This window comes from Homarus americanus, unplaced genomic scaffold (genome assembly GCF_018991925.1).
Source record: "Homarus americanus isolate GMGI-L3 unplaced genomic scaffold, GMGI_Hamer_2.0 scaffold24260, whole genome shotgun sequence".
Classification (NCBI taxonomy): Eukaryota; Metazoa; Arthropoda; class Malacostraca; order Decapoda; family Nephropidae; genus Homarus; species Homarus americanus.
In genome coordinates, this window is record NW_024721079.1 from 1,008,073 (window position 1) to 1,152,251 (window position 144,179).

General features: G+C 39.7%; 6 protein-coding genes across 15 annotated transcripts in view; 1 reads left to right on the forward strand and 5 right to left on the reverse strand.

Moving 5' to 3' along the window:
* LOC121861403 (integrin alpha-PS3-like) overlaps window positions 1-1,684 on the reverse strand; it is a 12,106-nt gene extending 10,422 nt beyond the window's left edge. For both annotated transcript variants that reach the window (XM_042359084.1, XM_042359085.1), the window contains exons 1-2: window positions 232-1,684; window positions 1-54 (exon numbers count right to left, since the gene is read on the reverse strand). The exon at window positions 1-54 is cut by the window's left edge and continues 89 nt beyond it. In XM_042359084.1, coding sequence (XP_042215018.1) covers window positions 1-54; window positions 232-425 — 248 coding nt within the window. In that variant the 5' untranslated portion in view covers window positions 426-1,684. The remainder of the gene's footprint in view (window positions 55-231) is intronic.
* A 110-nt stretch (window positions 1,685-1,794) lies between these two features.
* LOC121861330 lies at window positions 1,795-39,435 on the reverse strand. Its single transcript, XM_042358977.1, has 23 exons — window positions 39,260-39,435; window positions 32,054-32,235; window positions 29,166-29,461; window positions 28,582-28,662; window positions 28,144-28,200; window positions 27,762-27,867; window positions 27,506-27,678; window positions 27,142-27,267; window positions 26,200-26,432; window positions 19,429-19,523; window positions 18,168-18,463; window positions 17,646-17,726; window positions 16,901-16,957; window positions 16,651-16,756; window positions 16,319-16,491; window positions 6,140-6,239; window positions 5,526-5,821; window positions 5,190-5,270; window positions 4,786-4,842; window positions 4,273-4,378; window positions 3,641-3,813; window positions 3,223-3,348; window positions 1,795-2,886 (listed from the first exon to the last, which is right to left on the reverse strand). Exons 2-23 carry the CDS (start codon window positions 32,175-32,177, stop codon window positions 2,536-2,538), a joined length of 3,294 nt encoding a protein of 1,097 aa, XP_042214911.1. The 5' UTR covers window positions 32,178-32,235; window positions 39,260-39,435; the 3' UTR covers window positions 1,795-2,535.
* LOC121861405 (elongation of very long chain fatty acids protein AAEL008004-like) lies at window positions 14,478-23,681 on the reverse strand. Of its 2 annotated transcripts, none has more exons than XM_042359087.1 (11): window positions 23,516-23,681; window positions 23,234-23,370; window positions 20,229-20,404; window positions 19,429-19,523; window positions 18,168-18,463; window positions 17,646-17,726; window positions 16,901-16,957; window positions 16,651-16,756; window positions 16,319-16,491; window positions 15,712-15,837; window positions 14,478-15,510 (listed from the first exon to the last, which is right to left on the reverse strand). In XM_042359087.1, exons 4-10 carry the CDS (start codon window positions 19,490-19,492, stop codon window positions 15,712-15,714), a joined length of 903 nt encoding a protein of 300 aa, XP_042215021.1. In that variant the 5' UTR covers window positions 19,493-19,523; window positions 20,229-20,404; window positions 23,234-23,370; window positions 23,516-23,681; the 3' UTR covers window positions 14,478-15,510. The 2 variants fall into 2 exon arrangements, with proteins under 2 accessions (XP_042215021.1, XP_042215020.1); XM_042359086.1 differs by having other exon boundaries at window positions 19,429-19,518; window positions 23,516-23,680.
* Window positions 39,436-49,794: 10,359 nt separating the features above from the next.
* Window positions 49,795-56,034, forward strand: LOC121861407 (elongation of very long chain fatty acids protein AAEL008004-like). The gene is made up of 9 exons (XM_042359089.1): window positions 49,795-49,879; window positions 51,661-51,756; window positions 52,081-52,373; window positions 52,789-52,869; window positions 53,097-53,153; window positions 54,033-54,138; window positions 54,598-54,770; window positions 55,063-55,188; window positions 55,525-56,034. The coding sequence occupies exons 2-9, from the start codon at window positions 51,705-51,707 to the stop codon at window positions 55,789-55,791; spliced, it is 1,155 nt and encodes a 384-aa protein (XP_042215023.1). The 5' UTR covers window positions 49,795-49,879; window positions 51,661-51,704; the 3' UTR covers window positions 55,792-56,034.
* A 270-nt stretch (window positions 56,035-56,304) lies between these two features.
* On the reverse strand, window positions 56,305-72,087 carry LOC121861406. Its single transcript, XM_042359088.1, has 13 exons — window positions 71,793-72,087; window positions 66,135-66,336; window positions 64,382-64,598; window positions 64,147-64,250; window positions 63,533-63,701; window positions 62,053-62,169; window positions 61,503-61,636; window positions 60,757-60,962; window positions 59,476-59,661; window positions 59,148-59,265; window positions 58,639-58,737; window positions 57,535-57,713; window positions 56,305-57,058 (listed from the first exon to the last, which is right to left on the reverse strand). The coding sequence occupies exons 1-12, from the start codon at window positions 71,854-71,856 to the stop codon at window positions 57,551-57,553; spliced, it is 1,779 nt and encodes a 592-aa protein (XP_042215022.1). The 5' UTR covers window positions 71,857-72,087; the 3' UTR covers window positions 56,305-57,058; window positions 57,535-57,550.
* Window positions 72,088-75,344: 3,257 nt separating this feature from the next.
* On the reverse strand, window positions 75,345-111,674 carry LOC121861408 (phosphatidate phosphatase LPIN3-like). 8 transcript variants are annotated; one of them, XM_042359092.1, is made up of 19 exons: window positions 111,573-111,674; window positions 108,196-108,328; window positions 106,768-106,874; window positions 97,313-97,919; window positions 96,960-97,162; window positions 96,397-96,527; window positions 95,869-96,107; window positions 94,592-94,786; window positions 93,498-93,642; window positions 93,042-93,273; window positions 92,621-92,803; window positions 91,262-91,315; window positions 90,799-91,041; window positions 90,087-90,363; window positions 89,041-89,267; window positions 88,754-88,857; window positions 85,761-85,808; window positions 79,295-79,492; window positions 75,345-79,037 (listed from the first exon to the last, which is right to left on the reverse strand). In XM_042359092.1, the coding sequence occupies exons 2-18, from the start codon at window positions 108,266-108,268 to the stop codon at window positions 79,336-79,338; spliced, it is 3,225 nt and encodes a 1,074-aa protein (XP_042215026.1). In that variant the 5' UTR covers window positions 108,269-108,328; window positions 111,573-111,674; the 3' UTR covers window positions 75,345-79,037; window positions 79,295-79,335. The 8 variants fall into 8 exon arrangements, 6 of the variants coding, with proteins under 6 accessions (XP_042215026.1, XP_042215024.1, XP_042215025.1 ...); XM_042359090.1 differs by having other exon boundaries at window positions 96,397-96,569; XM_042359091.1 differs by having other exon boundaries at window positions 96,397-96,569; window positions 111,590-111,639.
* Window positions 111,675-144,179: the final 32,505 nt, after the last annotated feature.

Below are 144,179 nucleotides of genomic sequence, written 5' to 3' on the forward strand. Positions count from 1 at the left end.
TCAGGGCTCCACGACCATATTGTGTTGTTGGCCCTTGGCGCCCCCACTATGGCCCTATCAACACCAACATAACAATTATGGTAGTAGGGAGTCAAATTTCACGCCATAGTGGTATTATGACTGTACTGACACACATACACACACTCATATTATAGTAATGATTAAAAAATGTCGACTTAATAACACTAGAATATATCGGAGATTAAACACGAGAGAGAGAGAGAGACTCACCAAGCTTGTATACCATCACAGTAAAGGGCAACAGTGTAGCCGAAGTAGGATTCTCGTCCTTGGTAACTTGACTGAGGTTCCTGTAGGAGGTAGCTGGCCCTCGGGTCAAGGTTGAAGGCAAAAGAGGGCATGGACTGACAACTTAAAAAACCCACCACCACGCCCAGCATAACCAAAGATTTCACCACACCCATAATTTGAAACAACTTAAATTTCGTATATTCTATCGGTTTGTTTCAGTACTTATGAAACATGTAAGTCTTGGTTAGATCTATTGCCAGCTTGTTTACACACTTTATACCATTTAAGTGTTGGTATTTTCTACTACCAACTTGTTTGAACACTTATATACCAAGTAAGTGTTGGTGGACGAGGCACACAGAGGAGAGGCAGCAATATAGAACAGCACTGAGTCCGGGAAGCTGATAATATGACCACGAATCAGTTAACACACATGTGGGTAGGTGACCGAGTTGCCACAGTAAATGACATATCTGTCTCTTATCTCAAGTTATACTCCTAAGGTTATCTTTGATGGACACTCACACCCGCACTTCATACTCAACAAATACAGTACCATAGTTTTTATCTCAAGTGAAGTGATATATTTATTGTCTTTCATTCTTTTCCTCACTCCGTTTATCTATCTACCGCTGAGTAAAATGAACCGACTTAAGCTGAGAAGTGATTTTGTTCTCAAGAGGTTAAAGAAGTCACTAAGGTTTGGGGTCGAAAAGTTACGCTAGTTTTATCATTTTCTTTACTGTAAATACTGTACAATAATACGGTATATGTCTTGAAGCTTTAAGTCATCATAATCTGTGGGTTAAGTCTTCGTACTCAAAGGATAAGTCATCATACTCAAGGGTTCACATTCTATAGATAACCGGAAGTGTCACAATACTGAAGCTCACAGGAAACAATATAATATATGAGCTTGGTGATATCATTTCCTCTTTTGAGTCATAGTGGCTATCTACCTCCCACCATGATAGCCTTTGTTATCTTCTACCTCATAGGAAATGATAACTCAGACTATCTATCACTGCTTTTCTTTATTAATTTGTATCTCTCTCTCTACATCCTCCCTACCATCTCCCTCTCACTCTTCCACCCACTCTACCTTTTCCTTCTAACTCCTCCACTCATCCTACCCTCTCCCAGGTGTAGACGAAATGATTACATAGGTTTTAAGAAAGGAATGTGAAAGACTAATTAGATGTCTGACAGATTACTAGAATGAATACAAATTTTATGTTAAATTTCACGTAGGACACTAATTCCTTGTCTCTCTCGTGTCACTACATAGTTTCGTGTTACATAATACATTAATAAATATCTAAAACAATAAAAAAAGTTAACATATTTTACAATTTGTTTTAATTATATACGTAACATCACATAAAACAACATTGTTCAGTAATAACTGAATAGAATACAGTACTAGTACATTCCTGATATAAAGTATAGGCTTACAGTACTTAAAATAGCAACAGGCTATAAGCATATACAGTATATATATTCTGCTTTTCTGGGCAAAAATATTAAAAAAAATGAGAAGGCGAGAGTCTATGTATTTATTGCTTTAACTGAGAGGCAAAATACCAATAGTTTTGTTGTTGATTTGACACATTCATATATCAAGTTATTTACACATTAGTTAACAAAGCAATTCAATCATTACTACTTACCCTATATATCGAGGTTCTTATAACATAACATAACATTTGCTAAAGGTTCATAATGACCTGTACAAACTTAAATGCTTTTAAAACTAGCTGTCATTGGCATAATCTTCATACATAAGAATAAAATATAAGAACTAGTTTGTTGTCAGTACGTTTCAAATTGAAGATTCTATTACAATTCTATATATGCAAATAAATGACACACTTCATAAACATTACGAAATTATGACATTTGTCCGACAGTGGTGAGAACTGGGTTATACTGGAGCTCTAAAGGAACAAATGATTTACCAAGGAAAGAAAACTCATTTGTAAACAGGACAGTAGAGAACAGCACCAGAACCTTTAATATTATGTGTGATTACGTGTACCTGAGGTTGGGTGAGATCACTAATAATGTCTTAATATTATCAGTGTCATCGTCTTGGTTCGTCACTGTGATCATTTTGACACACACACACATTGAGGAAACTACTGCCTGGAATGAGTGGTGAAATTATTCCAATACTTTATAAACCCAAAGTGAATCTCGTATAAGCTACCGTCTGTGTGAAGGCGGCCTCAGCAGGTGTGTAGGTCTCGTAGTAGTTAAGGGTTCAGTGTGAGGTTCGGAACCTTACCTGAGGAATCGACCACTTCTTAATCTCACATACTCCTGTACGTTGGGTAATCCGTTGACAATAACGTTAAGCTTGCCGTTGGGGATACTGTTGAGATTCCCGTTGGGGATACCGTTGGATTTGCCGTTGGAGACATTGTTGAGCTTGCCGTTGGGGATACTGTTGAGATTCCCGTTGGGGATACCGTTGGATTTGCCGTTGGAGACATTGTTGGGTTTGTCGTTGGGGAAACCGTTGGTCATTACTCTTGATGAATCATAGGCCATTTTGTAAGAATGTTTGCTTGATGGGTGAATGTAACACATGTTTGAGAGGCCTGGCATCGTTACCTTGGTGCCAGCATTACCCTGAAGGAACCAAACTTATACCAGAAGTTGTTTTTTTAAAGTCAAGAGAGATCAACATACAACTAGACTAACAAAATACAAAGGAACGAAATATAGGATCCCAGCTCCTAATAAAAAATAAAAATAAAACTTTTCTGAGGCATTACGGGAATACAGTATAATGAAAACATCTTGGTTACTGTGCGGACGTCCTATAAAATTTTACATATCTATTATAGTAAGGTACTAAAATATTGAATATATAGGTGAAATAATGGTTATCAAGTAAGGGTCTTAGGATTCGTTATCACAGGAGAGAGAAAAACAAAATTGGAAGCGTTTCACTGAGACACTGACCTCGATTTTTACGCTTTTCCGGTACGACTTGATGTAGAAGTTTGCGAAGAGGACAAAGAACATGACCGCAATACCGCACTCCCATCGTAGACACACTGACGGCACCTCACACTCCACGAATGCCACCTGTGAAGTAAGAGTTATTATAACATTACCCTGTCAGCGTGGGAGGTAGCCTGGAATACAAAGATGTTCTTGGAATGCCAAAAAGCCCCTGCAAACTTGAGATGCCCCGTGGAACCCTTAGATGTTTTTAGAATCCTGATGTAATAAAATCCCCTAAAACTTTAGAACCCATAAACATGCTCTGTCCTGATATGCCTCGGTGAATGGCACAAGTTGATCGATGGTGCCGTATGGGGCGCCCGGCTTCCTCTAACAAACATCACTTTCACTAAACAACAAAAAATAGTGTTACCGAGACAGCATGGAAGAAGACGATGGTGAACTGCACCATCTGTAGCATAGTGAGGTACTTCTTCCACCAGAGATAGGGACGGAGGCGGGGACCCATGGCCGCCAGCAGGTAGTACGAGTACATGACAACGTGTACGAAGGAGTTAATGAAACCCATGAAGGTAGCGTGACCACCTGAGGAGAACATGGTATCTTAATATGGCAGTCAGAGGAACTTGCATTAATATTTGTTTACATGAGCTGTGGATTAAAGGAGCACAGTATTTCTATTTGATTACTGTCATTGATCACTAGTAAACTACACACTCGGAAACAGTGGATATGTTTCATCTGACTTTACAGCGGATAAGTCTTATAACCGAACTGTCGGACACCTGCCTGACTGTGTATGACATCTGATGGCTATAAACTGTCCCTACTAGCTATACGTGACACCCATCTATACTGCACGCCTATGTAACTACCTATCTACATTCCCAGTTTGCAATACAAGCACCTAGCCATATAACGCGATGGCTATAAAAGAACTTGGCTACACAAGCACCTCACTAGACACACGGTTAGTTATAAAAGCACCACAGTATGTAACCAACTGGCTATGTACAGTCACCTAGATATAAAGGGTTTACTCACCTGCCTGATGACGGACGCCGTACCAGAGGCTGATGGGCATGAGGGCGTGGTGACTGACGTGGAGGACGGAGATGTGCTCGTACTTCTTGTTCAACACGAAGAAGATCTGCAGCAAAAATTCTCACACACTCAAGACATCTACAGTTAGTATATGATAATTGTTACGATTTCTCGACATGTAACGGACTCTTGTTTCAAACTAGGTGTATCATATATTGATTCAGACGCTCAGTATAAGTCACCTAATAATTTCTACAGTTTAACACGATATACAGTATGCACCAAACTATCTAAAGTCCAAATAGCCCCAGGGTCGCGAGGATGCTCAGCCTACCTTCAACAAACAAAAATAAGTGAAAGAGTCAGTGTGAATTATGCAATGAAGTGAAAAAAGACATATTATAGAGAAATCACTTAAAGCACCTCAGTGGAGCAGTCATGAGCCATATAATGAATGGTAAGTCTCCGCGGAATACTTAGGAAAAGACAGAAAACATTTATAGGTTAACTCACCGTATCGATGAAGTCGATAAACTTGGAGAAGTAGTACCAGAAGGCGCCGTGCATCATCTGCAGTGAGGTTGCCGTGAGTGATATATAATATATGCTAATACAAAAGCTATTCTTTACATTTCATAAGTTATAGAACATATAAGAAAGGTTTAGTCAAGGAGATGATCTTTTGTTTTGGTTTAAAGAAGGGTTTATGTTAACGATAGGAAGATGGATGGCGGCAAACTCTTCCGTCTATCAGTTTATTAAAGTTTACTGTCCACTGAAGTTAGATTTATTATGTCGGAGAAATCGAAGTAATATCTAGCGATACACATGTGATTTAGAACCATAATTTCAAGTACTGAATACTGATAGTCCCTGTGAGTCACTTACAAGACTTAGGAAGTTGTGTCGGGACTTACCAAGACCGCCTTTGGGTCATCAGAGAAGTCACACGTTTGACACACTAACTTGTAGCCGCCGAACCATCCGCCTAGTCCTCCCTGTGAAAGCAAGACATAATAGAAGATCAGTAAAGAATACAAGAATAAATATTTTAATAAGTACAAATATGTTTGATGATAATTGTGTTGAAGTAGTTAATAAGTGGCCAAAAATATCTTATAAAATATAGTAAAACATATGAACAGTTGTTTGATTCACTTCATGATTAACATTTCCGGATCAAGGTGTACAGTATGTATGTTAGTCGTGGTAACGAGTGAAGATGCTTAACAAACAGTGACATAAAGAACTACCTGAGTGAATAGCCAGGCAGAAAAGACGACCTGGAAGGCGTTGTAGGCAATCATGAAGGGTCTGAGTCCTGAGAAAGGTTTCCTTGAGGACATATAGAGAGGTCCCCACCAGGTGACGATGCCAACATAGAGGAGACACAAGAGGAGGGAGGGGAGGGGCGACTGCAGGAGGAGCCACGATCCCTGGCGGGGGTCTACAGGCAGCTGGCTGGCCACCGTGATCTCCCCATACAAGAAACACAGAATGGTGATGCCTGCCGCCCATCTTCCATTAATCTTCAACTCGTTCACAACTCCTGCATGAAAATTTAGATTTCTTAAGAATGTTTTCTGTCTCTCTCTATATATACAGTATAGACTTCAAGTGAAACAACGATAAGCGGATAAATTATTCCCATTACGGTTAATAAATACACTGTAAGTGGAGTTACGTTCAGTGAATTTTTTCCCAGACAAAATCATTCTATATATATGTAAAAGTTTTAACTAAAGGCATCATTTTATATCTCTTAAAGTTGTGAGTAAATCTAAACAAAAAATTATGGATATGATAAATCAACCAGCAACTGAGAGATTACGTCATGTTGTGGCTCTGGCCAGACTGCCACCTGTACCTGTTTCGTCTTGCTGGGCGGAGGAGGGGTGGTCGTGATAGCTCTCTGACGGCGCCATGTTCAAAACTTTCTCTTCTGGGTCCACTATCTTATGTTTCAGCTGCAAGTAAAAGAACATAATTAAAACGTAAGAATGGAAGAAACTGCTGCGGGCCTAGTGGCTCATACTGGACAGTCCTGTTTACACCCAACCCCTTTCGCTCATATATCCGCCCAACCGATATTTAAAGCTACCCAGCGTGTTCGAGTTAATGATGTTTGGTAAATTGCTCCATCCATCAACTACTCTATTTCCAAACTAATCCACGACTGATGAAACTTTACATTGAAGCCTTATAATTTATCGTTGAAACTGACAACTTACACTTTATTTTCTCAAGATCGAAAGAATCAGCTTTTGTATATAGCTGGGGTTAGGTGAAGCCTTATATGCACTCGTGAGTTTAGGAGAGTTTTCCTTTCTCTTGGACGGTGTGTGTGTGTGTGTGTGTGTGTGTGTGTGTCAGTATTTCTTCCAACAGTATTTACATAAAACATTAATTAAAAGAGAGATCAAGATGGTCAGGGGCAACACAAACTTGCAACACAATAATCACACCTCTAGGCTACACCAAAACTGCGTCTAGTTTCTCGTATTCACTCCGCGTCCCACTTTCCTCCCCACGCTAAGATCAGTGTGTGACCTTTACCTGCCTACGTACTTCCTAACCTGCCTGACGCTGCGAAGATAATATGCACTCCTCAGCTCCTCTCCTCGGTTCCATGAGTATTTTGGACCATTTTACATAGATCAAAAGACATCATTAATATATACACTTTGGGGATTATTCTCTATATTTCCCCTCCTATCTACTTTACTTGGCGCTCGAGTGAAAGACGCCTTGGGCAACTCATCGAATAATGTGGATGTTCTGCCCCTTTTTGCTCATATACTGGGGTTGAAGGTCACCTGTGAGTTGTGTCAGACTGAGTAAAGGAGAAGAGTTGCTCTCCCTGGCGGCTGTTGACCCCATTGCATAAATTTATATTGCTACATTCTACCATGGTGAGACCCATGGGGTGGTGTCTGACCCATGACTTAGTGTGTGATCCATGGACTGGTGTGTGACCCATGATTTAGTGTATGACCCATGGCTTAGGTGTGTGACCCATGGTTTAGTGTGTGACCTATGGCTTAGTGTGTGACCCATGGGCTGGTGTGTGATCCATGGGCTGGTGTGTGTGACCCATGGAGTGGGGTGTGTGACCCATGGCTTAGTGTGTGATCCATGGCTTAGTGTATGACCCATGGCTTAGTGATTGATCTATGACTTAGTGTGTGACCCATGGCCTAGTGTGTGATCCATGGGTTGGTATGTGACCCATGGCCTAGCGTGTGATCCATAGGTTGGTGTGTAACTTGTGTAACACTAAGGGATGTGTGGCCCATGGGTGGGATGTGTGGCCCATGGGGTGGTGTGTGGGTATGGGGTTATGGGTGGCTTAGGGGTGGCGTAGGTAAACGACACAAAGGAACATAAATCACGTAGGTTAACTAACTGTTGTCATCACTGCCGCGAGATTTATAAATTGCACTAAACATGTTAATAGTCTAAATAAAAACGTTCAACACTGAATCCTGTAGCAACTGTGACTGCTTCTTGTTATTGCTGCTGGTGGAGGTGACGGTGGTGGTGGTGACGGTGGTAGTGATGGTGGTGGTAGTGACGGTGGTGGTGGTGACGATGGTGGTAGTGACGGTGGTGGTGGTGACGATGGTGGTGGTGACGGTGGTGGTGGTGGTGACGGTGGTGTTGGTGACGATGGTGGTGGTGACGGTGGTACTGTAATGGTGGTGGTACCGACACTAAAAATCTTTTTCACGTTAACGATTGTTTTTTTACGTCACCTCAATAGGTCAGGTCCAGAGAAGGTGGATTTGAAGCTGCAGCACTGACGGCTAGTCGCTGACTGTCGAGGAAGAGAAAAATGTTGCCTCCTATTCTTGCTGGGGCTGTGCCTTTCTACTTCACCCCGAGCTGCCGTCCAATTCGGCAAGTTTCAAGACACGCACAGCAAAGAGTTCAGAGGTAAAACAAAAAAGGTTGAAAGTGAATATTGTTGAGCTGTGAAAACAACAAAAGGATGTTAATGACGCTCGTTTAGCTTCATAAACAACAGAATTTTCTTGGTAATGTATCATATAAACTACAACAACTTGTGTTATCACGTTGACTCGAGGGTCTGTGTATTAGTTAAAGAAGCAGTCACCTTTGTGTAAGGTTAATCAAGTTTTACTCTTTTTATCTAAGGACCGGAGTAGTCACCCCACTGGGCGCCCCGGTAAACTTGTTGACCACTCCAGTAACTTACTTCAGTCACCCACTCAGCATCCTCTCCACTTAAGACACACACAAGCTACTCTAGTCAACATTTCACTGGACTTCCTCTAACAATCCCTGACCAGAGTGAGGAGGCCATCCTAGTGATTCATTTTGGGGGGCACAAAAACAGGCAGACAGACATAACCGAATACAACACCCCACCCTACAGTTGTGGGTGTCATGTGAGGGGAGGACCAGAGGGGTGTCATGTGAGGGGAGAACCAGAGGGGTGTCATGTGAGGGGAGGACCAGAGGGGTGTCATGTGAGGGGAGGACCAGAGGGGTGTCATGTGAGGGGAGGACCAGAGGGGTGTCATGTGAGGGGAGGACCAGAGGGGTGTCATTTGAGGGGAGACCCGAGGATGTCATGTGAGGGAGGACCAGATGAGTGGAGGACCAGAGGGGTGTCATGTGAGGGGGAGGACCAGAGAGGGTGTCAGATGTGTGCCATGTGACCTGAGGGAGAGGGACCAGAGGGGTGTCATGTGAGGGGAGGACCAGGGGGGGGGTCATGTGTGCAGGGGGGAGGACCCATGTGAGGGAGAGGGGTGTCATGTGTGGGAACCTGAGGGATGTGAGGGGAGGACCAGAGGGGTGTCATGTGAGGGAGGACCAGAGGGATGTTGTGGGGGTCGAGGGTGTCATGGTGAGGGGAGGACCAGAGGGGGTGTCATGTGGAGGACCAGAGGGGTGTGTGAGGGGAGGACCAGAGGGGTGTCATGTGGAGGACCAGATGGGGAGGACCAGAGGGTGTCATGTGAGGGAGGACCAGAGGGTGTCAGTGAGGGGAGGACCAGAGGGGTGTCATGAGGGTAGAACCCGAGGGATGTCATGTGGAGGACCAGAGGTGTCATGTGGGAGGACCAGAGGGGTAAGCCCTGAGGATGTGAGGGGAGGACCAGAGGGTGTCATGTGAGGGGGAGGACCAGAGGGGTGTCATGAGGGGTAGGACCAGAGGGGTGTCATGTGAGACCAGAGGTGTCATGGAGGGGTCATGTGAGGGGAGGACCAGAGGGTGTGTGAGGGGAGGACCATGTGAGGGGAGGACCAGAGGGGTGTCATGTGGGGAGGACCAGAGGGGTGTCATGTGAGAGGGAGGACCAGAGGGGTGTCATGTGAGGGTAGGACCCGAGGGATGTCATGTGAGTGGAGGACCAGAGGGTGTCATGTGAGGGGAGGACCAGGGGTGTCATTTGAGGGTAGAATGAGGGATGTCATGTGAGGGGAGGAGGGGTGTCATGTGAGGGAGGACCAGAGGGTGTCGAGGACCATGTGAGGGAGGACCAGAGAGGTCCTGTGAGGGAGACCGAGGGGATGTCATGTGAGGGGGAGGGACCAGAGGGGTGTCATGTGAGGGGTGAGGGGAGGACCAGAGGGTGTCATGTGAGTGTGAGGGGAGGACCAGAGGGGGTGTCATAGGGGTGTCATGTGAGGGGGACCAGAGGGTGTCATGTGGGAGGACCAGAGGGGGGTGTGAGGGGAGACCAGAGGGGTGTGAGGGAGAACCTGAGGGTGTCATGAGGGAGGACCAGAGGGTGTCATGTGAGGGGAGGACCAGAGGGTGTCATGAGGTAGAACCGAGGATGTCATGTGAGGGGAGGACCAGAGGGTGTGTCATTGAGTGACCAGAGGGTGTCATGTGAGGGGAGGACCAGAGGGGGTGTGAGGGGAGGACCAGAGGGGAGGCAGGGGTGTCTGTGGGAGGGGAGGACCAGAGGGATGTCATGTGAGGGGAGGACCAGAGGGTGTGTGAGGTGATGTCGTGGAGGGGAGGACCAGAGGGGGTCCGAGTGAGAAACCGATGTGAGGGGAGGTTGAGGGGTGTCATGTGAGGGAGGACCAGAGGGTGCCATGTGAGTGGAGGAACCATGTCATGAGGGGAGGACCAGAGGGAATGTGAGGGAAGACCAGAGGTGTCATGTGGTGGAGGACCAGAGGGTGTCATGGAGGTCAGTGTGGGGTGTGAGTGGGGGAGGACCAGAGGGGGTGTCATGTGAGGACCAGAGGGTGTCATGTGAGGGGAGGACCAGAGGGGTGTCAACTATGATAAATAAACATAACTCATAAACCTTAACTCAATCAACCTTTCATTTGTGGTTTATAATTTGCCTAATAAACTGAATATAAACTTTTAAATCTTTTCCAATACTTTCAAACAAAGAAAGTTTTACAGTCAGGGATGTGAAATGCCAACCAACCACACTACCTCCTTGTGTACCGAGAAAAGACTTATTCTACGACACACACACACACACACACACACACACACAGATGAGAAAGAAAAACTGAGGGAAAACTTTCTCTTTTCAGCGGTCAAAAGAACAAAGAACAGATTCTCTCAGGGGAGGAGGAAGGAAGACAGGCAGGGAGGCAGGATGGAAAAGAGGCAGGTAGGATAGGATGGAGGAAGGCAGGATGGGATGGAGGAAGGCAGGATGGAAGGCAGGAAGACAAGCGGACAGAAAGATAGATAATGAAGCAAGTATTTAGAAAGGGTGGAGGGTGACAAGCAAGATAGAGCAGAGGTAGGGAGGGGGGCAGTGTGGCAAAGGGGAGTAGGTAGGCAGGTAGGCTTGGAGGAGGGAAAAGCTAGTTAATGTTGTACCATCTAATAATACAAAGCTCGCCCTTCTCTTACACCATCTAAAAAACACTATTTTCCTACAATGTAACGAGAGTGGTTTTTAACGAGTTTTAAGTGCACACACACACACACACACACACAGTGGCGGAAAACGGCCGAAACTGTTGAGTGGCGATTATAAGAGGTTAGGTTAGGTTAATCCATTGTAATATGGTAGGTGAATAGTTGTACTCCATTATTGGTCACCCTTGTTATATGATAATATATTAACATCATAGAAATACAAAAGCTTACTCACTTAATCCCTTAGTTTGTTAATCTTGTGTAAAGTAACCTCGTAAGACCTAATCTAATCTGGTCACTGATACTGGTTGATGTAGTGTGTGTGTGTGTGTGTGTGTGTGTGTGTGTGTGTGTGTGACCATAAAAACACAATGGGGTAATTTCGTAAAAAAAATAAAATAAAACTAATCAATTATGCTTTCAAAACCATAAATGACTGAAAAATATACATACGCCTAGTTAAAAATACTCATATAAATATTCTACTTGTGTTTAAGAATACAATAATAATAATATTCACCTTTTAAGCTACATATCAATAATAATTTTTTTTTATATCTCTAAAACATTGATTATATATTGCTTTCATTCGGTGATAATTCAAAATAATCTCACTGGTTGATATTGAAGACAGGTTTGATGATGACAGGATGGAAAAAGCGGACGAAGGCAGGTTGAGGTGTAAGATTGACCTTCATTTAGTTCAGGAGTCAGAGAAACACAAACACACACACACACACACACACACACACACCTACGAACCCATTAAAAGTTATACTGAAAGGCGACGATGGACTACCAAGTAAATGCAATATTATAACTGGCAACAATGGCATATTTTATAATAGATCAGAATATTGTTTGATGTACAAGTCAAGAGGCAAACCAACCAAAAAGAAGATTAATACTGTATAAGTTTACCACTAAAGGGAGACAGAGAGTGTAGTGTGCTCTCTTCCTCAGCTGACACGTAACTGACTGTGTGCTCACGTTCACCTGAAACTACTGTATCCCGACAGCAATAATCACAGGATGAGGAATCTTCTTTTAATAGTAAGAATAAGTTTAGTTTTTTGTAAGATGTTAAAAGCGAGAAAAAAAATGCTTTATTAGTCTGGTATTAACGGATGCAAGTCACTGTTAATAAAAAAAATAGTCGACTTGTTTTCAAAAGATTATTAAAAAAAAAATTAAGTCGTATTAGTGTCCGAATCATTTTTGTTTTTCTCATTTAGCTCTTACTTGGACAGCGAAATGCTAATACTTTCTCCATCCATCATGAATCTGAACACTTGTTGTCAGGTCCCAAAACATCTTTACCTTCAGGAACACATCACATTTAATCGATAATTATCCTCTTATTAGTTTCTCCGCTATAAAACTTGTCATTGTGATCTGTTATGTGTCTTTCCTCAGAGTTATTTAAAGCGTCTAGATGATGTATAAGTTAAAACAGGAAATAATTAAACTATGATAACTGCAGTAACGCGACCAACACGACAATGTCTTTCCGTCACCAGAGATTCTTCACCAGGCACCAACAACAACTGGCAATAAGTCCTTTAACGTGTCTCTTTCCTCATGTTACTCTTTTGTTATGTTACCCTTTACCTCCTTTCTGTCTGAGGTCACGAATTTGGTTTATTCCGTTAAGATGTTTGAATATTCAGGCTTACAAAGTTTTAGGTACTTAAATATCCGGAGTTGAACACATTACTTCCGTGTCACTTTCACCGAATGCATGTTACAGTACTTATCATTCACACGCACATATAAATCGAGTAAATTTCCTGAAAGTGAATTTGTATCAAGTAGGAACATCATTATCGTGTTCTTTCCATGCTCTACCATTATCTGGAGCTGAACCAGTGTAAGAATATCATTAAAAAAGCTCTGAGCAAAAACTGATCACTCCATCACCAGCTTGTTAAAGCTAAACATATATATCTCTCTCTCTTTCTCTTGAGTGACTTAATATTTACTGAAGCTGAAAGAGTGGATTTAATGCAGTTTGGGTTGTTAGTATATGTTCTTGTGTCATATTGTGGGAATTTCATATAGATTTTTGTCAATGCCCTTTTTTCAATTGTATTTTACCTGAAATTTACAAAAATCTTGTTTGGTATTTTTTAGAAGCCATCTTGGATTAATGGCTGCCATCTTGGATTTTAGTAATTGGAAAATTAGAAATTTTGTCCATTTATGTGTTTGTTTTTCTCAATGTCATTTCGGATGCTTAATCACCTAAATGGAAATTTGTATTCACTCCAGGGTTCGTTATTTCTAATCATATATGTATTCTCTATGAAACAAATAACTGCACGGACTTGCTAATTGCCTCATCACTTCTATTGACAAGAAAAGTCAAGATTATGCCATTGCATTTATAGTATTTGACAAGTATAATGTTAAGTCTTTGAAGGAGAGCACAAGGGAGCGCCAATCAAAAGGGGCATCAACCTCCATGCCTTAATATATAATGGACGGCAACACACATCAAGCATTTCAACATATTTCTTAGCAGCACCAAAACAAAACATCTCCTGGCATGAAAAGTTGTGGCGAGTTTCAAGACAGTCGTCACTAGTCACATGAATGGGGTTGTCAAATCGCACTGAATCATAAATGTAGCGGATTTTGGAAAGTTCCCAAGTAGTCAGATACACTAATCATATTGTACAGTATGCTGCTGAAGTGCAAAAAGTTGGAAAAATAGTTTACATCTATGCATGCGATACAGATGTGTTAGTTCTTCCCCTGTTAGTGATGCCAGTACTGGGTGATCAAACAAGTATCATTATGGGGGCGGGCGCTAATCGTCAGCAAGTGCATCTGCAACCACTGTTTCATGCCCTGAATGAAAGTCGTGTTCAGGCCTAAAGAGGTTTTCAATCAATCAGTAGCTGTGACGCAAATGGTCTATTTCTGAAAAGAGTAAGAATGCCTGGTGGAATACATTTGTCCCCGGCAAGTGACACAGCATATACCATGTGTTGTGTTAGTGACTCAACATCTACTGTAAATAGTTATCACCACACCAACACCCGGCTCTGGTGGTCGTCCCAGTCACCGTGTCCGGGAGGACATCAACTTTTTTTTTTAATCTATATTTTCTTTCATTGTTTTTTCTTTCTTTTACGACCGATAAAATCGACCTGTTGAAAATCCTCTTTGACCTTTGTACCCGGACGCTGATAACAACACAGTGATGTGTGTGTGTGTGTGTGTGTGTGTGTGTGTGTGTGTGTGTGTGTTTTCCTTTATAGTATCTAAATTTCCTTTTACACAGTTTCTTACGTCCCCCAACGGTAGAATAAGAAGAAACAAGTAATGGTGCGGCGTTTAATATATACAAACCCGCACCTAAAATTTACAACTGGTCTATAATGACTGATGACAGTTAAAAGTAGATTCGGAGACAAGAATAATCACCATTGACAAACTATACTACAACTGTCTCCTACAACAATAATTCTACATCTGTCTGGAACTATAAAAAAGTATCCGCATATAGAATGATATTTGACCAAAAAATTATAGGAAAATATCATCTTATCTGAAAATTGTCAACCCCCGACTCTTATCATATCAGAAACATCATTACAAAAAGGTTGGGATAATTTAATACCCATTTTAAACATCCATAACAACCGGACCTTAAAGGGTAGCTAAAGGTCATTCATATTCTAACTCATCTAGAAGGATAATTAGAAGAAAATCATAATATGAGCTTAAGAATGTCATCAGCCGTTCACATACACACACACACAACCGATTCATTGTTGTTGGTGGTTGGATGAATCGTATCAGTATAACATGGCTAAAGTATTACCTATATTTGACTCTATGTTCTTCTAAATATGATCATAATATACAAAATAGACTAAATAATCATATATCTCTTTCAGAATTAATAGTGTAACTGAATCACGTCTATTATAATTATCATATTCTTATGACTTAAGTAGGTATGTATAAATAGAGTATTCTAATTTGTATCTCGAGTGATTTTACTGTTGACTAGATACACATGGAGGCTGTACCTTCATTCAACACATATACTCTGGTATTTTCACGACACACCGCAAGATAGGATATACTACTGTACTTCCTTTCCTAACCTGATCATAAGCAATAGCCATTAGGCAGCACATGATAGCCGGGAGATATGTTTACATCAGTCGATAAAACAGAGGTAAGTGCTAAGGGACTTCCTCATCTGGAGAGTCGATCACCTCACGGACCTGCTCGGCTTCTGCCTGCTGCACCCTCCAGTGGACGTGTTATTGTATAGTTGGACACATTGATGCCATCAGACCCTCAATGGGGGGTCTTTACTTCCCCTTAGCTTCAGTGGTTATCTGAAGAGGAAAACAATAATATAGTAACGTTATATTTGGCAGTCAAAATCTATGGGAACCTTGGCATTGTTATGACTATTTGTGGATATAATCAAAATAGATATATACAGTGTATATATTTTTTAATAATTATCTATTACTGGTTTATCTGTTTTAATGATAAGAAATGAAAACTCACTAAAGACTAATCAGTTATCTCACCTAGTGTTTGCCACGCTTCCGGTACGTCTTGATGTAGAAGTCAGCGAAAAGGACGAAGAAGAGGAGTGACACGCCACTCACCCAGGCTATCAGCGACGACGGCACAGGACACTCCACAAACAGCGCCTGTGATATAGTTATATGGTGATGCTGTCTTTATTAGTCTCTTCACGATATAACTGTTGATATAAAAAACTGTTGATTCTCAAGTGATTCCTGCGGCTCCTGGAGTGATACATGCGACCACTCAAGACCCAAAGATAAGTTTTAGTGCGTGTCATTTAACTATAAGGAACTCTAGAGTAAAGAGTCCGAAGTATAGGAGCTCCTGGGCCTTGACTAACATACTCCTGAATACCGTCTCTGGGGTGCCCAGTTGACTCAGGCCTCAGGAGTACATCAAAGGTTTATAGCATTAAAGTATCCCAAGATGACTAAGGGCCTCCAGGGTGCCTCAAACAAATGATCACCAAAGGGGTCTCAGATAATCGTAATACAGCTTTGGAATTCATCAACTGAAGCCATGTGATCCGTTTAATGTCGTGAGAGGTCTGAATAATCCCAAGACTAAACTCTATACCAACAAACTATAATTAAGATAACTTACCAAAAAGTTGTGGATGAGGATGGCTGTAAACTGCACCATCTGGAGTGTGGTGAGGTACTTCTTCCACCAGAGGAACGGACGAACGCGGGGACCCATGGCCGCCAGCAGGTAGTACAGGTACATCACAGTGTGTACGAAAGAGTTGAGAAGGAATGCGAGTGTCGTGTGGCCACCTGGAAGATTAATAACATTATCACATACAAATATCTCGTTGTAAGAGAAAAAAGAAACTATCATGTCCTAAAATCATTCTTTGCCACATATGAAGAACGAGCTGAGATACCCACAAAGTTACAGATTCACCACAGTACTGTACCCACAACTGTACTGACCAGAATAGTAGCGGATGCCGTACCACATACAGACGGGCATGATGGCATGGTGACACACATGTAGCAAAGAGATGTGTTCATTCTTCTTGTGTAGAGCAAAGAATACCTGCAGAGTGAGAGCCCACAATGAATGACCAGCAATACAATTGATTATTGGTATTTCAAGTCTGATATTAATGCTATAACTTCACCCAAAGAATTATGAAGAATTGAACCAAGTGAGGAGCACAGTAAAAAAAAAATAACTTACAGTGTCTATGAAATCCACAAACTTAGAGAAGAGATACCAGTAGCCAGCATGTACCATCTGTGGAAGGGCATACTGACGTTAATACAAGCAATAGTTAACATGTACACTCTCAACAAAAACTACTCCAACACCTGGGCATGACGATGGGTGTGAGAATGAGCAGAATGGGGCTTGTCACCTGGGAATGGTTTCAGATTCGTTGTTTATTTTTTTAGATTGCAGAGTGCTTATATCGCTCAAGAAGTTTTTGGTGAGAGTGTACATACTATTACTAAACTATATTCAGGAACATTCAGAGAACTAAGCATATGTACAGTTTTGTTTATACATAACCTTAGAGCGAACCAAACCAACACCTTATTAACGTAAACTAAGCCAACTAAGTCAACCATAACAATACAACTGTGAACTATGACAAGATGTTTCCTCTATATTCAAGTTTAGTCTGCAGGCAACACTATGATCTTTCAGTACTATACGTTTAAACAATACTTCAAAGATTACTTGTTATCAGGGCGAGTAGGGCGTTTGTCATCCTCCACTTTTTCATCTTTACATAAAGATCTTCAGACTACTGGTTACCATATAATTATAAAAACAATAGGGATTGGCCAATGGAAAGCATCATCTTGTTGAGACCAAATTACCATTAAACGACTCTCGTTTGGCTAATTATATATACATTATATTATTCCCCAAGATTCCTTAAAAAGGTTGTGTTTGACGTGTAGCAGTACTGACTTACCCTGACTGCTTCAGTGTTATCAGAGAAGTCGCACCTCTGACACACGAGGGAGTAATCACCAAACCATCCGGCCACACCTGACTGTCAACACCATAAACAGTATATTACACTTTAGTTTATTACATTTAAGTACGGCAAAAGGTCTGTGAACACACACACACCTGATGTTTCTCTTCATCTTGTGAATTTTGTATTTCCACCTTAATTTTCTTAAGTGAATAAATATAATAACAAACTAATTGAAAGGAGCACGAAAGTATTTTAGTAAACCAATAAATTATATAAATATATCTACTTTGTTTTCTCTGTGTATTCTGATAAGAGAGCTGGAATAGATCAACAAAATACTTCACAAGTTTCTCCATACAAGACCAAAATACAGTACTGTACTACGATTCAGTGGTAATTATTTATGTATGTAATGATAACTATTACCATCATTAGAACACAACACTGGGTACAATAATGTTAGATTTTATAAAATTAACATACAGTACCTGAGGAAGCTTAAAACAATTTTACCTCCCAGAAAATCCAGGCGGAGAAGACGACTTGGAAGGCGTTGTAGGCCATCATACTGGTCCTAAGTCCTGACACGGGTTTCCTGGTGCTCATGTAGTGCGGTATACACCAGGTGACGGCGGCCACATACAGGAAGCAGGTGATGATGGTGGGTAGGGGAGAACGCATGAGGTACCAAGTGTCCTGACGGGGGTCCGGAGTCAGCTTGCGGTACACCATCACGTCACCATACGTATAGCTAAGGACGATGAGTACCGCTACTTGCTTCCCTATAGTCCTCAGCTCCTGTAAACTATCTGTCAGGAACAAAGGTTTTCATCATTAGATTTATATTTTCTTGTTTAGGCAATGGTTAGAATGTATTCTTGAGGAGTGATTGATTGATTACACTCCCGGTGACGCAACAGCTTAGGTCATGTCGCCGAATTAAAATTAAGATTTAAAAGACCAAAATCAAATAATGCAAGGTAAAAAACCATAAGTAATAAATAACACGAACTTTCATAAAAAAAAACATTTAAAAGTTAATTGATAAAACTCCACATTGTATAGAAGGCCGGCCTCCTCAACAAAGAAGAGGACCCCCCCCCCCCCACGTTACCTATTCCTTCCCAAGCACCGACAGACAATAACTAACCCATGACACAACCCTAACACACTATTAGCTTAGCTAGGCGGTCAGCCAGCCCTCTCTTACCTCCTCCTAAATTTCTTCACTTTCCGAACTATAACTTACCTCCCCCACCTCTAATCTTCTTTCACCCCTCCTTTCTCTACACACACACAAAAAAGCACCAAAGTGAACCTAAGACCCGTTTCCCATCCGGCACTGGGAGAGGTACGTGCTCTAAAATTATAAACCGTCTCTGTCTGCCTGAGCTGGGCTGGACTTAATCACTAGCTCTGATGAGGTGAAAGTTAAGAATACTTTTTTCTAAGTGTCTGAGCAAGTTTAGCAATTAGTCTAGGAAAATATTTTTAACCATCGAGTTATAAACCTATAGAGTAATATTGGGTAGTAATTAATTCCTTATTAGATAAAACTTGTTTTTTTTTATCTTTAAACAACCAGCATTAAAATACAAGCACAGAATATTCTTTATTCAAGTTTTCGGGCAAGAAAATGTAGTCATTTTCTAGTTTCTAATACAGTTGCGGTAGAACAGTGTGGAAGATACTTAAGACTGATAATGAGAACACACACACACACACTAACTTATATCTTCGAACAGGAATTACACAAAAAATAAATAATGTTTACCTTTTTCATATTGTTGAGGACAAGAGCGTGGTGTTGGCAGAGCTGCTTCTTGTGAGGTAGTCATCCTAGGGTGGCAGCTCACTGGGACTCCTGAACTGCCAACCAAGAGAAAGTTATTATTGTTACAAAGTGCACACAGTACTTGTATAAATAACGCTTATCAAAAATATAAATAAAAAGTGTATGTAAGTGAAGATAGTAAACTTACATGACAATGTTATTTATACAATGTACTGTACAAAATCCAGTCATGTTTGTTACAAAAAATAGATTTTGTCTCGAAATAATTGCATTGTATTTTTTCTCAGGTGTCCCTCAGTGTCTACAGTCAGCTCGATGAGGAAGCGTCCTAGACCATGACCACAAAACCTTGTACTTTCAGCTTGGCTAAAAATAAGTAAATGGAGTGAATTTAACTGACAACAGCAGAGCTCCAGAGACATTGTCTTTGTAAAACAAAAACAAGACTACAATTAAACAGAAAAGATCAGGAAAATATGAGGCAGATGAAATGGCGAAATAAGAGAAAAGAAATGGTGGTGGTGACGGTGGTACTGTAATGGTGGTGGTGGGGGTGGTACTGTAATGGTGGTGGTGACGGTGGTACTGTAATGGTGGTGGTGACGGTGGTACTGTAATGGTGGTGGTGACGGTGGTACTGTAATGGTGGTGGTGACGGTGGTACTGTAATGGTGGTGGTGACGGTGGTACTGTAATGGTGGTGGTGACGGTGGTACTGTAATGGTGGTGGTACCGACACTAAAAATCTTTTTCACGTGAACGATTGCTTTTTACGTCACCTCACTAGGTCAGGTCCAGAGAAGATGGGTTTGAAGCTGCAGCACTGACGGCTAGTCGCTGACTGTCCAGAAAGAGAAAAATGTTGCCTCCTATGCTTGCTGGGGCTGTGCCTTTCTATTTCACCCCGAGCTGCCGTCCAATTCGGCAAGTTTCAAGACACGCACAGCAAAGAGTTCTGAGGAAAAACAAAAAAGGTTGAAAGTGAATATTGTTGAGCTGTGAAAACAGCAAAGATGTTAATGACGCTCGTTTAGCTTCATAAACAACAGAATTTTCTTGGTAATGTATCATATAAACTACAACAACTTGTGTTATCAGGTTGACTCGAGGGTCTGTGTATTAGTTAAAGAAGCAGTCACCTTTGTGTAAGGTTAATCAAGTTTTACTCTCTTTATCTAAAGACCGGAGTAGTCACCCCACTGGGCGCCCCGGTAACCTTGGAAAAAGTAGAGTAAGTGGAGTGAATTTAAGTAACAACAGCAAAGCTCCAGAGACATTGGCTTTGTAAAACAAAAACTGCTCTTTTTTATGAAGATGGCAGAAAAAATCTGATAAAAACCAGCCAGTATCCTCCATAAAGTCTCGCCTGACTCGCCCCTCGAACCAATGTGACCTGTCCGCCCTTGAGGGTTTTTTTCTATTTAGTTACATAGGCAGTGACTCGGACATTTCCAACCCTGTCTGCTTTCTCCGGGGGAGAAGGGCCCTAATAACCCCGTGGTAATAAGAATATACATATACTTCTCCCTTGTAATTGTAGTCCAAGAATCATCAAGATAATAACTTCTTTCAAACCAGTACCATCTAATTTGTACCTGAATACTAAGACTGCCAGGTCACCCTATTCTGCAGTATATGAACAAAGAAGCATATTTTCAATGAATACCTTCCGTCTTCAAACTATCACAGTTTTGAAGCTTCCTAAATTAATTGTAGTGAATTACGTTAGGGAAAGCGTAAAAGGAAACATATTTTGTGGGGATACTGAGCCAGAGATCATGTGTGAGAGAGCTAGACACCCACTCATACCTGTCAGTCAATAAACAAGACCAAACAATGATTACACCACAGAGATATTGTCTATGTTTCTACCACTTACTTCTTATTAGCTCACTTGACCAACAGTGGCGGGGAATTATGTTGTGTCACTACAATTCTGGTCACTAAGACAATGATGACGAAGACGATGAACACGATAAAGGCAGTGCAGTATTATAAGTTATTGCCGCCCTCAGTGATGCAGCTAGTGTTGATTAAACGCTTACTCACCGTCTTAAACTGAGAGATGTTAACTGGTGAAGCCAACGATTAGTAGATATGAGCTACGTTCGTGGATAGTGTACTTAGTGTCTTTAAGTATAGAAGACAAGGAATAACACCAAGAGAATCAGAGATGCTGAGTTGCTCTGAGTCACACGAGAAACAAGTGACCGACTACTTACTTACTATGGAAGATGAGAAGTGAGGTACTGTAATTAAGAGAAGCTTCACAAAGGTACACAATGAACCGTGTGAGTGTACTGGAGGGAGTGATAATCAAAAATAAAAGTGTAAATATAAATGAAATAAGATACAGAGAGAGGTGAATGTGTGAAGGCGCAGAGAGACTGGAAACAACTGAAACGTGACGACAGGTTGGTGAGCATAAATAAGACTACAGATACACAGAAAAAAATACATACATAGAGAGAAAGGGTCAAGGAAGTAGGAGGAGACAGATGAACTGCTGACATAAGAGAAAAGAGAAACTAAAGGTTGATTATTAAAGAGGCGAGTAGAGAGAAGGTGGATGACTCGTGATATAACAGAGAAAGGAGAAGGAATAGAAATAAAGTGATGTCCCCACCCAGTATATACAAAGAGACCTTATATGTTCTAAACTATATTATATATAAAACATATAAACACACATAAGCATAAATGTAAAACGGACACTAAAAAAAATTTCATCTATTTTAGACATCAAATAAAATCGTTTTCTCGTCTTGTAAACTTTTTAAAGATGTTTTGTTATATTGATTCGATATTACTTTCAATATTCCTTCACTTGATTGTTTTTTTGTTTTTACGCTGTTGATATATAAACAGTGATGAAAGTAAAGACAAATGCGGTATACATTGTCTTCTCTGGATACGTCACGGCAAAAAACAAAAAATAAATAAATAAATAAATAAATGAAACATGATAAAAAGAAGCCCGTCCTTATGTTTACTCTTACGATACGATACAAAGTTAGATAAATAAGAGGTTTGATCCTAGTACGAGTGAGTTAGCCTTTCCTAAACTACAAACCAGGGAATATTATAGGTAGTGCGGTGTACCTGACTCCCGCTACGTTTGGACAGTCATTCGAGAGAGCAAACTCTCTCAGAATATCTTATAAATGGCATACATAATTTATGTGTGTGTGTGTGTGTGTGAGGAGGAAAAAGTGAAAGATTCGTTCTCTAATCCATGAAACAAGCAAAGAAACTACTGTACATGACACAAGCTGAGAGGGATTACATATGGCAGAATCTATGCATGGTTGCATGTGACACAAGCTATGGGAAGGCAACACAACACTATATATGACACATACAGTAGCTATGCATATGAAACAAGTTATAAAGCGCAGGATATCATAACACTAGAAAGACACAACTGACTCTACCCCCAGAAAACTAATAGGAAATACAAGAGTATAAATTTCCATTCCTCGATATCCACGCTAAACAGACTGAACGTAAACACAACACACCTTAAACGATTAAGTACTCAGTAGCAGTTGTCTAAATAACTATGTAGGAAAAAGGTTATAGGACTCCTACACGTGGACGAGACAGAGAGCTCCTCCCGAGTCGATGGTGAGGTGGCTACATACAGTGTACTGTACTGTAAGGGGGTAACAATAACTCCCTCCGTCAGCCTTCACAACAGAACATATGGGCGGAGCTTTAATACGTACCAACCTTCCTCTACAAGTTTACAAGGCTATAGGGCTAATTTTTTGTTAACACTAACCCTAATAAGTCCACTCGCTTGGTATTTAATTTTTCTTACAACTCTTGTGTTAGTTTGTGGTCCTTTGATATCATCTATTACTGGAACGTTTGGGGAAGACCCTGGAGAGTAGTGTACTGCTTCACTGTTGCCCGTAGCTGAAAAGAAAGAATCAGCTAGATAAAATATTTCTTGACAGTTGTACATATAACAGCATATTATATTAGTTGTACATGAAAATACGAAAACTAAAATATATAATCATTATAGCATAGAGTGGACGGGATAAATATGGTTAGTTACCTTCATCAACTACAGCCGAAGAACAGCTTTGAGTGAAGTGAAGGCCGAGAGCGATGGATTTACCCTCCATCGGTGTCAAAACATAAGCAGTGCCTCATATTGGTACAACATGGTAACTGATTAGGCTTTTATGGACCCAAGCTAGAGTCCCAGAGGTGCGGTGTACACGGTAACACGTCCTAACACTTGTTCATCAATCCAACAGGAACAGATGGAGCTTGAAACCCCTGGCAGGCAGAGAAAGACCAAAACACGTGATACCCATAAAATGTTTCCACTACAGTACATGCTTCAGGAGGGATACCGTCTTGTAGGAGGATTACTTAGTGTGATACTTGTGACAGGCATAGCAGTATGTATGTGACGAAGGCCCCCCCCCCCCCTCATTCAACAAGAAGAGCAGAATAAACAAACTTTTCCTAATCTCTTGTATTGACTAACTTACACATCAATTACCTTAAGTCAGACGGTATTGTAACATTCAGCCCGGTTACGTCATGATATTTTGAAGATATTTTGTGTTTTTGTCCATCTGGTATAGACGTATTGACGCGTTCATGAGAAGTCTGAACAGTTTGTTTCAATCTATAAACTTCATTGTTTAGGAAGAAAATATAGTTGCGCTTCTTGGCTGGCTATTCACATAACTAGAAGTCAGTGTTTGTTATACTGTACCTTAGTTTTACAGAATACCCTTAAATATAGGTTATCATATGTTTTTTATTCTTATCGCCACATTAATATCAAGAGATGTTATATACGTTTTTTTTAAGAGTCTATAAAATTGTGGACCCCGAGTGTCCTGTTCCCGAAAAAGTTGTATCGGATATAAGGTAAAAAACTTTAATGCCTCGTAAGAATAAAAACCAATAGCATGCTGCTGTTGGAAGGTGATTTTATAATACTTGAGAAAATAATCTTGTATAAACACGTTTAGAGATTTATATAAATTTTGTGTTCTTTTTTCCGATCCTCAAATGTTCAGGAAACTTTAATTTACATTAACACTGTCAAAAGTAGTAATTTTATACAAGACCAGGTATTATGTCGCCGCGTGTACAGTATTCTCCCCTATAGCCTGATTAATTTTACTAAAAAATATACTCATTAAGTTTTTGAATTGCTGAATAAATATTGTGCAATTTTTGTATATGCTAAAACTCATGCTATTTTCATTTTAAATTTGCCTAAGAAATGCTACTTCGATAATGCTAGAAGATTGATATGACTTGGCAACCTTACAATATTAGTACTCGTGTTGGGGCCTACAAGAAGTGGTTCAATATACTGTAGTATTGCATGTTGGGCGGGTTTTTTCTCCTCCCATCTGATTTTTGTATTTCAACACATATATGGTAAATATCGAGTGATTTTCCATCTACCAGGACGAGTGGTCATATAGAAACCATTAATGTAACTGAAGGCTCGTCAAATAAACTTATCACCTGCTGAGATTTTGCAGAGAAATATCAAGTCAAGGAACAGGGAAGACCAACACCCAAACAACCATCACGTTTACTTGTGACATGTAAACACTGCAGTCGGGACCACACAAGACATTTCTGTGTATCAAATTACTCAAACAAAAGTGGTTGGATGAGTTTCTTACATTAGAAAAAAAAACCTGCTGTAATTGACTGTTTTAGCGAGAGGAAAATCCACTTGATCCACCTAATAATTTAACAATATCATGGCATCAGCAGACATAGATAGTAGTACTGTACAAATTTACTGAGTATTATACCTTTTGCATCTGTATCCATTTTATCGTCTGTTTCCTTATATCATTGGTGTTTCTAACTGATTTTTTTTGTTTTATGAGGATTAGCCCACCCGGGCACAGGTCATTGACCCACGTCAGGGCCTGGGAGGCGAAAATGTTTAGTGTAATATAAATTCAGATAACCTCAGTACTACACGTCCAGCTTCACTATGAGAATGTTTCAATTTTATCACAGGTCCTCTTAGTCTCGTCGTGAAGAGAATATTCCCTCGAGGAAGTGATTACACGAAGTCATTGTCCGTGATTGGTGCCAGCGTCATGTTGGTTCACACAGAAAATCAATTGTCGAAATTTTATTACATAAACAATTCACAATAATTACAAATAAATGCTACTTCATTAAAAAAAGACAGAAATGTACATTGTTGACCTAACCCAACCTAATCTAACATAACCCAACCCAACTTAACCTAAACTGGTTCACAGTTTGCCCTCCCTGATACGGGTAACCATATCCCACAATCACCATGGCGACAGTGGTCAATAGTACTGTAATATGTGTATAGAGTTTCAGGTCCTTAACTGCTTCCGTTTTGGAGCTATGGCTGGAACACACGACACTCACAGACAGACAGACAGGTTCTTTTATTATCATAGATGACAGTTCCATTGGACTGTGGTCCTAATTTTACTTATACAATAATATAAACTAAACGTAATTCTCAATCAAATATGGTTATAAGGAGAGAGAAAAAATAAAAATATTTCCAGAGTACAATTCACTAAAAAATTGACACATGACAGTTCTGGGGTGTGAGGTGACTGGGGTGCAGGAGAAGGTTTTGTACTAATCATCCTTCATGGAGGAGAGTTCAAAGTTCAACACTGTGTGCCTTCAGTACATTGAAGCACTCTAAACAGTCAAATATAAGGATTAACTAACTTTTTATACGACCTATCTTACTGGAGTCCTCGAGGCACGATGCTGGAGAGCCTGTCGAGTACCACATTGATGATGCCGGTGGACATGACCGAAGACACACGACTACGGGTGTTGTTGGACATGTCATTAGCTACACCATTCCATACTACCTTGGACACTACGCTGGGCATAGAATTTGGAATCTTATTTGGAATGTGGTTCGAGTTTTCTGTAGTGAGGTCTCTCTCCACTCCGGTGGCTTCTGCCTTCACCTGTAAATCCATAAATGCATGTAGTCAAATTACATCAACTGCTTTAGTTAGTGTTAGTTATATAATTGTCAATATGTAATAATGTAACTCTCAAAGATGAAACATTCAAAGCGAAATTGTTCTTAATTACAAAAACACTAAACTTAAGAACTACAGAACAATTAGTGTCATATACTCATGATAATTTGTCTTTCAACATGATATAAAACAACAAAAAACACTCCTTAAATATTTTCCAAGTTGTGTTGGAAGAATTTTTTTGTTATCTCTCAATGACGAAGAAACAGGTTTACATATCAGTGGTAAATTACTTATTAGGCAATCCTAGTTTCATTATTTGTATCATGACTCAAGAAACTTACAAACACGATCACAAGAAGCAAATTGAAGCACAAGACTAAAATGCCCTTGAGCAAAACTAATGTTAATCCGGTTCACAACATCTCGCCCCAAAAATGAGATCAAGAATTTAAAACGCAAGGAATATTGGTTAAGATCTCCAACCATATGATGAAATATTAGTGCAATGGTAAAGGAGTTGAATTGACACAAGGCAGAAAGAACTGCCCCAATTATATACAGTAGTGAAAACAGTGAAGTAAAACTGTCATCCAGTCAATCAGCAATAAATTTTTAACAGCTGATAATGATTATATTTTCAGTATGCCGAACAGGTTAAGGCACAAGACAAGAGCTATAGGAAACTCACCTTATTTTGACCACGTTTACGGTAAGCCTTAATGTAGAAGTCGGCGAAGAGGATGAAGAACATAACAGAAGCGAAACCCACCCAGGTCATGAGTACTGGCGGCACCTCACACTCCACGAACGCCAGCTATAAACAGATAAGGGGTTAGTCTTAGTTAATACTGAAGGGATCTCTCTCTCTCTCTCTCTCCCACATCAGCCTGTCCTCTATGAACAAATACACTTCTAGACACCCAACCTTCTTCTAAACATAGACACCCAAACCACACATATTTTCTCTCTAGTATATCTCCGTGTACACAGATCAGTCTTGTTGGTAGTACAGTACATCCCTGGACTACACAGCCTGGCCCCCTTTAACTTACCTGTAAGGAGTGTAGGAACACGAGGGTGAACTGCACCATCTGGAGTGTGGTGAGGTACTTCTTCCACCAGAGGAACGGACGGACACGGGGACCCATGGCCGCCAGCAGGTAGTACGAGTACATCACCGTGTGTACGAAAGTGTTAAGGAACCCGAAAAATGTGTTGTGACCACCTGAAAGAAAAGACCAACATTGATACAGTAATTATACGTGTGTGTATCAAGGTTGCTCTCACCTGTTTCAACAACACACTCACCTGGATGATAGCGGACTCCATACCACGTACTGATAGGCATGAGGCCGTGGTGACTCACGTGCAGCAGTGATATGTGTTCATACTTCTTGTGTAGGACGAAGAACACCTGTCAATACAAATGACATCTTTAAGATCCTTCACCGAGTGTTCATATTAATTAACGTCAAGCCTTCCTTCCCTCTATATTAGTGAGACTTTTCCCAGATATATTTGAACGTTAATTTGAACATTTAAATTCAAGGTTTGTGCAAAAACAAAATACAATTCAGAAGTATGTATACTGTATATCCCCAACACAATATGTAAAGTTGATCAACATGTTTTTATAGCATCAAGGTTCTGGGTTCAACAAGATGCGCCAAAGAAAAACTGTGTTACTGACCGTGTCGATGAAGTCCACATACTTTGAGAAGTGATACCAATATGCACAGTGCATCATCTGTGGAGAATGTTTGAATGTTAGCCACAGGTAGAAGAGAGGAGATAAATCTATGCCTACAGAGTTGTCACAGAAGAATACAACATAGAACAATATGCAAAAAAAATGCTTGGATAGTTTGTCACTGATTAAGTATCAAATAAATATTATCAGTGAATTTTTATTCAGTCAGAAAGTGTTGGATAATTCGGTACTCTCAATATTTAGTTCCTGACTAAATAAAATGACTAGGGATATATTCACACTTATTACACTAGTTAATTGTGGAAGTACTCACCAGGTAATAGTTCATAAATGGTGAAGAAGTTTATCTGAAGTACCTCTTTAATATTTGTCTTTATTTTACACTCATTGGGATGGTTCACTGCACGTAGTACTCACCCTGATAGCCTGGGGATGGTCGGAATAGTCACACGGCTGGCAGATGAACGAGTAGTTACCGAACCATCCGCTCATCCCCGCCTGGAAAAGCAAAATTACACACTTAAAACATTTTATTAGTAGTATCTCTTAAGAGGACAACAGACACCTTTATGTGATCTAAATTTAGGAGTGGAAAACATCTTAACTGTTCACGTCAGAAGTAAAACAACTGATTTCTGCTATAAATGTCAATTGAATAATATACAGTAGCGTTATTTTTATTACCCTACTTTCTCTCCATGTGCATTTCTCGGTGAACAGATTTGTTTAAGTTAATTATACGTTGTTTAGTATTAAAAAAACAATTTGCGACAAAAAATTGCTAATATTAATTAATGAACAAGATTACTTTAATACACATCTGCAAAACAATTATATTTCATAGAAATTTCTCATTCAAGTTTCTGATAAAACACAGGAGCAAGAGAGAGACATTTATAAGCTGGTGTTTGTTACTACAGAACCAACAGTTAGCTTTAGTGTACATACTTCGGAAAATCTTTTATAGATGTAAGCTCCCAGAACTTATCATAGTAAGTTACCTCATAGAACATCCAGGCAGAGTACACGACCTGAAAGGCGTTGTAGGCCATCATTACACTCCTAAGTCCTGAGAAGGGTTTCCTGTTTTTCATATAGAGAGGACCCCACCAGGTGACGGCGACTATGTACAAGAGGCAGACGCCGAGGCAGGGAAAGGGGGAGTACATAAGGAGCCACGAGTCTTCACGAGGGTCGGGTGGCAGTTGGCGGGCAAGGGTCATCTGGCCGTAGAGGCCGCTTATCACCGTCAGTACCCCGGCCCGCCACCCATTCCACCTCAACTCCGACAATTCTTCTGTTGAACGTAAATATATCTACTAGAAGTCATTTATGTTTATCTTACCTCATAAAGCTGTTGTTTAGTCAAATCAGTCTTAGTAGTGTTCATGGCAGGTGTTCCAGCTTAGGTATATGATAGTTTTCAAGACAGATTCTGAGTTTTCTTACCCACTGTTTATCGCCACAGAAATACTGAACCTTTATACATACACAGTAAGAGCGTTTTTTTTTTAATATCACAATCATAACAAACACTGCTAAGCCTCCCCAAGTCCTCCCGTCTCTTCTATATTTACTGGTCTCCCGTAGGGTGTGAAGAGCCACTGTAAATACATCCACCAGCCTTTTACTCCCGCCGCTATATATTATCGTTACTGTGATCAAATGTCAATACAGTACCTTGAAATTTATGTCATGGCTTAAAATACCGAGTTAATAATCTGGATAAATACCCTGACTATTTACCGAATAAATTACCTGATAATGAGGTGTAATTACGCTTATAGCAAGTCATTTTACGCTTGACCACACACCCGAGATGCAGCTTAAGTCTAATTACTGTTCTCTGTTCCTTAACTGTCACAGAAGGGATATATATATTTTTTTAATGAAACTTAGTCTTCTTAATATTATCACTACTAGTTACAACAAAAACATAAACGAAAATTCATTCAATTATGGACACTTTTGACATTTTATTTTTCAGAAGCCAAAGCTCAAGCTGTAATTTCGTCGTTCAATAACTTTAAATTTACGTTATTCATGACGATAGAAACGTTATTATAGAGGCTGCTGTAAAGCCACTAATGAATCTCCCAGACTCATTGCGTTTTGTTCATCCCATCCGTCACAACTTACAAGGGAAGACATTGACACGTTCCCTCCTCTAAGCTGCAAAGAAACCTGGAAAGTTGTCAATTGCTATAACAAAAACGCTTAAAATCCTCAGAAAAACTGTGAACGTTTGGCCGCCATCTTAAGTGAAAAAAAAATTCTCCGCTCGAACTACTGATTTCATTAATGTGAAATTATATACAGTTCATATAATTAATAGAAATATGTAGTCATATTTAATCCCGGTATACAAGTATTTTATGGTTGGGCCTACATATACAGAAAGTCTTATTGTCCAAAACCAGTGAAGAGATCAACATGAGCTTTAAGGTCGACTTGAGGGTAAGAAATATATAATTTTTGTTTAGGTCACTTGACTGAGGCTGAATGTAAGAGAAAAACACATGACATGATAAGATCTTAGAACAATTGTAGAGTATGTCTGAATATAATCGTTATCCCCAGAACAGTGGCTGGACCAGGGAAGAATAAGAGAGTACAGATGAGTGTAGGTAGCACGTCACCGGACAGACAAAGTACCCACCAAAAAGACAGACCCAAACCTCTCAGAACACTTTCATAGTCCAGATCGCACAGCAGCAGAGAGGGAGAAGCACAAGAAACATTGACACTCCTGAAGCAGAGGAGAAAGAATCAAAGAACAAGGATCCGGGACGGCGTTTTGTGGGTGATACGCCAGGGGAAAGTGGCGGAGGCAAGTGCAACCAGGGAGAACAGTGTGTCAGTCCACAACCCCGACCCACACAGACTGCATGACTATATCTGTAATTGACCACAACTTGAATAATATTGTAAATAGAATAAATGAGTTGGTTGATAATATAAAACGTGAACCCGAGCCATTTCTTTGTAATGTCACACATCACCAACACGAGGGCACATCAAGCTCACCAAGTTATCATGCAGACCAAACACAAGGAAATACTTCTTCACGCGGGATGGTACTGTAGAACCGTGGAATCAAGAAGAGTACTGGGCTTCAAAATAACCCTAGGCAAAATTATCAAGAACAATAATTGATGACTCTACCCATACCACTGGCCACCTCTAGCGGTTGAGGGGTAGCAAATTTAATTAAACCTCCCTCATTATATCGTTTTCTCTCGCTAATCTATGCCACCAGTCAAACTTCGCTTGGGTAACTTCTGTAGATTTATTTATTTATTTTTTCTTCGCGTTAAGTGCTAGCTCGTGTGACGTTGAATTTATTGTTACATATTTTTAGTCACTTTTCACATCCCACACACCCTTATATTTACTGCCTAGCTTACATATGATTATTTCAACGGTTAGTAAAGATAAATATAATATTTGTTCTTACGTTTTTCATGAAGTCTGACATAAAATAAAAACAAATAAAGATATACATTATAACAAGTGTCATCACCATGGTCGCGTACGACTATTCTGAGACCTTATCAAACCAAGACATATTAGTGGTATGTTATGTGCTGCTGCGTCGTGTGTATGTGTTACTAAGGAGGTTGGAGTGCACCTTCCTAGCAGGAGAAACGACCGAGTGAGGTGTGGTGGCAGAGGCCAGTAGAAAGTGAGCGTAAGAGATGATAGAAAAACTTGTAGGGAGTTGGGTTGCAAACATGACCTCTCTATCGTCAAGTCCCAGTCCCTCACCACCACAAACATCTGCACTCACCTCACACACACACACACACACACACACAGTAATTATTAAACGAAATTTCTAATCTCTGCCTTATACACTAACTCTGATTCGACGTAATCCAATAATAACCTTTGACCACCGTGACGGGACCCGAGTTAGGAGGGGCGGCCTGAGCTCGCCTTCCCATACCTTCCTCATGTTTGTCGGAGCGAGGTGGCGGGGACTTGACATGGGTGTTGTGTGAGGGAGGCATCCTGAGGCAAGGCTTGCTCACTCCTGTACAGCTCCAGAACACTCCAAGGATTCTTCTTCTGTAATGAAAAAACACAACGTTAAATTAACATAATGATGAAGTATTTACCAGCGCTTTCGTGTAATTCACATCTTCAGGGGTGAGTACAGACTAAGGAGAAGTACAAAACAAGGTATATATATACAGAGGAGGGTGAGATCAGGTCCACAATGGTCAGGTAATGACCCTACTAATCTTTAAAAAGCACCGCAACGGTCGGTAGTCAGGTCAGAGGGTAAGTTGACCCGACCTTCTCACCTGGTTACAAATCTTAATTACAAAATTGTCCAGTTTGTACATACCATTACTCAAATTCATGTTGACTGCTTCGGTATGTTTAATGAGACTAGATTCTATAATGTTCCGACTGTCAATTGAATTACAAGGTAATATTGAGGAGGCATTATCCCAGTCAATGCAATGTTTATTATCCCTCAAATAAACGAACAGAGCATTGGATTCCTGGCCTGTCCTAACACTGTATTTATGTTGTTTAAGTCTAGTTACCTGTCTGGCCTAAGTAAAACATATTACATTCCTTGGAAGGAACTTTATAAATACAGCCACTTGTACTGTTGGGGGAGTTCTTGATTAACATTTGTTTAACAGTGCATGAGTTTTTAAATGCCACATTGACGTTGCAGGTTTTTAGTTGTGAAGGAATTTGAGAGGAATTTTTGTGAAATGGTAAATTTCTCTCAACATTACGACGTTATTTAATTAGACATTAGCAAAGCGTTTGACAGAGTACCGCATCAGAAGCTTCTGAGAAAAGTTAAGGCTCATGGTATCGATGGGAAAGTTTTAAATTGGCTAATAAATAAATAAATAAATAAATATATATATATATATATATATATATATATATATATATATATATATATATATATATATATATATATATATATATTATAATACAAGGAAAGAAGAAAACACGAAGTTCCCAAGCGCTTTCGTGTAATTCACATCTTCAGGGGTGAGTACAGACTTCGTGTTTTCTTCTTTCCTTGTGGTTATCAGCATATACCTAGATCACGCGCATCTACAGTGATTTACTTGCATATATATATATATATATATATTAACTGAATGGCAAGGACACATAAATATCAATATTATATCGAAGTTACTAGAACATTAAATTTACGTTACTAGACACTGACTCTTGGACATAAACATGAAATTAATACACTTCCCACCGTAAGTAACTCACCCTATGAATAGCTCTGACAATGACCCACGTGTGACCTAAGGGAGGCCCAGCAGGTGCTGCTGAACTATGTCTCCTGTGGGAGACTGCTAGCTGGAGACACGGTGCTGGGGAGGGAAGTCTTCCTCGACTAGTGACGAGTTGTGGAAGTCGTCTCAATGGAATCTGAATCAGGAATCTAATGACCCGTAGACGGGACTGCAGGGCCTTTATATGGAGGAGAACCAGTCGGCAAATTACCTCTGCCTCTTATCACTAAACTGGTTAGACCTGGACAGCTGTCTTTGCCCAGGTGCGTGGTCATGCCCGGGTGTGTCTAAGCTAGGTGTAGTTTCTTTAACACGGTCATATCGCAGGATTAACTCAAGTACTTAGTGGCCGGGGTCAGGCCTCCTGGGTCACTATAGGGTGGGTCAACTTGGTATATGGGTTACCCCGACTCTCACACCCTCCGTCACTACATCCTCACTTGCCCTATGACCTCCTCCTCCTACAGGTCCCCAGCCGTTACCAACACCTCTTCCCTCCCTGACCAGATATCCCTCCTCCTAGTGACAGGCCTGGCACGTGACATTATTAGGGACCTGCCACTCTTTGCCCTAAACATATGAAATGTACCGGGAACTTTCCCCCCACACGCTCATTATTCTGTCACTTTATGTAACTTGCTGACAAAACCTATGACCCTTCAGGCTTTTACGCCCTTAATGCACGAGTCATAAAGGCAAGCATGAACTTAGCATGCTTCCCTGTTGGGCGCTGTAAACGCTTCTGCGCTTCACCTTGCACAGGATGTAAGGGGGTGCCCAATAAACTAGCCCCCACTGGGGCAATCTAAAAAAAATCTGTGGGTTACCAGGAGGGCATTTACTTACTGTTATACGTGTTGTAATTCTCTGGGCTGTAAGCTGTGGTCTGATAAACAATCATTACACTTGGTTCAGTACTATAGTTGTTTATTTTATTGATCTAATCTCCTATGTTCCTACGACGGCGGCCAACATTCGATCTTTTTTAAACTTTCCCAACGGCCTAAGATTTATTTATTTAATTTTTTTGGGCTTAACATCATATTAAGGTGAAGGTTAACAGCTTAAACCTTTTACCTTTGTTGCGAGATATATTACAGGTAGTAGGGTTTTCCTCTACTTAGTGACCATCATACTGTGACCATAAAGATCTACTCTAAACTGTATTGGCATTTCATGATTACAACACCTGCACTTGACCCCATGAGGCCGTGTCTCCTGACACCCGAGCCTTAACGAGACAATCTTATGAGAAAGTTTGAGTCTTATTACGGCCAGTCTTCCTCTGAGATTCTCACAACAACAAGTTCCTCCTGAAGAGGCGGTGGTGGGGTGGTGGTAGTAACTTAATAAAGCAGGTTTGCATGCTACTGTGCAGTAACTTTTTGTTTTTAAGCTGAAAAAAAAAACGTTTAAAGAAATTCAATATCCAACTTACCTGAAAAAGTAGTTGGCACTTTTGATTAAGTACGATACAGGTCGTGTTTTTGCTCCTCCCTCCCCCCTCACGTTAGTGGGTTCTATCAAGGTAGGTAGATACCAGGTCGCCTCACGCAGGCCCATAGGAATTCACTAATTGGTAACTCTACTCTCGAGATCGTTAAGCCACGCCCCTTTTGCCACTTCATGAGTTTGTAATATTGTGGTACAGTATTATTTATTATCTGCTACTGTTTGATGTAACTAAGTGGGCGGAGCTTAATAAGTGATGTCATCGCTAGCCAATCAGCGACGTTGGATGGAATCCGGCGGTTGCAAGCGTCGCAAGTAAAATATTTATATTTATTTTATATATTTAATCAGTGGCCCCAATTAAAATAAAACAAAAAAATCTCCATTCCATACATTTATTGTACAACTTTTAATACCACCATAAGCCTTCAAAAATACGTAAATAAAAATGTCATTTTTATTTTCATTAGCGTAGATCCTATGGGAGTGGGCTACCTGGTATCTACCTATCTTGGGTTCTATAGCTCGTTCAGGAGAGTCTTAGCCTGAGGGAGCCAGGGGGTGTTGACCCTTCCTCCAGGTGCGTCCAGACACAAACCTTTACCTCTCAACCTTAACCTTTTACAGTTATATAAAGCCCTTGAAATTCCTTACGCAAAAGAAAAAAATGTTACCCTGAGACTGACAGCTTCTGAACTCTGTGAAAACTTTATTCACAGTAGAAGGATCAAGGAATAGTCTTAATTTGGCATTTTTTCGCTTGCTGGTGTTAGGCTACAATAGAGTGACACCCTACAATGAGCCTCTTCAACAATACCATATACTTCCATCGTTGCCTTACAAGTCATTCATTCAAAAACCAAAATCTGACGCTATGGAAATGGTCTATATGATTCGCCAGACATGTTTTGAAGGTGTGGGTATGTAATCTGCGTATGAAAACCCTCGCTAGATAGATCCAGAACAGTACATTCCACTCACAGTTTGCTTTAAGTAATATGTAATAGGAATAACCAAAATACAAATTGTATTACATGTTCTCAGTATAAGGTTATAAATAAAGGGAATGTAACTTCTGTCAAACACCAGATACAGTCCACCACGACCATGAATGACGAACGCTATCGTCAAACGTAAATATACAAAATCATAATTGCCAACAAAACACAAACTCAAGTAAAGTTCTCAGAAAGTCATACCAACACAAAAACTTAATGCAAATCAATAATAAAAACGCTGATGTTATAAGGTTTTAATAGATGAATTAGTAGTATCTATAACATGCATATTTATAGCCAGACAGCCAGCCAGTCACAGCTAACAGTTGACCAGGACAAGAACACTCCTCGACAAAAAATAGAAAACACTTTCACATCTCTACTGCCGTAACCTGTTCAAACAGAGCGTTTTAATGAGGGGCCGACTCGACCCACGATGCCACCCTTTCAGTTATAGCAATGATGAACCCGCCTCAACCAGACCCCACTAAAACTCAAGAATATAAACACTGCTCAGTATATAAACGTCGATAACCTTAAGATTTTACAACTTTTTTCCCGAATTCTTTGATATGATTCGACCTCCATCAAACGTAACCTCTAAATATGCTGAATCAGGTTAAGAGTGTTAAGGCGCTGATATCTTCATCATCATAGAGCAAGTTGACGCTGTGCGTCTCTTAGTTGATGTCCCTCACAAATTCTTTCTTGCCAGGTTACTCTTCTGCCCAGTGATCTCGTTCCACCTTGTAATCATGAATAAATCCTAACTAGATGATCATCATCTGTTCTGCTTACATGACTAAACCACCTTAGATGGCTTACTCTTAATTTCTGAGCGAATGTCAATATTTCTATCTATTTATATAATCTTCCTCCGCCCATCAACCCATTCCTCAAGTGATTCCACCTACACAGTATTTATTTTAAACCATTTCACATACGTTTCAGCCCAGGTTACATTCATATCCCCACCGATGGTACACGACAAAACCCGACACACGAAGATCTCTCTAAGTTAAAATAATCGATGACTTATGTATTTACTAATCTAAAACACCGAGACACATTAGTTGTAGAGATGCAGTAATACCTCATAAACATCATCGGTATGTTATTTATTTCAGAGCTTCCATTGTTCACAGTTCACAGACGTCTTTCACTGGGTGTAATGTTGTCGGCCGCGTCACATCATCATTATTAGAATTGCAGTGATCGTCTCCTCTCTTATAGATAACTAAATGAACAGGAAAGTAGTTTATAACAATGGATGATAGCTGCATATATATGTATTGCAGAAGCTTATACGATAACAGAGTGTGTGTGTGTTACAATCACAATCGTTTAAACAATTCTTACTGCCAAAACAATACAATCATTATAAATATCCTTCAACTGGGAGATGGTAAATGGATTGTTGACCTCACCACCACCACCCCTATCACCATAAACGCCACTCCCATAACCCTCCCAACCGCTACCCACCACCACTCCCACCACCACCTTCGGAAAATTTTTACGTTAGTGCATGACCAGAGTGAGTAGCAAAATTCTTATTTGTTTTTACCTCTGCGATTATATGTGCTATGTAAACAATGGCCACATCAATATTTAACAGCACCAATAGCTCTGTTGTCGACACTGTTACTGACATATTTAATGGCTAATTCACTGACAAGGAATAGTTGATTCATCACCTGGGAAGCGTTGTACAGATGACTTGGTTTTTCTCAAGAATTTAACCAAGATATTTTCCTCGAATAAATCTTTAGGAACTGTTAACGTCTTGCTTATAAAGATGAGATAACTAACCACAGTATTTGTTTTGTTTTTCATCATATTCTTATTGTTGAGGAGAAACTGTGCTTGTTTGTGTCTACATTGTAAATAATCATCGGAAGCCAAGCGTGAAGCCTCAACCATGCAGTGACTCTCTCCAGTAGAGTCACTGTGACATTGTGTGGAATGTTGGTAAAGGATGCGGTAATTTACATCCCATTGTCGTCCACATCAATTACCGAGACACAACACAGTAGAAAATAAAAGGGTGGTACGAAAACGGTACTTACGCTACGCTATATTAGGTACCTCAAGGGGGAAAAATGCTAAATCATGACATAGCGTTTACACGACCTGGGCACTTCTAACCATCTGAACCACTGCCACAACAGACTGTACCTCACACACACACAAAACACAGCATACAGCTTTTGATTTTTGTATTTTACCTTCACCATAAATTATTATTATTATTATTATTATAATCACGTCAGAACTCCTAAAATGACAGCAGCTAAGTACACCCTCGCCCTGATAATGTAACCAGTATTTACATAGCGTCATGCCACTTGCTCACACTCCGCCCACCCGTGCCATCACCACTCACACATACCCACACTTCACCACTCATAATGTATCCACTCTCGGTGACACACTCCACACATACACCCACACCACATCTTTCTACAAGCTATACATCTACAAAAAAAGCTAGACCTGTGTATCCACGCCACACCATCCTAGAAACACTCACGCCATACCATTAATAGATAACCACGTCACGAAATCTTAGGTATAACCACGATATACACACCCAGGGGTACCTACTCACCATCACTCGTGAACTTTCGCTTTCACCACCAAGGAAATTATTTACTTTCGCTTCTAAAAATAAATGTTGATCACAAGTCTCCTAACATGAGGTGATGATATTTCCCATACAAGCCACGACCACCACACTGAAAGATTCTAGTCACTGTATCTCTTGACCCAGTGAGTGATGCAAGCAACTGTATTTACCCAACTCAGTGATGCAAGCGCTCCAGTATATGATAAACTACACGCGGTCTGTATGGCTGCGGTGGCCCAGTGTATACAGCGATCACCTCTGACTTAAGGAGGATGGGTAGTATGAGAGCGGAGGCCACCCTGTATGGATGGCTTGTTATGGCGTTATGAATTGACTGTAACTACCACTTAGGACTAAGGAACTCACTCCAAATATTCACAATCAACATGAACAAGATTATAAAGCACTACACACTAACTACACTGACACTTCGGCACTACTCACTAACGGGTGGAAACTGTCTGGCGATATACGAGGAAACACTTAACAGTATAATAACTCAAAACGTGAAACATGTTAGCCCTTGGTGGAAGCTTTGAAATCGCTCAGGTCACAATTATGTTAAGAGGCACACAAGAGCTTTACAGAGGCAGTGATGACTCCGCCACACAACACTAGAGGTCGTGCTGCCGACTTTCTCTGTAGATAGCTGATAAAGGTATCCTTAGTTTCATACAAAGAAGGAATGAACACTGTATATATTACACACTAGTATTAACACTGACCGTTGGCAATATCCCCAGCCAATAATGACTGTTTAATTAGGGAGTCTCTAAATCCACTGTCACTGAAGGGGTCGCCGATGTAAGTCCACTCATGGGAATACTGAGCCAACACGTCCAGGCTGGCGGGGGAATCCAGCCAACAGCCTGGGCCAGCTGACGAGAAAGGTGGGGCGGGTCTGGAGAGAGAGACACTAGCGCCCTCGCTTGGCTGATTCCCAACTTAGGACGCGGCTCACCGTTCACTTGACAACTGTTCTGATATAGCTGCTTTTCTCTAATGGGTTACCTTATTTAAATGATTAATAAACGTGCAGGCTTGACAATATGATGTCGATGGGTGACTTATCGAGGATGGCTGACAGAAAACAATGGGGGTACCTGACATAAACCATGTGACAGATCCACATTTGTTTCCATACCCTCAACATATACTCAAGATCAGATTGCATATCCACAAAAGGTGACAAACCCCACAGTAGATGACATGCTTACAGCAAGTGATATACTATACCCACGCCAGGTAACAAATCCGTATTTAAAAACTATATTCCTTCCTGTTTCCTCTCATTAAAAACAAAAGAGCATCTTAAATAAATCTAGTTCGTGGATTTGTGTTACGTATGTGATATTTACACAATAATCGTCAATTTCCCGCCCATATACCAGCTGATGAGTAGGAGTACTTAATATTGGAAGAACAAATACTGACAATGTATACAGCCTTAACAACATCAACCTAGAGAAGTCGACTTGTGAAAGAGACCTAGGAGTACTTGTAAGCCCGGACCTACGGCCTAGAAAACAGTGCGTTTATGTTCGAAATAAGGCAAACAGAGTATTGGGTTTTATATCTAGAAGTTTAAGTAATAAGAGTGCAGAGGTCTTATTGCAACTATATCTTGCGCTAGTCAGACCGCACCTCGATTATGCGGTTCAGTTCTGGTGCCCTTATTATAGAATGGATATCACTTCACTAGAGTCGGTGCAGCGAAGAATGACGAAAATGATTCCGGGACTTAGAAACTTTCCATATCAGGATAGGTTAAAGAAACTTAACTTGCATTCCCTAGAAAGACGAAGAGTGCGGGGAGATATGATAGAAGTATTTAAGTGGGTGAAAGGAATCAATAAAGGGGATATAGATAAAGTTCTTATAATATCCGGGCAGGATAGGACTCGGAGCAACGGATTTAAGTTGGATAAGTTTAGGTTTAGGAGGGAGATAGGAAGAAACTGGTTCACAAATAGGGTGGTGGACGAGTGGAACAAGCTTAGCAACTTTGTAGTAAGTGCTGGAACTCTGGAGAGTTTCAAAAGGAGGCTAGATAGATTCATGGATAATAGAGAGTGGTAGAACTCTCGACAGGAGCTGCCATGCACAGGTCAACCGGCCTATTGCAGACTCCTTATTTTCTTATGTTCTTATGAGTGCTGGCCATCTCCTCATATCTGGAGGTTCGACGCCTTATGCCCGGTCAAACCTATTGTCACGTATTTTCATTTACTAGCAAGTATAACAGAATAAATTATATCACCACGAGAAAACTGATTAATAAAACCTTAGGGTTTACATTTCATCATCTCTAACACACAGACCGACACACACACACCTAGGGGATCTTATACGTGGTGAGTTATCTCAGGACACCACCTCCAGTACCACCAGTCGACAACACATGGAGACTGAAATAACACTAACCTGTCTTTATACGATTAGTGGCTTTTATATTGTTACCACCAATAGTTACTTGGAGAAATTGTCACATTTTTTCAACAGGTTTTTAGATAATCGCCAAACTCTTTTTTATAACTATTATATTATTTGACTTGTTTGAGATTTTTTCATTAATTAATAAACAATTTAATTCTTTTTATACAAGTGTTCGTTTCTCCTGTTGTCAACATAATTTTATAAATAAGACTAATCCTTATTTTTTTTTTAGATAATTATATGTCATGCCGGAGGAAGGGAGGGAGGGAGGGAGGGAGGGAGATAAAGTTGTTTTCCTGTTCTTCTTGGAAGCAATCTTTCACCATTCCCCTGATTCTGTCATTAATTTTTTTATAATTTTTTTTTAAGGATTTTCAAGGATGAAATGGCAGGCAACCCAAACACGCAAAATTTCAAGCTGCTGTTACGGTCATTTTTCTATCAACTATGATGAAAGTTGGCTAAATACACTTTGCAAATAAACCCCAAACAATCACTTCCAAAATAAGTAAGATTTAGACATTTTTTTATCGTACTGGTCAAATATGAAAGAAATAGGTCATTTTGTAAACATTTTGGTCCCTTGTTCTCGAGTACTTCAACCACGTCACATTACCTTTTTATCATTATTCAATTTTGTTCCCAGAGTAAACCAGTTCAACTTGTCAACCGCACCAAGAGCTCCCATACCTGTATCAATTACTGCCTTGAAACTTTCTTTCCAAGACCTGTTTCGTGACCATTGAGCCACTCTCTCCTTGTTTCAACCCTTACACTTCCCTCAGCCTGGATTCCTCATCTGGTTTACTAACATTTCCTCCAGCTTTACTCTCTCCCTTCGTTCCCTCTCTAATATCTTGACGCTCAGAAGCATAGAAAACAAAATAAAAAATATCTATGACTGCCTATGATATATGCGGTAATATCAGTTATTCTATTTATCAACTGAAACATTATATAATCGCTTAATATTTTAATTCCATAATACCAAATGTAAACTTGTAGGTACTAGTTATAAACAGTAGTGTCTTTATAGTGACCTCAATTAACCCTGTAACTAGAAATTGAATTATAATGTTCCAATTTCCCTCAAAACAGGTTCATATCACCACCACAACAACCTCCACCACAACCCCACCACTAACGACTATTTCCACCGAGTTTGACTGACCCCAGAAATAACTTGTCAGAACAATTTAACTTACTCACACACACACACACACACATGCTAATAACAATGGCGTGGTTGGTATAAATGGGACAAGGAGCTGTTGATCACTCCTGGTATATGTCAAGGATATATGTACAGGTATAAGTCTTCTGTATACACACTACTGTACTGCACACTCACTGAGACCCACCTTGTTGTCCCAGATTTACTGTTGACTGACACACTGGTGGAATTTCTTCGCCTCGATCCACTTAGGAGAAGAGGGAAAAATAAAAATAATTTACCCCTAAAAAATAAATAAACAAATAAATAAATAAATACATACACACAGACAAACATACATACATGCTACATATACATACATAAATACATACATACATACAACCAACCTTGAAGACAGAAAGCGCTGTATATAATATCCCATGGCTGACTCTCAAGGCTTGGACAAACGAACCTTTAGATGAGAATTATTATTATTTTTTTATATACCACTTTGAAAAAAAAAAACTGAACCTACTCGTGTCGACGTTTTGTTTTCACAGGTAAACTCAGCACCTCGTAATGGCTGTCACAACACTTTCACCCTGAGTCACCACACTTGTTACAAGGTGAAGAATCACACACCCCTTACACATCTCCCCCTAAGTTGTGTTGTCTATTGACTTAGAACATTTATTAATAGGTAAAAAGGTACAGACGAGAGGGCATGTAATTATGACTCCAATACTAATGATGTGATAATGAGGAAATGGAAATAAAGAAGAAGTCAGTCGTAGGATAATGAACAAGAGGAGAAAAGAAAAAAATAAGAAAGAAGATCAAGAAGCAGATGAAACAAGGAGGAATTAATGAATAAAGGAGGGAAAAATAGGAAAAAAATGGAAAGAAAAATACGGAAAATAAAATGAAAAATATTAAGAAGTGAAAAAATGAAGAACGAAAAACACCAAAATTAAGAAAAAAATGAAGACGAATAAGAAGAAAGGAGAAGAAAGAAACAAGAAAGACAATTTGCGAAAAAATTGGGAAAAGAAGGAAAAACAAAAGAGAGGATAAGTTATGAACAATGTATAAAAAAACGTGACTATAGAGAAACATTATACTTAAATAGGACAAAATAAGAGTCTAATTCCGTGTGGGCTCGACCAATAGTCCCTTAGAATACCTGTGGTTGATCCCTGAAGCTGACCACAACTCTTACTATGAATAATGATGTATTACTGATATCCTCTCTCTCTCCCATACGATTTTATTTGAAGCGGGGTGGGGTGGGGTGGGGTGGGGTGGGGTGGGGTGGGGTGGGGTGGGGTGGGGTGGGTGGGGAGGCGAGGCAGGGGGGTGAGGCGAGGCAGGCCGTCAACAAAACCCTATGAAAAGGAGTTATCCGGGTTTTTCATAATTTCTTGTGGAGTTACCGCAGTTTTTATTTTTGTACATTATTTTCTCTCGCCTGTACCCAATACTCCTCCTCCTGACCTCAATCCACATCGATTATAACCTTTTACGTTTACTCCCCCGTGTATATTCAGGTATATTTTCTTATAATCTTATATATATAATATACTTCCAACACACTTCCCTCAGCCTTCATAGGGTAATGACGTGTGTACTCGGCGCTGCCCGCTAACGCGGCCGTGGTCTCTTGACCATGGAAACAGCTGCCAGCCCGGTCTGTAGGGCCCGGCCCTCCCCTGCCCCATCTCCTCCTTCCCATCTGGATTTATCAACATCCTCACACCAACAGTACAGTGAATCGTCAATCAGTGAATTAGCCATTAAATATGTCAGTAACAGTGTCGACAACAGAGCTATTGGTGCTGTTAAATATTGATGTGGCCATTGTTTACATAGCACATATAATCGCAGAGGTAAAAACAAATAAGAATTTTGCTACTCACTCTGGTCATGCACTAACGTAAAAATTTTCCGAAGGTGGTGGTGGGAGTGGTGGTGGGTAGCGGTTGGGAGGGTTATGGGAGTGGCGTTAATGGTGATAATAGAGAGGTGGTGGTGGGTAGGAATGGTTGGGGTAGTTATGGGAGTGGCGTTAATGGTGATAGGGGTGGTGGTGGTGAGGTCAACAATCCATTTTCCATCTCCCAGTTGAAGGATATTTATAATTATTGTATTGTTTTGGCAGTAAGAATTGTTGAAACGATTGTGATTGTAACACACACACTGTTATCGTATAAGCTTCTGCAATACATATATATGCAGCTATCATCCATTGTTATAAACTACTTTCCTGTTCATTTAGTTATCTATAAGAGAGAAGGAGACGATCACTGCAATTCTAATAATGATGATGTGACGCGGCCGACAACATTACACCCAGTGAAAGACGTCTGTAAACTGTGAACAATGGAAGCTCTGAAATAAATAACATACCGATGATGTTTATGAGGTATTACTGCATCTCTACAACTAATGTGTCTCGGTGTTTTAGATTAGTAAATACACAAGTCATCGATAATTTTAACTTAGAGAGATCTTCGTGTGTCGGGTTTTGTCGTGTACCATCGGTGGGGATATGAATGTAACCTGGGCTGAAACGTATGTGAAATGGTTTAAAATAAATACTGTGTAGGTGGAATCACTTGAGGAATGGGTTGATGGGCGGAGGAAGATTATATAAATAGATAGAAATATTGACATTCGCTCAGAAATTAAGAGTAAGCCATCTAAGGTGGTTTAGTCATGTAAGCAGAACAGATGATGATCATCTAGTTAGGATTTATTCATGATTACAAGGTGGAACGAGAACACTGGGCAGAAGAGTAACCTGGCAAGAAAGAATTTGTGAGGGACATCAACTAAGAGACGCACAGCGTCAACTTGCTCTATGATGATGAAGATATCAGCGCCTTGACACTCTTAACCTGATTCAGCATATTTAGAGGTTACGTTTGATGGAATTTGAATCATATCAAAGAATTCGGGAAAAACGTTGTAAAATCTTAAGGTTATCGACGTTTATATACTGAGCAGTGTTTATATTCTTGAGTTTTAGTGGGGTCTGGTTGAGGCGGGTTCATCATTGCTATAACTGGAAGGGTGGCATCGTGGTTCGAGTCGGCCCCTCATTAAAACGCTCCGTTTGAACAGGTTACGGCAGAGATAAGAACATAAGAATGGAGGTAACTGCAGCGGGCCTATTGGCCCATACTGGGCAGTCCCGTTTACACCCAACCCCTATTGATCATATAAGCATCCAACCTATGTTTGAAGCTATTCAGCGTATTCGAGTTAATGATGATATTTGGTAACTTGTTCCATTCATCCACTACTCTGATTCCAAACCAATGTTTGTCTAATTTAAAACCGTTGTTACGAGTTCGCTCCGGGTTGGATAGTTTGAGTGCAAATTAACGTGGTTCCTAATGCCCGGGATTAGTCTTGTCATTGTCCTCTGAATTCTTTCTAGGGATTCTATATCCATTTTGTAATACGGTGACCAGAATTCAACTGCGTAATCCAAGTGAGGTCTCACAAGCTCAAGATATAGTTTTAGGATAACCTCGCTTGTCTTGTAACTTTCTGTAGACTTGAGTGACTTCATACCTGCAGTTCCCTATAATCACCTGCATGACCCCCCCCCCCTCACGTCTTATAAGTGGGTCCTTGAGATCTAATTGTTTTTGTCATGCTCTTTTTGCTTGGTGGCGATATGTTGGTCTTATATCTAGATCAGGGGTCACCAAACTACGGCCCGCGGGCCGGATCCCAAGTCCTTCCCCGGCTCGTGGTAGCTCCGCCTACGCTCTGACGTTACCAGAGCTTTCGTTCTGGCTTGCAAGTATTGAACAGAATGATTATGCGGCCCGCGCTCGTCATTCTTTCAGTTATCCGGCCCACTGTGAAAAAAGTTTGGTGACCCCTGATCTAGATGATTGAGTACTTAAAAGTCTTCAGCGTGTTTAGTTGTACTCACCCTAGATGTCGCTAGTACCCAACCCAGTACAATTTACACTTCACCAGTACACACAGATCACACTTCACCAGTACACACAGATCACACTTCACCAGTACACACAGATCACACTTCACCAGTACACACAGATCACACTTCACCAGTACACACAGATCACACTTCACCAGTACACAGTTCACAGTTCTTACTACCAAACATTTACTTTGTCTTCACTTAACTGGTAATGTTATCATGGTCGTTGTTTCTCCAATATATAAACAAAAGTCTTGGACCCCTTGAGTACGATATCTTAACCCCTAGAGTACAATCGTCCTCTAAAGGTTAAGTGCGCTGTTACGTTATATATTAGACACCAATAAGAGAGCTGCATTTTTCTGGTTAAACTATACAGACAAGTGCATTCCAAAGGCTATATTTTCATTTTCCCGGTTACATACACTTTCCCGGTTATATTCATTTTATTTCAAGACAAACACTGAACTAGAGCTATTCCCCATATACAGAACATACCATCCTACCCCCCCCCCCACCCTCTCCCGCGGAACAAAAACTACAACAAAAACACCTGTTTTGTTTTTGACAAGGACAACACGCACAACGTAATTTTTTGTCGGGTTACAATTTTACTACCCCCCCGATCCAAGCGTTACGTATCGGCTACCATTACGTTTTTACTTTGTTTTTGTTTGGTTTCTTTCTGTAAACCTTATAATGTGTTTTTTTATTCAGGAGTTTATCAAGCGTTGATTTAATCCCTTGTGGTTAAGATTCACCCAAGCAAAAGCGTTCAGTATACTGTATTTTACACTGCCAAGGTAACAATGGAAGCACCCGTGTGTGTGTGTGTGTGTGTGTGTGTGTGTGTGTAATCTTCACTACCTTCTGTCTAAACTGAGGCTGTAATCTTCACTACCTCATATCTTATTAAATTAGAAAAGCAAGCTTAACTACATTCTCTCCTTCAAGCCTAATAAGTGAGTTTCTTCTCCAAAATCAGAAGACTTTTCTCCAATATTTTTCCCCATCTGATAAAAATTTAAAACTACCCTTGGAAAACGTTTTACCCCTTGAGAAAGTTGTCGCCGGCCATTGGGAGAACATCCCGTTGGTTAACGATCTCAAAGATGAACGGCTTGGAAAAATAAAGAGATGAGCTGACGGCAGCACTTATGAATGAAGGGGTTACGCTGGCGTAGGAGCCGCCCTTCCCCTGGGTGGTCTACTGCGTGGGTCTTTTGCCTATTGTTCACTACAGTGTAAGTGTAGTTCAAACGATCCGCACTATGGGTCTCCGGAGAACGACGACCTGGCCTCCGTGGAAGAGGACGACGACGTATAAGAGGAAGACGACGAGGACGACGACCTGGCCTCCGTGGAAGAGGACGACGACGTATAAGAGGAAGACGACGAGGACGACGACCTGGCCTCCGTGGAAGGAGGAGGATCACGTATAATAGGGCCTCGAAAAGATACCTCCATTGTCAATATTTGTAAGAACAAGGGAGACTGGTCAGACTGTGGCAACTACCGCGGGATCTCGCTGCTGTCCGTAGCTGGCAAAATTATCGCCCGAGTCCTCCTAAACAGACTTCTTCCTGAGGTGGAAAACTTCCTCCCAGAATCTCAATGTGGCTTTAGACCATCACGTGGCACCACTGACATGATCTTTGCTACCCTTCAAATACAGGAAAAGTGCAGAGAATAGCCTTGTGACCTGTACATGGCTTTCATCAACCTAACCAAGGACTTCGACTCAAGTCAACAGCCGTTTTGGCTGCCCACCAAAATTCATCGCCATTGTGAAGCAACTCCACAATGGCATGAACGGCAGTGTCCTACACAATGGCACCCAGTCTGAGTTCTTCCCCATCCAAACGGGGGTTAATCAAGGGTGTGTACTGGTACCAGATCTCTTTTTTCATTTTCTTGGCTGCCTTCCTTACCCATGCCAGCGCCAATCTAGCCGGCTGGGTGGACATCGAGTACCGGACGAAGGGTCTTTTCAAAATAAGACGAGTCCAGGCAGGAACAGAGGTGTCGGCAGCTTCCATTACTGAGCTTCAGTATGCAGGCGACCTCACCCTCGTCTTCACACTGAACGCGACCTACAGGAGATCCTGAACACCTACGCAGATGCATATGCACACTTCGGCCTTGAGGTGAATGCACGTAACAATCAGATTCTCTTTCAGCCTGCCCCTGGTTCAGACACACCTCCACCATCCAGCCAGCTTAACGGTGCCACTCTCTCTAATGTTACCCACTTTCGGTATCTCGGCTCCCACCTGTCCACCACCACCGACATCGATGTAGAGATTCAGCATCAGATCAGATGCGCATCTCGAGCCTTTGGCAGACTCCTTACCCGTGTCTTCAGTTGTAGGGACCTGAAAATATCTACAAAGTTACTCGTATATCGAGCAGTGGTCCTCCCCACCCTGCTATATGGCAGCGAGATATGGGTCACATACAGGAGGCACCTCAAGGCACTTGAAAACTTTCACCAACGTTGTCTACGTTGCATCCTCCGGGTTCGCTGGGAAGACAAGAGAACAAATGCTAGTATTCTTGCTGACACCAACTGTAGAAGCATCGAGGCTACCATTATCCATGAAGAATTACGCGCATGGACGACAGTAGACTGCCAAAGCAGCTACTTTACAGTCACCTAACGAACAGTAAATGTAACGCTGGCGGGCAACTGAAAAGGTATAAGGATAGTCTTAAGACAAACCTGAAAAGTGCCAAATCGACCCCCTCACCTGGTAGACGATTACTCCACACCGTAACACTTAGAGGATCACCACACAAGAAGGTGTCAATACTTTCGAGTTATCCCGACTGCATAACGAGGCAGACCAGCACCAACGCCGGAAAGACTTCGCCGCCGCCCCTCCCGCACTAGATGTAGCCCCCCCACATGTGCAACATCTGTGATCGATCCTGCCGGTCCCGTATCGGCCTCTTTAGTCACCTCAGAACTCAACAGCCTAGGTGACACCCTTAAAACTCCTATCATTGTACCATAGCTGGATGATCATCATACCCAAACAAACAAGCGTTAAGTTACAACTCCTAAACAAATCAATAATCCTCTGAAGCCACTCATGTTCCTCACAACCTCAAAGGGAGGGTGGGAGTGAGAGGCAAGCGGTACCTTGAGGAGGGCGGTGCCATTTGTAGTCAAGTATTCACAACCGTAGTCGTGTATTGTAAAGCACTTTTTATATTACAAATTTAGAGCCAACAGTTTTACACTCGCAGTCTACCATCGCAAGCAGGTCAGTGGTATGCATGCTTGGTATTGTATTATAAAGGTGAGAGATGCACTACTATGTTAGGTTAGGTTAGGTTACATCAAAAACTAAGGAACACATCTTATCATGTTTAGGTATTCGCTGCGGCAACTGAGTTCCTTGTTGAAGTAATAGTCTTTTTTTCTTACAACTTCAGATCAAGTGAACCTGACATTATGGTGGTGACTACTATGGTTTTTACCTGGCCAGGGAAGGTCGTTTTTACCTGGCCAGGGAAGTAGGTCGTTTTTACCTGGCCAGGGAAGTAGGTCGTTTTTACCTGGCCAGGGAAGGTCACCTTAATTTTTTTTAGACCTACAGTATACGTATTCGAACCCTTTTCTAGAGACCTTTGTTTTATTCACTTTTTATCTCCACATGTCGGCAACTACAGCCTAGAACTCGTATAAATCGACCTCAACGCACCAAGGGCTTCCCAAGGCAGGACAGACCCAGAGCGTCGGATCGTCTGTCTAGAGTAGTCGAGTGACGGCAGTGGAGGAGAGCGCACGTGAGTGGTCAAAAACACATTATCTTGCCCCTGCTGATGTTGTGAAGTATTTTTGAAACCAAGTTAACATTATTATATACAGTGAAACATCCGTATAACACACTTCTCGATATAATGGATTCAATGTATAGGTGTGAAACATTGATTCTTCGGCGAATACAAAGACTAAGAATGAGGTACATGTGAGTAAAATTTAAGATGAAAAAAAGGGTTACAGCAATTAGGTGGAAAGGTCTAGCAGCGAGTGGATTTGTGTCTGGTCAAGTAGTACAGACATATTGAAAGAATGGGAAGAGGATAGTAGAAGCGAGAGGTGGGATGGGGGAGAAGAGGGGGGGCGCATTAGCCGGGAAGAAGGGAAGGCGGGGCGGCCCATCCAGGAAGCTGCAGTGATCACCATGAAGCGGGGCGGCCCATCACATCGACTAACTACCCTTTGAGGATAGACCTGTCACGGTCGCCATTTGTTACGAGTTGGGGATTTAGAATATAGTTAAAAGTCTACCCAGATCCCAACAGGCAACAACAATAAAAAAACAAAGACAATCGGACTATAAAAGGGTAGACAAAGGATGTGAGTTTTTGTTGTGTATAATAAAGTACCATAAATTCCTTAACAAAATATTCAGCGTTCTATAATTTACCCTTAACCATACTTAACCTAAACATTAACAGTATATACATATTTATACAACATACAATAATTTGAAGCAAGGTGGACGCGGGGAGGCAATATAAGATTACAAATACTTAAGTGCGGAGCTGAGATGGCTGACGAGTAAGGCTGAGTATTGTAGAAGACGGTAGGTAGTCACTGTGCCGTAGGTTTCCAGGATAGGTGATCCTGTGGTCACTTCCCAGAGTGAACTGAACTCTCATCGAACTGGAGCTTATGAAGAAGACTTGGAGGAGGTAACGCAACAACCAGGATATGGAGAAGGGAAACCCCGGACTGGTAACTAAGAGTAGTCATACTCGGGTTTCGTCCCTAGATGGCATTGCTCCTGTTGCTGGGTAGGTAGATCAGGACAATAGATGGCGTGGTTCGTAGTGCTGGGTAGGCAGATCATGACAATTGGTGGCGGGGTTCGTAACAAGTGATATGAGGTTATCTTGAACTGACAAAAAGGTGAAACTCTAGATTGATAGTTGTGGAAGAGGGATACAGTACCATCATTGAACACCTCTCTTATAAATACAAGTCATTAAATAGGAATATATGTCATCTAATAGGGATAATCGCTATACTAACACTGTATAACTGGATAAATTAGCCGCCCGAATGACTATTAAGCCGCTAAGTAACGAATATGATACCTCCCCCCAAAAAAAAAGCTTTAAAGTTTTGCCAAAGAGGTTTAAAAAAAGTTTTGTTCGTATTGCAACTTAATGGAAATGAAATTCGTATATGGTCAAATTCGTTCTGGTTTCCATTTAACTCAACATTAACGTAACTAGACCTTATCGATTCCAAAAGCTTAACCTCGATTAAAAAAAAATGATTTATAAAGATATATATAACAGCGTATGAGAAAACCCAGAGCAAATACCAAGGTGTGTAAGGACTTCTACAATAGCTTACGGATCGCTTATTATTATCATTCATTATTATCATTATTGCTTGTATTCTACTTTTTATTCCACTATGCCATTGTATTATATAATGAAAACATCTGTTATGGTTCTATTTTATTTATTATTCTCATCATTATTACTGTCGTCTTATCTACGGTTACCTGATGCTCTGGATATGATAAATGTTCGTCTTTTGTTTATTCCAGGTGAACAAATTAGAGATACCAGGAAGATCACTGACACCTGAGCCATGACGTCATCTGAGAGCGACACCCGTCCCTCCCCCCAACAAGGCGGAAAAGGTAAACGCACGAGTCACTGATCTGAGAGCAGACAAATTATTTTTTTTCTTTTATTGGGTTGGATTATTAATGTGTCCAATTATCGCCGTTCTTGGTCAACAAGTGCCCGAGATATCACCCAAACAACCAATCAAACAGACAGACAAGCAAACAACATGACAAATAAGTGGAATAACCAATGAATATCCACCTTGGGCTTCACGCAGCAGCTGTACAATGAACCGAGGGAATGGGAGGCGGTGTAAACAAGACCATAAAATCCATCACAGAGAGAAGAAACTAAACACAAAAATAAACTAATATATTCCTCTTTTTTTTTTTAAGATCTGGAAGCACTGAAGATTAATGGAAGATGGGCGGCAGGCATCACCATTCTGTGTTTCATGTATGGGGAGATCACGGTGGCCAGCCAGCTGCCTGTAGACCCCCGCCAGGGATCGTGGCTCCTCCTGCAGTCGCCCCTCCCCTCCCTCCTCTTGTGTCTCCTCTATGTTGGCATCGTCACCTGGTGGGGACCTCTCTATATGTCCTCTAGAAAACCTTTCTCAGGACTCAGACCCTTCATGATTGCCTACAACGCCTTCCAGGTCGTCTTTTCTGCCTGGCTATTATTTGAGGTGAGAGAATTATTCTATAACATAGTTGAAAGACATAACGACTGTGGAGTGTTTGTCTTCATGTAATAAACAATGAAGTGATTACGGTTATAAGAAATTAAAAAATATTAATTATTAAGTAACTGTTATTTATGTACTGTACATTGGTTAATGGGGGCCCTTTGATGACCCACAACCTCTTGGCACTGTTGTCTGTGATCAATCTCAGGTTTATGACAAGTTTGGTTAGCAACAACAACGGCTAAAACTATCATCCCTACACCACAAAATAGTTCGCTTTAGAAAAAAAAAAAAAAAAACGTTGTCTGTATTCTGATTCTAAGGAAGGTAATTTTGTGTGTATTTTACGGATATATAACGAGTGGTCATACAGCAGCGGCTCTCATCTATTTTACAATGATTTTTATATTCTCAGGGAGGAAGAAACGGGTGGTTTGGGAGCTACAAGTTCATCTGCCAGACTTGTGACTTCTCTAATAACCCGAAAGCCATTGGGGTGAGTTTTCTCCAGCACAAGAGTTCTTTGGTGGTCAATAAAATTATGTTGGTAACTGGAGATAATAAAGGCATTTAAAGCAAGTCAATTTAAATATTATATTCACACTTTTCTTGCCCTGGGTACAAGAAATCAAGTTCCCTTTAATATAACGCAACAAAAATTTGGACTCCTTCCATGCATGGGGTCACAGTATGTCCGGACTAATAGCGGTCTTCCTTATACAGATGATGCACGCAGCTTTCTGGTACTATTTCTCGAAGTATGTTGACTTCATTGACACGGTGAGTTAATATCAATCATTTCTTAACCGATATGTATTTGACAAAAACGTCAGACCTACAGACCACAACCTACAAATTTCAAAAGTTAAGAGGGAGGTTAAAAGTACAGAATTATTAAGCGAGACACTAAAAAAATTTATGTGGAGGAAATGAAGAATAGAGAGATACAGAAACAATACCAAGCAGGAATTTGAGACAAGTTTGGAATGTTAAGAGGAAGGAAGGAGATGGGTGTGGAAGAGGCTTGGGGCGGTTTAGTGCAAGAGAGAGAGACAGAGGACACAATAGATAGGAAGAGGAAACAAACCATGACCGAGGAGAAACAACAGTTGAAATTATTAAGTTTACAAGATGAGAAAATCCGCAAGAGAAACATTCTCTAAACACACTGAGAGACACAGCTCCGGAGATGAAACAGTTAACCTAAGCAAGACGAGAACAAGTTTAAGGAAGGAAAGGTAAACATATCTCAGGCCCTTCTCAGGAAAGAACCAGACAGAATAAAGTTTCATTTGCAGGTTCACGGATTTCAAGGACACGCAAGTAGTATTGTACACTACACACGTTGCATCACATGGCTGCTCTGGGGTTACGATCACTACTCTGCTTGGAAATTCTTATTTTTTTTGTCAATTACATAGCGAGCTCCTTTTTTCAATATTAGCTCAACTATAACCAGCGCTTCAGGATGTTCCAATTTATGTATTTTGTTTCCTTGACATCAGATGGATATATCACAGTAGCTATCATGCCAGGTTCATGATGTACTGTAGTTCTTGGGCACCTCAGATTATTTCATTAATTGAGGTATTATTACGATACTCCATCATGAATTTAAGGTGAAGATGCGTGTCCTGAGTGTGAGTATTTTTGCTGCAGATCTTCTTCGTGTTGAACAAGAAGTACGAGCACATCTCCGTCCTCCACGTCAGTCACCACGCCCTCATGCCCATCAGCCTCTGGTACGGCGTCCGTCATCAGGCAGGTGAGTAAACCCTTTATATCTAGGTGACTGTACATAGCCAGTTGGTTACATACTGTGGTGCTTTTATAACTAACCGTGTGTCTAGTGAGGTGCTTGTGTAGCCAAGTTCTTTTATAGCCATCGCGTTATATGGCTAGGTGCTTGTATTGCAAACTGGGAATGTAGATAGGTAGTTACATAGGCGTGCAGTATAGATGGGTGTCACGTATAGCTAGTAGGGACAGTTTATAGCCATCAGATGTCATACACAGTCAGGCAGGTGTCCGACAGTTCGGTTATAAGACTTATCCGCTGTAAAGTCAGATGAAACATATCCACTGTTTCCGAGTGTGTAGTTTACTAGTGATCAATGACAGTAATCAAATAGAAATACTGTGCTCCTTTAATCCACAGCTCATGTAAACAAATATTAATGCAAGTTCCTCTGACTGCCATATTAAGATACCATGTTCTCCTCAGGTGGTCACGCTACCTTCATGGGTTTCATTAACTCCTTCGTACACGTTGTCATGTACTCGTACTACCTGCTGGCGGCCATGGGTCCCCGCCTCCGTCCCTATCTCTGGTGGAAGAAGTACCTCACTATGCTACAGATGGTGCAGTTCACCATCGTCTTCTTCCATGCTGTCTCGGTAACACTATTTTTTGTTGTTTAGTGAAAGTGATGTTTGTTAGAGGAAGCCGGGCGCCCCATACGGCACCATCGATCAACTTGTGCCATTCACCGAGGCATATCAGGACAGAGCATGTTTATGGGTTCTAAAGTTTTAGGGGATTTTATTACATCAGGATTCTAAAAACATCTAAGGGTTCCACGGGGCATCTCAAGTTTGCAGGGGCTTTTTGGCATTCCAAGAACATCTTTGTATTCCAGGCTACCTCCCACGCTGACAGGGTAATGTTATAATAACTCTTACTTCACAGGTGGCATTCGTGGAGTGTGAGGTGCCGTCAGTGTGTCTACGATGGGAGTGCGGTATTGCGGTCATGTTCTTTGTCCTCTTCGCAAACTTCTACATCAAGTCGTACCGGAAAAGCGTAAAAATCGAGGTCAGTGTCTCAGTGAAACGCTTCCAATTTTGTTTTTCTCTCTCCTGTGATAACGAATCCTAAGACCCTTACTTGATAACCATTATTTCACCTATATAATCAATATTTTAGTACCTTACTATAATAGATATGTAAAATTTTATAGGACGTCCGCACAGTAACCAAGATGTTTTCATTATACTGTATTCCCGTAATGCCTCAGAAAAGTTTTATTTTTATTTTTTATTATGAGCTGGGATCCTATATTTCGTTCCTTTGTATTTTGATAGTCTAGTTGTATGTTGATCTCTCTTGACTTTAAAAAAACAACTTCTGATATAAGTTTGGTTCCTTCAGGGTAATGCTGGCACCAAGGTAACGATGCCAGGCCTCTCAAACATGTGTTACATTCACCCATCAAGCAAACATTCTTACAAAATGGCCTATGATGCATCAAGAGTAATGACCAACGGTTTCCCCAACGGCAAACCCAACAATGTCTCCAACGGAAAACTCAACGGTGTTACCAAAGAAATACCCAACAGTATGGTCATCGGTGCGTCAGATGATGCGTCTCCTCATCGACAAGAAGCTGTGAGATTAAGGAGTCCGGTTAGTCACTAAGTGGCGGATTACTCAGGACCCTTAATTACTGCGAGACCTTCACACACACCTGCTCAGGACACAACCAAACACCTGCAGAGTTCACAACGACACACCTGCCGAAACCACAACCATACATTTGCTCAGCTTACAACCACAATACCAACATGTCTGTCTCTCTCTTGCGAGTGCTTCAGGTTCTGTGATCACTGCTTTATGACATCGAGTGATATAATTTTGGCATTATATGTTTTCATCATCTATCTTAACATTTTTATTTACCTGCATCTCATAGGTTTAACTGATTAACTAACGATCAACAGTACGGTGGTGAGACTTAGTAATGAATATAGTTTTCTTTTAACTCGACTTTTTTATACTTAGATATATTGATGATTACAAAGTGTATCTACTAACAATGAAAAGGCTTTAATTATTTCTATATGGTGTGTGTGTGTGTGTGTGTGTTGGTTCAAGTCATAGGTCTACGCTGGATTGAATAGCTACCATACACAGAGATAAAAACGAAATTCTAAATACTATACTGTAATTCAAGACCGAGGTAATGAAAACCTTTATGCTATTTTCCAAACGTAATACAAGTGAAATGGTTCAACTCTATACATTTTCACACAAAGAATAAGACGCTGTATCGAGATTAAAAGACAAATTATTCAAAAATTATTGGTTCATATTTTCACGCTTTTAAGAAATTAACTTTTATTGAAATTTTATGAAAATGGGAGGAAAAACTATAAAACACTAATATTATCTTCCTACCAAATTTTTTTTAAAGAAACTCAAGCATTAAATATCCCGGAAAAGCAGTTAACAGATAAGTAAGTTAAATAAATAAAACCTTGAACACCAGACTCACGCCATGACAACACCCCAGCCAGCCATGTTATCCACACCTGTGCCTGTTAATACTACTACAATAATAGGCTACTTGGATACCAGATAATATCTACATACACAATAAAACTACAGTACACATACAGTTATATAATGGACAAATAAACATCTTAATTTATCACCGTAATGGTACTTCAACATACAGTGCTCTAAATAATACAATGGTCGTGATTTTGGCACTAGCAGGAGGAAACTGAGGAGATCATGTACCACCGTGAGTCACCAGTCTACTGATAATGATAAAATGAAGAGAATGGTTGACTTTTCTTCCTACATTACAACAGGGATGACGGTGCTTAGGTTAGGTTGTGACTCTTACCCAACACTGAAGCTTGTCTCCAGGTGTTCCCATTTCTTTGTATCAACACTGTACCTAGAAAGATGAAGATAGTATATTAACGCCTGGCTTTACACCCTCTCTCTGTTGTAGAGATCAGTGATTGGTGGGGGACACACATAAGTAGATACAATGGTCAGCAAAAGGTAACATTCTATTGTCCCAGTTTTTATACGAGGCGTTCAGAATCCTAACTTGCCATCGGCCAATATAGCAGACGGCAGGTTATGTGGTTCTGAACATCTGGTATATAGTCTTTAGATCGTCATAAACACTTCCCAACTTCCCTTGTATTGAACTCTACAACTTCAATGAATTTCCATATTACCGTCTTTCAAAAAAACAAATAAATAGTTTTATCACAATTTCCCCTTTTTAGCATCAATATTTCAGACCAAGGTAAGCATCAAAGGCACAACTACTACGTCAGTTTAGCTTCGAGATAATATCCTGCTTATATATCAATATTTTCTAAATCACAGAAATAAATGTCGACTCTCAGCATTGCTTACCTCTTCCTCCTAGCCATCAGCCTGTGATTTCTTCCATGACTATATTAGCACAGGCAACCCTAGCAGCGTCTCCGTCAGCGTCGTGCACCACCAGGGCCTTGTTGAGCACCGACGCCTCCCCAAGCAGCGGCAGCCACTCGTCCGTCCACTGGTAACGCCCAGAAGACAGGTCACGCTGCCTGTCGTTAAGGAAAGGTTTGTATCAGGTATAGAGGATTGATACGAAAATAATATTGTTAGATGAAGGAAGGTCTGATACAACACCTGTGTGTCGAACTTTAGAAAAAATCTGACATATGCTGATGACCAGATCAAATCTCCGATTGGCTAGTGAAAAATGCCTCTTAAAAATATATGGATGTAATACTTTATGATGATCTCAAACCTAAGTCGATTAACGGGAAATGTTTACACCAATAGCATGATTAAATGAAAGTTTAGAAAATACAAAAGAGTTTCTTATAGCGCAGCATAATGATAACATTAGCACAGGAAACAAAAACTAACTTCCGTGCTGTCAACTGATGAAAAAGAGGTAGAAAAGCTTTACTTTCATTTACCCATTGAAAAAATTATAGTGCTAAGGTATTTGCATGATATGCAGACGAAAAAAATGGAAATTTAAATATGATGATTACGGAAATGGAAAGTATAAAGCTCTGAGGCAATAGATCTTTATTGTAGACTCGAACGATTTGTTGGACGAGAGAATACTACAAAAACGTGACAAATTACTTAGAAAAATGAGACTGGCTGTGGACTACAGGTACTTTATACCTATGAGACAAGAAAAGAAAAACTTGTGTGGTACAATAATTTGTTTTTACAAATAAAAAATAATTGAAACAGTGCGCGCGTGTTTGTGTTGAGACAAGGGGTAGTAAAGAGAAAGCTTCAACAACTAAGGTTTAGAAGCACGTAACAAGATTAATAATAACTAGTCCATCAATAAAAAAAAACTATAAGAGACAGAATTCTTCCTGTCTTCTGGATACTGTATCGCGCAAAAAAAATATAAATAATAAAATAAATAAAAATTTGGTGTTGATGACAAAAGAAAAAGACGTCCCAGAGGTTTTCACAGAAATATTAACTAAGACTCACGAAGTGCGAGGTCCCGGGATGGTGACTTCGCCATGCTTGCCGTGCAGGTCCCCAACCTCGTAGGCTGTGTGAGGCAAAGGGGTACCGTTATACTTCTGCCTGTGGGAGAGATAAACACATTAATATAAGTCACAAGGACCAAAGACCATGTGTAATATAACTTGTAAGCATCCTGAAGTTATCACAACTTATTGTCGCCAAACTAATTAGCTGGCTTAATACAAACAAGTAAATATTTAAAACTGATTCTAGGACCTTAAGCCAAGCTAACATAAACCGGAATTTAGGTTACATAGTACAGTTTGGTAGTCGAATGGATACAAAGCTTTTTTCCTATCCTCTGAATGAGTATTTAACACAATACTAAACATGTTCACAACGAAACTGGTAGTCAGGTGGGCATAACGTATGTCTCTTGTCACCTCTGTCGGGATTTTAGACATGATCCACCATGGGAGACACCTGACAGTCATAACTCATGTGGAGAGATACCTACCGGCCTGACTTACCTGTCTGTCAAGTTGGTGAAGAAGGGATTAAAGTGTCCGCCAGCAGAACTACACTTGCCGTTCTCGTCCAGGCTCTGGGTGTGTATATGCCACGTGTGCCCTGCCGAATCCTTGCCTCCTGACAGGGATAGAAAGGCAAGATGTGAAGCCTCTACTGTACAGTGTGCTAAGTCTCTATGGTACTGATAGTCATCATGTGGCTTAAGAAATGTTAGTGTATTTTGAAATTTAAATGTTTATTCACTTCATACAATCTTTAATCAGAAGAAGCTTCAAGTCTTAAATACTGTAATTTTGAGTTAAACGAATGGTTCTCTGAGCATCTCACCCGTGCGATACAGCCGGAGGTAGACAATTGTCTCGGAGAAGATGGAGTCCATGGGTTGTGAGAGGCGGAGGACGCCGGATATGGCACCTGAGAAGACAGCGACCGCGTTCACCTGAGGCACCTCGCTCTTTAGGTCGGCACACCCCACCACCCTCCAACTGGGGTCATACACCGCCACGCCACGACCTGCCACATAATCAGGGTCCTTATTTTAGGCAAACTACCGTAAGTGGCTCGTCACACACCAGAGTCCTTACTCGCGGAATCATGGCCTTCCACACCCGCAGGCTCCTTGGCTCTCTCCACTTTCCCCGATCCTCCATTTGAAGACGCTTTCTCTTCCCAACCCTGACCGACTCCCAGCCATGTCCACTCTCAAGCTTTGTTCCCAAGTTCTCTCTCTCTCCCCGACCCATTTATTCCCCGGCCTCGTTCACTCAGTCCATTCCCTGCCCACTTCGTCTTATGGCCCTTTACACTCCCTATCCTCTTCTGCTCTGTGTGTGTGTGTGTGTGTGTATCTTATACTTGAAAATACAATACGTGACGAGCTGAAATGATTACTAACAAACGCCAAGGGAAAAAAAAAGACCTTACATGGAGCTTGGTCGCTATCGTTCATGAGCAACACGTCTACAGGGGAAGTAAAACAGTCAACAAACATATACTAGCTGGTAGTAGAGTAAGATCTGGTCAGGTTAGAGTGGATCAGATCCTACAAAAGCCAAGTCATCCTATTGAAAGCATAAGACTTTTTTTCGTTTACGGTGTTCATAAAAAACGACCTCAACTTTCACTTACATCAATAGGAGTAACATGTGCGCCCAGGGGTTTAGTGTTGAACCTACTGAATCCTTTAGATATATTCCTATTAGTTCAATATATTAATAATGTCGCCTCCAATAGAAATTTATGTAATTGACTTAAGTTTATATACATGTATATATATATTCATTTTCAGTTTACTAAAGTTTTAATTAATGGTGTCATAAGATGTCTTTCCGGTGGATTAAAAAAACATCTGTTGATCCTAACACCTGATTTTCCTTTACAACTTGTGAAACTACTCATTGTAAACTTTATTTAGAATGGCCATAAACAACTCTCTCTAGAAGAAGGTCACGAGTGAGGTATTTATACAGAGTGAATAACGTACACTATACGTCAAGTTACATTCCGAAATCTATCTAAATAATGGTTTACTATTCACTGAAACAACCAACATATTAAATACTACAGATCTGACAGCAACATTCAAGTATAGCGAGTGTTGACACGCACCAATAACACTGTGTTCTCCGAAGAGTGTAATGGTCGGGTCAGTGAGCGTAGCTGCCGCCTCCTTCAGACTAATCAGTGTGCCGAACTTGCCGCTCAAGTCCCCAGCAGGATAGAGGTCTTTTGTTCCCTGCTGTGGTGCCGGCGTCAGGTCCAGGTCCACATACCATGGCTCATAGAACCGACGAGACAACCCAGTACATGAGATCCTGGCAAGATAAATACTCATAAATATTAGATTTCTAGATGGCTGCATTAGCGAGTTTAGTCCTTTTACTATTAATTCATTAGGCGATGCTTTCGGAATCTCACAAACATTACATATTATAGTCAAACATGCGAAACACGAACTTGCAGTAGTAAATAATAAATCAGAAGTGAATCATTTAATATTAGTCATTTGGGAGAATCTGACATTTGACCAAGATTTTTACTTTTACTATACACAACACCTGAGAGTGCATAAACAAGCTCAAATTATCTGGTTAACTTCCACGTTATATGTTACCTCTAGCAGAAGATTGAAATGTATGCTTAATGGTATTCTCGTTTAGGTGCATATTGGGTGGGAAGACCTGGCAACAAATTAACCCTCGAATTGCCTGTGTGGGGTCTTATCACCTCCCTGCCCCTCGCCTCACTTGTCTATCTGTCCCTCGCCTCACCTGTCTATTTGTCCCTCACCTCACCTTGCCCCACCTGTCTAATAGACAGGTGGGGCAAGGGTATCTATCTGTCCCTCGCCTCACCTGTCTCCTATGGCGAAGTTGTCGATGCCAAAGGCGGCGGCGTTGCCTCGAGGGAGTGTAAGGTTGATAGAGAGCTTGACATGGTCGAGAGGTGACACCTGATACACCTCCACTCTTCCTCCCACCCCACCTACCTGGACACACAAACACGCCAGTAAAACAACACATTATACACCTCCTTCTCCTCATTTACATATTACAATCCTAGTAGATATCGTAGAAAACTTATTGATCGTTATAAACTGCAGATACGAATGTCAATCAGCCCAGTATTTTATTCAGAGGTGGAGAAAATTATTCAGACAATATTTATTATGACAAAAAGAATCGTCATTATTTACGCTTACGAATAAAACTTCAATTTAAAGATTATCTTCTATTACTACTACTGTAAATAAATTCCCCTGGTTACATCCACTGCCAAGACCATATTACCACTTTCTTCCACAGCTTGTAACATTACTACTACTACCAACTAAATATATATACTATTATTAGTAGTAGTAGTATTTAACCACCACCCGCATCGTCAGGAGTAAGTGGCACCTACCGTAGTTGGGGTGAAGTGAGCGACGGCCCTGCGAGGTTGAGACCTGAAGAGGCGGGAACACCCCAGCATCCGCTCTCCAGCGTACACCACCACATACACCACTCCCCGCCCCGCTACCTGCAACACCCACTACCGTCAGTGATGTGAGGGAGAGAAGGGAGTGAGGGAGGAGAGGGAGTGAGGGAGGGGAGGGAGTGAGGGAGGGAGGGGAGGGAGTGAGTGGAGGGAAGAGGGTGAGGCAGAGATTGAGGAGGGGAAGGAAGGAATGTGGAAATAAGGGAGGAGACGAGTGTGAAAAGAAGGAAGGGGAGGATGTGGGTAAGCAAGAAGAGTGTGAGAGAGAGAGAGATGAAAGTATGGGAAGGGAAAAGAAGGAAGAAGAATAGGAGGAGATAGGGTGTAAAAGATATGAAAAGAAAGTGAAGGGAGGAAGAGAAGAGAAGAGAGAGTAGGTGGGGGGGGGGGACACAAGACAAGGTATTGCTGACCATAAACGGAAAAAAATGGAAAGGAAAAAGGGAAAGTCATCTCGCAGGAAGTCAACAGGCGGCAGCTGGGGTGAAGGTGACGGAACAATTAAAAGTCAAGGAAGGAAGATCTTAGAGAGAGCCAGGTGAGAGTGAGAGGTGAACAGGTGAGTGAGAGGTATAGGTGAACAGGTGATAGTGAAAGGTAAGGGTGAACAGGTGAGAGTGAGAGGTGAACAGGTGAGTGAGAGGTATAGGTGAACAGGTGATAGTGAAAGGTAACAGGTGATGTGAGGTGAAAGGTGAACAGGTGAGTAAGGTGAACAGGTAGTGAGAGGTATAGGTGAACAGGTGATAGTGAAAGGTAAAGGTGAACAGGTGATAGTGAGAGGTATAGGTGAACAGGTGATAGTGAAAGGTAAAGGTGAACAGGTGATAGTGAGAGGTATAGGTGAACAGGTGATAGTGAAAGGTAAGGGTGAACAGGTGAGAGTGAGAGGTGAACAGGTGAGTGAGAGGTATAGGTGAACAGGTGATAGTGAGAGGTAAAGGTGAACGGGTGATAGTGAAAGGTAAGGGTGAACAGGTGATAGTGAAAGGTAAGGGTGAACGGGTGATAGTGAGAGGTAAGGGTGAACGGCTGATAGTGAAAGGTAAGGGTGAACAGCTGATAGTGAAAGGTAAGGGCGAACAGGTGATAGTGAAAGGTAAGGGTGAACAGGTGATAGTGAAAGGTAAGGTATAGTATAAACTGAGTAGTCTATATGCCTGTTTAACTATACAGGTGCATCGTCTTTGTAAATGTGTATAATCATTTCAATGAATATCTATCTATCTATCTGTCACTTGTAAAATTACCAGACTACCAATAATACCTCACTGTGTATGAATTCGTACCAAATAATTTAAAATGTCAAATCAAATCAACAAATACTAGATCTTTTAAGTCAACCCCATATTTATTACGTTTCTTTGATTTACTTCTAAAGAAAACGAACACAGTACAGTATTACCATGTGAAGGTTGGGGAGTCTCTCCAATTCGTAGTGACGCGCCTCTGCTTTAGTGGTCCCCAGTGGTATAGGGTAGATAGCCTCGTGCACTACAGATCCAGGGAAGTGTCCAAGGGCAGCGCACCCGTCCCGCATATTGCTCAGGGACACGTCTTCAGACTCGTACCTCCTGGAAGACAGCAAAACAAGTATAAGATGTAGTGGCGCCTAGTGGAGATCTTAGGAGTCCACTGGGAAGTAGGAGTAAGGTTATCTATGGTACATGTGTAAGTGTGGTATTGGAGGTGTCCCCAGGCGCTAATCAGCATCCCCCCCCCCCCCAAAAAAAAAAACTTCGTAACACAAATAAATACAGTTTTGGGTACTATCAGCGCTACACGACATTCACTGGTGTTGATTTCGTGTCAAATAACTTAATACCCTATCTTAAAACTATAGCTAGAGATTGCGAAGACAAAAACAAACACACATACTGTATAAATAAACGTTTTAATTGTGGTTTAATTAAATACTCTGGAGGATGCCTAACTTTATTTTTAGACGTGTCACATTGGAATGCTCAATGTAAATAATTTCTATACATACAGACGATAATTACATCTATGGAGTCTTACCTATTGAAGAGTCGCCAAGTGAGGGTGGCTGGTGCCTTCAATTTGGTACTAGCGGCCACCAGGGTTGACCTCACCCCCGTCACCGACTGGCCGCCATCGTCTACCTGCACATGAATATTCTCAGAAGCATAAGAGAGTATACCTTAAAAAAAAACGAATATAAATTACGTATTAGAAAGAGTGAGCAGTGAAACCATTAAGGGGTCACGACACATCACCAGTCCAGTTTCCTTACCTGCCTAAAAACCATCTTGCCGGCGAGGGTAGTGATGAAGGAGGCGACGTAGGTGACGGTGGGGGCGGTGGGCCTAAGGATGCCACACACTACTCGCAATGTCGTAAGGGATTTGAGCACTAACGGACGCTCCACTAGCTGCCAGAGGTCCAACTCGCCTAGGCTCACCACAGTCTCCGCCAACAGCAACCCGTGTTTCTCGCTCAGGTCCAACAGTCTGCGGCAGCGTAAAAAAAAATGTTACACCAGTTAGCAGTCATGACGGAGAAGAATTACTTTCCCTCAAACAAACAAAACGAAACAAACAACATTCTAACTGAGGAAAGAATAAACACCATAAATGAAGAAAGGAGATAAACAAGGACACGGGGAGAGGGAGAATGAAATACGCGCTAATTGAAAAGAGAAGGATAGAAAAGAGAAAATACGTTAACCTAACATAAGGATGAAGTTACTATATTATTGCAAACAAGAAGGACTTACGTTAATTTAGTCTCCAAATTGATGGCTAATATATAATATAAATAAGTATAGCAAGATCCAACGTTAGCAGAATTTTCACAGTTGACTGGATTACGTAGTTCAGATTTGACAACCAGTAAAATTCTAATCAAAATCGGTAAAATGTCAGGATTTCCCAAAGTGGTCGGAGCGCAGTAAGAACCACATTACAACAGTAATAGTCGCGAGAATATATATATTTTTTTATGTATCTGTTGTTTGTTGGCTCACAGCTCAGGTGGAGGAGGACAACGGGAATACTGTACACCAGAATTATGGATCATTAACCAACTAGTTTTTCTCTTTTCTTAATCATTTCTGGAAATTCCTCGACACCTGAAAGTTGTTCTAGTCATCCCGTTCCCATGAGTCCGCAAGTGAGATACACATACACACGTACGTACATACATACATGCATACATCCATATACATACACACACAAAAGGGCACTAGATACCCTATGCAGAAGTCAAAGTTCAATAGGAAAAAATAGTTATCAGGGAAGGTAAGACCGAACGAGGAAGGCAAGACCCACCCACCGCTGTGTGTGTGTGTGTGTGTGTGTGTCGTCTTGAATGAATGGTAGGATAGGCAAGTTACATCACCCTGGAACATATAGTTAATACCACATCGTCACCTGAGAAAAACTTTATTTCTAATTTGCCGGAAAAACTACAAGTCTAATGGTGGGAATATTCACACACACAACGTAAACACCCAGAAAAGTTCAAAAGAGGGAATGCAAAATTATCCTCTCCCCTTCCTACACCACATATCAAGAAGCGCTCAAACACTGACCCGCTCGGCTCTCTCTGACCATCACCACGACCTCATCTGCAAATTTGGTGAGAAGCTTCTTTACCCTCTCTCCTTCCCACATAAATTATCTTTTCCTCTAATTCTCTCCCTTCACTGCGCATTTTAATTCCAAGAATCCGGTGGTCTACCTACACTGATGAATAAGAAGAACCCTGAGTGGCCTGGAAGAGTTCTTTACCAACACATTTCCTGCCCGAGATGTGCCGAGAAGTCAACCCGGGGCACAGGCAAGCGGGCATAAACACATAAGGTGAGCGGAGAATGAGCCTAGCTTACTGCCACCACAAGCTTCATCTCACTGTAGGGTGTGTCGACTTACGTGGGTGTATACCAGCTCATCTACTGACTGTGTTCTCTATCTCTGGTCTGATAAACAATCATTACAAATAGGAGAGAGAGAGAGAGAGAGAGAGAGAGAGCACCACACACATACTCTTGGCCATAGTTGCTGGGGACACACTCCTCATAAGGCGCCACAGGGGTGTTGAAAATCTTCCACACGAACACCTCCCCCTTCACAGCGCCTTTGATGCTGGCCGCCACTGTCACCTCTCCGCCGGGAGCCCTCAGAAGCCCCACCTGTCCCCTCAGACCTCTCTGATCGTACTCCGCCAGTAGAAACCCATCCGAGAAACCTGAAAGAGAATATAGGAACTTAATCTCACGAAAAGCATGAGGCAGCGGCTAGTTCTTTCTAATCTCGTAGGTCATGTTTACACGATTGCTATCCAGATATCCGTGTATTGTCTTAGCATTTTAACTAACTTAATAAAAAATAGGTTTCACGATGACAACCCGACATCCTTGCAAAACCCATTACTACTACTATAACTCAGGGCGTAATTTAAGATCATTTAATTTGCAATATAGTCCTATAAAATTAAAACAACCACAGTACTCGTATTCAGATATCGGTAAAAACGGCGTCTGTAACTTGCTTTCTAACTGGTCTGCAACAAGGCATTCACTAGTTGGTTAAACCGTGATAACATTAATATATGAATAAATATGATCCATTTAACTTCACATCAAAACAAGAATAGGATTTAACAAAATTATATTACATGAAAATACTGGAGTCAGGCACATTATCTAGATTCTAGATTAACTTAAGTTGACCAATAGGTCTCCCTCCTTCCCCGGCGAGCCACCTCTACGGTCACTGACGCAAGACTCGCGTAACTACTGTACTGTATCGCCCAATATCCGGACCATGCTTAGGAAGTCATTAAGATATCCTGTAACGCTCCCAACTGAGTGATGTAAGGTCACCCAAACGCATTCATGACTTGCGTAAAGGTAATCCTATTCTACAGTGTATATATTACTTAAGGCAACTATCCTATGTATTTTAGTATTACCAGTTTATATTTAAATACTCACTTTGTATATATATGGTACAAAAATGTTATACATAAACTTAACAGGTGAGGGAGCTGGCGACACTTTGAACGAGATATACCATTATAGAATTTAGATTATACAAGTATATTAGCGTGTAAATCATTCCAGAGTAACGCCAAAATAATTATAACAAATACTTATTCTTCTTTTAACTTTCACTGCCGTCATTCATTGAAGTTAATCGTCACAAGGGCAGAAATATCGTCTATGTGATTATGTTTCTGCTTTTTCCGATTTTTGTTAAACATTTTAAGTGATTTTATATTTCTTGTAGGGTGAGGATGAGAGCAACGTGGAAGGGTAAGGGTGAAGGCGGGGTCAAGATGTTGCAATTAACGTGTGTAGAAATGGCTATTACACCCCATACAAGCGAGACGAGGCTGGGCGCCGTGCTGACTCCCACACCTTCTAGTGAATGGCAGGATGCGCGCCTCCTACCGGATATGGCACCCAACTACTTTAGAGAAGATATTTGTATAATAAGCTCTTACATAAGGAGTTGAGACTTTAAATGCGATATTCTTTTACCATTATCATAATGTGGGATTATAGTTCAAGAATTTTCGACTTGTAATGCAACAAGCTCACGTGATCAATCAATGGTGTGTTTCTACAACCTTCTACAACGTGTTGTAAAGTAGTGAGGCTTTAGCGTGTGTTCATCAGCTGTCTGACGTGCCTGGGAATTTACAGTTTGTGGAGATTAATTACCCAACGACGATCTAAAAGATTCAATGCATTTCACTTTGTTTACATAGACAGCACCCAACAATTACCAATCCTCACCCTGAAAACATTTAAACCCAACTTCACATATACCATACTCATATAGAAGGTATATAAATAGCGACCTGCAGAGTAATGGTGAGCAATCCCGCCTCGCAAGCGAGCGGACCCGGGTTTGATCCCCGGGCAGGGTGAAACTATGGGCAAGTTTCTTTACGTCACTTGCTTGTCTACCCAGCAGTAATTGGGAACCTGGATGTTAATCAATTTGCGGATCGTATTCCTGGGTAATGGTTAGCCAGTGCAGATGGCGAGTTGTCCGGTCTTCTCTGACTATTCCTTAACAAATTCATGCCTAGGTGGCCCTTGGACCGACCATCCTCGTTACACGAGGGGCAACCATTATCATTATATAAACATCTTATACTATATAATCAAACATGTAAATGCATCCCACTGCGGCCAGGAGTCATGTGGGTTAAGTGACAGAGGATTTTGATGGTGATTTCAACACGACATACATATTAATCAAAAGTTTCCTTATCACCATTTAACCTTGTTTAGAACTTACGTTTCTAATATACTATAGGAAGAGCCGTGTGTCTGTCTGTGTGTGTGTGTGTGTCTGTTCTAGGCAGCCGAAAGGGCACAATCGTTTTTCATCTAACTTGGTGGCAAAATCGCAAACAATTCGTGGAGTGGAAAAAACCTGGTTCCATGTCGATGGTTTCTTTAGGAAGCCATTAATTAACCATTTTATTTACGCTGGAAAACGATGTCACTGTACGCTGTCAGCCGGACGACGAACCGGGCACGAAGGGCCCACGATCACTTGTTTTATACTAATACAAATACGTAATTAAGTCAAAACTATTTACACTAAAGCTAAGCGGTACAGTTGTTTTAATTCAATACCTAAACCTAGATTACTAAATGGCCGGAATATCTTACGGCAATTTTCGCCACCCACTGCTCCATGACCTGCAGAAAATCTCTTAAAGCAATCTTCACAGTTAGTCAGAATGATACATCGGCGTCAAATTACAGGCAAGTTTACGCCGCTACGTGAGCGAGGTGCGTCATCCAGTGCACTGTGTATGTATGTGTGTGTGTATGTCTAAATTGATGGTATACCATAATATGTGGTAGGTATGTGATAGTATAGGATAGTATGTGGTAGGCATGTGGAAGTATTACGGTAGGTTTATGATATCCAATAAGTATGTGGTTGTATCTAGTAAGTGTGTTGTAGGAAATTTTAAAGTTTGCAGAGTAATAGAGTGGCAAGTCGTTTCATCCTTCATTTAATATCATCAAATTGAGGGTGAGGGGAGAGAGAGAGGGAGGGAGATTCACGAGAGATATTAATACAGATGATAACATAAACTGCTAATAAAACGTGGAGGTGGGTGTTGCCAAACTGCGGCGGGTGGCAAACTCGTCAGCGTGGAGGATGTCAGCAGTAGCCTCTAATTCGTCACAAGCACTACCATCGAAACACAACATTCCTCCTCATGGGTCCTCCCTGGTGTCATAGATCCCAGAGCCGAGTCATTCTATAACACACATCGCCCCCCAAGGCCAGTCTACTTACACAGTTATCGCCAGACCTTCACTCCTGGGGTCAAACATGGATTTGGGAGTGTTGAAATGCAGAGCTGTGGCAACAACTTGTGTGTTTGTGTCATTCTCTTCAAGAAAAATAAATAAATAAAATGAGAAAAATAAGTTTAAGCATTGTTCAGTAAGTAATTCTTAAATATCTTACCCATCCGAAATTCCACACTAATGACAACAATGAAACAAAACACATACCATAGGTCTAGAGTTCTCCATCATATAATACCGCCAATTCATTTTTTTTAGACTTCTCGCTTTCCGTGACGCTTTTTACCTTTGGCATTGAAGAAACTCCCACGAATTAATAACCCCACTTGGCAGTTTACGCTCTTAAATTTCACACTGATAAAGAAGTGTTGTTTCACCAGATAAATCTTACAACATTTATTAGTTTTATAACAGACGTATACATCCAATATCGTTACATCCAAAAATTACTTGGAACACCCACAACAACTTTTTCTTTCATGTAAACGGGATGCCACCACTTATAGTCCTCCATACGACCCACCACAGTACAAAACGCCCCTCCACTTTTCATCAACCCACACAGGAGAAGTAAACCCTCCTGATGGTTTGCTACACCCAGACCAGGTTGAGGCAGCATCACCTTTCCCTAGTGCACACACCTCCAGACCAACTGATGCCCAAACAAGTGGTTCATACCCTCAGCCTTGCCGCCAAACTCTTCAATACCCTCAACCATATCCCTTATAACACACCCTTGACACATCGCCAGCCACACCATTGCCTACACACTGTAACCATACCCAGCCACATCTTTTGCAATGGTGACCGAAGAATATTGACCAAATAAACAAATTACAGCAAAAAACAAAAATCATTCTAAGGTGATAAACGACTTTGGTAACATTACTGGCTCGATAAACATACACTGGAACAATATTTGCCCTAGAAATGAAGCGCAAACGCATATTACCTACCCTAACCAGTAAGATAATAATGTTCACGCGATAAACCAAGAAGTGGTACAGTACATAATGATGGGAAGCACCTTGGTACGGGGTTAAGCTGCTAGTGGAGGGAGGTCGCACCACCAACCAGACACTTCCTCGCCTCTTACTTAGCCCATTGTCGGCTTCTCTAAGATACTCTGAATGATTGTGAACTTCTGTTTATTACCCGTCTACCTTGTTAAATTTAAATGAACATTATTATCCAAGGTAAGCTTTCCGCAACTATGGCTGATGGCTAACTGAACTGGTATCTTTTAGCGGTATTTTTTTATACATCACTTTCGTTAAAATTTGTCAACCCTGAGTACATAATCATTTTAGCAGCGTTAGGCAAATCTATGAATAGCTTTCCTGGCTAGCTGACGGAGGGGGTAGAGTATTCTTGAGACGAGAGTAATTTTCTTGTAGCCCCCAGCCTGTACAGCCCTAGTTAATGTAACTTAAGGCCAATTCGTGGGTCACCCTCCTCCTATATTTACCTGTCATAAGTCAAGGTGGACTCACTCAAGGGGGTTACATTATTTATTACAAAGGTACTGTAATAGATGATGGAAAGAAAGTTATAAAACGTATTTAGTAGAACAAGTGAACAACGTTAGATATCGGTGTAACGAAAGTTGCCTCTGAAGATGTCTTGAATAAAGACGAAAGCTAAGGTGCTCCGTTGTTTTCCTTTTCCCGTGTGATTTTATCAAGATATTTTATCAAGGTATATTTATTACAGGCTACGCTAAACAAAACTGAATGAGTGAACAAAGTAACAAAACACAGAAAAATCATCTCGGTATTCAGTTTTGCCTATGAAAACCACAGCTTCAGAGTTGAACACAAACAAAATATCGTACACTGGACATACAGTACACATCCTAAGTTACTCTCAAATATAAATAATTTGTCTGTGCCAGTGTCAAGAGAGCTGTTACTGCAACACTCCACGAGGCGTTTTATGTAGTTGTACAGCAAGTAAAGCATTCTTTACCACTATATTATGATACGGTATAAAATGCTCTGAAAGGGTTTACCAGTGTGCGACTGCAAGACATCGGGGCAACATGTATACAGAGATCACAAAAAACTACGTCCAACATGGCAAAAGAGGCGAGCAAGATTTGAAAGAAGTCATTGGCTGGCTGAGTGCTCACAACCCTTTTAATATAGTTTGTACAGTACACTGCAGGTAACCACTAACAAACAGAAACACGAGATCTTATACGAATTCCACGAAAATGTGAATAATCACAAAAGCACTTCGATATTTCGTGTTACTCTCCCCAGGTGGCTATTTGCCTATTACAACAATCACGTGGCCTGTGATATTTTGTGCATAACAGATTACCTATTCATTAAAGGTGGTGGTGTCTTACCTAGAATGTTCAGTGCTAACACAGCTGCCAGCATCACTGCACTCAACATCTTCAATAACTTCATAGTTGCTCGCTACTGAAGAACCACTACCCGAGAGGACACTATAACAAACGAATCTGACTACAGTATTCTTCTCGTCTGTCCTTTCCTATTACACATCACCAGTTTGTTTTCATATACTGTATTTATAATCTTAATATTATTAGGAATCATAGGGAGTATAATGGTGGTAAGAAAGAGTGAACTCGCCGGTAAGCCATTAGCCAGTGCGCGTTGTTCACCAAGCTGCAACGGTGCACCGACTGAGCCAGTAACAACTAACAACACCCACCCACAGTTCTACACCTCCCCGTCATAGTCACGCTCATTCCAACTCTCGACCGCAAATTACCAAGTGTGTCAACTACCGGACGACAGGTTAAGGTAATGAAATATTTTGCTGCCACAGTTCTTTTCGCCGGATGTTTTCTTCCGCGTCAGTTAAACTGTCATGTCCATATTTTGTTCGGTAATTATTTTTGTTCTCGCATTTCCCTTTAAAATGGCCCAAACTGTTACAGAAATGCTACGATGCAATGAAGATCTTTCAGTAATATGCATCCATACCTCTCCTCCAGCTTCAGTGTAAAATTAATCTTGTGCCAATCCAAGAATTGCATGTGTGTTGCACCCATAGATGTAATTTCCGTAGGGATATGTCCCCCTCACTCTCTTAAATATTAAGAAATGATCCATGAAAAAACAATGTGACCTTAAAACCATTTTTCATACATAAATTTCTGACTAAAAAATAAATGCCAAATGCCGCCAGTCAGTCGCATATCAATCTTACGTTGTTCGTCGGTGACGGACGACTAACCGATCAGCAGAGCGCACTCAGTAAAATATCCACTGCCAATCATGTATGAAAAATAAATGACGTCATGGGAAGGCCCACACCATGGACGACTACATAGTGCAATAAAGGTATGAATTAGAAAATAAATGTTTATGTTATAAATCATTCGGTAAGTGTGGAGAACACAGTTAGCAGTAAAAGAAAAAAATGGAATTGAACCAAAATTTTGGGTATAACGTAATTGCATACCTATAATACTAAACACGAATATGGAAACGACAATGCACAAACCCTAAACCTGACCTAATCAATCTTTGCTAACCTTACCTAACTCCCGGGATATAAGCATAAAGAATTTACCTTGATATCTGGTAGCAATGAATGCAATTTTCTTGAAGCGGCATTGCTTAATTTTACGTTTCACGGTTGTTGCACTGAAACATATTTCTTCTTCACTGTCAATTTTCTGCCCCATTTTAAACGCTTGCACGTCCTGCCAAAGAGTCAGTGTTGACAGATGAACTCTTGGAGACAATCTTCAACCTCCACAAGCACAGATAACTTGTGATACGATACTGAACACGACGCAACAAGACGGCATTGAAAAACTATATGGCTTCTCCCTCACTAAAGTCACTAGTTACTCCCTCAGTCCTGCTCAAAGAATATCTATTTAGGAAGCACCATCCCCACAATTGACCGCGTTGTCTCAAAAGATATTTGGCATTTAATTTAGTTGATTAGTCAAACACTAAATGGGGCGCTATCGCAAACATGTCGTCTGCTATGTTTACCAATTGACAAGTGTCATACTGCGAGTGGAGGCTTATACACTGAGGTGCCTTCTTGTCTCACCAGAGGTTACACACAGCAAAGTTGTTACCCATGATGAACGTACAGAAGCCTTACGAGTCTCCCAACTGGTTGTTATCTGGTGCGGGTGTGCTGTGCGGGTCGACTGCTTCAGGTTGGGAAGGAGCGAACTATTGTCCACGATAGTACAACCTGCTTGTTCTTGTATGAAATTGTATGTGTTTCAGAGTGCTCTCCGACCTGCATGTTTACATTACTTTTGTATAATGATATTGTTTGAATGGCCTTTGAAAACTAATTTTGAATATGCCGTCTGTCTACGATTTGTTTGTTGTTGGTAACAATAAAGATGACTTTTTTTCTTCAGCCCTTTTATTAATTCATGAGTAGTTTTGAATGAATAATTAAAATAAATCTAATGCAGATTTATGATTTAACATTTCAGAAGAATGAGAGCGAATAGATACTAATCCAGTTTAAATAACCGACTTTTTTTTGTTTACATTTATTCTCTTCGCCACCGATCGAGTCACTTGGGCGGCCGTTTCCTGAATATTTGTCCCTCACATAAGAGACCAAAATACCCATAAAAAAAAACTCCTTGCATTATTAAACTGTATAATATGAGTTACTTGTATTATAATAAACACACATACCTGCACCAGCCATTTTCCAATCACTAATAACGTGTTAATTTTCCATTTATTAAGATGAACTCTGCCACCTCCGTTTGTACACAAATATTTGCGCGACACTGACAACTTGCAGTGCTATCAACCTCAGGTCAAATTTTGCCAACCCGCTGAATTCTAGCAGAAAACTACCCAAAACCCTGCTAAACCTGTTCTAAAAATCCACCAAATTTCCTGCTAAATTTGGTGTAGTAGGAGCCTTGATTTTGTAATTATAATAATTTTGTGTAAATATTATGTAGTGCATTATATCATATGAACACATGTAATAAGCATTGTCTACTCTAGCTAGAAGCTTAATTGTAATATTTTATGACGGTTTATACTTTGAAATGTGTCAATTTAAAAACATAAGAAAATACGATAACTGCAGTAAGCCATATAGGCCTGTCTGCACAACAAAAAAATCTTTGCACATATTGGCCTGTTTTCACTCCTGGGGCCAATGAATTTGATCTTGGGTATATATTTATCAATTAAATGGTTCACTTTACAAGCTATGATATTCAGTTGTAGTATATGCATTTTGTATCTCAGTGAATCAGGTTAGTGAATATCCCTCATCTCCCTCCTCATATCATAATTGCTCTTGCAATATTTCAACCTTGGCGGCCTGCTTTTATCATGAACCGAGTTACAGTTAAAGCTGAAGAATAGTGTCACACAAGGACTGGTATCAACAGCGGCATGTTCCAACTTGGCCACTATATTCTCCTCGTTAACTATGATGAGGTCCGTCGGTTTGGATGTCTGTTCCCCTTTGTAGTATATCAGATCTTAAACATGGAATAGAAAATTTTCTCTGAGTTTCTATAAAAAGAGCAGGTTTATTAAGGTCATTTGATGTGGTTTCATTACTCCAGACGATGTCACCTTAGTCAAAGTTCTCCATGACAAGGAATACTCAGCAGTATATGTAAGAGCAATGCTGCCTTTCTCTCTATTTGTGATGAATTTTATTTCTCCTTAATGAATTTACATACTGACCTAAGTTTGATCTCGGTTGTGAAACTATATTAGAAAAGGGTCTTTGCTTGATTATTGGGAATGTTGCTAGCCCAAGTACTTTTGGAGTTAAGAGCTATATTTGTTAGTAGAAGCATTATTTCTTTTGGTGTTTGTTTAAAAAAAAATAATACTTCAATATTTTGAGCAGTGGAGGTATACAGAACAGTACAGGTAATATATGAATTGTAAAATTAAATAACTTTTCAACTTTTATAATTTATTCCAGTGAGCGCATTATCACAAGATGGCAAATAAAACAAGCACGAAGAATAAAGGCCCTAGGGCTAAATCTTCAAGGCAGTCACTACATGAACTTTTTTAAAGAAGCGTGAACATTTGAGGATTTAAAGTACTGAAATGCAAGTAATAGCAATGCTAAGTAGTGTAGAGGAAAATGCAGTGAATGGAGCCAAAGGTATGACTACCAATAGTAATATGAGGATCTCGCTCTACAGAGGTGCGTGTTCACTTCTCAAATGCCACTTACAAATTTAATACAAATACACAATGGCACGAGTCACTAATTTCAACAAAAATATAATTATAATAACAGCAGTTTTATTGAAGATGCTATGACTATGTTGAACAGTAAGTCACAAGAAAACCTTACATTGCTCAAGAGCATCTAAATCAAAGATGACTTATTATCTCACAAATAAATTAAAAGCTGTTTACTCATCTAGTTCTTCATTTTCTTTTGCATTTACGAGTGCCAATATACAAGTATCTTAAATCCTTTGCAACACCCAAATGTCTATCTTTTGATGTTATGAGACAGCTCAAGCCTGCAAACCTACTTACATGACTTTCATCATCACTAAGCACAAGTAAAGCATAATACTTCTAAACTTTTGGTAGTGTGGTAAAAGGAATGCTACACAGAACACATGAGTGGGATGACCAGTCTATGCACATCATCAAACAAGGATATATCGAAATATGAAAAGACGAAAAACTCACTAATGACACATATGATCTTTCAACCCTTTGAGTATTAGCTTCCTAACATAATTTATGAGACTAAGACTGGAAACAAAAAGGTGGTCTAATTATTCTGGTACAGTATTAAACAAAGTGGAGGGACAAGACATTAGTTACACTGTACAGCTTCATGAGTATAAATGCCATTCATAACATACACATATATGAAAACTAACATGAAATGTAACAATGTTCCTCTTGTTTTACAATTGTTTTGGAAAATGGCAATTAGCCTACATGGTTCTGTTATTTCCAAGAACCACATAAAAGGTATTGCTAATACAGGAAAAAATATACATTTTCTGTGCTTCCACAGTTGAAATCGAGAGAACGATTCATCAACTCAAGAAATTAAATATTACCTAGCAAAAATTAACCTAAAAATGCCTGATACAAGCAAAAAGTTTTGTACAAAAGACGCACACAAAAACATATGCAACAAAAAATTCCACATTGAAAAGAATCCAAGATATCACTGGTTACGTTGGTCTATGGTTCAGGTAATAGCACACATTGCTCTATTTTACGTTATAAATCACATATTTCATACCCCTTAAAGAACATGAAATTTTCAATACAGTTTAATGCAGAAGTTGTTGGTCAATATGAAATTAAAAAAAATAATAATAATAATAAGCTCACTATAAATTATCACATAACATGGAGACTATTTCTGGCAAAGTTTAGTTCTTTAAATATATTTGCTGGCATAAAAGTTACTCTTTTGAGGAATCAACAAATCTATTATTATGGCTTAAGCTAAATATGCATCTCATTACAGAACTTCCATTTTCTTCCTTCATCTTGCCAAAAAGTTCAATGTTATTCAATATTCATCACATTAAACATTTTTAGAATTATTAAAAATGTACTAATACCGGTATTTAAATTCTACAGGAAAACAGAATAACTGAATGTAACCCAATAAATCCTTTTGTAATGTTACACTTTTAATGAGGGTCCTTAACTTCTTAACTGCCAAAAGACAACTCACACAGAACACATCTATATATTAATGGATTCATTCAACACTTCTAAATTAGTGCCATAAATTCCATATCATTGAACAAGGTAGTTTTAAGAAGACCAATTATTCAGAATACATCTTCAGTATTGAAAAACACTGGTTTCAAAGAAATGCCACCAAACTCTTGTTGAAACATCCATGTAAACAGAGATAATGACAAAAATCTTTAACTTGTAAGAAATGGTGACTGGCCTCATAAACATTCACCAACAGGACTTAGTGCCAAGTAACAGGTCAAGTTAGCTACAGCACCTTGGTGGGTGTGTTCAACAGACCACAGTTGACTGCACTACAAGGATCCTATCACACACGACCAACTACAACTTTCCAGGAACGACTTAGACGTCTCTGACTGCATATAAATCACAGATGATGTTTATACAGTATAATCAATGTCAAATTCTTACGAATGGGCTCTTAGCAATAACAAACATATTCTTAAATATGGTTTTCTTTAAATTGAATGAATGTAAAAGAACCTGCAGCACTCCATATAGATGGGAATGGAGTTAGGTTGCTATAAGGAAGTTCATAAATTTAAGATATTAAAACCAAACAATACACAGGTAAATTGTTACACATAAATGAAAAAGAACATCACAGATAGAGGCCATGAATGTTTGAAACTTAAAACTTCAAACTATGGGTGAAATGAAATGTATTATTGATACAGATGACATAACATATAACTGTACAAAAAATAAATATATAATGATAATTCCCTGAACTACATACACTGAAATGATATGCAGAATTCTAAACTTAACCTTAATTTATTGAAAATAACTTAACAAATACTGATTTCTAGGACTGTACCCAAGATGAAACTCATTTTGAATGGAAATGATATACCTTACCATACAAATGATTGCTCCTTTTTTCAGCTAACAGCAAATCACTTCTTATTTCCAATCTGAATAACAAATAATTGTTATTTATTTGAACAGTAAGGTAGTTTATTGAGAGGAATATTGTGCTGCCACAACTTGAAAAAGTGAAATACATACAGTACTGTACAAGTACTGTACTTCAAAGTTAGACAATTGATGTCTTATCCAAACTGTGGGCTGACAATTTCCTTTTACTTCAATCTTACTATTTCTGACAGCCTGTGTGTTAATGCTGCTATTTGTTTTTTTATGGAGAAGTCATATTATTCATTACCCATGCCATCACAAGCGATTAACACAATGGGCCAAATGATGAGATGGATCTCCTTTCAGTAATACTTAAGTTTTACCTAGATGAAGGCTTTATGCCTTGTATATTCAGCACTTCATCTGCTTATTTGAGTCACACTGATTTCACAATTCCTTAAAAAAAAATGTGTAAAGAATGGCAGTCAAACAAGTTTGAATGGGTTTTTCTTAAAATTCCTACCATTTACTATACCCATCATTTACCATTCTGGCTAAACAATGTTCAATCTGGCTCATACTCACATTTCTTCTCAGATTACAGTACTGTACCTTAATAGAATAATGACTATTATTCAAAACACATTTCAGGTCACATTAACTTAACATCAGTCCCTGAGGTGAGTAGCTCCATGAAATAGGAAAGTGCCATTATTTGAATCAAATTTAATTACAATAACATTCATTTACTTTGTAAAATGCACTGATGTCAATTGTAATTCCTCCTGCACAAATCTTAATTTTTTGAGAAATGATAATGCATACTGTACTACATTCATTAAAACAAATGTTTTAGTGTACATTATAAAAAAGAATCAATTCTAGCTATTGTTGAGTAATCAGCAAATACAACCAAGTCCATTGTCTTCTCTTAAGATGAATTTTTTCTTCAGGGATAAACAGGCTCCATTTCTTTGGAATGTTTGAAGCAAGCAACTCCGTCTTCTAAGGCCCGTAACCTGTTTTGTCTACAGAAAAAAGATAAAGCTCTACTGTATAAGAATATTAATGACACCAAGTATGTTTTATAACTACTGCAATAAAAAATATGTTATTTATAGGAAACAATAATGAGAGAAAAAAAATAAAAATAAAAAAATAAAAAGTCCATAGGACACAGCTGCCTCATTTTGTACAACCAAAAAGGTTATAAAGATTAACCATCCAAAAACCAGAAATCTGGTTCATTAAGTTTTTGGCAGTGGCAACACAAACAAATTCTTACCAACAATTATTTAAAAATATTCAGCTACAGCTTGAAGGAAGTTATTTTCCTCTTTCTTGGGCAAGGACAGCTTCTATTTCATCAGATACATCTGGCATACGGGGCCGCCAATACTGGAGAGAGGAGTACTCTCCCAGAGTCTCCTGGTGAGCCACTGGGGGGAACATGTGGTTGGAAATGTCACTTAGGTTGGAGTATCTGTCAAAAGAGAAGAGGTTATAAAAATTTTAGGGCAGTTCCAGTGACAAAAGATTCTCCATAAAAACTTTTATATCAATATAATACAGTACGTATATCACATTCTGCTCTTTAGCAATATCTATTCTTCTTTTGTTATATTAAATATCTTTTCTTAAATTATTTATATGCACATTGATTCAACTCCTCAAAAATACACAAATCCTGTACAGTACAGTATATCACACTGCTCAAGATCAGCACTGGATGATTTTTCATTACCAAAATTATCAAACTACATACAGTACTGTACTTACTACTTTCTCTATACCCATGATGTAAATTATACTTTGAGACATCACGGGTACCAAGGTCAATTTGCTATTCTAGAATTGGAATTGGGTTTACAGTAAACTTAAGCATTTTACTCTCCGAGGTTTGGACAGTCAATTAAAGTACTGTACTGATATTCTTGAAGGCCAGGCTGGTTTATTTTCATTTTATTACTTAAATGGGAATTGCTTATACTGGATGCACTTAACAATATTTCAAATCAAACACCAAATATGCTTGTATGAACATGCCATTGTGTAGGCAACACGTACAGTACAGCTCGAGAAGCTGCTTTGTCTCACAATAACTGTGAAGCGGTTGGTAAACTGAAGGTGTTGTTATGTTTGGTTCTTTCCTCTACTGCTAAACCTGTCAACTTACTCCAGTTTTCCTAATCAACCACATCATGTTCATCTTCAAAAACCAAGTCATCTTCTACCGTGTATACTCTATATATATACTGTATACATATACAGTATACATGTATACGGTATATATAGAAAATATATCACTATTCCTCTCTCTCTTTATTTTCCCCTACAACGTCTGCAGTTAATGAGGACACTTATCTGTATCTCAAGCCTCATTTATACAAAATAATAATTATACTGTAATAATTTTTCAACCATAAAGTACGAAATGATAAGTTGGAATTTTAAATCTAAAAACCCTGTAAGGAATGATAAATCTCTTATATAAATTTCATTGTTTTTCCTTTATCTAATACTGTCAATAATTACTCCTACAGAAACTGACAACTGCCATCAAGGCTGCTTAGATGACATTCCCCATTATAAAATGGAATGAATAAACCACTCAGGTGCTGATCATTTTGCAAACAGGTAGATTCATATATGGGAATCACAATCACTTTGTACACAAGTTGTGGGTCATTTTTGTACACAAAAATAAAAATAAAAATCTATCTACGTACTTACTATAACTTATTAGTAGTGTATTTTTAAACTGGGTTAGGTTATTGTTATACTGTACTGTAGTGTACTGCACTGCACTGTGAATTATGATTACCTTTGGATATGTGTTTGAAACATTTACAAAACAACCAAATGTACATAAAACAATCCAAGTACAAAGCAGTTTGTTGGTAAAATCCCTGGCATCTATTAAAAGTTTCGCCTTGCAAATGACTAAATAAGGAAACCTTTCACTTCTACAAAACTGCAAACCAGCTATTACAGTATTTTCATCAATCAAAAAATTCACTCTATTATATCAACTTAAAAGTAATGAAGAATCTTACATTCTTGTGTTGGTGCAGGACGTAAACATATGCCAGACAGTGTATTTTTACTTCTTACAGTTTGCTTTGTAAAAAGAGCAGTGATCCATGCTGTTTGATATCAGCAGATGGTCAGGGGGAGGAGAGCAAATAATGGCTCTTTTCATATTGAGGTCATGACACCAACAGGGAACCTCCTGAACTGGTGGAGGATAGGGGTCATTTTTTCTTATGAAACCGAGATAATGACACCATCAACAAAGGATGGGAAAAAGAGTATAAATATACACTCACTAACATCCTTTCCCTCTGTAGTAAAACTTAAACACTTAAGCAGGAGATATATCCACACTGACATGTTTAAGGAACACAACCATATGTAATAATTACAAAAAATTGGTTGACAAACTTACTTTCTGGTTGGAAAGTGTGTCCAAACTGCAATGCTGCCCCTTACACAAGGCATCTTTCTACTCACTATATGTCTAAAACAGACACTCCTACAACATTATTTCTCGAGAGATATCTCCAGGAATGATCAGTGGTTGTTGTTGAATACATTAGCTAAGTTTGTCAACTTTGCATCAACAACTATGACATATGGGGAACATTTCATGAGGTGGTTCTTTTTCAATATGAATTATAAGGAAAAAACCTAATTATAACCAAACTCTTTGTCTAAAGTCTTTGGGATATAATTTTTTGTCCAGAATTTTTAGGAGTGAATTATTTTGTCTGGATCAATTAGAAGATGAGCAGACTAGTATTCTATTATTCATGGTAGCTGAGTAACACACGTACACACCATGGAGTCTGATTATCAATCACTTTTTGTTATGTCCCAGCAGTATATTCATAACTGCAATTTCTTATCCACTTAAGAATTAATTTATTTCCATCTACCAGTACATCAAAGATCCCTATTCCCATTTTAATTATGAGTGCTCTGCTAAACATTAAGCTTCAACTACCGGTACTAAAGATCACAAATATCTAAAAGCAAATAATTTTTCCATATAGAACAATAATAAATAAACAATAAAATTAAATTGAGAATTAGGTGTAATTAAACCTAAAAAAACAGAAATGTGATTCATCCACACTAACAGTCTGATATATATATATATATATATATACTGTATATATATTACTTCTAAAAGCTTACAAGTTCCATATTGGAAAAAATATAAAAAACACTGGCCTATGTTATTCTGAATAATACTCTCTGATAAACAAAAGCAATGGAAGCAACCACATACTCATCTGGATATCAAGGATTTTCTTTTTATAGAGCAAATATTTCCCTTGAGCTCAAAAAAATAAAATATGTCCCATACTTTGTTAATACCCGGTATCAGCCTATGACACACATAACTTCAAGGTGATCCAACAGGGTGATTTGAAAATTGAAAGTTGGTAAATGTCAAAGTAACAAAGTAACAGACAGAGAGGGCAAATCTCGACCAGATTAATCCATCTGAAATTAAAATATTTCACCATTCTTTAGACCTTAAAATACTTTTTGAATTTTCTGGGGATATAAAAGAATAATTTGTTAACCAACAGTTACAGTACAGTAGAGTACTGTACTATTCAAGATGCACATGCACTCACATAACAAAATGTATTGGCATTTAGTGAATTAGTTTAATACCTCCCCAGTCTCACACCTTAAGAATTCATGCTCTGGGCAAGAGATTAATACTGTACCTCCCACAGCCTTACACCTTAACAGTTCATGCTTAGGGCAAGTAAGAGTGTTTAATTAGTCAACATTAATATAGGAGAGGGTTTACAGATTGGTCACACAGTTACCCTTTTAAGCTTATGCAATAAAAATCTCAGCATCTGAAGTAATGACTCACTTTTCACACTTGTCCAACATTATACACCTTGATCAACATCCAGCTGTTATCCTAGCTTTCATTTATGAGCCATGAAGTTCAAGTAATGAACATATGACTAAGAAAATGCTGAGAAAGTCAGTTAAACCAACTTGCTGGTTATAGAGCATAAGTAAGTATCAAATAACCAGCAGTGAGACCAATTAGTTTGAAGGTTGTTCAATAAGTAATGAGACCATAATTTTAGGCTCAGCATTTCAAGCTTGAATGGACAAATCAGTGAATTATGTGATTGTTTCAACATCACATTTGCTGTAAGTGGTATTGGCTACCCATCATAGATTTGCAAACTGAACAAAGGATGGCCATTAAATTTTTCTGGTACTGTAGCTTAGTAAACCACAACAGAAAATCATGATATGATCCAACAAACAGATCAAAATGGAAATATGTCTCAAGTAAGAACATTTGGGTGGTACAAAACAGAATGCACTTGAAGAATCCCTACCACCAAAATGCAACTAATTTACAGCACTGGTAAAGTGTTTCATCTCGTCTTTATTGGGGTAAAAAGGAGGACAGGGATGCATACCTAAAGAATAGACTATTCAATTACAATGGCCATGAGAAAACATACTAGCTGCAGAGAAAACTTGAAGATAAACCCTCCAAGTTCATCAACAATGGATGAATCCTTCACCAAGACTATATACAGTACCCTTCCCCTATCTATCAAGTCATGTTTGCAATGAAACTATTGATGAATTTAACACTTGAGATGATGGCCTATCCCCAGGAATAAACTGACTCGGTTCTCGCACTTTCACCCCCCCTTAAAAAATAATGTCTAGGCTACAGTATTGAGTTGACATATACTACACCCTGGTGGGTAGGGTCTGCTACTCAAAATACAGTGCTATTAAATAATGGTTCCTCTCAAAGGCCAGGGAGTACTTTTGAGAATCTGAATTCATTTGTCTTTGTTTTATTCTATACAACCTCTCTTATTACTTACTGAACAACCTTCATACATAGATATGCCTTCAAATAAGTTAGCAGACTGTAAGTATGAAGGAATATGTAGAGCTCAGGGTAATAATCTTGTACAAATTATATTAGGATGCAATGTAAGCAAGCTCCTCAAGTATATATATATACTGCCTGAGTAATGGATTGCACCACACATCAGTTGCTTACCCTATTGATCAAAGTCTACACAGATGCAGACCCATAACTTGGACTTCATTAACCTCAAGCAAGGTCGGATTCTGGAATTCATCTCCCATCACCATTAGGTCCCAATTGTAACCATATAAAAGCTTCATCAAGTATACTGCACACTCTGAGGTATATACATGACATTCAAATAATTTTCACATTCTCTAATTTTCTCTTTGAATGAGTCAAGTGGCAGTGACTAATCTGGTGGATGACCCTACCAGTCACTGTCCACACTATCAGTGGAAACATCGTCACTGCTGCCGTTATATTCATAGTCACTATCACTGTATACCAAATCAATATTTTGAGGGACCATTGCCTTTTCAATAGGTGGGAAAGTTTCATCAACTACTGTGCTTTGTCGAATGTAACTGCAAAAACAAACGGCAAGAAGTTAACAACACCAATACAGTACAAGAAAAGTGCTACAGTATCACAATTGCATGCTGCTTTACTGACAAATATGGAAGAAAAGCAAATTGGACTAAAGCATTTAATGTACTGTATATTGCACTGCCTCCTTTAAAATAAATAAATAAAGTAAGAAATAAAAAATATATATCATATCAGAGAAGAAAACAATATTAAACATATATTGTATACATTAAAACATCATGCAAGTTACCTACATGAAACAATATATTCATAACATTCTTAGTTTTGTACTAAAATTAACAGGGAAAAAATCACAGAAGTACGGTACATGCAAAGAAACCTCAGTTGTTCATCAGAGTAACTAGTCAAGGAATTGTGCCGGCCCTTTCAGAAAGATCAAGCTTGAGAATACAATAACTTTGAATCCTTGACAACATTTCCTTTCAATTTTAAACAGACTACTTTTTTCACATTTAGATAACAAAGTAACATGTTTTTTCCTCCTTATTTACAGGTGTTAAACATATACTTAATATACAAATATGGACTGTTCAGTAACCTTAAATTCTGGTAATCAAATCAGCCAGATATTACCCATATCCTGAAAGAAGTGAATCTATATTTTCTTTCCGAATTTGTTCACAAGCTCACTATTGATCACCCACAAAACTAGTCAACCTGATAATACATGGTTGTGTTTTCATGCAACTCTTATAGCCAGATAACAGATGTGAGGTCAGAATATGAATATCTCACTCTGTAATCAATATTTCAGAGAACCAGAACCAATAGAAGCCACAAAGATACAGTTATATCAATTAAGGCTATATCAATTTTTGTTCACACTGGATCATACATTCCTAGTCATTCACCACTTATCTAAATCACTCACAAGGACACTATCATCTACAAACAGCAGCCGATTCACCTCCCATTGTATTCTTATTTGCCAAACTGTTAGCTCTTTTCAGTACAGTACTTTTGCTTCTTCCTTTCTTACTAATCATGAAAATATTCAATAACCATGGTAAAATTTCAGATCCTCAACACAGACCTATTTTCACTGAAGCCAATTTCACTCTTCCTGGCATATTGATGTGTATCACTGTTTCTCTTATTAAAAAAAACTCTTTGGTGCCATTTAATAATTTCTCATTCACCTCAAAAAATTTCAATATCTCCCACACTGCTTTTACACCAATGCATAATGTTGGCGACTGAAATGATTAATGCAATTACGTTCAATGAAGAGCTTTACACTATTTTTAATACTCACAAGGGACAAGGTGATGCACTTGATCGTGGAAATTTCAGGGGCTTGGAGCTGTTAGATCAGGTTATCAAAGTTGCGGTAAATGATTGAGAAATTGATAAGTGAGAGAGTGGACATTATCTACTGAAATACCAGATAGAAAGAGTTAAAAGAAATACCTCTGGCCAGGCAACTAAAAGAGATAAAGTACAGTATTAGGGAAGGAGAGAAAGCTGTACAGTAACTACCTTGTATATGTAGATTTAAAGAAGGCACTCAACAGGGTGCCACAAGGTAATGCAGTGGGCAAAATAGTTAGATGTCAAGGAGTATCTTGTACAAGTAGTTAAGGCATATTCTGAAGGCTCAAGAACTGAGAGAGTAAATGACAAGGAAAGAGGAATTTAAGGTTCGAGAAAGGATCCATTAAAGGTGTCTAGATCCCCCTTCTGGCATTAGTGACACTATCAAAAACTTCAGGACTGGTTTGCCCTGGGAGTAGTTCTATGATGATAACTATAAGTGTTGATAGCATTCTAGAGATAGTGGTGGTGAAGTTGAAGAAATGGAAGGAAGGAATGAAGTAAAAGGACCTCAGAGAATGTGTTGTGGATGAAGAACCTGTGATGGAAAGTGAAAAATGACCATATGTTGTCTGTAAGAGCATTGGCAGTAATTTGATGATGGACAGTAAATGTTGAAGGTGAGCATACAAGACTTCCAGTAGTGTAAATACCAGACTGTAGGATGTTGCTGCCTTTCAGTATATTGTATGTACTGTATAGGTAAGCGTGTGGCATTAGCAAGGCTGGAAAAGCTTGACATGGGATATACTGTAGCCATGGATCCATGGATCAAGCTGAGTTTCACCACTGGGTGACCTGATTAGGGCTGAAGGTGGTGCTGAAGCTCTAGCTGTGGCCTTATAAGTAACAGGAGGACTCATCATTTGAAAGGAAAGTTGTAGGTATCCAGTGTGAGAAGTACTGTGTGTTGCTGTATGGCAGTGAAGCAGACAGTTAAAGAGGATGACATGCATATGCTTGAGAGCTGAAATGAGACTGGTGAGGTGAATGAGTGATGTTGAAAGATAGGAATCATTGTTCAGAAATAATAGAGTGGCTGGATATTGAGAGTATTGGAGGTTTAGCAAAGAGATAGTTTAAGATGCTCAGGCATATGGAGAGAATGAAGGAGACCAATAGGGTCAAGAGATGCATGAGATTAAAATGTGGAAGAGAGATGTTGTGAGAAATGACCTAAGATATAAGCCCATGATGAGTGAGACTACCATCAAGTAATCAAGCCTAACTTATGCAAGTGTGGAAAATGGCCGTAAAAGTGATAATGATAAGATCCATGACTATCACAAACAATTCATTTGCTTTTCCAAAAACTTTTCATTCATGTTCCTCAATGCAAATACTGTACTGTACTTTACCCACAAATACCTCTATCCTGAATCCATATTAATCTTCCCCAGAGCACCATTTCCTTTTACAACTGTGTTCTTAGGAATGATTTTGCCAAATACCTTTCTTTACAGACTAAACAGACCCCTTCTCCTATAATCCCTACACGTTTTTCCTCAGCCCTGTTCCACACGGGGGAATTATACACGCTTTCTGCCGTTTTCTCAGTACCCCTCCCTGCTATGCATAAACGGCAACCCTCAACATCCCCACCCGCAGCAGCACCATTCCCTCACCATATCCTGACTGGTAACCTACAGAACGGCTCTGCTTCTCTCTCCCACCAGCTCTTCAACACCTCCCCCCCTCCAAACACCACCTCTTTAGTTTAAAACAAATCTCCTCTTTCACTTTCATATTCCACCTATAACTAGTCCCATGACCCCTCAGCTTCCTGCAAATGGCACTCACATACACTTCTCTACTTCTTAATTAACAGTTCCAGCAACTCATCCAATGCCCCCTTTTCTTATTTCTTATCATCATTTTCATGTGCCCACAAATGCAGTGTTAGAAATTTTAGGACAGATTTTCTTCACAATGCTCCCATTTCTCCTCTATTCCACTGACTTCACCCTCACTTACACAAAACACATTGATCTCAATCATTCTTTAAATCTTTCAGACATTCTTTTTCCCCAATTAATAATTCTTTTATCATCTTTTTCTAACTTCTTTGAATCTCATTCCCATCAACACTGAATCTTAATAAAAAGTGGCAAAGAGGAAAGGTACAACTCTGTTTTTGTTTTGTTTTACCAAAGAATAATCTTAATTGGAGTTACACAACAACAAACTTGAAACAGTAGTATTTACAAGGCCTCCTCAATAATAATTATAAAGCTTTCTCTTTATTCTTATAAATCTGTCAATATCACTTACGAGCTATTTCTTGCATTGGCATAGAATAAATCAGAAAGTTAGGCCTACAAAGTACACTAACCCATATCCTGTATAGAACTAAAACCTTCACCTAACATGAAGACCTAACACCACCCGCAATATAATGATGGTTTGAAACTCCAGAAGAGGAAATTCCAGACAAAAATATGCTAACAAAATAAAACCACTCCAATGTCATGATCAACAAAAATTCAATAGAAGTCAAAAGTGCATAGATTTAAATATAGAAGACAACCATTATACCTATATATATAAAGAGGTAAAAGGAGGTGAGATATCTTCACTGAACACCACAACAGCAGCACTATAATTACCATGAATATGAGAAACATTCACTATTAAATATGAACCAATTTGTATTAACAAAAATATGATACAAATACAATTCTTAGAGTGTTGATATACTACACAGTACAGTACACAAACAATACATATATTTACATATTACTTTCTTCTGGGACGACACTCTTTCTTATTTCTGGCGGAGTTACTCTTCCGATATGTCTTTTTCTTTAAGAGTGACTCGTACTGACCAACTCATAATTTATTAAAGATATTTACTAGAGTTTCTTTAAGAATAATAGAGTATCCAAGAGGAAATATGCTATAATCTAAAACAAAAAATCATGTTGCAATACTTACGAGGACTGGAATGTCTGTGTGAGCTCGTGCTTCAGTTCACCTCGATGATTAATCGTGAAGATTCGAGAAATTGGAATCCCTACAGCTCGATATGCCCAAACATCCTGTAAGGGGTCAGTTATCACTAATTTATGTATGAATAATAGATGAAAACAAAACACAAGTTAATTCCAATTACATAAGACTTTTCTCAACACTTTGTTCACACAGTGAATGAAACAACTTAACTTCTAACCCAGTTATATGATTTTGTAGTGATAATATTGCAAAATAAACTTTCTCCTTACGTTGATTTTGTTTCCATATCCAGAATAAAATGGATTTTTATCTGAGGGATAAAGAGCCTGAATATCTCTCAAACATGATTTCTTAAATTCTTCTGGCTTCTTCTCAATGACTTCACGGTGGAAGGCTTGAACTAATGAGGTTGGGTTCAAAAGAAGAGGACCGTCAGGTAATGAGAGATCACCCTGTTTGATGGATCGTAGATAATCACGGGTAATGCGTGCTTGACCTGCAAAAATCAACAATACAATTCAATATATTCAAGATAAAACCCAAAACTACACTACAGTTGATTCTCCTATAATGTGACAAATGTATTAAGGAACACATTTTTTACGTGATATAAAGTGGGTATAATATTATTGAGTAAATATAACTATGGAACACAAATAAGAATAAGCAATTGTGCAAATGTCTCATCATAGTATCACACAGGGCAAGATGCTGGTGGACACTTCTAGATGCTGCCTACAGTGGCAATTTGTTAATGAATGAAAATGATTTGGTATTAACCCTAAATAAATTCACAGTTAACAGGACTGTGTGACCATGAGGGGTGATCTTGGAGGTAGGCAGTGATGGTTTCATAGGCATGAATGCTTGTTAGGTATTGAAACACTAAATATACAAGTACTGTAAGGGTTCAATTAGTACTATACGTATGTCTAACATCATCTACATCACTTTTGTTTTAAAAGCAAGTGACATAGAAACATTCCTCAAATATGTCACCATTATCTCCAGACTTCACTGTCCAAGATTCAAAAGTTATGCTTAAAACATCCACCAGTACCTATCAATCTGCAGGCTCATATGACTACTGTGGATGATAAGCATTTGCTACTTACTTCAAAAAAGTAAGACAGCATCAGTTTTGTTTCAGAAAACAAATACACGGGATATTGAAAATAAAGTTATGGAGATATAGAATTTCATTTATGCACAGATTTACCACAAGATGAGAGGGGAAAAATGTCTTCCTAATATATTTTGACTGACAAAAATAAATCTTACCTCTGAGAGGAAGTACAGATAAAAAGATGCTCACCTATAGCCCTGGCTGAGAGGTAGAGGAAGTGATAACCATTGTTCTTAATCTTTGTGAAGAGTTGAGCAACACCACTTTGGGCCCAATCTTTACCCAGGATTGGTAAAAGATGACCCAACACATCTGACTTGGTGATGGTGCCATCAATATCTGACACAACAATCTTATCCTTGAAATTCCACAAGAAGATGTGACACTTGCAGCGAGTGGTTCCTTGGTAAGCTGTTGTTACCGAGAAGAGTGCCTCGTTGCTACCCTCCCGAAGGTTTAGTTGGGTCTGGTAGGGAAATTTCAAGATGACAATTTAAAACTCCAAGTCTTCTTTAACATGGAAAATCTTTTCAAAATTAAAAACATTTCTTGACCCTAAATTTTCAAGACAATACTGTAATCTTAAAGCAAAAAAAAAAAATACTGTACCATTAAATAACAGTACATTCTTATCTGTATACTCATTCTTACAGTGACAAACGATTTTCCACTCATTCTAAAAAGGACTATTATACAGGTATATCTACAGCAGGGAAGGAGGAGTACAATACTGTACTGTACACTACATGCACTTGCTCTCACTCACTCCTAACCCCTGTACTAATAGTAACAAGAGTTCCAACATTATTTCATTCTTGCTTCCTTTTGTCTTTTTGATTACACACATGTGTGTTCAAAAATACTATTCATAGTTTGCTCTGTAATGACTCGGTAAACTTACAATCTGGTCAGAGGACAGCCTTAAACTCTTCTTGAAACGTTCTCCGTGGAATTTTCTCTCCTTTCCATCTTCTAGGTCCTCGGACTCTGACGAATCTGTTCCTGGTTTGTGACTGTGAACTCCCTTCTTCCTAGGAGTTCCGGGTAAACTGGTTTGTGTCTCGGCTGCAGTCACTTCAATAACGTTGGAATCAGAGATATTGGTGATTCCTTCTGATCCTGAGGTTGGAGTTCCTTGGTGGAGCTATGAAGGACAGAATCAATAAGACATGCCATGAAAAAATGATCTCAAGATAAGGGATACATGCAGTTCTAAAGTCAAATAATGTTACCATTAGAAAGCAATTTTATTATAATACATAAATGTTTTTAACTTGTAATTCAATAAAACAAAAAAGACTTGGAGTGAGACAGGGAAGATGTGTAATGTACAGTACATGTAAATGGAAATATGATACAAATACCTCAAGATTGCAAAATCTTGGGAGAAGAAGATTCTGGATACATAGTTGGGTAGTCTGGAATTAGTAGGAAATGACCAAGTTTGAGTTGAAGGCATATCAGGATGCCCAATGATTCGTGTTGTATATGACAGGAAACACAGGTTGACGGACAATTACTGCTATAGAACAAATTGTTGATCATCACATCTATTGCACAATATTATCAAATAACATCATGCAGTTAACCAAACAGACATTGAAATTTGTATGTGTGTGAGTGTGTTACTCTTTCAAGCCTTTCTTCATAATGGTGGGTAGCTGGTTATGAGTAAATACACACACAAACCTTCCCCCTTCATTCAGTCATTTATTATAACTAATGTAAAAGACATGTTCTGTCATGGCATCTCTCTTCCAGAAGCCCCAAATCTGGTGTGTCTGACTGTAGCTTTGACCTCTTATTGTTGATTTTATTTTTCTTTACCTTCTATTTGCCCTGCCTACGTTGCTCTCAATCATGTCACTTACGTTGCTCCTAATATGCTCCTTCCTCTATGCATTCCAAGTCTATGCTTTACACCTATATAATAATGTCAACTCCTCCACTCCCGTTCATACCCATCTCTGCCACCTCTCTCTTATATTTCTCATTCTATATATCACATTTCTTTTTTATTTCTGTTTCTCTGTGCTCTAAGTCTCATTATTACAACTGTAAATACATCCACTTCTCGATACTGTATCAGAAACATTCTTCTCTACTTCCACTATTTTATTTTCACTTGAGCCAATATTTACTTCTTAGTCTCCCTTATTTACTTATTTATTTATTTATTAATCTTCATCACTTAACTTTCCTTCATATTCACAGTCAACTGTCTACTACACACACTTCCCGACTCATTCACCAACACCTGTATGTATTTGAAACATTTTATTTCCCCAATCACCCAATCAGACCAGTGGAAGGGAGGACCGCTGAATAACATACAGACTACACAAGTCCAGTAACAATGAATGATAACTAACAAAGGAATAACTATGTGCTCATTTTTGTCTACTCAGCAGTAAACATAACAAAAAAGCTTAGAAGAATGATACAGTACATTCTTCACAAACACACACTAATTTCCTTTGGTCATAATGTTACTATAAAAATAATCACCAAATCTTTAATTAAGTACTGTACTGTATCATATAATATTTAAGGTATACTAAAATAATCCTTCTTCTGTACTACCCTTAGGCCTTTTCATCACTTCTTAACTAGTCTTAAATCCTATCAAAGTATTTATAGTGTATAAAGGAAACCTCAGTTGTACCATCACCATAACTCCACAATATGTACTAATCATTCTGTAAGCCTCAAGGTGTTCTTACCTCCATAGTACCGTCAGAGGTTACGTTTTTCTCAGAATCGTTCTTGGCATCCTTGTTGTTTTCTAAGTCTTCAGTCTGGTTATTACGCCTCCAAGATGAAAACCAAGAGTAACCCTTTGATTCTGAACGTTTTCTGGTTTCCTTCTTGGGCATGTGTTCCTTGCCAAGTTCATCTGCTAATTTCTGGGGAAAAAATAAACTTTGTTCTCAACTTTCCCTGGGTGCATATGTCTACAATGGTCAATATTATTTAAGAAACAGCATAATTAGTGTATGTGGATATGCTAAACCACCATTTCTAAAGGGTGTTCTCACTGAGTATGAATATAATAATTTTCTGAATTTTATTCCTATGAAAATCAATGCCACAATTTCTTGCCAAAACATTTTTTCACTTCAAAAGAATTCCCTACACACACACCTGTGGGACTGATCGCTGGAACAGGACCAGGGAGAGGATCTGAGGAGAAGCCGCATTCCAGTTGAGGTACTTTCCACCAAACCTCACTACTAGGTCAGGATTGTCTAGAATTTGTGGATTCTCACAAAAATCATCATAGGTTACAAGACTCTGTAGAAAGAGGCTCTCAGGAAAGTTCCCCTCATACTCATGAAGACGTCCACACAGTGAGAAGGCGATATCATGGTAGCCCCTAAGTTTAAAAAATAAAAAAAAATAATTAAAAATAAAAGTGAATTAGTTTCTATGAATGTAACTCAAATCAATAAACATGAAAATTTCTACTAAAGTCGATTAAAAATTACTGTATTATCTAAATACCGGGGTACTGTATTTTTTACGGTATAGATAAATAACTGTATCTAATCAGTGAGATGTTAGTGAAATATAACTTCAGTCAAGCCAGAATGAACTTACTTATAATCAAAAATGGGATGCCTTGAGTCTTCAAAGTCTGAGTCACTGCATATCTTGGGGCCACCAATGGCTCCTTCCACACTATGAGGTGACTGGGGTAATGAAGGCCCATTACCAGACTCTGCATCCTCATCCTTGGGAGCACCTGTAGTACAAGATGCTATTGTGAGACTTTAATTTACAACAGTAATCTAGTTAATCTATACATACAGCACATAACCACATATGCCATGCCTTAGTCCCTTTTCAGCACAACAGTAATGTATCATCTTACACTTTAATTAAACAAAATCATAATTAGTCAAAATCAGTCTTATTCTTTTCAATTTCAAAATATTGTATGCAGAATTTGCAGATATTTTAATGGTGAATGAAACAGTTGCTAAATTAACTGCAGTTGCAACATCAATATCCACTCCTCTCTCTGGTAACCCAATACTGTACTGTAAACACACAACACTAGTCCTTCAACTCCCCTTGATGATTATTCAATACAATATTCCATATCTAATAAATAAAAGCAATACTTCAGTGCTAATATCTAAGGATCTACAGAAGAGCAATAAAATAAAGCAATATAACATATAAGTGATAATGGTACAAATAACCACTAATTATATTTTCTTAAATACAGTTTCAGCCTTACAAAATTTGGAAAATTAGTTAAGAATTCAACCATTAGCTACACCACACTAAAAACGTCACAAATACTTTATCAGTAAAACATCACTTATGCAGATCACACGAGGAAAATCCTTTTCCACATCTGTAAAATTCAAGTGTATGCAATTTTTTTTTTTTTTTACAGTAAAATACTAAAGGGTAGTACTGTACTGTCATAATGGTGGTGTTACTGTATGAGTTAGAAGTAGTACCAGTACTCACCAAACAAGGTATGCTGCTGTGAGTGGTGGGACATTAATTTAAGTCGAGTTTCAAATTTTCTATCTAGTGTACCTTTATTCGGCAAGTTTTCCACATAAACCCAAATTCTACACATGTGAATCTGCAAAATCAGGTTTTACTGTTCTACTGTAGTTTTGTATTTGAAGTGTTGTGGATTTCTAATGGTTATTAATGCTTCACAGCCATACCAGTGGAGTAGCTGTTGTAGCCCCGCTTCTCTGGAACTTTGAAGTTACGAGGAAAATACAAGGCAGCCACCTCAGGGTCAAGTTCTTCCAAGTTGAGATCATCAAGGTAAATGCCCTCACTCTCTGGGTTGTGCCGTGCCTTCTTAGTGGCCCGCATGAAGCTAAACATACTGCTCAACACAGATCGCTCATCATCTAGAGGAAACAAGCCCATACATGCTACAACATTGTACACAAGAACATCAGAAAGAGGGAGAGGCAAATAGCTACTTCCCAAACATAAATTTCTACAGTTGTAATGACTGGACAAAAACATACACATTACACACGTGTAAACAATTAATGCAAAAAATCTAAGTAGCTATGGTCTTGTCACATTATTAAATTAACTTCAAAACTAACAACTGCTGTATGTATGCGATAAAAATAATTTATATTTAGTGATAACCACACTGATAAACTACTATTTCAAGGTTTTCTGATGCTTGCAGGATTTCCATTTTTGAGAAAACGAATTTGTTTTATATAACTACAAAGGAAAAGCAGGAAAGTTCCTTTTACATAATTCATAACATTAGAAAAATTTATTTAAGCAAATGACATTATTTTGGTGATGAGCAGATTCAAGTCAGCAGCTGGCTGAATACCACTAAATAAATCCTCTTGCTTTAACAGCTTGCAAATTTTGACGCCCTTTCAATCACGATCCAATTAAACTTAAGAGACATGGTGCCTCAATAATGTTTATTTGGTCTTATAGATACTGAAACTGTCATTCTGAAGCTTTGAGTAATACCATATGCACCAATGTCCTGTTTCAAATGCAGACAGTAGGTGTCAGAGATCCAATAAATTACGATGGGGAGGGAAGGTACCTTAATTATATACGTATACTGTACTGTACAGTAACTTACAGCTCACTGACAGAACTAATTTCTCTTAAAGACAATGTTTACACCTGCCTTTGACACACACAAAAAAAATATTCAATAACTTAATAATGTGAGACAAACCGTGAGTAACAATTAGGCCTCCCAAATCTAAGATACTTCTAATAACTAAAGTACTGTACCATCAATTTATTTTAACCTTAACAAATCCCCAATAGGTCACTTGTTATTAATCAGAAATGATTAAATTTAATGGAGGACATAAACAAGGAAACACCATAATGTATCCTCCAACAAGTTGGAAGAAATTGTAAGTCCTTATAAAATAAACTTAATATGATTACCATAAAGCACCACATAAATACATATGATGTACACAAGAATTACCTTCATCTTTAATGGTCTTGCCCATTTTATCATTTTCTACCTTTCCAGCAGAAGAATCCGACTTAGAGTTGGTTATCCGTGTTGGCGTCTTAGGAGGTGGTGTTGGCAATTCTCCCCACATCCAGCACCACTTATTTTCATCTGTCTGAGATGAACAATCAGCAAAATCTTCTCGTTGTCTTTCTACCTCATACTCTGTGTCAGATTTGATTGGAGTTGGTGGTCTTGAGTTGGAAGGGCTGCAGAACCAAAGTGTGAAATTTAAAGAAAGTTTTTCAGCTATAAATATATTGCTAGCATATTTAAACCAAATGAGATCTGTGTTCTGTGCAGTATAATTATGTACTGTAGTGTGGGTTTAAGCAAGTTTCAAAAGTGAGTTAATCTCTCCTATGAGATCTGTAGTCTTAAAGTTATATATACATACAGTACTAACTAAAGTATTAATAATTATTCACATTGACTACAGTTAGAAGCATTTATAACTTATTAATTGAACATAGTAGAGGGTTAGCTAAGCACACTGACCTTGGGGGAGGACTAAGGTCCGTGTCACTGAAGGGATGGAAATCTGGACCCATTGATCGCGAGAGAGACCCGCTCCACTCGACTACTACTTCATCCTGGGATTTTTCACGCAGCAACGGCAATGAAGTGGACTGCGCCATGTTAGTGGTGGGAGAAGACGAGCTTGGACCAGACTGACAGAAAATTGAAATAATGGCGCTATATAGATTTTCAAATACTGTACTGTACAAGCAACTAGAGGACAAAAACTTTGGTGTGACCAAAAGAAAATGGAAATTCAGGAAGAGGCCTTAAACTGAACGAGTAATTCCTTTGGTAAATGCTTATAGCTCATTCCTAAAACTACTGACATACTTAACGAAAACACAAAATAAAATAAAAAATAAAGCCTTACCAAAGGAAATTAAATGTCAGTTTAAGGTTTTATCCAAACTTAACCGAGAAAAAATAAAAATAAATAAAAAATCAACATAATCATAAATCATATATAAATCATAACCCAAACACCACTGACTACGGGACTTATTAGTGGCTAATAATGAACAAGTAAGCAATTTTCTCACCTTATCAGTTGACTCTATATCATCCATTACAAAAATGCCCTCCTGGTTTGTAACTCGAGGTACAGTCCCTCGAGGCAAGACGGCTGTAAGATCCGCTACTTCACTTGTAGTTGAAGTATCACTCGACTGGCTCCCTGAACTCTTTGGTCGCTGTTTCTTGCCATTGCAGCGCTTCTTACGTTTACGACGATTACTCTTGCTCACTGTAGACAATAGATTAAGATAAAGACATTCCTTGAAATAAATAGTTACTTCTCTAAAAATATGAATATTATTCTTTTTAATTAATTATTTTCTATTATTTGACAGCTAGAGGTATTTCTCTTAAATTATGAAATAATAAAGGCACTTACCCTTGACAGTTTCTTCACCATCTGTTTTACTTCCTTGACCCTCTACTAATGCATTGCGCTTGAAACTTGATATCTCTGTATTTAGTGACCTTGTAGAAGATCCTTTTGTCAAGCCATCGCCCTTCCTAAGCACGGGACCAAGTATGGTAGGACTCTCAGTTTGAGTTTGGCAGTCCCTTTGTTCCCCCCTGTTCTGCTTTCTCACTCTCTGAATTACTCCTATTTCACTGTTTCCAATCTTAGGTTTATCATCAACTGACAGGGGAGTGGTAACTTCTTCACTCTCAAGTGTATCTGACAGCAAGGTAGATTCTGACAAATCTTGATTTCCAGGAACAATTGTTTCATTTGAAGTATCATTGCTCTTTGGTAACATACAAGAAGAGGAAATAGATTCATCCACCCCAGAATCTTGCAATTTTGATTCTTCTTCTTCAGCCTTGGCTAATTCGAGTTTTTCTTGAAAAACTGAGGGTGGTAGAGGGGAGGTTCCAAGCAGTGGGCTGATCTCCACCCCATCTTCTAATTCTTCCACAAAAAATGCTTCCCCGGTCTCCCCCAACTTCATATGTATATCTACCGGTTCTCCATTAATCTCAATATCAACCTGAAAAAAAAAATCTTGTTACATGCCATGATCGATCACAAACTATATTGTACAATAAAATTTATATCACCAAGATTAAATAAGGTAAGATTTAGTTTTTTTTAAGAGTGCTTGGTTTTCAAAATGGTTCTTACTACAGTATGTACTGTAGTTACCTACATTTTTTATCCCAGCTACAGTGGATGATACGTTTTGTGGTTTGTGGCATCTCTGTGAAATGCTTATCTAGCGTCCTCAGTCTGGCAACTATTACCAGGAGACTGCACATTACCGAACTGTTATGACATTAGATACCCAACCATTTACACATAAGATTGTTATTGTATTTACTCTTCAATATTAACAAAAGTGTGTATGTGCACGTGTGTATGCACGTTTGTGTGCATGTGTATGCACGTTTGTGTGCGTGTGTATGCACGTTTGTACATGTGTGTGCACGTTTGTACAAGTGTACATGTTTATGGGTATGTGTGATGTTTGTATGTTGTGCACTGTGCATGTATGCGCATTTTGAGTGTGTGTGTGTGTAGGGGGCGTAAGTTACAACACACACACACACACACACACACACACACACACACACACACTAAAGCAAATTTCCAGTTTGTCTACCCAGACTGACAGGCGCGGTTAACGTGGATGATTCTCACAACACTTGTAAATGAGTATGACAAGAAATGAGTGGGACTCACTGATAACATTTCCATTAAATAAACTTTCTTTTTTCTTAGTCAACAATATGTCCCAAACAATTGCCTTCCGGCATTGAAGATTCAGCATTTAAAAAAAAAAAATAATAATAATAATAAGACTTTAGTAACGAGCATATTCCTCACAATCAAAAAGAGACTATTTTAGTAATAAAAGTAATATATATTCTCACCGATCACTCTCAGAAGCGACTGCCAAGGGGCTTGGTCCCACCCAGCCAATATCCCAGTCCCCACCTAAACGAATCGACCTGTACTTTACTGGAGACGTGACCTTCCCTGTTGTATCATCGTTTCTGATAATGTTCTGTCTCTTTCAGCAATTAATAAAATTATTATCCACCTATTCTGTACTACGAAATTCTGCGACGACGACGCCGACAGTGTTTGTGTAGTGTCCAGCGTGAGTGTGCTCAGTGGTTCAGGGAGGAGCATGATACGTACAGGGAAACAAAGGTTCAGTGCGGTCTCAAGAAGTGTCCTGAACCTGTTATATTGGTCGGTCTTGCCCCGCCCAGTCCTGCTGACTCACACCAAACTGGTTGTCTGCTCCTTCGCCCACATATATTCTTTATTAACATACTATCATTCAAATCATTATTATCTGCTTGTTGAAATTTTAATTACACAACACATTCAATAACTGAAAGTTCATTTTCAACAACAAAAGCAAGACCCAAACTAAAAATCCGTAAAATACTCGATACCGGCTGTGGATATATCATAAAGTAATCACTACCTGTCAGAAACATTCCGGCTGTATCTGTTCACTTGGATAACAAACGACAGGTCGTACTTACATCATGTTTGACAAGGGCTCACCCTCTACTTGACCACGTTAGGCTAATGTTTTGATACAATAGATGAAAAGGTTGAACAATTGAAAGATTTTCGATCAGTCAAGTTATAAAAAATAAACACGAGGTTTTAAGTTTAATATAACTTTCTGTTTTTACGCAGTTTGCATAATGAACAGGAATGGGCTAGGAGGGGGGGGGGGGCTAACGACCTTCGCAAAATGTGTACCACAATAGGTGTGGCTGAGTGAGGACAGCCACTGCACGATTAATCCTAGTTCGTAGTTTTTATACTGCCACACCCCTAGTTCCTGGTGACCCTTACTAGCCACTGACACCGCCAGTTGGTCTGCCAGCCTACACACCCCTACCCAGCTGCCGCGGTCGGTTAGGTCTCAGTCAACCCATTCACTCCCACACTCACACAAACACATGCACTAATGTATGAACTATAACATTATTGTTTTACCTTCTCCTACAGTGGGATTTCAGTGTTCAAATGAAGTTTTAAGTCTCGGTAGATGTAATAAACGTGAAAATGTAAGTACTGTGCCGAAAAGAACGAGGAACTTGATAATAACAGAGCGGTTTGCAATGACGTCAAATGGGAGTGCAGTACTATACAGGAGATGGCGCTCATGATTCTAGTTGCAGGCCGGTCCCTATTTTCTTCTTTGATTCTTCTTCTCTCGAACAGTTCCCTAGGTCACCAAACACAAGACAAAACATAATACCGGCCAGAGGATTAAAATGGGAAACTTTTGTGGCAGTCACTGCTCTGGCCTCCCGTTACACCCCAGCCAGTGACTTGGTGATAACACCAAATTTATTGGTGATGAAACACCAGCACTAAGTTATTTTATTTTCACATTTTTTTTTCACACACACACGTCTCACCAACTCTTCATTTTGTCCACATTGAAACATCAAGAGTTCCCCAGACCACGAGTAAAAGTTACACAGATGTGCTCCATCATGGTGATAGTGTGGGCGTGTACAACGACTGCGTGGGACTGCTACGCTGTATACTTTTTTTTTGGGGGGGGGGATTAGCCCACCCGGGCACAGGTCACTGACCCACATCAAGGCCGGGGGGGATAATAATAACCATAAATAAATACAAAGACGAAAAAATAAATTAATAAAAACGATATATTGTACATTTACGTATGTTGTGTTGTCATGTAAGAGAAACAATTGAGACCCTGCAATTGTGTGTAAATGAGGCAGAAAGTCCGATCAGCAACCTGGGACTTGGTCAAAATTTTTGTGATGCCATATGGTATAATGGGTCAGCTTTTGCCGTCACCAGTTCAAGGAACTTCAAGTAGGATTCATCATAAGGCTCTAATTAACCCAGAGTAGATACGGAATCGAAAATATATCCAGTGTAACTGTGTAAGAACTAGTTAGTTTTTTTCTCTCAAATGTGGAACCACACCAACGTAATATTGTAAGTAACATTATGTTGGCAAATGTTATTAACAACATTATGTTGGCAACTGTTATTAACAATGTGAAAATTTCACGAAAGTGTTTGCACCATCAGTGTTGGAACATTACGCCAACAAATATGTCAAGTAAACTGACTTATGTCGACTATATGATTAATCTTTTTTTTTAAACATTGCTGTCATCTTTTACCAAAAATGTTGACAACAAAATATTCGATATAGTACAGTATATAGAGAGAAGGAGGAAGGTCGGCGCAATGGCACCTCCCTGTGTACTTCCATTAAGTAATCACCCCCGAGTGATGATAGAGGAGATACTAGTAAGTCTGGTCCTCCAGTGTTGTACAGTCTCACCCAAAAGTTGATTAACTCTCCCACCCAGCTATTGCTGCACTGTCTGCTTCAGGTGTATGAACTTGGGTCTGTTACTTCGAACCTTTAAATTCATTCGTATCGATTTCATGTTCTGGTTGGTGCTGAGTCTCAAACATCTGAAGCAGGCAGTGCAACAATAGCTGGCTGGGAGAGTTAACGAACTTTTGGGTGAGACTGTACCTCGCCCACCTAGTCATCCAAAACCACGCCTCCTAGTAACTATAAAAGACGCCATTGCCACCACAAAGGAAAGTGTGTATAGCCGTAATCCACACACGCTGTGAAGATCATGGACCATGGCTTCACGTACTTCCTTCTACGACTATACTGACAAATTAGTCACGCGCACCTCTGGACAGGTTTATCAAGATTTCACTTATATAACAAGTTGATTAAAATTTTCAAAACAGTTCTCCATAACTACACCAATAATGAGGTTGACGGGGCATTAATAAACAGCTAGGGTTATTAGGGGAGGCTAGATACTGATATCAATGTGAGCAGCATTAAACCTTTAAGGAGTAGTGTCGTACTTGGGTATTTTATTCTGGCTAACACTAGACGATGTTATTCAGCTAGGAGAAACCCCTACCACTCATTGGGTTATAATAGCATGAGGGTGAGAGATGGTAACGGTCACCGAGGCACTACACTCTTCGTCCGTTAGTCCCGTTGGTATAACTTCTCCATCATTACATTAATTTCATGTTAATCTCACTAGAAAGGTGGAAATGACAGTAAAATGTTGTTGTTACACACAAAGGATGTATATTCACTTACACCATCTATAGTGCCTTAAACTAAAGTATACAATAAGTTAGTATCATTATTCTGATGGGATAGTAGCCCCTTCCACAACGCAACGCAACGCAATGCAATATTACCAACGACACGCCACGGAAGGGCCTCAGAGCTGATCATCATGGGATCGCAGTGGGTGACAAACTAGCGTACCTGAGCTCGCTCCATAGTGACGTAAGTGGGGAAGAGAGCGCTAGTGACCTCAAGGTGAGAAAGTAGGGAATACCAATGGATATGTCACCACCTACTTCTCGTTGCTGGTACCGATGAATCTTATCCACTTACTACACATCATATGTAACTAGTAAATATCAAGTTATAAATCCACGATAAATAACTAAAGTAATATTCACTCCCGAATATTCAGAATTAGTACTAATGTTTACACTAAATCTAACTATTTTAACACGATGTTCCAATTCATATACAACAAAAACTACGGTAGGTTTTTCGATAAACACAAGATATGGATGAAATACAAAATGATCATTACGAAGTAGGTTACGCCAAGAAAGTGACATCCTGAACACCCGCTGATAAACACCATCCAAACAGCAAAGTCCTGAACCTTCCAAGCAAACATAAACAACATATGAGATCAACCGTTATTTAGATATCCAAGCCTACCTAACCTAACCTCGCCTCAGAACCCAGGATCTATATGTAACCTAACCTAACCTAACCTAACCTAACCTAACCTAACCTCGCCTCAGAACCCAGGATCTATATGTAACCTAACCTAAATTCCCAAGATGACCGAAACAAAAATAGTACCCAAAATATTATCAGAAAGCAAGGGCGAGCAACACTTCTTCCCCGGGTTAATTCTGCTCAACCAACAAGCTCAAGAATGACTTGTGAAAATCACCCTGGTACTTTGAAAGCGTATCGCTGGGTAGAGAATGAATAAACTAAACAAATCTAAAACACTTACAAAACCACTCATCGGATGTTTATAAGTACCTCACAACTATTTAAATAGTCCAAAGTTAAAGGATGCTCAGTATCTATTAACGTCAGTCAGTCAGTCAGTCAGTCAGACAGACCAACCAACCCCCCCCCTCCTCCCCCCCCCCTTAAAAAAAAACTGTTCACCTACTTATCATTTACAAAATATTTGCTTTAGCATTGCATTTACTGTTATGGAGAGATAGTGCCACCACCTACATTAGAAAACTGGCAACGAAGGGAATAACAAAAAAAAAATACACACAAATGAAAGTTACACGAACACCGAAATATGGTCAACAAATCACACACACAACACAAGCACTCAATCAACTATGAAAATACGAACCAGCCTTACTCACAGCTAAATATACCAGTTAGTCCTTCAGACGGAATGGCGGGATGACCAGGATATCCCGTCCTATTGACCCCAACACAACCGCTTAACACTCCCTACTGCACCTGCGGCTTTCACACATCTTCACTGTGCATTACAGCAACTGTTTCAATGAGTGAACCTTGTTTCTTCAACTTGTGTCCTTTACTGTTAAAGGGTACACCGATAAACAAATTCAGGCTCATTTTCAATTTTAATATTTTGTACTTGACGGAATACAAGATATTGGTATTTCTACTTCTTTTGAGGTAACTGACATATTCAATCATAAATACTTCTTATCGCTGCTGCTACATTACAGAAAAGACACGGCTGTTAACGAGCTGATGAGTTCACTTATATAATCAATGGATATAATGTACCGAGTTTGAATTCTCCGAGGAGTACTACTTATCTCCCTTTGATCGTACGTCAGGCAACGTTCGGACAGCTGTCTGGTGGTAAGTCAGCATGAAATGCTTTGGGAAGAACGTAGTACCAAAACAACGAAATACGGGCAGCTGGGAACTTGGACAATCATTAGAGCTAATTAAATTGAATCCATTTCAGTTTCGGCAAAACGGTGAACTTAATTCTATATTATCGCTACACTGGGTGACCAGTCAGTTAAATTTTGATCAGTATTACAGCCGTCCACAGAAACCATGTTTATCAATCCGTATATTTGTGTCGCTGAAAACCACAATCTATAGGAAAGAACCAGGAGGGCTAGCACATTCGTGTTTTACCATAAATATAACTTTTAAGATTTCTTGGGCAAGTTCAAGTGTGAAGGACACTGACCTTAGTACCCGCCTATTTGTCTCGGTGACTACAGAGGCATGGCTTCTTTGCAGGGGGGACAGCTTACATATTTTACAGTACTAGACAAAACCTAATATCCAATCATACTGTTGGCAACTGTATCTCTCCATAGCTAAGAGGCAAGAACCCCAGGTACAGCACTCTTGGCACAGGTGTCGCCGATCCCCACACTCGCTAAGTACAGTACTATCGTCCTCATTTAATTTAATTAATAACGACTGCTGCTAGGCTACGTAACTTAAGCCACCTTTAACCACGTTCTATAGACCATCTAACCGTGAAGTCTTCCAGAGATCGTTGCCACACCTCCACTTTAAGCGCCCCACCACCAACAAATCCCGCCATGATCAATACCACGCGCGCTTGACAACGTTTTGCAACATCCTACGCGTGAGAGATGGCGACGTTCTCCACACAAAAACTGGTCTTACACGCTTTATTGTGAAGCTGTACCACACTACCCACCTGGTTGCCATTATCACTTCACCAGGATAGGAGTTATTTTCACGTTAAAATACCTACAATAGCAAACAATTCATATTCATTGCGGCAACTAACTCTACCTTGCCAAGAACACCTGTATAACACCCAAGGATGCCAGTTGGTACGCCGTTGTTAGCACTAAAGAGGGTAGACCACATAACACAAGCTGCCAGTACAGTACCTTGTTGGCACTTGAAATGGGTAAATACCACTAAGCGAAGAGGGAAACCTTATTAAAAAAAGATTTGGGACATTGTGATGCATAAGATGAGGCAGAGGTCAATGGACAACATAGAAAACCACTGATATATTAACAAGACAACGAAGATATAATACAAATCCTCATGTGGCGTAAATGTATCCACCAATGCTAGAGACAGTTGTTCCTTCTACAGTACATGTAATAAATAGTTCTGTTGAGTGTAGGGTCTGGCGATCTGTTGCTAATCATTATCAGTCTAATTTCCTCTACGAATGTTTCCCTCACAAGAAAGGAAGAGAAATTAAAAATATATAAATAAGGGGAAACTGTCTTCTCGCTGTCAGTCAACAATACTACCAAATCCCCCGTCTAGACAGTTGTGGTAACAATATCAAGCCGGGTAGGAAATTAACACAACCTTACCGCCATTTTTTTTTTACCTGTACCGTCAATTCATTACAGTTCTTTACCAAAAACACAATTTTGTATCTGAAACTGTCAAGTGGAGTACAACAGGCATCAAACATGGATATGCACAACTATGTATACGACTTGCTTTAAATAACAGTATAATTTATATAACATTCATAACCTGTATCAAGACGAGACAAGATCACTGCGTTGATATACGAATAATCAACTCAAGGCGATTATCATTACCAAATATATTGCTGTGTGTGTGATAGTGGGCCGAAGGGGTCACTGTCCCAGCCACACCCTCTACTGCTTCCTTGTCTCTTTGTCCTGGTGTGGAGGGATTGAAGGAGCCTCTTGGTTTTGGGGGAAGCGGCAATACGGCCTCATGTCAAGAGTGCATAGAAAATTACCAACAAGCACGCAGCGAAGTTGTCAATAAAACACGTCTGCCATCTTCTTTAGACAATAATATATTTTTTAATATATTTGCTGTCCATTTAACGAAAACACAGCGACTAGGAAAGAAAAGTGGGTGAACAAATATGAATACCGGTATATATACAGTAAATGGTGGGTAAGACGAGTTACAATTATAACCTCGCTGATGTTACTTGAAATAAGTGGGTGGCGCTCACCTGCCAGGCCCGACCTTGAATATCCCTTGACGACGGGCAATGATCTCAACCTGATAATATACACCACTATCAAGTTCATACTCATCTTCCTCTTAACAGCTTAAGTTTATAAACGCTGGTGAAGTAACTACAGTATTTAGAAGCATGGGAACAGCAGCCCTAGCAACAGTAGCAGGTTCAAAACGAGTCTTGTACACGCGGAACAGGTTATGGGTGAGGGGTGTCGGGATGGCTCCCCAGGGCGTGTTGTTCCCTCCCAGGTGGTGCTGGAAGCCACGCCTTGGAGGGGGAACTATCTCGCCCTAGCTGACTGTTCATCCTGCCCCCACGCTGGCTAGTGGGAGCGAGACCAGATGGATGTGGGGACAAGCCTACTGACTCGCCACAACCGACTCACCGCAGCCGACACAGGATCCTATACCCCTACCACCAGTTACCCCCAGCTGATGCCTCTTCCCAATCACATAACGCCAGCAAATAAGTGACGTATCGCGGGTAGAGAATGACAGGGAAGACGTTAGGACCGCACGCCCGGCACAAACAGACGGACCTTAAAGATGTACTGACTCAAGACACCTACATTCCTCCCTTAACTATAAAATATATCAATAACATCAGTAGGCGAGCTCCCCGTCCTCACTTGCACAAGAGACAGACAGACGGGCCCCTGACTCACCGTAGCGTGCGTCAGTCCATAGGAAACGCCTCTTACCCTTATCACGCTCTACCAGGAAGTATATTCGCCACCATGAGACTAGAGAGAGATCTCATCGACTATTATAACTGGTCCCAAGAAAGGGTCGCCAGCTAATGGAGGGTACTTACCACTTTTTCCCGGCTCCTAAGTACGCCCATTTTGCCGAAGCGGACGTGGAACGGGGAGCTGAGGAAGGTGCCATCTTCTTGCCGCACCACCACTACATCGATGGCGCCTGGTACACGGGGGGAAGAGAAATGCAGTATTAGATAACGTGGATACAAAAAGTACCAGTAGACGAACAAAGGGGTCAACACACAGGGAGGGGGGGGGGGGCAGGTGTGGACCGAGTAAGGTGTACTATTTCCATCACACCAACATCTCTCCCAGGGACACAATTAACCAGTCATCACGTAAATAAATAAACAAATCACATCGATGAAAAACAATCTATATCAGCATGAAATATTTTAACAATTTGAATTTTTTTTTTACCAAACAGCTACCGCATATACTTTCGCTTTTAATGATAGTAATTATATAGAGAAAATAATAAGACAGTGGAAGATGAAAGGGAATGGCAAGACGAGAGTGAAAATACGAAAAAGGAAACAAAAGCAGAAGAGATACAAGGAAACTCGTGTGGTAGTGTGTTTATGTCTGAGGAGGAAGGTGGTGTAAGGGAATACTGCACATGTCTCGGTCATAAACATTATCGAATCCTTACGAAACCGAATCGATTGCGTGTTTGACTGTAGGGCTCGTGTTTTGAGATAACATTACACGATAGTCCAAACACGTCACATTCTTCTTACGTCTACAGTACACTACCTTCTCTCTTTAACAGGTTGTCACTTAACTCTCACTTCACCAGATAATAAGCCTAAAACATCAACATTTTAACTGAGTAAATCAAGTACCGATGATGGTACTATAAGAACTATGATAAATGCTTTTTTTTTACTACAGCTATGAAGTTAATCCCAGCTTATTGTAATGATCAGTATACCTGTAAAAACATTATTACTGCCATTAGCATTAAGATGATGTACCGTATGTCTCATCATCTAAAGACTTTATAAAAAAGATAATTATATTTTAAACGTTAAGCCATATTCAGAAACCTATTCCATTGATCTCCCTTATCAATGATAGTACCTAACCTACATCACCTGTATACAGTAACACTCGACATTCAAATCGGCTCAAAGACACCTCGCCCTTCAAGTCCACACCAACACTAGCTACTAACCGCAATATTATCCTATCATTTTAACCAAATCTTTAAGGCTACGTACAGACAGTCAAAAACCCATCTTTACAAATTGTACTGAGCAAATATGACACAACGGACGAAGGATTTTGACAACGCTACCTAGACAACAGGAGTCGCAGTGTTCATTCTGAAATTCATCGATCATATATAGTTTTTTGAGTAACCGTACAACCTAAAAACGAATGCTAAGGCAGGAGATCCCAGTGCATGTTATATAAGACCACAAACGCCCTATCAATTTAAAATACCCCAAACAAATACACACGGGCCGGTTTCTTACCTGTTAAAGTAGCAGCGTTGATCTCATTGTAGAAATCCTTGAAGTTGGATATGAACTTGCCGATGTAGTTCATGCTCTTCTAGCCTAAGTTAACGCAAAGGGGAGCCTGTCCCCAATTACTTCAAACCTGTAGCTGCCACGGGAGGATTCAAGAAATGTTAATATTACTCCACAATCAAAGGTGTAATAGCTACATGTACAGTATGTATTATTTACATCAGAACCAACACAATTCAAAAAGCTCTACATGAAAGATTGGTTGTACTATATACTGGTTTTTTTCGACACATTCAGTACACAGTAACAGCAATCTAATCAAACTTTAGTATAAAAAACTCAGTACTCTTAAAGCCAAATAATCATTATGCGCTGTACCTTAACAAGCCTGACAGCCAGTATGCTATGTAAACACTTCTTGACCAACTCACAATAATACTGTACAGTACATCTGTACTACACTGGTCATTAATATATGCCGTCAGACTTTATATACTGTACTAATAATACACTAGGTACAGATGTGTATTATGCAGGTCAGTGCTAGGGGGTTATATCATACGAAAGAACAGATGTATTTTTTCTTAAGATCAATATTAATTAAACAAAGGTAAGAGAATTAAAAGACAACCATTTGTTTTCACACTACTGTACAGTCATTAAACTTACGTTATACAGCCCGATTCACGGCTCCCTACCGCAAAGTGTGGTAGCTAGTCAGAAACAGGTCGCTATATGACTCATCACTAGCTACGAATACGCACCAAACAAGCAGGAGTGAGGTACGAGTTTTATCGTTTAATCTTTTTAACGACATGCATCATTTAACTCTCTGATGCAGGTGGTCACAAAATAACTCACTAAATATACATACAGTTTTGTGTACCTAACGACGATACATACCCGCCACCGAACAAGATATAACCATAAATGATGCGTACGTATATATGTACTTGTGAACACTCCTGGGTAACAGGTGTTCTTTATCAGGGTCAAACGGGAGACCTTGAGCAGATGTTAAAAGAAAATAGCCTCCATCGCATTACTGAATGCCAGATGCCCGTGGCCGCTGGTCAAGTGATACTACTTATTTTCATTTTTTCTTACTAGTACATACAGTATATCAAATTTGACGCACAGCTGCTTTAGCATAACATTCCACTAATAAGTTTCCTCGGATAATATTCGTTTTAGGATCGCACACGATTTCATACTTGGGATAGTTATTCTCGCATTTAAAATAAAAACAAATATTCGATTTTGTTCTGTTGTGTTTCTGGGGCAAATGCTTAGTTTGGGAGTTATTTAAATTATAAAGTTAAGAAAATTTTTACAACTTCGGTGGTTCTCCAATTCGCTGGAGCGTATTTAGTGTGGCTACTTCTTCACGATATACCCAGGACCAGCCTCCACCATCGGTTAAATAAGGCAAGTTTATGTTAAGACAGGTTTCCTTAGATCATCCGTATTTACTTGAGGTGGAATTATCATCGTTTTCTTCACGACGCACAGGAAATGAAAATTTATGAACTAAATGATGTGCGTTTCCGCACTTTCCGGTTAACTGACAAAAAAACTGAACATTCTTATTTTTAGCGAAAAACGTTACTGTGCAAAACTTGGTTCGTTCTTGCATAAATCACAGTTCAATTTCCTTTCTTTCATCACTTTACAGTGCCTACTCGCCGTAACCGAGGTGAATTCCATTTAGTTTTCCTCGCTCTCCCACCGAATCATTCAGGCCTGTAAGCATTAATATACGTTTCATAAAATTATCTAAGGAAAACAACCAAATATTCCGCAGGATCATTATATACTGTACCTACATTTACCGAAAATATATCACCTGATGAATGCATAGTACTGTATCCTTAAATAAGCACTGAATGGAGATAATTGCCGTTGTGACTAATAATAGGGGTAAAAAAATATTCAAATGATAAATGAGACATTCGAGTTAATAGGAAAATCAATAATAACTGCTCTCAACACCAATCCATAATTAAATGCCACTTGCATCCAAATCGAGCGTAAGTCAAACCGTAATCTTTGAATTAGGAGTGCTGCAGATAGCCACGAAGGTTGCATCCCATCGGACGTCACACCGCACCTGCAACGCCTCCAAGTCGAGTTTTCCTCTACTAAATTATTCCAGTATTTATAGTATACAACTTTCATAATATTTTACAGGGAGGTGATATATATATATATATATATATATAATTTTTTTTCCCAAATGGATATGTTACGTACAAATTCCTCGGGGTGATGAAAGGTTGTCTAGGCTATATTTCATTTTCCCGTATATAGATGGATGCTGCAGCCCTTAAAACAAACCGATCTTTCTTGTCAATTCTATTCACTAGTCAACAATGATCCAACAAATCATATTTAATTATTCACACTTGACTACAAACACTCTGCTAACAAGATTTTACCGATTACTGAATTTCAATGTTTACCGTGTTTGTTCGTAAAAATAACAAAGCTTTTCGATTTTTTTTAGGTAGGACTGACTCGCGTTATATACAAGAAAACTGGGCTGCGTCAATGCTAATCTTTAATTTAAAAAGTTGATGGCTTAATAAAAGTGTTATTTCCAGTCAGGCTTATATTTCCCAACTAGAAAATTCAAGTGCCTATTATTTGTTGTCCATAGTGCACTTTTAACGTCCTGTCAATTGAGACCCAGCACGACACCTGCTAAATACTCAATAAAATGCATATTTTCATAGATACTTTAAAACTAAATGCTTGTTACTGCATGTTTGTTGCATGACCAATGATGCAACTTGGGAGTTTTAAGCCCGGGGGTTTTGAGTTGCCAAGCGGTCTCTGGTATCAGGTTAGTCTCTTGTTTACTACTGTTCCTGGGAGCTGTCAACCCAGCGATGGTACAACTCCGGCTTTCTTGTTTGTAGAGCTGAATTGACGATACATCAAGACCACACCTTAACTTTGCCGGTAACTCGGGTTAAAGGAACCAGAAATCAATACACAGTCGCAGTTTCTGCCTCGCTTTCAAATTCGCCTTTTCACAAACTACATGTACATACAGTACGTGCGGTTATGTAATACCTCTGATATATCTGTTCTCTCCATGAATATGTACCAGACAACAATATCGTTTGGATTCATAGAACCAACGTAAGTCAAATACATGATTTTCTAAAGTTAATATTTTGAGGGGAGTCTTGCACGCTTGGCAACCACAATATCAGCTGGGATGAGGCCGAGTTCTGCACTGACAGACAAAGACTTAGTTTTATTTCACAAAGGCACACTGGTGTTCTTGTAATTGTTATATTCTCTTAATTCTATTTACACATCACATCTTCCTTAACAGCACTAAGTCAAGAAACGCACACAAATTCACTCACAATCAATAAAATAGTACTTTATGTGACGAGGTCCAAAACGTGAGTGCTCGCTCGTTCGATGTACTCGACGCACTGCGCTAACATGTGCTCGATGAGTGGCCCTCGCTTCATGTCCCAGCTCTCAGTTGCCAGTTACCTCTCCTGGACTATTATACACCTCGATTTATTTTACAGACGGCGCTTGGGACAAAGGTTATTTTTCTATTTAATAATAAGCCAAAACATTCTATTTGAATATTTTTCAAAGAACTCTTATGATAATTTGTAAAACCAGACATCATTTACTTAATTTTACCAGCAAGACTCTGAATGGTGAAGTTTTCCACACAATATCATTGTAGTTTGTTCTAGAAGATTCATTCTTTGCACACATTGGACATCGTTAATAAGCAGTAAAACGTGTTTTAAGTTTTTAAACACTACATTGCCTTACACTGGTAACATCAACTTCAAAATTAGAAAACATGAACGTTACTGTAAGGATCGATAAGCCGGGTGCGACACCCACCGGATTTCCGAGTAGCGAAACCTTTTTATTGTTATTATTATGAATATTAGTTACATTTCCTATACACACACGCCTTTCCTTTAATATTCAGGAAAATCACGTTAACTAAAATAAAAAGTAAATTAAGGCAAATATTCACCATAATACGGGCAAGTGTTGTTATGCCCCTCCACCTCACCTCACGAGGACACCGTCCATATACAGTACTGCTACAGTCAGCTGCTAAAGCGGAACTTGCTGAAGCCGGACCGCCCACACGCTCTCTGGTGTCACCTTTGACACTGCATTATAATTTCAGATGTTGCTGTACTAATGTATTACATGTACTGTGCTTTTACAACTAAAGATTTTAGGCCCATACTTTAGGTTATTTATTTACACTAGTCATCTATAATTAAAAATTAAGAAATGTTTCTCTCGTTTTACTCTCAGAGGAGAGAGAGTTATCCATGCATTAAATGTTTAATCAACCGTAAAATAATTATGATATACAAGTGCTTCGCTACACTCAACAGGCTTAGCAAAATAAAAGAACTGGCTGGGTCATTATTATTATTTTTTATAATTTACATAACGCCCAAATTGACACAGGAAAAACAACAACACCTTTGTTTTTTATAGGTGATTATAATTATCGTGTAAATTCAACTTTCCATAATTATGGAAACAAAGTGTAGGGAAACTTGCTGAGTCATCTCCGCACAGTATATAATGATTAGATTAAATTTTAATATTAAATGTACTTATTAATCTGTCTTTCGAAATGTACACATATATTAAGTACACAACTTTCATTTACTATTCCGTATATAAGCATCGAACTGATTAAGAACATTCATTACATCCCAAACAGCTTGACGACAGGATGGATTATCATGGCACCTGCGATATTCTTAAGTCTTGCTTTATAATATATATAATATTCGTCAGGGTGATTCAGTTACAGGCGTGCACTTAAAAAAATGGTCAAGTGAGTTTCTCCGAAGTACGAAAAAAATTCAATAACAGTTAAGCTTGAAAGATAATCAAAATTTCGCAAAAAACAATAAAAAATATGTTGCGTCTGCATATAATACTGTCCTGGTCAAATTAGTGTAAATATTATCAATACGTTATCTGAGATGATATTTTCCTGTGTGTAAGCTTATGATTCACACACACACACACACACCAAGATGGGTTTTACTCGGGTGATTTCCGAGTCATTCCTTGAACAGGTTGTGACGACACTAGATAAGCTCCCATGTACTGTATAATTCTCATTGTTTAAAAATGTCTTCCCAGTATTAATATCCATATAGGTTATATATACGCAAAAAACAATTGAAAAAAAATATATATACATATATATATATATATATATATATATATATATATATATATATATATATATATATATATATATATATATATATATATATATATATATATATATATATATATATATATATATATATATATATATATATATATATATATGACAAAAATACAGAATATTAATGTGAACGTTACTGTTGTATGCAGTATTAAAAATCCTAGCTGGCAACTAAACAAGGCGATGGTGCGAGTATCGTACGAGACGAAGCCAGCTTTTGCCTGACGCCAAATACTCTCATACATTTTTCTGAGTTATGTTGCACAGCATTGTTTTTACCGTTGTACCTCATGTCATCGTGAACTTGTTTTAAATTCCACGCAGTACGATATTTCACATTATTATGACAACGTATAAATGCTTAGTTCTCTCATTTTTTGTGTGGTCTCAAATCGTTCACAGACAAACATAGGGTCAATCCAGCAAAAAATAAAAATAAAGTTGATTTCGTAATTGCAAAGAGTAGCCCAGGTGGGTGGCAAGGCCAGTTAGCTAGACTTGGCACGCCACGCCCTAGTCTGACCCAGAAGGTTGCTTGCTAGTACATTCTTCTCTGTATTTCCCACAGGCTACTGTCATCGACCCGTTCGTAGTAGTAATTTAGCTGAGATCTACTTTGTGTACACAGTTCTAGAGTTTTCTTTCAGTATAAGATGTGTCGGTGGTGAGGGTACTGACCACACCAGTATGATTGTGAGGTAAAAACTAAGGGAAAGTGTAGAGGGAGGGAGGGAGGAGAGATGGAGTGAGGTGGGTAAGAAAGTATCGTGACAATGCCATACAAAATCAATTGCTCTGAATGGTTGTGTTAATGAGTTTGTGTATGTACTTGCTCACGCTTCTCTGTATGTATGTGTATACAAGATAAATAAAACAAATGCTACAAGAGAAGGCAACTGACAAACCCTACGTCGTTTACATCGATTTGATTTTAGTCGGGGACGCCACGCTATTCTTATATTGATCTGGTCACATTTCCCGCTAAAATTACCAAGACTTGTCTGCTAGGCTTAGTGTCGTTCTCTTTGCCTAGTATGGTAAAGGATTACAAGCATGTTTTTCAGGCCGTTCAATTTATTTATATACAGTTACGTTTTTTTTTTAATGAGAACCATACATATGTTTTCATTTGTACTCAAGGGGTGTTTAAATCACCGTACTTAAAGGGTTAGGTCATCGTACTCTAGGGGTCAAGAAACCTTACTCGGGCGAGTTCAATGTACTCATGGAGGTGGGGATCGTCAAAGGCTTAACTTAGCCTAGTCGTGCGGTGTTGACTGTGGGTACAAGCGGTAAATCAAAACCGTGAGGTTGACTGTCGGGTATTATCTAACCTAACCTAACCACCGTTTAATCATCCGGAGAAATAACCTTGGGGCTAATCTTCATATGATCCGAATTGACTTTCAGAGACAAAACAACACCAAATAATTATACTTCAAACACGTAAAAAATCGCTGACACGTGTCCTATCTTTCTACTAGGCTTTGATAGTATCGATGTTGAAACGGAAAAGAAAATTATTCATCATTAATTCTTAAACTCCTTGAGGAATTCACCTTCATTTGACATGCAATGAGTATTATCTATAAGTACACTCAAGTAGGGGATGGTCTCCTTAGTGACGATTGTTGTTGCCAAGACTATTGAGTATCTGAAGGGGCGTGGCACTAGCTGTATCGATCATAGTGGCCTCGACCAGTCTCCCTGTATCTCCTCCTGTCGAGTACTTGATCTACTGTTTACGCCCCTGATATCAACCCTCAACATGTAGCACTGCACTTGGCATTGTAGATATTTATTGTTCATTTGATTATTTTTAATTCCCTGATTTTTCCCGTAAAGCTGAAGCGCCTGCTGAGGTGATTTTGTTAGTGGTTTGTGTGACGGATACATACTTATTTATTTACATGTATTTCTTTCCGTTTGAGAGTTCAGATGTGGAGATATATATTTATTTACATTAATGTATTTACAATTCTGCTGCGGAGACATATATAATTACTTCCGTGTAATTGTTTCTGTTCTACAGTCAGTCTATATAGAAACGCGACTTGGACAAACTAATTATATGAATACTACAGCAAAAGAGAGACCACACACACACACACACACACACACACGCGATTAAAACGCAATTAACTACTGAGAGCTTAATCAGTTTTCACTACCACAAGCGGCGTTGTTTTTCCTTTGATAAGAACATTCCCCAACAAACAACTTCACAACTATGCCTATCACTCTCAGTTATAACTAATCTAATCATACAAATCGAGGCCTTCAAATTCCCTCCACCCCTCTCCACTTCACAGGTTATCTCAATGATAAAATACAAGCAAACTTACACGTAACCAGTTTTCCCGCCATTCACTACAGCCACCCAGAGTAATATATTATTGGAACACCGTCTACTCAACATTTAAGGTTCTGGCAGGGTAGCAGTTATTATTATCAACGTGGAGTTATTATATATATTAATTTAACAACGGATCTTACAAGCAGTGACTATCAACAAAGATAAGAATCTCTTGTTTTGTATACAACTGAAGGAAAACATGTAAACAGGTTTTCTGGTATGTTATCGTATTTTCCTTGACCCTGGGCTAAACTATCTCCTTCGACATAGGATAAAGAATTTGTAAATAAAAAATGAGTCTAAAAAGTGTAATTATTAGAATATCAACAACATTAGAGTTAATGAGATATATTTTTTTTCCCATTGAGACATTAACAGACGCGGTAGCCTTGTGGAATTCTGATTGGTTGATACTATAAAGTACTGTACTGTCTTGTATAATTTTTATTTCTTTGTGTATACAGTATTTACGTTTATGAATCGCCCGAATATAAAGAAAATATATTTGATCTCAGATTTATGCATATCCTGGAAATAATAGTAAGTACAATAGCCCCCCCTAAAATTATGTTACTGTATTTGTAGTCTAAGTTTCTGTCGTTGTATGTACGTTTGCCTCGGTCTCTCTCTCTATGTAACAATAAAAAGTAGTTATAACTGGGGTCAAAACTTACATATGTGTGTGTGTGTGTGAGATATAGGTCAGTCTCGGATAAGTTACTATTCAACATTACATAAAGCGTTTCAGTGACCTCCAGTAATGTCTCGACTTATTTTGTCTCAGGTCTGTCTGTATGTATCTCACTGTGTATGTGTGTCTGTCTGTATGTATGTATGTGTGTATGTATGCCAGGAAGTGTATTTCTCTCTCATATTCGATGTTCACTTAAAGAATCGATGAGTCCTGCCATGTCCAATTGAAGTTCATCTCTGTGTCTACCCATGCCCACAAAAGCTGACTATATGTCCCATGTCAAAATTAAAGTTAGGGACACCACCTCACATGTCCAATGAATGTTGTCTCCATGTCCCAAGTCCCCCTTAACCCGGGACATACGGCTGGTCATCCCTTACCGATTCACATTGGGTTTACTTCCTTGTCCAAAACAAATGGAACTCGTGTCCTAAACGAAACAAAAGGACAACCTGTGCTCAAGTAAGAAACGTGTCAGAAGTAAGCTGTGTGTGAGTGTGTCCTCGGAATAAAAAACAAAGGATCTACTGTGGGTTACAATTCGTGTTCTTGAGCTTGTGTATCTTTGCCCAGGGATCGTGTGCCCCGCTAACCATGAACTCTCTTCTCCACGACTGTACCCCAGTGTGTGTGTGTGTGGGTACCTTGCTTTGGACACGTGTCTTATTGAAGCACACGTGTCTTTTGGTTTCATTTAGGACACGTATACTCCGGTACTGTGCGTTTGTGTGTACTTTTTTTTACGAGTCAATCTGTTTTTTCTTCCTCATATGACGCTGGAATTAAATTTCTAAATGCTTATAAAGAATTAATTTTTTTCCCAATATTCTATAACAATCTGCATAAGAATATAGTTTCTGTGGCTTAGATATTTAACATAATACGCTCAACCAAAATCTTATGAACAAAGACTTCGTGATAATATTTCTGATCCATCACTGTTGTCTGTCCGTCACGTTTGGCACACGATCTGGGGGCTATCTACAAAGGAAAGTGAAGCAGGAAGTAGTAGCGCTCCTATATTTGTTCAGACATTATCAACAAGCACATTTTCAGATAAAACACGTGAGCTCTTATACAACTCCGCTTCTACAGGAAAACAATACGAATAATAAGACATATTTACGTGTGAGTGACGACTACTACTACCACCACCACCACCACTACTACTACCACTACTACTACCATCATCACCAGTACTACCACTAACACCACCTATAGTCAGCTTGTGAGAACCTTGGTATCCAGTGATAAAGCTAAAGTATTCAACAAACAAGCTGTCTCTTCTTTTAAATACCTCGGTGTCTCTATCCCGTGCCTCACCTGCCATACAACAGCTAACCCGCCAATGTACTGATAGGTTAAAACCCCTTAAATATGTAGCGGCGACCCCCAGTAACGCTGTCGATACCAAGGTTAGTGAGAATGAACAAGAAACAGAAAGACTCAGGGAGAGAGAGAGAGAGAGAGAGAGAGAGAGAGAGAGAGAGAGAGAGAGAGAGAGAGAGAGAGAGAGAGAGAGTACACACCAGTATACCCGTTAAAGGCTTGCAATGCTGTGGGCGGCTGCATGAGGTGTTTCCTGAACCATCTTCCTGCGGGAACATAACTAAAGAATAAATAATCAGACAAGGAAGGAAGTTCTCCCAAACAAATGTAACGAGAATTAGACCCGTGAACTCGTCCTGTGGTTGTTGTTGATCAAGTCAGTTGATGTTCATGAAGTTGTGATGCCAAGTTTCAGGAAGTTGACACCGTCTACATGTGGAGACAATGTTGGTGTGCCTCAAGGGTTAAAGGTGTGGTGTGTGTGTCCTAGCAAGACTGTGTAGCTCCATAAACATTGTAGCGAGGCTTGACAATTTATCACACGAACATCAGTTTGGTAGAAGACAAGATGTATATAATTTATCTTTGTCCATCCCGAGATGAAGAAACAATAATGTTTTCCTATGAACAAATAATTTCACAATAATAATAATATAATAATAATAATAATAATAATAATAATAATAATGATAATAATAATAATAATAATAATAATAATAATAATAATAATAATAATAATAATATCAACAACAATACTAATAACACTAACAATAATAATAATAATAATAATAATAATAATGATAATAATAATAATAATAATAATAATAATAATATCAACAACAATACTAATAACACTAACAATAATAATAATAATAATAATAAGAATAATAATAAGAATAAAGAAATATTATTAAAGTTCCTCAATAATAATGAAATAATTCGTTCCACATTTTTTCCCTAACTGATGAACCAACACAGAAATAAAACACATTCTTTCTTAATGATAAACTTCATCAATTAAACAAAAGGTATAATAAATAACTAATAAAAACAACAAATTCCTTGATAATGATGGTAAACTAACACGAATATAGTAATACACAAATAATAATTAATGCACTAACATTTTAAAGAAATTCCTTATCAATAAACTAAATCTAAATGTAATAAAAAACAGATAATTAAAATTACAGGATGAATCAAAGAATTACATGAAAATACAGTACAAGTAGAGGCATGAATTCAGGTACAAATATCATTAATACGAAACATAGTACAGCAGGTATAATTACTGATACAGTACAGATTTAGGTGCGTACAAATTATACACACACAGATACAGATATTTCAGAACGATTACAATTGCTACGCTTATCTGTGGTATTAATTTTCCTGTTAATAGTCACTAATAATGTTGTGTGCCTTTAGAGTATAAACTTGAATTAGCAAATATGGAAATTAGTTGCTGGTGAGGGAAACATTCATGGCGACCAGCTCCTGGGGTCGGGTGGTCACTAACGCATGTATGTATGTATGTATGTATGTATGTATGTATGTATGTATGTATGTATGAGGTCCAAATGCCTAAGGTCAAGGTCACAAATATGAAAAAAGCACAGCATCATCCTTTGTCTGTTAGTCTTTTAAATGTTATTGTTCTTTTTTCATGCTTAAAGTTGGCTTGGGCCGCGTTACTTATGAGCAATTTCCGCCCTCGCCTGCGTGTGTGTGTGTGTGTGTGTGTGTGCATTGTCACAGTTGCTAGGGGCCACAGAAAATATATTTAGTAACCTGCCAACGAGCAACATCACAGCAAGTGGAAATGTACCCCACCCCCATCTTTCCCTCTCACACACACTGCTATATCATTCTTGTAAATCCCATTCGCTCCAAACATCAAATCGTCTCTACTCTGAATATTTCGAGATAAAAAAGACGAAGACGAAAGACCCCTCGTCATCAGATAGATTGTGACTACAGAGAAAATATATATTTATTAATGAGAGAGCAACACCACCAGCGAAAACAAGCAAGGATAACCTAATGATAATAATATGTACCCGTGGAGCCGTTGGTTAGCTGAAGAGCAGACAGTCAACAACCGGTCATTACCAGTCTCCCCTCCCACCCTCCCACCAAAATATATACCAAGCTTGGTGTTCCCTCCCTATTACAGTAGTTTACTTGTCTCCTGAATGCTGTTTATGGTCATATCCTTCTGTACTTTAACCCCTTAAATGATATATATATAACACTGTATCGTTACTGTTTCGCTGTATCACATGTGGTTGGTTCTTCCGGTTCGCCGTATACAGGAGGAAGGCCAATGACAAGTAGATGACGTCACAACATGGCGGCTCCCACAGCTGAGTCACCGCGGTTAGAAGCGACCACCTGGCTGGAGCCTCTCTGAGAAACGTCGATACCACCTGCTTCATTAACCATACGAAACACGGTGTTCAGTGAAATCATACATAAACTTGATTGAGTTAGGATCAATGAGGTTTTAGATGATTTATTATTAATGTGTTATTAACTTTAGTTTAATTTAGATAACTGACATAATTTTTATTTTTTTATTTATTCTTATTTATAAATTCACCACTTATTAACTTACTATAGCCGTCCGGGGAGTCTTGAAATATTACACATACCTTTTTACAGTAATAATTTGCTTGATTTGAATGTATAAGTAAGGTCATTTGCTTATACAGTACACAGGATTTTGCTGTTCATTCTTAAGTAGAAAAAACTCGATAGTCGCCTGACGTCACCAATAGAAAAAAAATGTAGTTGTTTATTTATAAATATGAGCCTCGGTAAGTAAGTACTATACAGAGAAACGGTGGTGACAGTATCATACAGGCGATAGGCGGTGGTGGTTGTGGAGGTAGTGATAGTGGTGGTGTTAGTAGTAGTAAAGGGTGGTAGAGGAGACGGTGTGAGGACATTCGATATACACTGATGATAAAATACAGACATATTATTATTAAAGGAAACTGTAGAGGCACAGAGAAGCGTAAACAGATGACAAAGAGCACAGACGGATGACTCACTAGCAGCAGAAGGAGGAGAAACGTAAGATGCTCAAGAAACAGTTGACGAGTCTGTAAAATGATACACTGAAAAAAAAAATCAACAACAGGAAGTCTTCTTACCAGTTTAACCACCAAAAACACTGACCACACACACACAGCGTCTATTATTATTCCTCCTCACCGTCCAGTCATCCCACACTTCCCAACGCAACTCTCTCTCTCCTCACATTACGTCACCCACTTCACTCACGCACAGACACGCATACGTTCTCTCCTGTCATTTTTAGGCCCAGTAAATGTATAAGTGCCCCCCCCCCATATACTGTATCACTGTACTCGAATTTTGTATTTTTTCATCACCTACACATAACGGACTTCTTTCTCTTCATATAATCCGTTAGATGGGGGGTCATGTTAACGGCCCCACGATATAACGGACTTTCATCTCTATATAGTTCGTTAGATGGAGGTTTCATATCCAACCCTTGATATAACGGACTTTCATCTCTATTATGGTTCGTTAGATGGAGGTTTCATATCTAACGGACCCTTGATATAGCGGACTTTTCTCTCCAAATTGTCCGTTAAATAGAGGTGTGATGCTATGTTTACTACTTGTTTACGGTGTCATATGAAGTCACTCCAGGAAGGGTGAATAACACTGACCTTTGACTTAATTACTGTCAACAAACTTATATTAATACGTCCCTGACCCCTCAACTCTCCTGCTCTAAATCAACACACACACACACACACACACACACACACACACACACACACACACACACACACACACACACACACACACACACACACACACACACAACTCATGCCAGCGAGGCTTTAATAACACTGGCAGTATTTGTATGCAAAGGCTATTTCTTTTTCATTTTGGATACTGGATCTCTCAGCTGAGTTTGCATAAAATTGTACAATATATAAATAAACTAGTGACACGCGCGCGCTCACACACACACTCAACAACAGAAGTGACCAACCACAGCACATGTACAGGCACTGGCTGGCAGTATGACAGTTGACACAGTACCGTCAGGTGCCAGTCCGTGGTGGTCCTCTGGCGTCACAAGTGAACAACACACAACGTGATGTTCATCTGTCAACGTTTATAAATAATTCCGCTTTTTTAGCTCTGATCTACTCATTCAGCCACGGCACTACAGGTGACATGTGTCTACTGTGACCTTAATACACCTTGATCATATCTTGTTTCAGAGATATCACATGGCCAACATGGACCCCTGATTTAACCTAACCTGAAAAGTAAAGTCTACTCCCACAGACCTGCAAACTTGGAGGAGCTAAAAGCGAACATTCAACAGTGCATTAATGAAATCACAGCAGTAGGCAGCTACCAAACAGGGAAGTACTACCACCTGGTAAGATATTGGAAGCATAATGTGTTGTCTAATGGTAGACCCTGCTGCCATATGGCCTCACGAAAACTGTAACCAAGTCCCAGGTTGCTGATCTGTCTTTCAGCCTCATTTACACACAATTGCAGGGTCTCAATTGTTTCTCTTACTTGACAACACAACGTACATATAGCGTTTCTCACTATTGACTTTTTGTTTTCATTTTTGTATTTCTTTATACAGTAGTTCATTATTATTATTATTATTATTATTATCATTCTTATTTTATTTTACTATTTATTATAAATTTTATTTGCGATGAATAATTATTACATCCCCCAGGCCCTGATGTGGGTCAGTGACCTGTGCCGGTGGGCTAATCCCCGTAAATAAAAAAATAAAAAAAATACTCCGAGCTGTCATGAACACTGTACTGGCTTGATGCCGCGAGTGGCGTGGTTCTGTAGAGCACATCTTAAGAGTAACATTTTTCAACGTAAATAATTTGAATTCCTTAGAACAATAAACCATTTGTTGCAAATTGATGCATCTTCAACCAGCCTAACAATATATACGAGTACAGTACAGCCTATTTCTATGGTGTCATGATATTTGGGACACCCTGAATAAGACCATTTGTCCTCCGAGCATTAATGATCCCTACACAGTACTATGGGTTGTCATCGACTCATCGTTAAATTGTCGTCCCACCGGAGTAAGGAGTTGTCTATCATAACATACTCAACGATATTACCAAGTTCTCCACCCAACATATCATACCAGTATAGTAAAGCTTATACGACACGACAAAACACCCAAATTATTTAAGTTTGCGACACAACATTTCTGTTCGCTAGTGTGTGCTCATGCCGCAGGAAGACTCACGAACGGAGTGTGCTTCTGCCGCAGGAAGACTCACGAACAGAGTGTGCTCATGCCGCAGGAAGACTCACGAACGGAGTGTGCTCATGCCGCAGGAAGACTCACGAACGGAGTGTGCTCATGCCGCAGGAAGACTCACGAACGGAGTGTGGTCATGCCGCAGGAAGACTCACGAACGGAGTGTGCTCATGCCGCAGGAAGACTCACGAATCGGAGTGTGCTCATGCCGCAGGAAGACTCACGAACGCTAATAGAGTTTACACGGGAGGTCATTAATCTTTGATCCAGTGTTGTTTAACTACTGAGGTAACAAGAGCATTAGTGAAGTATTATGGGAAGATCCAGGGCGTTATAAGTGGGTCCATGGAGACGTGACCTGAACGCCTGCCATCTACACTAGTGTATTACCTTGGATTTGGTGTTCTCGAGTGCGCGATCGTTAAGACAGAGTGACCACTGTATCCACTCACTGGCTGTATCACATCACCTTTAATCGAGAAAAGTTTTAATGGTGGATTTAATTTAATAACTTTAATTAATGTTTTGTCTATTGGTCTGTCTACCTGTTTATTATTATTTTTATTCTTATTATTATTTCACCTCTAGTTCCATTTTATCGTTCTATATTTTGTAATAATTTGTATACCGCAGATAGGAGCCACAAAATGTTTTCTTCTCGACTTACAGTACTGGTATATAGAATCAGAAAATGTACGGCTCATGAACGTATACACAATCACATCTGTATTGAACGTATCGAGCCCTCTAATGGTGTGTGTGTGTGTGTGTGTGTGTGTGTGTGTGGTGGATGAGGGATCTTCTCTACTGAAGCAATAATCTATTACTTCCTGAGTGTCACCCACCCGCTCCTACCTCCCACCCCCACACACACCTAACACCACACACACACACACCATCACACCCTAATCACACATCAGTCATATGAGATAGTGAGTTTTCAAGTATATGATGATAAAACACTTGGTTGGGTAGAAATGTGTGGGTTTTCCCCAAATTACACACACACACACACACACACACACACACACACACACACACACACACACACACACCTGAGTCACCTTTATATTATATGACACAATTGTTTAACTGTCCCAACACGTCACACCGATGCACTTTACATCACCCGGAATCTCGTGCACTGTTGAAAGAATCCTTTGTTCACTATACACCGGCCCGAGTCTGCCACCGTTATGTTGTTGTCCGAACATCGACTGACAGCCAACACAATCGGACACAGCCAATGACGTCACCCGCTTATTTACAGCCCAGGGGCCGAATTCACAAAGGTTCATTCCTATACGATATAAATAACAATATAACAATGTACCCAAACAAAATCATTACACCAAGACTCTCCTCCTCTATCTACTGTTTATATTCACTTAGGAACTGTTAGTAAATAAAATTTAAAGTTAAAAAAACGTATGGAAAAAGGATATTAAATTCTATCCTGACCTCAGTAATGCAAAGTTAATGTAGCTCACCTAGTTATGATAAAGGCTCAGTGTAATGTTGCTATTTTTTTTGTTTAAGGATATACATACAGGGTGACACATAAGTCGCTTTACGGATAACAACTGTAGCGAAGAAAAAATCCCCGAGGTAAAACGACTTTGTATTGTATTGTGGTTGAATACACCTTTTGGGCGCTAGATTTATTTACTGACGATGTTGATGATGCAATGTAAACCATACTTACTACCAATAAACCTCGTTATATTAAACCACACTTTCTACCAATAAACCTCGTTATAGTAAACCACACTTTCTACCAATAAACCTCGTTATATTAAACCACACTTTCTACCAATAAACCTCGTTATATTAAACCACACTTTCTACCAATAAACCTCGTTATATTAAACCACACTTTCTACCAATAAACCTCGTTATATTATGAAGAACAAAGAGGGACTTGTCATGCCACGCCGTAAATAACCTTATCAGTTAGAACACAAAATAAACTGTTCTCTCTCACAGATCGTCGGTGTATCGGAAAAATCGTTACGCAAACTTCGCTAGCCTAGGCGCCGGGGTTGAGGGTCGTTCACACCGTCTGGTATACCTGCAGTGTCTGTAAATTCTTTACTTGCATTGATTATGTACATTATATCTATCTATCCATCTATAAAATCAGTTACAATCATTCTTCCTTCCTTTGAGAATATTTCATAAAATTTTGTGGTGGTTAATTAATTATGAAACTGTTGTTTCAGGCGAAGAATAAAATCGACCGGATGAAGGGTCTTTTTAACATAATACGACTCCAAGCAGGAACAAAGGTGTCGGCAGCTTCCATTACTGAACTTCAGTATGCAAACGACCTCACCCTTGTCCTTCACACAGAACGCAACCTACAGGAGATCCTGAACACCTACGCAGATGCGTACATAAGACTCAGATTCTCTGTCAGCCTGCCTCTGGCTCAGCCACACCTCCACCCTCCACCCAGCTTACCGGTACTACCCTCCCTAATGTTACCCACTTTCAGTACCTTGGCTCCCACCTGTCCACCACCGCGGACATCGATGGAGAGATTCAGCATCGGATCAGATATGCATCTCAAGCTTTTGGCACACACCGTACCCGTGTCTTCAGCTGTAGGGAGCTGAAATTATCCACAAAGTTGCACGTATATCGAGCAGTGGTCCTCCCCACCCTGCTGTGTGGCAGCGAGACATGGGGCACATACAGGAGGCACCTCAAGGCACTTCAAAACTTTAACCAGAGTAGTCTTAGTTCTATCCTCCGAGTTCTCTGGGAAGGCAAGAGAACAAATGCCAGTGTTCTCGCTGACACCAATTGTAGAAGCATCGAGGCTACCATTATTCATGAACAACTACGCTGGACTGGCCATGCTTCAGCGAGGCTGGGTTCATCCATACAACAAGAGCTATTCGTTCCAAAGTGGTATTATAAAGCAAGGAGAAGACAGACCATGTGAGCACCATCGCCACAGCACTCGACTCCTAACTTCCAGTTCACCGTGACTAAGCATTGAACACTGATTGGCGTTTGTTTTGGCCACCGCTCAGGGGAGACTATTATAGTATCACCTTATACAGTACAGGAAGTGCCTCACGTACTGTTATTCCATCAGTTCTACAGTAGATAACAAGTACAGTAGAATATCAAATCTAATAAGTATAAAACTGTCAAGTTATAAAAGCTATACTAATAATTATCGCAGCTTTAAGTTACCAGTACTGTCACTAGGCCTAGGCGGTGAGCTACTCAATGCGTAATATACAAATAAGTTATACACAGTTATGAGTGGAGGACGTGAGTCATTTACCGCTTGTGGCCGATACTGCTGCTGAAGCGTGAGGTGTTGATGATGACGATGATAATAATGATGGTATACCTTTTATGAGTTTAAAATCAACCTTAAACAATGGTGAGCGGACGCTTAGGCCACGGTCAGGTTAGGTTAGGTTAGCTTAGGTTACGCGAGGTTTGTTTTGGTTAGGTTAGGTTATAACCACTCTGGCCCAAACAACGTACATTCTTAAATAATACCATACATGCGACAAGGATGTACTGTAGATAAGCACACACGGGGGGGCAGTGTGCCTATCTACAGTACATCCTTGAGTTAAGTGATTGTTGCTCCTGACTGTCCTCACCTCGACAGACGGACTCGACAGTTCATATTTTAGTGTTACCTTGATTCTTAGGGAACAAGTGGTATTATTTACCCTTTGGTATAAATATTAGGTACACACACACATACAAACACACACACACACATATATATATATATATATATATATATATATATATATATATATATATATATATATATATATATATATATATATATATATATATATATACATACATATATATATATATATACATACATATATATATATATATATATATATATTCCTTAACCACAACACAAAATAGGCAACACAGGTCATTTGCACCACGTTGTAAAAATTGAAAAAAGGGGCAATATTAATCTGGATTTGATATTTCATAAAGGTAGTTTGATGAAGTAAAAAATATAATGATAACAATTTTAGATTTAAGGGTGACAAATTCATACCATACCTGAGGAAAGAGTGAATTGATGAAATTACAAATAAATGATAAAACTAAGAGTTTCCTCAACCGCCACAACATGATAGATGCTCACTAGGCTGTCGCAACCTTAGTCAAATGCCAAGGAGCGGCCGTTCATGGTGATAACGGACTAGTGAGGTGTTTCAACTCTCGGCTGACGTGTGGGTGGAGGTTGATGAGACGACCTGACTATAAGCCTCAAGATCAAGGCTTATACGTGCTCACACTCATCATCTATGTATTAACTGGGTGCTGGGGATGATTTTGGCATTTTATGTAAACTGCATAGTGATATTAGTGTGTTGCTATACGGCTTCAAATTTACATAAAAACAAATAAGGCTAACCTAACCTAACGTAACTTAATACTAACCTAACCTAACGTAACCTAATGCTAACCTAACGTAACCTAACATAATCTAACCATTCTAACATTGACCTAACCTCATCCCCCAAATATATCTATTAGGATGACACTGAAAAGAAAAAGAAGTTCAACAAAAGATGGCAGACGATAACACACTTCACCCCATAACATGATAACAGCCGATACTGTATAACAAATAAAAGACATTTGATAACATAACGAACTATTTAATAATATATTAGGTATCACTTGAACATAACACAATGTATATAATTATGTCTTTCTTATGTGTGTTATAGAGATAAGATTATATTTAATGATGTTATTAAACTTAGATTAGTTTAGGTTGAATTTAGTTCCAGGTTAGCTTAGGTTGAATGCAGGTTAGGTTAGGTTAGGCTGGATCTGTACGTATGATCAAGGTTTTTTCTAATAAATAGCGCTGGGTGAGATCTCAGGCGCGTGTCGCTAGAGTAAATCTGCTCACCAAGACCTCGCTCCTTTGCCAAAGAAAAGTTTGAATATATTTAAACTTGGATTATTTGAACTGTTTAAATTTACATGATGGAAAAACAGAATATATTAGTCCAGTGGAATAAAGGAATTCGGAAGAAGATTAAAACATATATTCTATTTTCAGTTCCGTTACTAAAATTCTTAACGTAACCTAACTTAACCTAACCTGACTATTCATAAACCTTCTTGGTGTTCAGTGTCATTCTGTGTGTGAGTATAAGTCAAGGTTAACGAACACCGAGGGAGTGACGGGCTTAACACCCCTTACACCTCCAGCATTGAAGCCTTACCCATCTACTCACTGGCCCCTCAACCTTCACCTCTGCACACACACACACACACACGTTCTAAAACAAGTATCATTTAGTGAAGAAAAGTCAATGATATAAGACAAAATGTTTCTCTTTCATCACTAACCCCACAGATAAAAATATTCACAATAAAACATATACCCATTTAACTCTTTACTCTCCGAAGAACGTACGAGGTGTTCTAAATATTATACAGTATTCCTCGATATTTTTTTTTAATATAGCAGCTTTGTGGGTTTCCTGATTAAAAGATTAAACGTATTTTACTTTGCAATATCCTAGTGTGATGACAGTGCTGCCCTCTGATGTTGATCAAAATTATGCAATACCAAACTTTTTGTCTCTAGGCCGACCAATTATAAACAGATCAATTAACAAAGTACAAATATTTAGGACTGTAATCCATGTCGTCATCGTACTTTTCCAACACCGGTCGTCTTGCACTACCCCCCCAGAACTGTTATCATGTTACTACCTTCATCCCGACGACGACTACCCCTTTAGTAGATCATTTATTATAATTATATATATATATAATTACTCAGCAGGGCCATCACACTAATAATTATGTGGTCACGTTCCCAGGCTACCGAATATTTTCACCACAAATTACACAACTTACCGCCAGAGCTTTGGATTCACCTAACCAGACCAGACCAAACCAAACCTAACCTAACCTAACCTAACCTAACCAGACCACCAGACCAAACCTAACCTAACCTAACCTAACCAGACCAGACCAGACCAAACCAGACCAGACCAAACCTAACCTAACCTGACCCAGTCTAGTCTAACCGAACCTAACCTAATATAACACACGAGGAAGACCATAAACTGAGACTGTGGTCACCTTCAGCCTAATACAAGGTAGCTAACTGGCTTCTATTTGCTCACGTGTTGGTAGGTAAGTGACAGTGTTATCATACAGTACTTGTTGTCTTAGTTTTGATCTTGAATTACGAGTTCATTGTGGACAGGCTTCAATAACAACCCTCCAGTCTTGTTGTATAATTGGGTAACATTTATATCTTCCGTGTTTCACTTTCACATTCAAGTGTCATCAAATAATCTTCAATATTTTTTTCGGATATAAAAAATATATATATATATAAAACTGGGGAAGGCATGATACCAGAGAGCTCGTAACCTGACCTTTGTATTCTCTCTGATACTTCCACCCCATGAACTAAATGCTGACACACAACCAGTTACATGTATCAATTAAGAGGCACAAAACATACCTCATATATACATTCTTAACCCTGAGAGGATATATATATAACTTGCAGTACGATAATGTGGATGTGGTGGCGGGCAACGTTTGGCTGGTCGACGTCATACTCACAGAGATAATTACTGTACCATCTGTGCTTGTGTCGTGTCGATGTCGTTCTTACACACACACACACACACACATTAAACAGAAGTCATGTAATCTTACAACCTAATACAATTGATTATGCAGACTCTTCGTGAACAGCTTTTGCCTCTATACTGACGCCATTATCATACATGTGTACCAACGACTGTGTCAACTACTAATTGAATTACGACACGTTTAATGAATCAATGTGGTGCATACTGCTGAAAAAATCACTTTGTATATTATTGTATTTTTTTTTTAAGTTGAGGATATGAGCATAGATAAGAATGTAAATATTTCTTCTTGTTACTGTAGCTTTTTTACTTTATCATCGCCTCCCTTCTTTCCTTAAGGTTCCTGTACCATATGATTCACCCCACACAAACCAAAAAAAAATAAAAGAAGAATATGAGATAAAAGAAAAACAACAACTCGATACTGACATCATTAATCAACTTGCTCAGTATAACCTTCGGGTTCTTCACTAGTCTTGGGAACTCATTTGGTCTAATAGTGAGAGTTGTTCATACCAGTACATCCTACCGTGAAGCACAAGCGTCAAGGATCACAGCTGCACCTGGTGTTTACGACGAGCTTGTGTACACGCCAATGCACCCTCCTACGACTTCACCTCCTCCTGCAGCCTCCGTCTCTACCTCCCACCTCCTGCAACCTCCGTCTCTACCTCCCACCTCCTGCAACCTCCGTCTCTACCTCCCACCTCCTGCAACCTCCGTCTCACCTCCCACCTCCTGCAACCTCCGTCTCTACCTCCACCTCCTGCAACCTCCGTCTCTACCTCCCACCTCCTGCAACCTGTCTCTAACCTCCTGTCTCTACCTCCCACCTCCTGCAGCCTCCGTCTCTACCTCCCACCTCCTGCAACCTCCGTCTCTACCTCCCACCTCCTGCAGCCTCCGTCTCTACCTCCCACCTCCTGCAACCTCCGTCTCTACCTCCCACCTCCTGCAACCTCCGTCTCTACCTCCCACCTCCTGCAGCCTCCGTCTCTACCTCCCACCTCCTGCAGCCTCCGTCTCTACCTCCCACCTCCTGCGCGATACAGTAATATTTTGCATCAGAAACTGTTGCCTCTGCCAAGTACGCGTTCCTGTGTCCCTGATGGGGGCAGCAATGTGTGAGGGGGGCACTGTTGGAGTGTGGGCGGCATGTCGGGGTGGGCACTGTGGGGATGTGGGCGGCACTGTCGGGGATGTGGGTGAAACCAATACAAACATTACCACTATTTTCACCACCACCACTACAACACCTCTATCACCGTTACTATCCCCCTCTCACTGTTACACACACACACACACACACACACACACACACACACACAAATAAAACACACACCGTGACCACACAAGTCATCAATTCTGTCTCGCAAGTCACCAGATTTTTACACACACGTTTCTTAATGTTGACTCAAGACCCCAGAACCAAGAAATAAACACGACTGAGTTAAATTTCCTCTTCTCATTCAATCACTCGTCCTATATAGTTATTATACTCTACAACTATATACATTCATCTTATAGTTATCATTATTATCTATGAACAATAAATATGACCTATTACCATAAATTAAAATATATATGGTATAAATAAATGAAATGAAACTCTGCCACTGTTCACTATAGGCGATACAGTGTCTCATTTGGGTCGATACAGCCACACCCCTTCCTATCTGTAAAACAAAATATAATCGTAAAAATTATTAGTGTTCGTCAATTTACGCTGACCTTCATGTATAACCACTAACCTTGACCTTTGACCGATGTTGCCGAGGTCTAACTGGAAAATATTTGGTAAAGATCGGATGGAAATTATGGACGCTTGTAATGAAACAGGCAAACACAGAGGAAGAAGCTGGATATCTGAGCCAATTTATCCAGAAACTTAATCCATGAAAGATTTCCTTAACTTTGAATAATGACGACGAGAATAAATTACAAATAGAATATAACTCAAGTAAAATATGTTATCTTACTCTCTCTGTTATCACTAGATTATCTTATTTATCCCACGATAGAAAATACACGAATTCCTGTTCAGTTTACTGTTCATATCTTTGGGTAGATAGTTCTTAAGTACACTATACGTCTCTCTTTCTCTCTCTTCCTCCCCGCTCTCTGTTTCTCCCCCCCCCTATCTCTCTCTTCCTCCCCTCTCTCTATCTCTCTTCCTCCCCATCTCTCTCTCTTCCTCCCCATTTCTATCTCTTCTCCCCCTCTCTCTTTTTCCCTTCTCTCTCCCTCCCCCCCTCTCTCTTTCTTCCTCCCTCTCTCTCTTCCTCTCCCCTCTCTCTTCCTCTCCCCTCTCTCTCTCTTCCTCTCCCCTCTCTCTTCCTCTCCCAAGTAATTAAACACACTTTACACGTGCCCTCAATACCATGACCACACACTTCCCATCAAGATTAGTATCAACAGTAAAGCGGCTTATGCTAATGAACACCTCACACCTCTCGCTACCTTCACCTCGCGAGCACTGACTGTACACAGGTAATGACCATGGTTTAAATACATTCCTCAAGTCACGGTTTAAGCCTCGCGATCCCCAGTGCTGACACATCCCAACCTAACCTAACCAAGCCTCGCGATCCCCAGTGCTGACACATCCCAACCTAACCTAACCAAGCCTCGCGATCCCCAGTGCTGACACATCCCAACCTAACCTAACCAAGCCTCGCGATCCCCAGTGCTGACACATCCCAACCAAACCCTATGAATCCTGGAGGGTTAAATAATCGTCCTCAAAGGGCTAAAAATATAATTCTCAAAGGGTTAAATTAAGACTCCAGAAAAAAAATAGGTGGCCTTAATACTTACACTATAATGACGTTAAGGGGAGGGGGAGGGGGGGAGCTTCACTATACACTACTGGCTACATTCACTCATAACGTGGACACTGAGCTTGAAGAATGTCCCAGATGCTCCTTAAAAAAAATAAAGCGTTGACAAAAGGGGAGGAGTGAGAGAACGACTTATGAGTCCTGAAATAACTTGAGGGAGGGATGGAGGGAGGGAGGGTCCGAGGGAGGGAAGGGGTGATGGAGGGAAGGAGAGAGGGAGGGAGGGAGGGATGGATAGATGGAGGGCGGTAGGGAGGGATAGAAGGAGGAAGGGAGGGAGGGATAGAAGGAGGAAGGGAGGGAGGGAGGGAAGGAACATTTTACTCAGCCAGCTGGCGTCTTTGTGGGGGGTAAGCTGCAGGTTGAGGGCGAGAAGTAAGAAAAGTACACACACACACACACACACACACACACACACACACACACACACACACGCGCCTCCTGGGAGCTGCTCACATTCTACTTGTTCAGTCTGTTTTTATTTATTTTTTTTTTAACTGTAATAGACAAAAGTGATAAGGGTGGTAACATTATGAGATGTTCTTATTACCACCATGCTATTGTACTATTCCAGATGATACTAAATGTTACATAATACTTCCTTGAGATAAATGTATAGTATATATCAGGTGCCTCAAAGAGAGCTCAGGTTCTCAATTGGCTCAGCCATGTTAATATTGTTATTATTATCCACTCTGTTTCTGTGTTTTTCTGGCTAAATAAACTGATTCAATTAAATTCAATTCATGACACTGTACCACCTGTAGGTCAATAATATACTGTACCTAAACAAGTGACCTATAATTCAACCTATTATCTAGTTCACCTCTGATCTGACCTCGTTATGGTGCTCGGTTGTGGCTATAAATTATGTATGTACTCATAAGATATAGCCAGTATAGCCACATGTATCCGTAACTTGGTAAACGGACAAGGAAGGGAGACAGACCGTCCTACACTGTCATCAACTTAACAGGCATCTGGCTCACTTGTAAATCACCGCCGGGTAACATTTGACTCTTTTGCTTTGCCTGATAAAACCTCCCCCATGGTTTTCGTTGTCTAGGATTATTTTCTTTTTTATAATAGAATGAACGAAGCAACAGGTATTGACCCCCACCCCACCCGTATTCGAAAAGGTCTATGATTACGTTTTGCACACGTTTGAATGGACCAATAAATTTCGACCAAGAAAAAATTACCGTTAATGATCTATATGTGTAGTTTCTACCGCTAATTAAAAAAAAAATATATATATAAATAACCTATTACATCCATAATTCCATAACTTCATTTTTTATCAAATATTCATCTTTATTTTTATTCCCAGGAGAGAAGTCTATCTCCACTAGCAAGATCTGTTCCCTGACAAAAGAACACTGACCGCTACGTTGCCTTCCTCTCGAAAGTTTTTTTGTTCCCAGCGCCGACGCCACCGCCTGTACGCACTGTGCACCTTGAACCACACACACACTCAGTGAAAGGGAGAATGTGCATGATACCAATTCTTGCCAATGAAAAAAAATACAGGTAGCATGTTTTGTTGTCGGCCGCGGGAGGTGAGGAGGTAGGCAGGTTGTTCTTGTGTTTGGGGTCAGCAGATTGGCTAGTTTTGGGTCGCCTCCAGCACACACACGCCTTGTACGTTAGGCCGCCTCTGCTTGCATCATATGCCTGTTATATTGCTTTCTCTCTTGATCTGATTGTTCTTTTTTATATTCATCTGTTATACCATTGTTTTCTTTTCCTTCTCCGTGAGGTATTGAAAGTTGGTGTTGGGGGAGGGGGTGAAATATAAACTTTTATCCCAATCTTAATCCAAAGGTGAAAAATAAGAGCAAAATCATCGGCTAAATCAGCATTATAAATCATTCTGGGATAACATTTGATAATTATAGAACTCAAAAGGCAACAAAAACAGTTGGATTATGTGCCCATGGATCAAAACATCTCCAGGGAGGTATTACTCAGGTGAGCAACGCAATTATCAATGTCAAACACAACGACGCGACTATTACTACACAGCTGACGTCGGCACAATGAATCGTGATGTGGTGGCGCGCGTCCTTGGCACAGAGGCACACTAGCTCTGCCACACGCCCGGGTAATGATGTTGCCTTACAAGCAAACACGTTCTGGGAAGGTTATGAGGAGTTAAACGCTGTGAGCAATACTTACACCAGTTGCCCCACACACACACACACACACATAACCTAATCTAACCTAATATAAATCATCAACTTTTACAGACAGATCCGAGGCTGAGCCGAGTGCAATAGTGTCACACAATCTAAGTAAACAGGCGATATACTACGACGAAAACCACGAAGAAAAGTCTAATTAGGATCACAAGTTTCTTATGTACAAATCCTGGATACGACTTTATGAACGAGCTGTTAACTCGTTGGTAATACTGCCCTTAAACAGTTAAGGTCTTTAAGCATGTAACTAGAATATTAATTACGCTAATACATCAACAACCACCAAAGAAAGAACTCTTGAGTATTGATCATTTAGTCCTCTCCGATGTTACTGCTGTAGTTCCCGCCGCCCTACAGGTCTTGTTAGTCTACACGGAAGCTAGGGAAGGACACACACGATGATTACATAACTATACTTCGCCATTGCTGCTTAAATAACAGGAGTCTTGTGTTTATGTAGATGGCCGTGTACCGATAACAAATGATGTACACATAACACAGACACACACAGCTCCTCGCGTGCAAACATAAAACAAATAAACGAACGTCTAAACACACAATCACGGGATACTTGTCAAACATCTTGGAATTTTTAGCTTGTGGAATAACCCTGGATGATTTCATTCCGCTGAGAGACACCCCGACAGTGTGTTAAAAAAAGGGGGAATTTTTCGATAATAACAAACGAATTCTTGCTTCATTTGAAAGGACTGGCTGAGGAAGATCATGTAAGATGGATTAGGTTGGATATTTTCAAAGATGCGAATGTGGATATTATACTAAATACTATCATTACACGTACTGAAAGAATGAAATACAGACAATCTTAAAAAATGAAAATAAAAAAAATCTCCAGGTATTGACAAAATAATTTATATCCGATGAAATTATGTTCTTGGCTCATTTCCTTCACTCCCACTCAAAATCCTTATAACCACAATTAACATTATAGTAACAACAAAACAATAATAATGACAGCAATAAGAATAACAACAATAATAACAACAATCATACTAACAATAATAAAACAAAAACTAAAACAACAATAATGGATAAATACAGAAAAAACTCAAGTACAGTGAAAACTCTATTTAGCGGATTATACGGAGCAGAAGATCTGTTATAGAGGAACCATTATATGTGAAACCTCCATCTAACTGTTGTACTACACTATATTCACCTCACCTCCGCAGTCTTAGTGTGCGTAGAATGGATACGCGTAGTTCCGACTTTAGACAGATCAAGTGACAAGATTTAATAATATTCTCGTGTAAATCTTGGCTCACCTCCATGTGCCTGCCCCCGGAGATCATCACAAGCCCTCTGTGTCATACCCGCTACTGTCATCACCGCAGCTCCAGGTTAATAAAAGCACAGCAATGACCAATCTTGAACTCCGTGGGGGAGGGTGTGAGGGTGTTGGACTCCGCCTGTGCCAAGTCGAGCGCGCCTACATGGCCTAACATACTACAGTAATTAATTTACGTTGGGAATTTCACGCTAAGGAAAGGAAAGAGAGGGAGGGGCAAATATTCGTATCGCAAGCCTAACATTCTGTTTATTCTAGTTCACAAAAAACAGGATATGAGGCAGCTAGTTTATGTGAAGTGTTTCTACGTATTGTTTTAACACTTTCCAATTGTGATCAGGAAATTTACTATTCAATGTTATTAGCTTAACACATCGTATGGAAATGCTTACACTGATACTAGTAAACGCTATCATAATTATCTGTTTACATAAAAGCCATGGAAACTGATTGGCAGCTGTTATCCACCGAGCACGTCGAAAAACACAACTTTTCCGTCCGGTTTCCTGAAGTTTAATAATGGTGAAATTAATTTTAAGAATTAATTCATATTCACATGTATGGTATCAGGGTGAACAGTGGTGCAAGTGTAATAATGATAATGTATATATAAATCTCATTCTAAAAATATAACAAATTATTTATATATTTATTACGTATACACAAATGTTCAACTGATAAATAGAAAAATGATAAGTATTTAAGGTTTATCGTAAATTATCCAGTTATATAAGAAAATCTGCAATATAATAATCTTTTTTTTTGGCATATAACCAAAGCAACGCAGAAGACTGATTTTGGCCAGAGAGAAGAAATTTACAAAACATTCAATATAACAAGATCAACAATGGAGGCGACTGCATTCTGCCTGAGACACACAAGTTGATATAAATAAAAGTCACCACGAAGAATAATTACTTATAACCCTCCAATTGTTAGTCTGGTGGCGCGAGTCTACAGTAGTCTAGGCAACAATGTTTGTTGGCAAGTACCAGCAGAAAGTGTGTGTAAACAACCATTAAGATGATTATACTTTATAAAAATAGCCGCAGCAGCACCAACTTGTTTACGAACCGACGGGATACAATAATGTCACATGATGGAAGTTTTTACCGTGACTCTCTTTGTTCACTGATTAAGCATAAATTATTTGGGTTAAATTCATCAAAAAGAGAAGAGTTACTAGAGAATGAGGTAGGCCAGCACAGGTGACGATAAGGTAGCAGTAGGCCAGCACAGGTGACGATAAGGTAGCAGTAGGCCAGCACAGGTGACGATAAGGTAGCAGTAGGCCAGCACAGGTGACGATAAGGTAGCAGTAGGCCAGCACAGGTGATGATAAGGTAGCAGTAGGCCAGCACAGGTGACGATAAGGTAGCAGTAGGCCAGCACAGGTGACGATAAGGTAGCAGCACAGGTGACGATAAGGTAGCAGTAGGCCAGCACAGGGAGGACAGGTACAGTAGGCCAGCACAGGTGACCAGCACAGGGCATAGCACAGGTGACAGGTGGGTAGGCCAGCACAGGTAAGCCAGCACAGGTGACGAGGTAGCAGTAGGCCAGCACAGGTGACGATAAGGCAGCAGTCGGCCAGCACAGGTGACGATAAGGCAGCAGTCGGCCAGCACAGGTGACGATAAGGTAGCAGTAGGCCAGCACAGGTGACGATAAGGTAGCAGTAGGCCAGCACAGGTGACGATAAGGTAGCAGTAGGCCAGCACAGGTGACGATAAGGTAGCAGTAGGTTAACAAGGGTAAATGTAGCAGAGAAAGACAAATAAAAGAACAGGTAATGAACATCATTCTTCATTTAGGCAGTTTGATATAATTAACCCCAAGTGGAATGGCCAAGGATGTGGATTTAGAGAACAATGTGTGTGTGTGTGTAAACATCCCATTGGGTTAAGTGACTGGTCAGCCTTGGATGGCGATTTGGTCCGAGCACCCCCCCTCCCCCTCAAGAGCCGCCTTAAGTCTACGCTGGCTATACCCTCGACACACACACACACACACACACACACGGAGAACTTCATCCAGTGACTACATCTACAGAGAATAAAACTCTCCTGTAGGTGAGTCAACTCTCTCGTTAGGCCATGACACAACTTAGACATATCCTCAACCACTGACCATGAATTTTACACAGCTGAACCCTTTCTTACGCTTCCAGGCGCATCCGGAGAAACTTCAAGTGTTTTTCTCAGTATTTTCAAGTAATTCAGACAATTTTCGAGTTAGCACGACTGCCAACTGGGTCAGACAAGCACCAGCGCCGCTCCTCCCGCACTAGCTGTAGCCCTCCACACGTGCCACATCTGTGGACGACCCTGCCGGTCCCGTATCGGCCTCTCGAGTCCCCTTAGAGCTCACCAACGAAGGTGAGATCCTTAATAACTCATATCATTGTCATCGCTGGTGATCGTCATACTCGATTCCGAGTGACAGCAAAGTTGTGTGTATGGAGACAATGCTATCTGGACAGGTCCACAACTGAACCACCAAAATATATTCTCGTGTGTACTAACACAATATAGAGTCGTCCCTTTGTAATGCCTCCACCACACGACCTTCTCGGTGAGCTGTTACGTCCACTAGACGACCCAACAAAACCTGTGTTAAGTCACCTTTGAACTGCTAATCTGCCTTAACACACTCCCACGGCCACCCTCTCTATACTTGAGGATCCTCTTTCTGATTGGCCTTTGTGACTGACTGTCTGACTGTCTGTTTGCAGCTATGTGAGTGAGTGAGTTTTTAGGTTTATGTGAGTAAGCAAGTAAGTGCCATTGTTAGCGGCATTGTGTGTACTGTACAGTATATATCCGTACTTGTGTATGTGTCGAAATATCTGTGGATATTTATGTATACACTGGCACGGGAACTTATGTGTTTTCATTTACTACATGTATCTGATAGTTTATGTAAATAACACCGATAACGTAGAAGTGTTCCATCAATAGCAACACTCTTAAACCTTCCGCCTCGACCACCGACCGAGCCGTACTGGGAGGTTCAGCCTAGTATCATTTAACTTACAATAACTGTCCACAAACTATCCTCATCTAACTATGCTAAATTAAACAATAAGAACTTGAACTAAACCAAATCGAACTTGATAGACACTAATCTAAGAATAACGTGCCAGGCGTTTTTCTATGAGAAATGTTTATTGGCGGATGGAGGAATGAGGTGATGGTGATAGGGTGGAGAGCTGAAGGAGGAAGAACTGAAGGAAGAGCAGCAGCTGAAGGAAAATGAAGGAGCTAAAGAAGGAGCAGGAGGAGAATGAGGAAGGAGTGTGTGTGTGTGTGTGTGTGTGCTCAACCAAGGCTCCATTAAGGAAGGTTATGAGACTCGGGCCAACCATCCATGCACTGAGTAAGCCTGAGGCCAAGCCAGGACAGGGTCATGGTTCTCGATGCCCCCCCTCCCTCAGTCAGTAGTGTAGGAATGGAGGACGTTTGGTTAGGTTAGGTTTGGGCCTATTTGGACAGGAGCCAAGTGACCCGCAAACTTCAGGTGGCGGGCTGCTGCGTCAGTGAATTGGGGAGTGAGAGGTGACCTTGTGGGGCTAGTTCCTGGTGGTCAGTCAAGCAACAGTATGTGTGTGTGTGTGTGTGTGTGTATACGATCGAAAGACGCCACGAAAAGCAAAACAATAAACAAACAGAAAATAACAAAACAACTGTACATGAACCGGGAAATGGACATATAAACATGAATAATGTAAATAGTCTTCGTAACACTCGCACACACACACACACACACACACACACACACACACACACACACACACACACACTTTATTTCGTGTATCTCATTCAATAAAGTATACAAAAAATTTAGGTAATTTGATCTGATTTGCTTTTTCTCCATACCACGTATCGAATTGTCCAGTAATTCTTTTTTATTCAGTTGCACATGTGTTGAGTGAGCCCTGAGACGAGTGATATAAATATAGACTAACTTCATGATATATCCTCAAGGACATCACTCCATCCACCTTCTCCTCCTACAATCATTATGACTTATTCTACTACTACTACCACCAGTTCCACCACAACACCTACCACCAGCACAACTACTATACTACCACCACCTGTTCCACCACAACACCTACCACCACCTCCACCAGCACAACTACTACTACTACCACCAGCACAACTACTACTACTACCACCAGTTCCACCACAACACCTACCACCTAGCACAACTACTACTACTACCACCAGTTCCACCACAACACCTGTTCCACCAGCACAACTACTACTACCACCACCTGTTCCACCACAACACCTACCACCACCTGTTCCACCAGCACAACTACTACTACTACCACCAGTTCCACCACAACACCTACCACTAGCACAACTACTACTACCACCACCTGTTCCACCACAACACCTACCACCACCTGTTCCACCACAACACCTGCTACTACCTCCAGCACACTGACCACAACAGCTGGTCATGAAGCTTCAATACTTTTTAAGAGACACTGAGTGTTTCTTCACGATATTTTGTAGTTTTTTTTTGCTTCATTTCGCCATAATATTCAAAATCTACACACCATCCCCACTCCCCCCCACACACACACAGTCCTACACTCGCCAGCTTGCCGTCCAGTGATCCATTGTGGGCGGTGTGGATAGTGTTATTATCCGTCTTTATGAGATGCATGACTTTAATCCCCTCCACTTAAGTGTATTTAATCTAACCTGAGGTATATTAGAGGGAGAGGCCTAGTTAGGTTAGGTTATCTTATATTAGCTCTGATAAGGTGTACTGAACTCTACTTTTAAAAATAGTTGAACCAAATTAAGACGTGACCTAGATAACCACGCGCTCACTTATGAAAACCAACAACAACCCACGAGGACCACAGAGAAATGGGTGAAGGGATCGTCAGGTGGCAGACGACCCTGAAAACACCCATCAGGTCTCCCTCCAAGTCCGGAAATGCCGAGCCAAAAACGTATATTCGGTGTCCTGATTCTTTGGTGGTAACTTGGCACGCGGAGAGAGAGAGAGAGAGAGAGAGAGAGAGAGAGAGAGAGGACGTCAGTGTCTTTTTTGCCTAGTGTTGTGTTCACGTTCACGCATGTAGAGTGGTGACTTCCCGGATCTGTTTTCCCTCTAATCTATGAATCACAATACTTCAAAAGACTTGTTCATCGACAATAATTCACAAATAAAGGGAACATTATTTTTTATCATATACGGTCCACTATTTTCTCATCTCCGTTCGTCGGTTCAAAAATTGCGTCTGCTGCTGTTATTATTATTATTATTATCTAAATCTAACCCCACCAAAATTAACTTAACGTAACCTTAAACTTAATATAGCACAGCAACATGTATCTGCTCTATCTCAGCTTAAATCAACTTTTCTAACTTAGTATAATAATTTACCCGTATCGACCCCAGAAAATTAATCAACGTGTATAGGTTCCAATATTGTTACAAGAAACAAAGCTCAACTTCTAAAACGTACAGTACAGGCTTCTACTACGTTGCCTTCAAACCAGATATCAGGATAAACTTATAATTATTTACGTAAAACTGTATTTCGAAACCTTCAACAAATCGACACTCAGTTTGGTTCATCGGCGTACAAAATGAAAGCTCTTGGTCCACACCCACCAGAGACGCGCACTGGTTCCGTCGTCCTACTGCAGGATTGCATAACCCGGCAGTAGTAAGTCTCGCTCCTTCCTCCACCCTCACACACGGTTAGCCATGTGAGTTCCTTCATCGACCGTCTGGCAGCGCGTCAACTGATGCTGCTGGTCATGCGGTCAAAACCAGCTGGTGGGTGGGTCTCCTGCCAACCAACACTCACTGCTCGAGGATTCATCACGGAGGCACCCAGACGTTTGTGTATATGATCCGCGGTTATTTGCTAAAACGTTGCAGTGTATGTTTGTTATTTTCCCCCAGTAAATTAATTTATCCTCTCCGTGTCTATGTTTACTCCCCACACACACACAACATCCTTTGTTCAGTGTTTTACGTCATACAAATCTAATGACGCACTTTCCTACAAGATGGCCCTCACTTATGCCTGGACGTAAACTTTCCCTTACACAGCATGTACAAACTTCTCGACATAAAACTCAAACTCAGATCTGAAAGGAATAAAAAAAAGTAATAATAAATAGGAAAGTACAGTTGACAGTTTGTTCATCCGGTGAGGCAGCTTTGGTCGCCTTGAGGGCTCAGTTCAACAGTGGGTGCCAACCAATCCACATACCACCAGATTTCACGGAAAGTGGTCTCGGGTTCTTCGATTACAACCTGGCTTAAAAATCAACAGATATTTTTTTCCTGACAGAAAGGATATCTACTGTATACGCCAAAATTTCAAGGAAATGAGAAGTTATTATCTAGATAAGAAATGAAAACTGAAAACAAAATAATATAATACATATTCGTCTAATTAGTAACATAAATATATATATAATAAACAAAATAACGACGCATAAAAGGATTATAACGCAACACACAATAACAAGACTTGCCCGAGTCAATGAGGGGATTGACTCCGAGTGAGGCTGGCTTGCCTGAGGGTCACGGTCTAGAACGCGTCCTCCATTACTGTCCTCCTGGCTTCACGGTCGACGGTAGTGTATATTAGTTATGACAGAGCATTCACCTGTCAGTCTGTCTGTCTCTATTGCACATCATAATATCGTTGTCATTATTCTCTATATATTTTTTTTTCTTCAACATTTTCATAAGTATATCGCTCGTATTTCCTGCACTGTATAATATATGTTTTAACAAATGTATTTTTAGCAAATTTAGCATTAGTCCGCACACACACACACACACACACACACACACACACACACACACACACACACTCCCGTTGTAGACCCTCAATCATTTAATAGTTTCTACTCACGCATCGTTCTATCTTCAAATACTCATCTTCCTTTACATTATTCCTTCTTTCATGCGGCTGATGATGAAGAAGAGAGTAGGGAAGGGGATGATGAGGAGAGGGGATGAATGAAGAAATGAGGAAGGGAGAGGAGAGGGAATGGAAGGGTGAGGAGGGAAGGGGATGAATAAAGAAGGGATGAGGATGGTAGGGAATCAATGAAGAAGGGAGACAGGAGAGAGTGAATGAAGAGATGCGGATGAAGGAGGAGAGGGAAGGAACAGAAGAGTGAATGAAGATATAAGGCCAGGGGGTGAGGGGAAGGACAGAAAGAAAATAGGGGGAAATAAATGAAAAGATGAAGATAAGAAACGAATTAAATATAAATGACTCGTGCATACAAAAACTGGTGGTGGGCAGGAATGGCTCCCCAAGGCTTTGTAGAACGACCACGAAATTCTTGGCAAAAGGAGAGAGGAAGAACTGAATGTTGACCCCTGGCAGTAGCTCACACACCCCGCCACCAGGAAAGAGTTGAGAGAAATGAGATGGTATATTCTTCACGCTGGAGATATGTTATGTGGAGGGGCTGTATTTGCGTTACGATTGGGTGAAGTTTGCAGTGCATGTGGATGTCTTGAACCAACACTCATGGCCAGACAGTTCTTCCTCCTGGCCTTGGTAGTTCATATGGGACATTCACTACGGACAGTCCCCCTTCACTAGTGCGTTTACAGGGGCTCGTCATATAAACATTTCCACAAATTATTATCTTTGAGATATGTGTTTTAATATTGTTTTAATCTGATTCTATAGTATGTTTACTAATGTGAGTTTCCTTCTGTCGAATGTAAACAAACACAGGGTTGCCACTACATAAACCTGACGAGGAGTCCCTGTAAACGCACAAGTGAAGGGGACTGCATATAATTATATACATGATAGCCATACGTAAGATAGAATGGTACATACAGGTAATATATGGATACAGGTCACACACACACAAAGATAACGTAAATTTTTTAGTTTTTCATATTTATTATTTTCACACCGTTGTCGGCTTACTAGTCAGTCTGTTCTCCGTTGGCAAGTTGTGGGGTCTGTACGAGCCCTTGAACATATACTGTACCTGAACATGTGCCAGTGTTGGT

Excerpts from the sequence above, each read along its gene's own strand:
- LOC121861405 (XM_042359087.1), bottom strand. The coding sequence starts at position 19,492 with ATGACTACCTCACAAGAAGCAGCTCTGCCAACACCACGCTCTTGTCCT. Across the intron at positions 18,464-19,428 it reads TCCTCAACAATATGAAAAAG|ATAGTTTACAGGAGCTGAGG; the intron begins GTAAACATTATT and ends TGTTCCTGACAG. Across the intron at positions 16,958-17,645 it reads ATAACACTGAAGCAGTCAGG|ATGGTACATGCTGGCTACTG; the intron begins GTAAGTCAGTAC and ends GCCCTTCCACAG.
- LOC121861330 (XM_042358977.1), bottom strand. The coding sequence starts at position 32,177 with ATGCCTCCCTCACACAACACCCATGTCAAGTCCCCGCCACCTCGCTCC. Across the intron at positions 19,524-26,199 it reads GTGCCTCGAGGACTCCAGTA|TTCAGGAGTCCCAGTGAGCT; the intron begins AGATAGGTCGTA and ends CTTGGTTGGCAG. Across the intron at positions 4,379-4,785 it reads TTATCGACTTCATCGATACG|ATCTTCTTCGTGTTGAACAA; the intron begins GTGAGTTAACCT and ends TTTTTGCTGCAG.
- LOC121861407 (XM_042359089.1), top strand. The coding sequence starts at position 51,705 with ATGACGTCATCTGAGAGCGACACCCGTCCCTCCCCCCAACAAGGCGGA. Across the intron at positions 52,870-53,096 it reads ATAACCCGAAAGCCATTGGG|ATGATGCACGCAGCTTTCTG; the intron begins GTGAGTTTTCTC and ends TTCCTTATACAG. Across the intron at positions 54,771-55,062 it reads TCTTCTTCCATGCTGTCTCG|GTGGCATTCGTGGAGTGTGA; the intron begins GTAACACTATTT and ends CTTACTTCACAG.
- LOC121861406 (XM_042359088.1), bottom strand. The coding sequence starts at position 71,856 with ATGAAGTTATTGAAGATGTTGAGTGCAGTGATGCTGGCAGCTGTGTTA. Across the intron at positions 64,599-66,134 it reads CCCAGCAACTATGGCCAAGA|ACTGTTGGACCTGAGCGAGA; the intron begins GTATGTGTGTGG and ends ACGCTGCCGCAG. Across the intron at positions 60,963-61,502 it reads AACTTCGCCATAGGAGACAG|GATCTCATGTACTGGGTTGT; the intron begins GTGAGGCGAGGG and ends TTATCTTGCCAG.
- LOC121861408 (XM_042359090.1), bottom strand. The coding sequence starts at position 108,268 with ATGAACTACATCGGCAAGTTCATATCCAACTTCAAGGATTTCTACAAT. Across the intron at positions 97,920-106,767 it reads TTAGGAGCCGGGAAAAAGTG|GTTGATATTGAGATTAATGG; the intron begins GTAAGTACCCTC and ends TTTTTTTTTCAG. Across the intron at positions 91,316-92,620 it reads CCTCTGACGGTACTATGGAG|ACTACCCAACTATGTATCCA; the intron begins GTAAGAACACCT and ends TACTAATTCCAG.